This window comes from Labrus mixtus, chromosome 17, assembly GCF_963584025.1.
Source record: "Labrus mixtus chromosome 17, fLabMix1.1, whole genome shotgun sequence".
Taxonomy (NCBI): Eukaryota; Metazoa; Chordata; class Actinopteri; order Labriformes; family Labridae; genus Labrus; species Labrus mixtus.
In genome coordinates, this window is record NC_083628.1 from 16,210,932 (window position 1) to 16,355,110 (window position 144,179).

General features: G+C 39.6%; 3 protein-coding genes across 4 annotated transcripts in view; 1 reads left to right on the forward strand and 2 right to left on the reverse strand.

The window, feature by feature from the left end:
• Window positions 1-3,383: 3,383 nt before the first annotated feature.
• LOC132992584 (poly [ADP-ribose] polymerase tankyrase-1-like) lies at window positions 3,384-97,144 on the forward strand. The gene is made up of 29 exons (XM_061062010.1): window positions 3,384-3,924; window positions 4,885-5,000; window positions 7,318-7,426; window positions 14,113-14,208; window positions 36,278-36,314; window positions 39,719-39,794; window positions 55,172-55,266; window positions 56,538-56,604; window positions 56,791-56,977; window positions 60,623-60,744; window positions 61,442-61,533; window positions 61,799-61,877; window positions 63,469-63,640; window positions 64,179-64,258; window positions 70,421-70,566; window positions 70,647-70,812; window positions 76,065-76,284; window positions 78,297-78,406; window positions 79,534-79,722; window positions 81,327-81,407; window positions 81,902-82,088; window positions 82,673-82,752; window positions 84,581-84,701; window positions 85,808-85,905; window positions 88,613-88,687; window positions 88,841-88,946; window positions 91,509-91,695; window positions 92,934-93,090; window positions 93,397-97,144. Exons 1-29 carry the CDS (start codon window positions 3,396-3,398, stop codon window positions 93,481-93,483), a joined length of 3,867 nt encoding a protein of 1,288 aa, XP_060917993.1. The 5' UTR covers window positions 3,384-3,395; the 3' UTR covers window positions 93,484-97,144.
• Window positions 97,145-99,715: 2,571 nt separating this feature from the next.
• dusp4 (dual specificity phosphatase 4) lies at window positions 99,716-110,177 on the reverse strand. Its single transcript, XM_061061000.1, has 5 exons — window positions 109,589-110,177; window positions 107,953-108,080; window positions 105,493-105,712; window positions 100,588-103,119; window positions 99,716-100,548 (listed from the first exon to the last, which is right to left on the reverse strand). Exons 1-4 carry the CDS (start codon window positions 109,956-109,958, stop codon window positions 102,731-102,733), a joined length of 1,107 nt encoding a protein of 368 aa, XP_060916983.1. The 5' UTR covers window positions 109,959-110,177; the 3' UTR covers window positions 99,716-100,548; window positions 100,588-102,730.
• A 17,180-nt stretch (window positions 110,178-127,357) lies between these two features.
• The window catches only part of LOC132992587 (putative cytochrome P450 120), a 21,900-nt gene continuing 5,078 nt past the window's right edge, over window positions 127,358-144,179 (reverse strand). For both annotated transcript variants that reach the window (XM_061062014.1, XM_061062015.1), the window contains exons 6-11: window positions 144,101-144,179; window positions 143,130-143,274; window positions 142,588-142,692; window positions 138,915-139,042; window positions 133,725-133,812; window positions 127,358-128,813 (exon numbers count right to left, since the gene is read on the reverse strand). The exon at window positions 144,101-144,179 is cut by the window's right edge and continues 45 nt beyond it. In XM_061062014.1, coding sequence (XP_060917997.1) covers window positions 128,652-128,813; window positions 133,725-133,812; window positions 138,915-139,042; window positions 142,588-142,692; window positions 143,130-143,274; window positions 144,101-144,179 — 707 coding nt within the window. In that variant the 3' untranslated portion in view covers window positions 127,358-128,651. The remainder of the gene's footprint in view (window positions 128,814-133,724; window positions 133,813-138,914; window positions 139,043-142,587; window positions 142,693-143,129; window positions 143,275-144,100) is intronic.

A 144,179-nucleotide genomic window follows, 5' to 3' on the forward strand; every position in this document is an offset into this window, starting at 1 on the left:
GCTATCTATTTTAGCTCTCTGAGACCTTCAGCGATTTCAGAAATAATTTCTATTGGGAAAACATTGCTGGAAGAAGGATGGTTACCCATTTAAAATGATCAACACTTTGTATCAATTTAATCTTTCTTAAAAATTACAGATGAAATAAGTAACTCCCTTTAGCATCAAGGTGTCATTTCTTAACTCTTTATTGTCTTACATAAATTTTAATTGACCAGTCTCATACTAAAATAGAAAACTGAACGGAAAACACTTGGCATGCTTCAGATTCAGATTTAACCGAATCAGAAGCTGTGATTTTGTGGATTGCTTTGGGTAGAAAATGCCGTCATGGGTGTGAGAACTGTTTTTGGTAAGAATGTGGGTCTACAATACCTGTTTGCCTTTTCATTCTCTGTCCTTTATGTGTGCTTCTGTTTCTTTTTATGTCATTTATCTTGCCTTTTTTTCCCTCATCCTTCTGACTTTCCCCTTTGCCCTCTAAGATGTTTTCTCCAATCTAGCCAGCCATTAAAATGCATTATTCAAAAAATGCTAATATTCTGTCAACATGGTGAAGTTCATAAATGTGTTAATAAACACAAACCCTGCAAGAAGGGTGAGAGTAAGCCCTCACGCTGCCTTCACACAGCCCTCAAGTTTATTAGACTAAGATGAAAGTTCTAGTTTCAAAAGAACTTAACAACCTGTGAGCAGCTGATTTTTAAATAGGTTGATACATAAACATCCCTTAAAATATATTCAGATGTGTCAAGATTTGTTGTTAACTGATATGCCTGAAGTCACTAAAATAGACAACCTGAAAAACCTTATTTTGAAAGACTTAAAACACAATTTCATGCAATAGGCCTATCTTTTGTTTTATTCCCCCCTTTAAGTGTGTCAGGTGTTTCATGTGAAATCATTGATTTACAAATGTCAAACTACTTGACATGTTCCTTGGAGCAGTTGGGATCATTTTGTTTTCGTTCAGAGATTTGTCTTTTAAGCCAGAGCTGACATTTCAAAAGCAGAGAGCAGTTAAAAACAACGAGAGGTATGTCAACCAACCACTCAGACAGAGCTTCGCATACTGATCCCCTGACAGCATCACTTCCACACGCTGAGTCATCGTTCTAGTTGTATTTGTCGTGTGATCAGCTGTCATGTCAAGTATTTATGTGTTGAAGGGTTGAACATAAAAAAAAAAAAAACTACAAGATACAGCCCTTATCTGCTGTGAAGAGCAGAACATTTCCAAACTGGTGCTGATAGTAACACTTCCCCAAGCGTTACTTCTTCATACCAAAGGTGGAACTCAAGGTGCAAAATCTGACTATCAGTGCTTTAAAGCCTCAAAGACATAATGTGTTGTGGTGGCTTATGGGCTCAATGTCGACCTTTCATTGACTATTAAGTTCAACTTTCTTGCTTTCCGGTGAAGACAATGGTTTTTTAAATCCAGCTGTCAGTTGACAACCATGATTTCCAAAAGTTGTTAAAGCTCCAGTACAAACTCTTTTACACATTTTTAGACAACGTTCTGTTTTTTTAATCTTCCGTTTAATTATCTGGGAAACAGTTATCTCAGGCAATATGTTTGCTTGTAAATGTATTTTACGTTTACCATATAGTTTGAAAAGCTGTAGACTAATAGCACATTTATTTGTAACATGCTTTACTATATTAACCCGCTTAAAGAGAAAAGAAACACGGGCATTTTACGAGGTTGGAGGGCAAGGCAGCAGCAGCTTGTTGAGCTTGTTAAAATCATTCAAGTCCTCAACTAATTTTTCTTAAAAATCTAAAATGTATCATGGCCACAATCCATGTTTCTATTGTTGCACAAGTATCATTTATTGTCTAATATTATTATAAGGTGCTTTGATTTGTTGGATGTGATTTGTGGATCCATGCAACCTGGCTGTTACATGGCATAGAGCAGTATAATAGATTCCTCTCAGCTCCTTATCATCAGTAACAACTACAAATTGTGTATACAGTATCATGTGATTGTGTGAATTGCTTCAACACACATATATGTAAATGCACAGCAAAGTTAGTTGATTAAAAATGTTTCTCACTAAAAAGAGTAGAGGCTGAATTACTGTAATAATCAAGTTTCAAATCATGAATACAGAAGGAGGAGATAACAGTCTGTTGTTGTTTTTTAAAGGCACTCAATCATGTTCGAAACATTAACCAGAGAGCTATTGTATTGTATTGGACTTGCTTTTGTCTCATTCGTGAGGATAATCATTATGTACATGACTCAGAGGCCTATCAGTCTCCATCTAGTGTTGAATTAATAAATTCACATCTAACAGAATATTGAGACCGCAAAAAGAGAAAGACTGAGTTATTTTGGAAGCACAAAGTCCCTCCGAGTTGCACAGTAGTCTGCTACTACCTGGTGGCCACTTCATGTAACAACTACCATATTATTCTGTAAGAGAAAAACATGTACAGCATGAAGAAAACATAATTGTAAATAAATAATAAGAATAATAAATAATTGTATTTGTGGTAATGACATCAGAGAATTAAATACCAACTAGGCCTATGTGCTACTATATGTCTACTAACTTGTTTTGTTGAAACAAAATAACAAGATAACTAGGAAAAATGTTTTGTGATTACACCTTTGGCCTTATAGTTAAGAGCCACATATTGTTAGCGAATATTGTATTAACTCTGTTGCCTAATTAATTCTAATGGACTAAAGTCACAAAAGCTGAAAAACAACTTTAGGTGTTATTTTCAAAATAAAAAATAATGCAATTTTAATTGATTATGTTGATTGGTGAAGGTCCTGATTTTTGAAGACACCTTTAAAAGTCTCCACTAGGTGGTGGTATAATGTTCAGCTGTCGTCACTGTACTACACACTCAATCAAATTGGTTTAAATTATTCCGATATAACAAATAACATATTTTTACTCCTACAAATGAATTATAATGGACATTTCCGGTGTGTTTTATTTAATATTACAGTTCTAATACATTACAAACATTGACTTTGGGCCAATTATGGATTCTTAACAAAAGTAGGCTATTAGGTAGCCCCTTTTTGTCACAAAAATTTAACACGAGACAACCTCATCAGCAAAAAATAAAAAATAATAAAAAAAATAAAAGAAAACCACATGGCGCAACTTCGCCGAGACAAAAAATAAAAAATATATATGCAATAAATATACCAAACATAAACCGATAAGAAACCACAGAATTATACTAGGCCTATGTTAATTTCGAAACTTCAACTCATTTAGTTGACGTACATGAGTCAGATATTTTAATAAATAACCTGTTTCTAATAGATATTTATCAGTACGTCCGAGCGGAAGTTAGACTATCCTTTGCAGGAAATTGTCAGCAGTGTTTTTGTTGCTAGTGGGGACTGTTGTGTTGTGAAAATGGCGACGCCTCGTCGCTCCTCTCAGCAACAGCAGCCAAACTCCCTGCTGGTCTCCCCACCCCGCAGCTCTCCTTTCCCCTTTAACCCGCCTGGCTCTCCGCCGGCACCCACTGACGATGCCACCCCGCTTTCCCCGCTAGAGAACACGGCTGACGGGGAGGTATCCCCTGCCTCTCCCACCAGCACCTCCCCAGCTCTGGCCCTCGCCGCCAGCAGCAGTAGCAGCAGCAGCAGCAGCAGCAGTAGTAGTACTAGCAGCAGCGCTAGCTCCCCGACCACCACCGAGGGTAGCGGGACCAGCCCTGGCTCAACGCCCGACTCGGGCAGCGGTAACCCGGACAGCAGCAGTAGCAGTGGCAGCGGCGGCGGCGGCGGTGGTGGTGGTGGTGCAAACGGGGCTTTTAGGGAGCTGTTCGAAGCCTGTCGAAATGGAGATGTGTCGAGGGTGAAGAAAGTAGTGGATGTAGTAAACGTGAATGCTAAAGACATGGCAGGACGCAAATCAACACCTCTGCATTTCGCTGCAGGTAATGAAAACAAACTCGCTTTTAAATACACTTGAGGAGTTTTGTACTGTTTGTCCAGCTGCAATTAGCAGTGGGAGTTTACAAAACGTAGCTGGTAAGATCTGCTCTATAGTCACTGAACGTTTAACCACAAGAACAGTCAACATTGGCTGAAGGCTACTTTTCAGACCCGCCCAAGAGTGCATGCAGCTTTGGATGCTCTCAGACCTAAAGTAAACACCGTAAGGAAGTTGTGTTATTGATAACAACATGTAAAATGAGGATATTTTACATTTCTGTGTGATAAACTCTTGTTGTTGTTGAACTTGTAGTTGCAGTGTAGGAACCATACCTTGTTGTTGTTGCCATCCAATATGCTAAGCTTCAACACCAGAATACTAAAGAGAGGTTATAAAAGTCAAAAGCAATCAAACTTCACAATGTGTGTATGGACAAAGCAATTCCACAATTATGTTTCTGGTGCCTTTTAAACAGTCTTTAGTCCTTTTTATATAATTTCCATCAAGTAAAAGTGGATCAGAAGGTAACTTGCATTTTGTTCAAAGGATTTGTCTTTAAAAAAAAAAAATGGAAGCTTACCTATAAATAGCCTTTCAGCAATAATTGTGCATTGGCTTTTTGGGTAGGTGATAGATTCAAAGCAGATCAGAGTGGTCTTGTATTGGCAGTAATCTATATTTAGTATTTTCCTTTAAATAAGTTACTCAACCCTTGAAGACATTTGTAAAATGCTCAGGATATGTTCAAATGATATCAAACAGTTATAGGAATCTGTTCTGTGTTATACCTCTGTACACTTTTCTAGAATCTTCTTTTAATGCAGCAGATTGTTTTAATCCATCACTGAGCATTTTACGCAAAACTTTCTGCTGGGAACTTGTACTTCATTTAGGACGCCAATCTCTTTTCTTGGGTTCCAATCACCCCTCCTCCCTCAATTCTCTCTCTGATTTGATCCAGGTTTTGGGCGTAAAGATGTGGTTGACCACCTGCTCCAGATGGGTGCTAATGTGCACGCACGGGATGATGGCGGTCTAATCGCGCTTCATAACGCCTGCTCATTTGGTCACTCCGAGGTGAGACTTCACACAGCAATACCATAATGTGGCTGGTATAAACCGTACGTTCTGTAATGTCTCTGTTGGGAGTTGTTTATTTTTCAGTTGTTTCCCTCTGTGTACAAAATCCACAGGGAACCTTTGGAAATTGACAAAGACTACTACTAAAAACTTTGTGCTATACTGTACTCGGGTATTTCATCTTCTATGTCTCAGGGGCAGATATTGTAATCTTTACTCCATTTGTCTGAGCTTATATTTACTTAATATAATAACCCGTTCATAGCCTCCCTTTCCAGTGAAATCAATTGTCATGTATTCCTTTATGGGTTGATAAATGATCCCATCCCACTCAGCTAAATTAACTACGCTGTTGAAATAACATAAACTACGTGAAAAGTATCTTTCTCACAAAGCTGGAAACAGCTGTTTTTCTGAGCCCATTAAAAGCAGACATCATAAAAATGCATGGCTCTATCTGTGGACAGGCGACCACGCTGCAAATATATGAGGTCTTAGAATGTGATGCATAACTGTTTATTAAACTACCTGATTGTAGAGCTGTTTATATTTACTACAGTAAAATTCCCAGTACACATTCATCTGTAGTATGAATCCAAAAACATCAACACTGACATGGACTATTTTTCTGCTAGGTAGTACTTAATCTTGTGATACTGTAAGTAGAGTTTGCGTAGGATACTTTTACTTTATATGTCTCTAGCCTGTCTACACCCCCCCCCCCCCCAATTATGAGAAAAGTCCATCCTCTTCGTCTTTTGCCTGCTCCACTGTTCAGAAAATGTGTGCTCAAACAGTCCGTTTGGAGATTTTCCCAACATGACATCACAAAGGGCAGTAACCCCTCCCCCAGGTGGGTGACACTCCCACAGCTAGGTGTTTGTTCTGTCCTCTGAGTCTGCCTTCTCAATGTAAACAATAGGAGCATGGAGCGAAAAAGCCCTAGCCACCCAAGCCCTTTCAGAGGCGGGCGTGGTCAGACACAGCTCATTTGCATTTAAAGCTACAGACACAGAAACAGCCTGTCCTGAGCTGGACTGAAATAGAGGGGTTTATAGACATGATCAAATACAGGATCAGAGTGGATTTAGAACAAGAAACTTCACAGACGTGTTTCGGGGAGCTCTGAGACTTATTTTGAAAAGGAGAATAACATGTGTCCTTTAATGAGGTGATGATTGAAGGACTTCATTTTATATTATGTTGGGGTTTTTCATTGTGTACTAATGCTACGTAAACCACAGTGAAGAGCTCTGATACTCGTCTAAAGCATCTTTGTACCTTACTTGCATTTGGAACCGTTTGTACACATTAACTATGCAGATGTGTTCAGCAAGTGCAGTGAAAGAGAGTATGAGTACACATAAGTGCATCACAAAAGTGAAAAGGTTTAGCGCTCCTCCAATATCCTGCCTGATATAATGCCCTGAACAGTTTATACCAGAAGGTAAATGATTGCTGGTGATAAAAACGTAAGAAAAGCAATTTTTGGCACGTAAATCAGTGTGGTGGTAAAATCTGAAATGGTTTTAGGAGTAAAGTGCCACTTTACCACTAACTACCTGTTATTATGAGAGAAAGGGATGCTTTTGTCAGTTCATGGTAAACCTTATATTACATTAAGAAAACGTAAACATTCACCTTCATTTCTGCTTTGATATTCTGGTCAGGCCCGCGCATCGTGATGTTTTGGAATATCTGCCACAGATGTGCTAATGCGTTTATTACTCCTGGCCATTAACCTCAGTGATGAATCTAATGTTTACAGATTTAAATGTTTTAGAGTCTTTTAGAGGGAATGCAGGGAACACTTTGCAACCATGTCAGAAAAGTGCTGTGCTGATGGAATGTTACAATCACATGACTTAGTGTGAGAAAAAACGCTGTACAAAAAAAACCCCAAATCACACAGTTGAAACTCATTACACTGTTGAGAGTAGTCGTTTAGTTTGCTATTATGATTTTGTATCTCATGTGATTTGAACACCTTTGGCAAAACTAGTGGGTGGCATACCAGGGGAGATATACAATACACTCAGATTATACAACATTTTGTACTGTAGAAATGGTAGGTAAAACACTCACCTTTTCACCTTTTGATCAGTATTTTATAGGTTACCTGGCCCAACTAGGTTGCAAATGTTAGTAGTGTTTCATTAAGGTGTTCTTGTGCTGGCTAATCCAAAAAGCTTCACAAAGTTTTGTTCGCAGGATCAGTGTTTATTGGGTTGAGCATGGGAAAAAAGCACCTTTAATCACATGATTTTTTTTGCTAACTATGAGTAAATACAGATGTTCTGTGTGTTGTTTTCAGGTGGTGTCCTCGTTACTGTGTCAGGGAGCTGACCCCAATGCCAGAGACAACTGGAACTACACCCCGCTCCACGAAGCCGCCATTAAGGGCAAGATAGACGTCTGTATCGGTAAGAACAAAAAACACATACTGCTAATATTAAGGGCAAAGTAAACATGAGCGTGAACAATATTTACGATGCAAATACTTGAATATGACATTGTCTGTCTGGTGTGGATGAGAATATGATAACTCCTCTCCTGCCCCTACAAAGTCCCAACCTGGAGTTGTACAATCACAGTTATTTGTAGAAGCTATAAACACCAACCACTGACTGTAAGCTATTATTTTCTATCAGGCATGAAGCAGCAAATAAGCTGTTAATTGCAAGAGCGTTGTTACTGTTTATTCTTGAGTTCACACAGGGGACAAATCAGCATTGACTTCTTTGTCTTATGAGCTCTTTTATTTGAAAAGTGAAACGACACCATAAGCTCAGTTCAGATAAGCAGGAGCCGTGGATATTTAAAGGCAAATTGAAAAAGAGAGAGGCTGTTTTACTGATCCCTGAAAAATATCTGAAGTTGACAAGATAGGCCACCGCATAGAATACAATCTGAGCCGTAAGTTGTAGGATAATCTTTATGATCTTAATGGAAAAGCACCACTCGGTGTGAGTAACAGTAAGGAACTGATGCAATCCTGGACGGCTTCACCTTTCTGCCAGCATTTGCCTGGAGTGCTGGAAGCAGCAATATGAGGAATAGTTAACACAGCCCTTGCTGCTGCTGCTGCACATTGTCTGGTCCCTGAATAAAAGTATAGTGCTTTGTAGAGCTCTGATGATCCCCGTACACAAATGTCATCATATTGTCAGGCACTGAAAGTCAGTTAGAGAATTGAATCTTGTTCTTCTTGTTTAATTTAATAATTTATAATTTAATAATTTGTAAATTTCCCCATTGTGGGATAAATAAAGGATTATTTTATCTTATCTTATCTTAACTCCATTTAGCTGCACTTGCTTTTGAATTCAATCTGAGCAGTCTTGACTTTACAAACTTTCATAAAGAACCCAACAGCATCTTATCTTAGATGTATCAGAATGCGAGGAAAATACATAATTCAGTATATTTGATGACACTATTTGTGACTTCAGAACATTTCTAGGTGTACAAATAAATATTAGCTGGCCGATTTAACAACCTAACACTGCTGTGTACAAAAAAAAGTTAGTTTGTTTTGGCTAGTTTGGCTCTGTTATGTTTGTAAGAACAATTCATTGGCATCAGTAGGCAGATGCACAATTCTGTCACACTTAGAATTGTATTAGAAGGAGCAGAGAGAACTCCCATGATTCCCCACCAGCCTCAACGTCATCTTTTTGTTTTTGTTTTGATTGAGAGCCCCCTGGCGGCGGAATTTACATACTGTGCGTTTAATCTTTTCAAATTCTGTGGTATTGACAATTCTACAATTGTAATGTTTGTGCGCGCTGATTTTCTGACAGCGGAGCTTGAAGATCCGCTGTGAACTTTTCTTCATTCTTCTTTCTATTAAAAAGACAGACAGCGTTATAGCAAGATTCAGGGATTATTGTTACAATAAAATGTGACAAACACACAATTCCTCCTCTATAGGTGTCATTCGTTAGCTTGCTACAAGCAATATATGACAAGCTTTTAGTTTTTTTCTATTCAATTTGAAAGGTTTCAGCCGTTCAGAAAGATTCTCTGACACAAAAGAAATCGTTGAGATACAAAATGTGAAATGAAGTTGAGTATCATCATCTTCAGAGTTATAATCTCCAGGCTCTGAAAGGAGCATCTCATCCTGAGAATGATATCCAGACTCCACTAACTGCTATGAGGCCACTGTTAGTTTAGGCACGCTCCAAAACAATGTTATTGTGACATTTGGGACTCACGTAATTGAAGGACAAGAACACTCAACCTGTTGTCACACTCTGCTCTGATTAGCTCAGTTGTGTAAGCATGAGTGAGTGCTACTGAAAATACAGTCTGACACATTTTTAAGAGGATTATAAACACGGTATTTGCTAAGCAGTTCAAAAGGCAAATATTTTCAGGTCACATTACCAATTTGGGAGATAATTTGAAAAGCTGGCACCTTCCCTTCTCCCTCTCTTTTGAGTTACACATTTCACTTCCCTCTGGCACAAAGATCATTATTCTCATGCCCTTGATGTAAGCGTCCTTGACTGTAACACCAAGGGGACATCTTTGTGCATAAGCACATGACAGCAGATAATAAATATCACCCTGAGAGGATTGTGTATCTCAGTTTGGTTTGTCTGAAGGTTAATTTCATAGCGAACTCAAATGATCAGAAGAAAAATTGATGTCAGACAACTTCTGTTGCTGTTGCAAAAATGTTGTATCCTTTTTAGTATATCTACTTAAACTGGTTCGCTCATTAAACTTATATATACAGTATATAATGCCATCACAACTCAACATAATCATTAGCTTTGAGTGCTGAAAATAAGTCCTCAGCTAGACATCAAGTGTAAGTGTACATATTCAGTAGGGATGTTCCTTGTGACAAATGTCCGATTCAGTTAAACATACATTTGAATTCAGACTGTCTGACAAGTCTGAAGGGAAGAAAACACCCAGGAAACAAATTAGCACAATTTATTTAAAATTGTTTACAGGGAAACAATGCAATTTGGGGCTAACATTAGCATTGCTAGCACCACCAGCCCTGGGCACCCCTGCAGGTTAACATCCACATGCATGTGTTAAATCATGTTACTCTGGTCGATATAGCTGTTAGACCTGACACAGCCTACATACATCTTTATCTCCATTTTCTGGATCAAAAATACTGTCAAACCACGCTGCTGCTACGACATGCTATTTGTCCACTGTGCTTGTTTACATCGTTGCAGTAGAGCGAAGAGAGGCCCATTAACTGGAGGCACAGCTAGTTCATGGCTACAGCCCCAGGTAGTGGCGGCTGGCTGCATTGCAATTTGAGCATAGCATATCACCTGCATCCATACAGCTTTTTTTTTTTTTTAAATGCCTCAGAACCACTGTTCCTGAGCTTTTTCGAGAGATTAAACGACTCAGTGACAATTTTTCACATAAAAACATGACTTTTGTCCAAACATCATTATTGGTTTAAAATGTGTTTGTCTGGTGTCAGCCAGAGAGGGCAAGCTGAACGTGTGGCATCTTCCTCCCATCTGCACAGATACAAGCAAACTAAGTTATGTAAACAAAAATCACATGGCCTCTTGGGGCTTGTCTATTGGACAGACTCCTGGGAGCGTGTTATCCTGCCAGGTTAGAGATTTGGCAGCAGGACGGAAGTCAAATCAGCTCTGATACGACTGTAACTTCAGCTCAGCATGACGGACGCTCTATCCTCCTTTCTGGTGTTCAGACAACTTGAGTAAGAAATTAAACTCTCGTTACAAGATCAGCTTCTCTCTATAAGGTCACAGCCTGTTATATCATCGACAAATTGGGGAAAGAAGATCTTTGAAACCCTGGGCATATGATTGGCTCAGAATTTTATAACGAACAGCCGCCTTCTTTAATGGCGGTGTCCTTACATCTCCTCAGAGTTATATTCATGGGTTATTGATATGATAATCAACCACAGATAGTCCACACTTTCCTGGCTAATGTTTGTGTATTGAATTCTTCTAGATGTCAGAAAGGTAGATGAGATGGAAGGAAGACAGGAAAAGACTGGGCTGTATATTTGTGTAGCACAACAGCCTTAGTTGTACTGTAATATCTAACCCTACATTTTGATTCAACTATATGCTGTGAAGGATGTTCATAGTTAGGCAAAATTTATTTCAACTGGATACCTTTTTCCAGAAGTTTTAAAAAACTTACAGTCATACGAGGTCAGGTGTGGCAGATAGAGATGGCTGTATTTGTTGAAATTGCTTCAGTGTGTTATTTTGAGGCAGCAACTGACAATAATTCAAAGTTTAGATTTTTCTCTGTTAAAAAAAACGATTTTGGTAATTCAAGTTTTACCCTTTGAAAGGACAGAAAATAAAGGTGAAAGTTGCCCATTTCATTTTCCTTTTGCTTAAAGCAGTGAATGCAATGAATATATTATAAAAACAATTAATGGTGCTTTCACTTTAAAGTATCCGCACTACATTTATTATAGAAACCACTTTATCTCAGATGTTTTTTCACATTCATTTGGTTCCTGAAGAAGTCCTGGCAATTTAGTTTGCAGTTCTGCCTTTATTATTTTTCTGTTCCACTGTTAATAAGAATCAGAGCAACAGGAAATAATTTCCAATGTCAGACTTTTGCCAGAGTAAAAAGAGAGCTTGTTGTGTGTAAACTTGGCAAAACACAGATAGATAGATGGATACTTTATTGTTCCCTAGGGAAGTTCAAGAACCAAAAGTTTCCAAATGCAAGCTCAAAACTACTTAAAGCCATTCCAACTCTCTGGTCTTGACTTACCACTGAATAACATTGCACCTGCTGTTTGCTATCCTACTGTTGATGTTTTGGGTTTTCATCTTCAGCTGCAATCCCCCCAGAAACGGAAAAAAACAAACATTTCCATTTCACAAACCACGAGCTGTAGGAAAATGTAGATATCTAAGTTAAACACAGTCTTTTTGTTTTCATTGTGATTGACTGTGAACATTGCAGAAAGTTAGGAATAACCATTGCAAATCTGACATCATCCTGGTAACAAATCCTCTCAGAAAAGGATTTAGGTTGTTCAGTCAGTGAGGGGTTTTTTCAGGTATTACAGACAATCCATACATTACAGACGAAACCGAAAACACAACGTTTAAAGTTGAAGATTGTGAATGTATGTGTGTTTCAGACTGGGCTGTTGGATTTGTGAACAAATCTCAGCTGTGTGTAAGTTTATGTTACGGTGTGGTTGTATATCAGACTACCTGCCTCAGCATGGACATATATTTATTCTCTCACTGTTTGGCATCAATATCAGTGTGTTCTCGCTCATGTGTGTGTGTGTGTGTGTGTGTGTGTGTGTGTGTGTGTGTGTGTGTTTGTGTGGGGTTGGTGCAGAGCTAAATCATATTTTTGTTGAGGGGTGAGTGGGTGACTAAGGCCTGCGTCAGTGGCTGGGAACAGGCACACACACACATTTGCCTGCTCGTGCACATGCATACACAAAACACCACATGCAGGACAGGCTGTCTCCTCTCTCCCAGCCTCCTCTCTGCAGCATAGTTTGAAGTGTACACAAGTCAAAGGCCACGCGCACCGGGAACTGCTCAGTAATCACAATAGTGGGTGCGATAGAGAGGAACCCGGTGAGAGTATTGACATTAGCCCCCCTCAAAAGAGCTTATTTACAAAAAAAAAACAGAGCGCAGGCTGAGTTTGTTATTCAGCTCAGACCTGCTCAGTAGTCGCATGCTCTGCCCTCTCCTCTCCTCCCTCTGCCTTTTCTTTCTGTCCATTTTTTCTCTCTTCCTCCTATTTTCCTCTCTTCTTTCTCCTTTCCTTCTTCTGCCTACTCCTCTCCTCTCCTCATTTACATTTATTCTCTTTATTCCTCCTCTCTTCCTACATCTTATCCTTTTCTATCTGCCTATCTCCCTCCTTTTGTTTTCTTCTGCACTCCGCTCCTCTTCTCAACATTTTACTCCTCTCCCTTCTGGTGCTCCTCGATCCTTTCTGCTTCTATCCAGTTCTCCGTCCTCTCCTCTACTGTCTTTCTTTCTTTTCTCCTCTTTTCTCCCTTTAACTCCTGATTTCTCCTTTTCTTTCTCTTATTTTCCCCCCTCTCCTCTGTTTCCTCCCCTCTTCACTGTCATACTCTCTTCTCCTTTTCTTTCTTGTAATTGTCTCTCCTGTCATCTTCTTTTTTTACTCTTTGTACATTTTCTTCCCTTTTCATCCCTCCCCTCCCATATCCTCTCTTTTAATGTCGTCTCCCATCTCTTCCTATGAATGTGCGGTCGTTCTCTCTCTCCTTTTCTCTCTTGTGTTTAATACCGCCTGCCCTCCCTCCCTCTCTATCACATCAACACTCTTGTTTTGATTTGCTCTCACTCGCCTCTTTTCGTTCGCCATCTCTCCCTTCCTATCTGACTCTCACCCATCCCATCCTCCCCCCGTCCTCTCCTCTCCTCCCCTCTTCCCTCTCATCTTGCTCTCCGCTGCATCGCTCAGTCAGTTGGAGAGGCAAGAGTCTCTCCACTCACACAGCCTGCCTGCCTCGTCGCTGCTGGTGCTACCTCGATAAGCTGTAGCCGCTCTCTTCTCCCTCCTCCCTCACTCATTTTTATTCATTCTCTCAGCTGAACCATTGCCTCCCCCTCCTCCTTCATGGAAGTGTGATGTGTTTTGTAGTCTGTCACAAAGCTGTTTTGTAAGGTCAGCTGTTTCTCCGGCCGGGTGCTGTAGCGTAGTCTCCGCTGCTCTTGTTGTGGCATGTCTGTTTACATCAGCAGCATGGCTCGCAGGGCAGGGGCAGCCAGGGGCAGCCGAGGGAGCAGCGCTAGCAACAGAGAAGGAGCAGCTGGAGGAGGAGGAGAGGATGGAGAGAAATGTGAAGCAGGACATGCTGAAGGGCTACCAGGGGAACCAGGGGATACAACCCCGGGAGGAGGAACAGGGGGCATAGAAGTGGAGCAAGTGGGAGAAAAAGGTCCAGGAAGAGCAGTTTATGGAGCAGGATGTGGTTCAGTAGGAGGAGCAGCAGCAGCAGCAAGAGGAGCCCGTGGAAGAGGGGGACTAGGAGGAGGTGTGTGCCGGGGAGTTTGCATGTCAGTCCAGGAGCTCAGCTACTGTCTGTGTCTGCCCTGTTGTTGTACAGTGTTGCTGCAGCATGGAGCCGACCCCAGCATCCGCAATACCGACGGCAAGTCTGCCCTGGACCTCGCTGAACCCTCCGCTAAGGCCGTGCTCACAGGTCAGTGTCCTGTCAATGTCATTGTCTGTCAAACATCACACTCATACAGGTTAATTTGCTGTCTGAGTGTCAAACAGCACACTAACAGGTTTCTACATGTCTTGTATATCTCTCTGCCCTCTCTATGGCTCAAATTCTGTTAGAGATGGTCTTTGTTTGTTTATGTCTTTCCTGGTCGTAGTTTCTTGTTTGCTTTGTCTGTTTCTCTCTTTTTCTCCGAGCACGCACACTTTCACTTCTTAAATCGTAATGCCAATATTTTAGAACAACTTTCCACGAAAATAAGCGTCCTCGTTTTGTCCGAGGCTGCTGACACTATCACATTTTGTCTCATTTTCAATCTATCGTGGCTGTGCAGCTCTTGCACTCCCTTCTCTTGTTATTCAGGCTTTGTGCGCGAGGCTGCGCTCACATTGGACACAACATCATGTTTTTCTTCGTTTTTTCTCTCTCAGCCTCTATACAAGGGTCAGAAGTGTTTGTGTCTCTGCTTCCCTTTTCTGCTCTAATTTGTTTTTCTTTTTATTCTCCCAGCCGTGTTGGGTTTTATATTTGCTTACCTTTTATTCTTGTTTCCTCTCTTTATAATTGAATTCTTCTTTCTTCATTCCTTGTCTTGTTGTGTTTTCTTAAAATGAGGAATAATCATGACAGTGACACAGCAGACCTTTACTCAGCCATTGTAATTGAAATCAGAATTTTATTTTAAGGATGCTTGGGACTGAAAGACTGATTGACTGATTGACAGATTCCATTGGTACTCATATGTTCTCATAGTGGAGGGGCTCATTATCATCACCATAATCCCACTTGTGTTAATGCCAGTTCTGAAACTTAAAGATTAAAGACACTGTAAGATAATAGTTCTAATTCAAAGGTTATTAATTGAATGGCCTTCCCATTGAAATATACAGAATCTTGCTACATTACAAAAAGTTGAAATGGGGCTCTTACACCCTTAGAAGCACACACCAAAAAAATCCATAAACTGGTCAGAGAGCTTTAGTGGCCTACATGGGGCTCTTAAACTTTGCAGTGAAACCCAGACTAATTACTGGCCCTTTCATTGTTACAAGCACTTAAAGGCAGCAGGACTCATTACACAGACTCAGTTGTGGAGGAACCACAGGGACACAGTTACAGCCTTCCAACAAGGAACTAATTAAAAATATATGTCTGTTCAATTATTTGTAAGATCGTTTTATTTTTTCAATTTCTCCTTAGACAGCAGAAATTGCAGACACAGAATTTTGAAAAAGAATTTCTGGGCAGATTTTACTTTTTAAATTGTTTTGCTCACTGTAACTCAGCACTTCTATGTACTACATATGAATGTAAGAGTTGATGTTGATGAGCTGTGAGCCCTGATCTTCTCCATTTTTCTCTACAGTTGGGAAAGGTTAGAGACATGGTTGATGGTAAACTTATTAAGTCCTGTTTGTATGCAGTAGTAAAGAGAATTCCAGATGTAAAATCCCTTCCTGTTTTCACTGTACCGCCATGGGTATTGATAGAAGCTCTAAATCAGTTTTGCAATTCCGATTCTGTGTTTACATCATCAATTCCCAGTGTGAGGCCTCTCTGGTAAATGAGATTAACGGTGAAATGCCCTAGTGAGGAAAAACTGTGCAGTGTTAAAGCATTGGGGGGGGATTTGACTGCAGTCAGTCTCTGATAAATTATTGTCCTTGCCAGCTAGCATATGAATGAGGCAGTTTGTTGCAAGAATTATTCATTATTGCCGCATATATTGCAGATTGCCCCTTGCTCAGTCTCAGTGTCACCTGTGATACAAGTTCAACAGTGGAGCTGTCATAGAATTCAGATTTATGAGCAGTAAAAATCAAAGAATTGATCGAGGATAGAAGTGATAAAATGGATTTCATATTTATAAATTTGATGGAAAATGTTAACCAAACATTGCTTACTTGTTTGTGGGCTTGTGTGTGTGTGTGTATTATATAGAGTAGTATAGAATGTAATGATGCTAGGCAGCTAATAGTGTCAACAACAAACAGACTGAGACAGACTCACTCACAGTGCTGCTTACAAATTGGAGTGCACTCACTGTAGCGCTCTTGTGTTTGTTTATTGACGGTCCACACTCGCAGAGGTCATGACAGAGCATGAAAGATGGCTCAAAATTGGCTCGGATTCTGTAAATCAAAAGCGGAGGTGAGAATTCCATCAACAAAGCAGCCAGTGAAGTCTTAGATCAACTATGCCGTTTAACGTCTCCTGAGGGGCATGCAGGAGACATGAGTCTTAGATAGTATGTGGAAATCAGCAAAAAAATACTACTACTCGATGTAGTTTTACTCTCTGATATTGCCTAGTGAGCACTTCCAGCAGCAGTGGCTTTGACACATACACTCATAGAGGCAATTTAAGGCAGGGTTGGTCATTTTGTCTCGATACAAAGATTTTGGTTGAAATTGTCTTTAGGTCCTGACAGACATTAATAATCCACATGCTCTGAAAATGGAATGAAGAAAATCTGTCATCTGTATCAGTTGGAAGCCTGTAAAAACTTTCCAACCAACCAATCCAATGAACCAATCGCGCCTCCCTGTCTCCCTGCTCGTTCTCTACCCCTTACATGCACGAGCCCACACTCAAAGCATTGGAGTAATCATGCTAGTCTTCAAAAATGACCAACCCTGCCTTTGAGGTGCTTAAATGACTCCGGCCTACATCACACCATTGTCAAATCAGCATGTTGACATGATACTTTTTTTCAATGGATATAATGTGACTTGCTCTTTGCATGGCAGGAAATCTGGTCCCCATGAAAAGATATAACATTGAGCCCCATCACCACAGCCTGAAACCAACCCTGCTTCATTGCTATTATGACACCTTCCATAAGCAAATGACCAATTATAAGTTTTAATAACTTTAACTTTGCAATTACACCCTAGAAATTGAGGGTAATAACAAGCGAGAAAGTTTGACATTTCCTTAGCAACATCTGCAGTCATATTAATTTTAACATGCACCTAACATTTTGTACATCAAGTAATTAAGCCTACAGCCAAGTTATTCAGTTTTAAGTTAAAAACCTTTACATTTTTGAAAAAAGTACAAAAACGGTTGCAGTTTAAATTAAACAAAAGATAAATGAAAACTGGATGTACATGTATATGCAGCTTTTTTTTTGCATTTTAATTGTTTTAAGCATAACACTGAAAAAAATGATTTCTGAGCAAGAGTGTAAAGGTTTTATTTATTCATCCAATGTTACCTTTACCATGACTGATATAACTTACAACCAAAAAGTGTATTTTCATTAGGCTCGTCAAAGGTCCCTTCCATCAAATGCAGCCTTTAGAATTCAGTCCCACTCCCCCCCAGTGCAAAGCCCATGTTGCAAGGATATAATTATCTCTAATTTTGGCAAATGTCAGTCAATGGATAAATCCAAGTGGTTCTGCTTGGATATCACACATTTTTCTTCAGTATTTAAATCATCCAGTTAAAGTTATCTCTGTACACTGTAGAGAAATGCTTTTTGCAGCTACATTTGTGTACTTCAAATTATGTCAATTATCCAAAGAAGAAGAACATTTGCCAGGTTTTTCTGGTCAAATCTGTGATCATACAGCCACTTAGGCAGGACTTTATTTAGCTAATCGAAATTTGTCCATCATCTCTGCACATGATGCAGATCCAAATCCCCTTCAACACCTTTGTGTCTTTTTACCTGCAAGAACTTTTAAAACTTGCTTCATGGTGCGTAGCTGCTTTAGGACTTTTCATTCATTTGTAAGTCAAGGTTCTATACCAAACCAGTTAACATACCCTAAAATGGAAATATATTTGAGCAGATGTATGATGCCTCAATCGTTGTGTATTTTTTTCACCTGGGAGCTGAGAGCAAGTGGGTGAGAGCTACTTCCATCACATGGCTTAGGTTTATTAAGATAATGTATGAAAACAAATGATACACATGTCAAGACCTAAAGCTCACAGTTTGGACCAGAAATTCTTGAAGTAACCATGTCAAATATTCTGTGTCCATTAGTGTTGGGCAATCAAAAATGAATCGAAACCGACATTCAGAACCTCTAATCTTGCCCATGTCGATTATTTCGATTATTTTCAGGGCAGAGTCAGAGAAGACGACACCGATGCTTTGATTTCAGTTTGAAATATTCAATAAAGAACCACAAAATAGTTCATCCGATATGCACTCTTTCATTAGAAGAGATATCCCAGCTTTAATAGTTGAGCATATTTATAGTAGAGACCATGTCAGTGAACTATGAGGGCAAAAAAACAGAAACCAAATAATCATTCATTAATCGTAATCGAGGTAAAATGTTCAATTAATCCTGATATTGATTTGATATTGAGGTCGTATCACCCAGCCATAGTGTCCATGTTTCAATTCATTCATTAATCCATGCCAAAGAGACGGCATGCACAATAACCAGAGTGCTGGAGCTTGATCAAATAAATAGAATGCAGACTTTGAGTTATTATTTACACTTTGGCGTCTCCTATGTCATGGAAAGCCAACTTAAGTGAAGAAGGCTAGATGGATACAAACACAAATCAAGTACAATTTATAAGATGGTTGAATACTCATTGTTTCCATGCTGCTGAAGCCTCCAAATGAAGCAGATGGGTGCATTTTGAAAATTTAATGAAAACGGCAACAGAGACCCACTTGCAAGCACAGCTTAATGTCATCTTCCATTTTCAACACCTGCTGTTTCTACAGTGATCTGATGAATCATTCAGGTGAAACTCTGAAGTTAACAGAGAAACTAGTTGATCCATGACACCAGTGTTCCCCTCTGTCACAGCGCCCGTCTTACTGTAGCGGTGTCTCTGTTTTCAGTCTTTGGCTCAGAAGTGACAAAATTTACCGCATCTCGTTAGGAAAGTGAATGATGCTTTTAATGGCCAACACTAATTACCTAAACTATCATCCTGTTACATTGTCGTTTCACCCAGAGCCACCCTGGAGTAATTCCACCGTTGTAATTATTGTAGGCAGTGATGCAGTAAATGCAAAGCTCTTACAGACAATTTCATTATTACTGGTGTGGTCAGCTTTTGGTAAAGTAGCCCAAATTTAAGCAAGGCTTTTAAAATGTCTTTGAGGAAAATCCTTTCAAAAGGGTTAATGTAAGATTATGTGAATGTGTGCAGTGTGTGTGTTTGTTGGCGGTCTCGTCTACAGTGACACACTGCATGTGCCTTTTCTCCCTTTCCTATATGTTCTGTGTCTAAGATATAGAGGTTCTGCTCCATTCCTCATTTCTGCCGCAGGCCAGCACAGCTTTCAGCTTCAGTCTGCTGTGATGGAAGTTTATATTGACCCATAAATTAGCTCTACTGCCCCGCCACATCCAACAAATTGCTCTCAGAAATGATGGACCCTTTTTCCTGTTAGCAGCCAGAGATGTGAAACGGGAAGACGGACAAATAATTCCTTTATTTCTTTTTATCTTTTAACACAACTCACACTGCATTTTAATGAAGCTTTATTGTCACACATTTTGTTTACCTTATCAGGATGAACATACGTCAGAGCAGAACTAGGCTGAGGTGTGTAGTTTCTAATCTTCGTTCAGCGTCTAGTGTGCTGCCCAGATATGCCTTTTTACACATCCACACAGGTAATCCTGCAGTTTAGTCTATCACATGTATTTAAAACGACAAAAGCAAAATGAATAAACCGTAAAGAATAGAAATTCATCAAAGCTAAAGAAAAATCCTGCAGGTAAAACTTGCCTTATTTCATGATAGTCTTTTGCAGCTTAAAAGCCAGGAGAGTTTCAAGTTCATTAACATTTCTTTTTATCAGGTAACAAAGGATGGCTTGTCTTGCACTGATTTGCTTCAAGATTAGTTTATCGCAAAGTGGTCACTGGCTCCTAAAGCTAAATTGGAACACTGGTGGTACACAGCATTTATCAGAGTAATGCTGACATGTTTGCACCTGATAGTCCTGTGCCAACATAAGGATATCAAAGAAAGCTTTACAAATTAGCATTTTTTTGGTAACAATTCAGTTCATTCTAAGAAGGAACAGCACACAAACTATTTCACAAAAATCTCTAATAAAACAAGGAAACTTGCATCTTAATTATTCAACATTTGCAGAACTCTAGGCAACAATATGTCACTTTTCCACCTTTAAATAGTAGTTTCAAAGGTCGGTTTGAGAGCATGATATCTTAAAACAGAGAGAATGACATCTCTCCCATGTCCATAGCGTGGCCCGATTGCCTGTTTACAGCAGTAGGTAACTTTGGCAGCAGGTCGAGGTCATCTTGCGACAAGAGCAAATGGCTCTACACGTTCACACACAAACCCAGAGTAATATTTGTGGAAAACCCAGTTATATTACTGTAGACATTGTTGTCAAGCTTCTCACAACGTCTTTGCCGGCTACACTCCATCTGCTTGTAAACAAATGCACATTGTCTGAGAGGGGTAGATGTAACAGCACATAAGTGCAGTTGCACTCGAAGTCCTTTGTTGGGCACTAAAGTTCACCAAACCAAATCGCTACATATTGTTGCTTTAAAGGAGACATATAATGAAAGATCCACTTTTACAGTGTTTGTGAACATATATTTGGGTATTCAAGTGTCTACTGACCCACAAAATGTGAAACAAATCCATCCAGTCCTTTGTTTGTGGTCTGCATAAGTCTTACAACACAGAGCAAAGTGCTTCATTTCAAATTTGCTCTCCTTTTGATGTCACAGTGGGATTCTGGTAAAAAAAAAATTGTCCCTCCCCTGATATCTCCACACATTGACTCCACCCCCAGCCGAGAGCAAAACTTTTGCACAGGTCTCCCATTTTTATTGTGGCTACAGAGGAGTGACTTCTACCTGGACATCTCATTGGGGGCTCACTGCATTTAAAGAGACACACACACCAAAACGGAGCGTTCTGAGAGAGCTGGTTTATACAGGCTCACAAACCTCCTCTGGTGCTAGATTCATGTTTTGACCCAAGCACAGCACAGATGTTTCATTTAGACCACAGGGGACTGTTTGAAAAGGTAAAAAAGGGGTATGATATGTCCTCTTTAACTACCGTGGCCCAAAAAAACAAACAAACCGGATAGCTTGTTTGTATTAATCTTATCTATTCTGTTTATTATTTTTTATTGTTCACACTACTTACTGCTACTGGTCTGAATTTCCCCTCTGGGGTTCAATAAAGTATGATCTTATCTGATCTTAGCAGTCAACACGTGGTGTAAGAGTGGGGTTATGCTGGAAAATAACAACTTGGACAATGCTAGCCTACATTCATAAAATAGCCAAATAATCCCTTTGACCTTTTCCTGCCATCAGCTACAAACACAGGGTTTTCCCCAGTCTATTCACCATCATAAGATGACCTGAAGCTAGTAACACTGAAGAATTTTCAAATATTATACTTAAGATAAGTAATTGAAAGAAACACACAGCAATGATCTTAAAAGCCCGGAGAGAGTTAATGTTGGAAACAAAATGTCACCAGAAGGATTTTACTGAAAGCCCGTCTATCCCATCATTAGTGATTGATCTTCCGCTGGCTGGAAAGCCTTGATTAGGACACTTTCATCAAGTTGTTTGAGTCCTTGACAATTCTCTCCCCTCATCTCTCCATTGCTTTTTTTCTTCACTCATCATTTACTGTTGTTTAATGAGCTTGCAAGTACAGGATGTATCCCATCCTACTATCAACCTGACATCAGCCCCAGTGTCGCTCTGTGTCCCTCTGACACGTCATCTATTCTCTTTGTCCCTTTGCCCCCTGCTGTCTCTCACCCGTCTCAAGCTCCATACCAATCAGCCCCTCCGTCTTTTCTCTCTGACTTATGTCATTTATTCTCTCTCTTCTCCTCGCTTCAGATGTCTCACTCTGACTAATCCGTTTCAGATCTCACAGTTACACCATTCCAGTGTAATATTAGTCTAGCAAATATAATTAGAAAAAGCTGCCCTCTCTAACCCTGAGCTTCAACATGACACCTACATTCAGGGCTGTAAGATGAGGTTCGTGTTCAACTTACTAATAAACCTAATCAAATTATCTTTCGACCAACACGGTTTGTTTATCAGCCTTGATAAGTATTTAAACTCTGTGGAACTAAACTGACAGTGTTTGTTTATGTGATAGTCTCTCAAAACGGTTTTATTTGAATCTTTTGTACGTCTCCTACATTTCTTTTCTCATAGAGAACCCCTTAAAAAGAAATGGCTTCATAAAAATTCTGAATCTCTTTTCAAATAACTCCTACAGAAGAAAACCATGCTTTAGAGGTACCTCAGGCTTGATGACAGAAAAAGTGCGTGGGTTAAACTTTGAGCAGTGGGGGCAGTTTTGGTGTTTTGTGATTGAACGTACTTAAAAGAAACGAAGACCATTTCATTATGTGTGGAAGCAGCTGTGTAAGGTTGTATAAACAAGTAGTGGTGCCGTTGGAGATACGACGTCCCAGCTACGGGCTCCGTAACGTGCACAAGGTGTGTTCTTGACACACACTTGTGTACACTACAGCTGTGTGTAACTCGTGTTGAACATCGTTTGAAAGCTTTGCTTATTGTGATAACGACCATGTAAAAAAAAACACTTCAAGGTCCAACTAAAACAGCAGCCACATTCTGCACATCTGTCAGAACAACTACAAACAAATAGCTACATTTGTGTACATTGACTCATCATTTGAAGTTTTACTGTACTGTCATAATATTCCAATAAAAACAGTCCTGCTGTATCTGTAAGAGTCCCGCGATCCAAATCCAGGGACAATTTAATCCGAACATTATATCCATTATGTCCTCCGATGGCTTCAAAATGATTGCCGCTATCCTTATATTTCACTGTATTTAGGTAATATTTAATAAAAAAATACATTTTCTCAGCTTACCAGACCTACACATTGCGGCCTCACTCAGAGCTCTCCAATGGCACTTCATTTGGCCAATTAGAAGCGCCAATTTACCGTTCCCAGCCTATAATAGCCAAGTAGAGCCTGAGTTGAAAGAAGCTGTCTGCCCCTTTTCTGATGTCGCTACACTTAGCCAATTGCTTGTGACTGTAAATGGTAAATGGACTTGGGCTTGTATAGCGCTTTTCTAATCTTCTGACTACTCAAAGTGTTTTTTACACCGCACGTCACACCTTCCCATTCACACACTGATGGCAGAGGTTGCTGTAGTGAGACCATCAGAAGTAAATAGTCATACGATTCGGGTTTGGTGTCTTGCCACAGCTGCCCCTGTGTTGATGACTTGACGTTTCTGGAAACGTGAATATGCTGCTTCAATCAATACCTAACATCCTGAAAGCAGGGAGAGGGGTTTTAATGCCAAATACGGACAAAGCCCTGCATTATCTCAGCTGCAGTTTGCACGTTTGAATGATTTTGGAAGAATTAAAAAAACATTCTGAAACTACAGATTGTTTTGCTTTCAAAAGAGGCCTTATTGGTAGTTGTAGCTAATTTACTCTGAGGATAGTAAGTCCCCATATTTCTGCATATATTTTAGGGCAAATTTAAAGGATGCTGAAGAGGTTGACTTAATGCTAACATGGTCAAGTTGGTATGCTAAGATTTTCTAATTAGCCCTGAGCAAAACATTTAGCTGAGCCAGCTGGTTAATGCATTAGATGGCCAAAGTGAAACGGAAAGAACCGGGGTTATTTTGCAGATATAAAAAAAATCCCACTGACATCCGTAACAATGCTAATACATTAAACAACTATAAGCTGTGGCTTATGGCTCAGTGATAGAGTCGTTTGTCTTTCACCTCCAAGGTCTGCTGTTTGAACCCAGCTCTTGCAGTTAACATGCCTAAATAGGAGGGTCTCTGTAATCACGATTATTGCAAAATAAAAGGAGCGGGAGGACTTCGGAAGGCATAAATAGAGATGGAGATGGCACAGGAACAGAGGAGAGTCAGAGAGTGAGAAACAGAGTCCATTAGCTGCTATTAATTACCTCTGATTGGTATTCACAGACAAGCAGCATCCGAGCCTCAGAGAGATCAATTCTCCACTCTGGATCACAGTCAACACATACACACTCACATATCCATACACTTGTTATTCCTGCCGCCTTCTGTTTTGCACACTAATCTCTGCTTTCTGATGTCATTCAAAACATTTTTTTCTGTATGAGATCTAAGATTTCCTTAAATAGAAATAGAATAAAAACTTGTCATCCTTTGTACCAATATGGACTTACAAGGTCTAAGAAGGACTCGGGTGATTCACGCACTTGCCTGGCTTGTGTCCAGCTGTATAAGGCATGTTTTATGTTGTCATTGAAGGCGTTTGAGTGAAGACGGATGGTCAAAATTGTCACTCAAAGGAGAGAAGTGCAGGCAGTCTCAGAAAATGGTAACTTCCGGGCCTTTGTTTCTGATGTTGTGTCTTGTTGTTGCTGCTCATTGAAGCTGAACAAAACACAACAACTGTCTTGTCGGTTGTCATATCAACGCAGGTAAACTCCAATGTGAGCATCAGTATGAGTACAGCAGGGGGGGAATCTCAGGATATATGTTCTGAATTGCTATTGACAGACAAGTCTTGATATGATCTGAGGGATCAAATTAAAAAGAACACCTACAGTGTCATAGTGGGAAAAAAAAGTATTTGGTTTACCTTCTGTTTCATTATTTTTGGAGGAGGTCTAGGATCCCCTGGGTGGATTCTACAGTGTTTGGACTGTTGTACTGAAGTGACAGTATTTCTTTTCTGACTTAAACTGTGGTTAAGTCCACATCACAGCTTCAAACAGAACACAATGTACTCGGTTGACACTGTGATTAATGAATGATAAATCTAGGTTAGCTTTCAATTATCTTTCCTTTGTGAACCCTATTACTTCACAAAAGCAGTGACCTTGTTGCACCTTGTAAATCAGTAGATTTATAGTGTTATCTTATTAACTCTGTGACGACAAAGGTAATAAGCTTTAGAGGCAAATTCATTTAGTTGGCAAATTAATTTCCTGATTGCAAAACAACAATAGCATCACTTAATCAAACGGAGTGGTCCAAATCCATCCAACACTCTCATTTAAACTGTCCAACTTGAACAGAACATGATTCAATTTCCCACAAATCTGAATTTTATTGTCAGATTCCGACACTGTTTTATATTTCAGTCAAAACAGTGTTTCTCCATCTTGGTTGAGATATGACAGAATCAGTTCGTCTTTCCCATATGGTACAAGTTTCCTGCTCCATGTCCAGCTGTATCTATGATCTTCCTTTGTCTCCAATCTGTCATAAAAACAGAGTCTGCAGAACATGGAGCGTGAACGAACAAGGAATAAAAAAAAAATACTTTGAATACATTTTTTTGTCAAGAATCCCCCCCCTGTCATCTTGTCATAGTTAGCTTTTCATCCTCTAGAATGAGTTACCAAAGGCAATAATAGGCTGTCACTGTTGAAAATACTGCAGCTGAAAGGACAAGTGGATCTGAGTGGGGTGGAAAAGAATCTCTAAAGAATAAAACGCCATTCAGTGGTGCTGCTTTGCAACAAAGATGCTTTTTTCTCTCATCCTCTGCTTTGTTATCATGTTGTTATCTTTTCAAAATTTACTTCCTGTTTTTTTTTTTTTTTTTTTTTACAACTTGGCTTTTCAAGTTGGATCCCTGTCACATCTAAATCACTGGGAGGATAATTTATGACTGAAACTCAGGGCTGCAATCATCGACTTGCAACTGCCTTCAGTTCCCAGACAGTCACCGACAGGACTACTGACAGCAGTGCCTTGAAAAACGCAATGCCTCTGTGCTCAGACACATTGATGAAGTGCACAGCCTGCTGCAAATTACTGCAGAAGATTGCCCAACCGAAAGCAAGAATATGTGCACAGTAGAAGCCCTTTGAACTCCGTGACACTCTTTCAGTGTCTCCCGTCGGTGAGTTAGCTCAAAACAACTGCACCTTGACGAGATCTACATGCACGGATGACTCTTAATGACTTTACCCCGGCTTACTGAAACTGAAACAGTGAAGCCATGTCCCGTGACTGGAATATCTACCTGCTGAGAAAACCTGAGCGTAAAAACCTGAAATAAGTACAAGACTCTAATCACTGTTAGAAGACCACAAACCCAGATGTTCAACCGTCGGTCAGAGAGAGACAAAACACACAGGCAACGGTCGCTCCCAACATTAAGACAAGAAAACTATTTTGAACATTTACTAAATCTGTGTGAGCTGGGATGGAAAAATGTACTGGTAAGAATTGACAAAGAGAGCTAAGAGTTTGATTCAATGGAAAAAAAGGCAAAATATTGGAACAAAATGGAGTGGAGGGAAGAGAAACACCTATAGAGACCAGTTCAGTTGTAACCTTGCCTGTGGGAGTTGTACCATCAGAGATGCAGTACCATTCATGGGGATTCATCGGTTTGGACTTTTGACAGAGAACTTCATGCCCGAGATGCTCTTAAAGGTCGCACCAACCTTTAGTGGCTGAACATGACAAAAGTCCAAACTTTTGGTGGTGCTGGTGGTGCACTGGTTAGTGCGCACGGCCCAGGTTCAAATCCAACCTGTGGCTCCTTTCCGTTCCTGCATGTCATTCCCCTCTCCCTCTCCCTGATTTGTCTTATCCCTCCAATAAAGGCAAAAAAAGCCCACAAATAAATCTTCAAAAAAAACTTTCCATATTTTTTACTTGAAAACAATTTTGAAAACTACCATATAAGTTCCCAACTTCAAAATGATGGAATATTTTTTGTTGGTCTATTACCTATAACTGCAATACATTTAATTTTAACACAAGTGACAGACGTGGTTATAGTGCTGAGAAAAGTCAAAATTCAGTACTGCTATAATCAGCTCATTGAACTGTTTAATGGTTTAGAAAAGTAAAAGCACAGTTCTTTATAAATGAACAATTACCAGTGTTCAGAAGAGATCAACAAGTTGAGCTGACTAACATGACTGAATATTCAGTAAACTTGTGATCTTAAAGGAAACACTACATTCATAACTGCTCTGTTGTGAAGAGTTTATTTTAAATGCAGATGGCCTAAAGACATACAGAGTTTAAGTACCAGTTCAGGCCTAAGGTTATGAACCCTGACACACAGCCTCATCGCAGCAAAGACAAACCAGCAGACTAATAACCAGCTCCCTGATTATTCTGTATATTTGCTCACTCAAATACTCTCCTCTTCACCTGTGCTTTTAACACTATCCCTGTCAGCTTGTCAGAACTGGACCTGGATCAGAAACTATAACCAGTCTAACTTTTGCACTGCTAGGTAGCTTCCATCTCTTAGAGACAATTAGAGTTTTTCTTCCTCATGTGCTGCTTTTCAAGCTCACAATGCAGAACAGAAGCTGTGGGAAGAGCTTGTCCCTGCTCCTGCTGTCACTACATAACTATTGAAAAAAACAGCACAGTTTGAGGTGGTGCACTAGTACAGAATATATGTGTCTCCATTAAAGATGTATTAACTGCCATGCTGGATGTGACGACTCTCTGTCTGGAAACACTTTTTCTATTTTTTTCATTGAAGAAAGGTTTGTGATGGGCAGCCAGCTTTTGCATATAAATCTAACCAGCATGAGCTCTCGCAGGCGATGGCGGAAAATGATTAGAGATTTAAGAGTCGGAGAGCAAGAAGATGGAGAGTAAAGTCAATGAATGAGTGGAGGGGAGAGAGAGAGAGAGCCGCAGTGGAAAACAATAAACAATGGAAAAGGGAGGATATGGATAGATGTTGAGGAAGTGAACAAATACAGAGAGTGAAATGAAAGAAAGGGAGGGTAAAGGAGAAGAGATGATTATGCTCACTGGCTCATGTGACAGACAAACAGAGAGAAGAATTGATGTGACTGAGTGAATTCAAAGAAACTGGATGCGAGGGCCAGCTCTGATTGGTGTTCGTTAACAGCCTAATCTTGAAGACAAAGAGCGGCTGTAGCTGCTCTGAAAGCTTCGTCCTTCTAATGCAGCGGGGGCTAAAGGCAATCTGGCACCTGTGTGCACCTTCGAGTGTGTGTGTGTGTGTGTGTGTGTGTGTGTGTGTGTGTGTGTGTGTGTGTGTGTGTGTGTGTGTGTGTGTGTGTGTGTGTGTGTGTGTGTGTGTGTGTGTGTGTGTGTGTGTGTGTGTGTGTGTGTGTGTGTGTGTGTGTGTGTGTGTGTGTGTGTGTGTGTGTGTGTGTGTGTGTGTGTGTGTGTGTGTGTGTGTGTGTGTGTGTGTGTGTGTGTGTGTGTGTGTGTGTGTGTGTGTGTGTGTGTGAGAAAAAGTGTGATGTCCTGTGGTTGCAAGGCCAAGTGTGTAGCTTTCCCCCCCCGTTATCAGTGACAAGCTCATTGATTACCACAATGACTGCTCTTCGATTAGTCCCAGGTGATAAATGAGCCACCCAACCCCATTTCCAAAACGACCTAGCAAGAGAAGTGAAATGAAGTGACTGTTTTTCATTTTTTTTTTTATTGTGTGTGCGTCTGTGTGTGATGCACTCTCAAAGTTCCCTCACCCCATTTGGGCCATTTTCCCGCAGCTGAAATGGACTAGTTTTCCACATGGCTGCTCTCCTCCACCACACTGAGGGGAGGGCAGGCGGCCAGTCTGCCAGAGCAGACTGACAGAATTTAGTTAATGAACTCAACTAAACTAAATGAAAAAAAAAAAACAAGTACAAACAATCTGTATCCTTGGATGCAGATCTCTTCTGCAAAACTGAAAGGTTTGGATGGATAAAAAAAACTCAGCTGAATTTAACTTTGTGCTTACTCTAAAACACGTAAGAATAAAAACAGAGTCTTACTTTGAAATCAAACACACTGAAGTGGGGTGTGCCTTGCAGGTATTGTAAAACGCTTTACATTTTAACTAGTAAGTCTTTGTTAATCGTGACTTAATGAAACTCCACATCCTCAGGAAACAACCAGTTTTGCACATGAGAATTGAAGAGTGTTCTCCATAAGATTGCATTTTCCCACAAAGAACACTAAATTCAGTCCGTAGATAGTTACTGACTGAAGTTGCAATATATCTGTTGAATGTTACAATATTGGGCTTTTGATTTTTCTGTCCGTGAGTCATTGTGTTGAGTGGGCTGGACCAGCATGTGTGGTTGTCAGACTGCTGAGGATCAGATGCAGAGAAATGAGATGACAGTCTGTTGTGTGTTTTTTTTTTTTGGTTGCTGTCACACTCAGAATAAATGCAGTGTAATTTGATCTTACCCATATTCATCTATCTGCAGCTGACATGATTTCTTTAATGTTTAGCTCCAATAATGTGGGTGTGGGTACAACATCCTCCTTTCCTTTTGAAACAGTGAAGGAAATCCATGCTGTTATGGACATTCCACCTAATATCCTGATACCATCACCAATAATTATTGTTTTTTAAAGTTATCCAGGCAAGTCCCTCGTACCGCAAAGGAACCATGTTGCTGTTAGGGAAATAAACCTTTCAAATCATATACTGCCCACCATGACTGAGCAGCCAGGAACAAGGTACTAAACACATCTTTTTGTCTGACATTTAGTTTGACGGACGTTGGAGCTGCTGAAGGTGTTCATTTTAGAAAGTATTTTGCAGCACACCAAGGTATGAAATGGACTAAAATGCATCAATGTGAAAGCCCCCTGGGGATGTAATAATGGATTGAGCATAATCTCTCTGAAAGTGCAATAGCAAATGGCAATAGCATGGGTGTAACTCCAACACTAATTAAGTTCATCTGGAAAATAGGACACAGAGAACAAAAAGAAACATAATATCCATTGGGCTGTCAAAGACTCAAGCCAAAAATATCACTTTAAATTAGAGATGTGCATGATGAATTTTATTGAGCTGATACGATAACCAATAATTACCTGCTCCTGATACCAATAAGATTACAAACAAATATGTTATTACATTATTGCATTTTAAAAAGACGTTCATAAAATGTAGTTTTTGCACATCTTAGGGTACGAAAGGTTCAATTTGTAGTCAGCAAAGATGGAGGCCTACATAAACATTCTGTACTAGCTGACCCCTCCAACGTCATGTCAACACCAAAAAACAAAAAACAGTTTTGTCTTTTAGATTTTTTTTTTTTTATACCTGAACCAAGTAAGTTAATTTTTGAGTCTCTGCAGATAACCAACGAGGAACAAAATATAGTATAAGCATGACTAGCCCCTGTTTTTATTTCTGCTTAAAAATAACCAAATGACTTTACCTTGTAAACCAAATTTTGATGAGATTTTTACGTTATGAGTTATGACCATTTTAGGGAATAAGGGGGAAGTGAGCTGGTGTTTAGATCTAGTGATGCTTTTAAGTTGTATTACCATCAAATGAATGCTTTAGCCTTTGGGCTGTCCCTTGCAAACTTTCTGCAGTTTACAAATGCCTGTCGAGTCGGCGCTACTGTACTCGCCTTTGACTTGGTGCTAATGCAAGCGACTTGACGACTTTTTTCCTCCCCGAATCCCTGCAATACACATTTTGCAAATTGCAATGACGTTATTCTGCTCTGAAACGGTGCAAAACATCCTCGCCGGTGACGCCATGTCAACTGGCTGCGCTCCTTGTTGTTCTTTGTCTCTGTGTTCAACGGCAGCTAGCACATCACCGTCTACTGTATCTGAATGTTTAGGCTTGTTAATAAGTAAATGAATGCCATTGTTGTCGGTTAATTTTATCGGTTAAAATGTAATTATCTGAATATCGGTTGGTTGAAAAAAATATTGAAAACATTTGTCATTATAAAGAATAAATAATTATTCAGAAGATTCAAGAAAAAACATTTTGAACGCCTTTGGCTACAAATAGATTGTAATTTATCTAACAGTGAAACAGTAACAGTTGGTGAGGCCATTATTCACCAGTGTGTGAAGTATGCTGAGCCAGCAAAGTGAACGAACACCTCCCTATAATAATCTCCATTCACGTCTCATTCCATTATTTGTACCCCTCTTTTGATTGGTCTCGGTACACAGATCCACTCACAACCTCAGCAGTTGCGACCTTGCTGAGGTTATAAGTGGATCTCTCAACTCCTGACTCAAAGCCAGTTGTTGTATAACTGCGGATAAACTGCTTCTACAACAAATGATATTTGATTTGAACACACAGCAACCCACAGACACACACACTCGCACGCGCACACGCACACACAAGCAGATACACACACACGCAGACACACGCACTCACACGCAGACACACGCACACACACACACACACGCAGACAGCTGGGCACTGAGGCGACTCATGGTCCAGTCAGCATCAGTCAGCATCATCTGTGCCTGTAGAACAACTTGGTACACAGACAGACACACACTCAGACACGGGCAAACCCACACACACACACACACACACACACACACACACACAGTATGCCAGACTCTTGCTTCATTGTCAAGATATATATGTAAATAACATATTTAGAATGAGGACAGTTTGACATTGGCTTATACTCACCTGTGCACAGCCATGCCCACAACCACATACACATGCATGTACTGACAAAGTTCAAGTGTTCAAGCTTACAGTAATTGGAATTCAAACAGTGATATCTGGTGTCTACAGCACTCTGCCTAGGGAGTGACAAAGACACACACACACACACACACACACACACACACACACACTCTTACACAAAAACACACAATATATCATCATTCAGGAGGCAGCTAGCCTGTCCCAAGCTTTAACCTGTCCTTGTCTCTTCTGTTTGGAGTCAGCAGGATTGTCCAAACCTTGCACACACACACACACAGACACACACACACGCACACATCTTCCACCATCTCATAAGACATTGCTGCATAACATTTGCCACTATAAATATATAAATGCAGCCGAACATGTACAGTACATATTGCCAGTATTCAAATGAGCACTTTTTGTTCAATATAACTGAGCAGTGAGTGAGTTAGTGATTTGCGGACTCCCCTGATAGAAGCTATCGGCCATTTTCTTGTTTATCCAGCAGATGCAATGTTGTCATATGTACTTTAGGGTACAGTCACAGGGAAATGATAAGTGTTTTTCTAAACTTGTTTATCGCTTTCTTCTCATTGAAGAACAGGACATTTTTATAACAGGTTGCAGAATGTGTGTCTTTGGCGACTCCTGCTGGCAGTTTGAAAACAAAAATAACTGAATTCCTGTCCTTTTAAAGGTCCTATATTATGCCTTTTCTGGTTTTATATGCCCTTTAGTGTGTTTTCCAAGTGTCCTGTGCATGTTTAGGCACATCTATGTGCAAAAATTCAAAGTCCGCGGAAACGCGGCTTCTCCTATGTCCTCCTGTTAGCTGTAGCATTAGCCGCATGTAACGCTCGGTTCTAGCCCCCCCTCGATAAAAATGTGTCAGTCCAACGTCATTGTCAGTGTGAGATCACTGATCTAAGCCCATTGGCTCGTTGTGGCAATCTGCAGCTCATGTTGAAATTTCCGAGACGCGTGCTGAACAACTGACCAATAACGACAGAGCGGATCGGCAGACCAATCAGAGCAGACTTGGCCCACGTGGGGTCTAACAGTGTGGGCTCAGCAGAGCGTAGCTGACGGACTCAGAGCGGAGAGGGAGCAAGGAGGAGCAGTACATGAAAACAGACACTTTTTTCGAACTTTAGCTATTGTGAACGTACAAAAGTAAGAACATAGATTAAATATACGAATCTCAAAAAGGACATAATATGGGCTCTTTAAGTCCAACTAAGGCCAATGTTTTTATCAACTTTGTTCAGCAGTTTTAAACATTGTGCCCATATTAAAAAAAGAACACTGCTTTGTTAGTTGTTGAACTTTTTTGTCTATTATTTTTATAATAAGACCACTGGAAAGAACACTGGACTTATTCCTGGATTCTGATTATTTTAAAACATTTTAATGTTGATTTCATATGAGTTGAAGAAAAAAAGAATACTCCAAGCTGAGTAAAAACGTTGAATAGTTATTTCGTTGTGTGCTGCATCAGGTGTATGAGTTACAGAGTGGCTCCTGTTTAACACCTTTAGTCAAATCACCTCTTGCTCCGTGTTCACTGTTTGTGTGTTGATGTGTGCGTGGGTGAGAGACTGAGATAGAGGGGGAATAATTAAAACTGCTGAGTCACAATCGCCTGAGCTCTCAAAGCATGAAAAATAATGGAAGCAAACTATGGCTGAGCAAAACGAATATCTAGTGCCAACAAATCATATGCACACAGTGCATGACAGCAGACTCACTGAACATAATGATATGGAATATGTTTCTTTGGTTGCACTGTAAGTTTACACATTTGATTCACAACTGAAAAAAGTGGCAAAATGAATAGCTTAGCATAAACAGAAACATTTTTAATATATGATTTTTTTGTATCTGTCAAAAAAGCCAATTTTCTCGTAGATTATCATTAATTCCCTGTCCCACTCTGGTTATACTTATTTGTCTTGTGGGAATTTTAATGAGCATGTTTCAATACCTAAATAAATAGCACAAATATCAAATTGGCTTCAATGAAATTGAATTAAAAATGTGTTGCATTTAACTTCAGGTGTGGAATGAAAAAGCTACTTCTAATCCACACCATCCAATTTAAAGTCATGATCTCTCTGTACATTCATCTGTTCTCTTTCTGTATTCATATTTTTCTGCCTCTCTGCCCCTCTCTGTCACCCCCCACCATTTCTTCTTCCTCCGACTGTTCCGCCTTAGCCGCGCTAACACCAATTATAGTGTGTCAAATCCATGCATGTCAGTTTGCAGATCCCTAATCATCCCTTCTCTCTTTCATCTGCAAATCCTTTGTTCCTCCCTCCTCCCCCTTCTCCCTTCTCTATAACCTTTCTTCTCCACTCCTCACCCTACCCCACCCCTTAGCCTGCGCATGTAGACACAGCCCGTCCTCCTCATCCTATTTTCATTTATCTGTATTACATTTACAAACTCAGTCTGCCTTTGATTTCTTTTATTTCCCATTTCAATTTTATACCTCTCTGCCTCTGAGGCCCGTCTCCAAGATGAACATTGTTGCTTGGATGTGCTGGCAAATTTTCCATTTTGGTTTTCTTGTGTGACAGGGTCTTCAAATCACTTCTCAGTATGTTGCTGCTTGGCTGGACGTTGCCAGACAGTTTTATGTGAACGACATAATTTACCTTGATGACATATTGGAGTGCCACTTTTAAATGCAAACTATAATAAGAGCCTGCAGCTACAACCAACATTTTACTGTTTTCAATTCCCCTTCTATTATTTGTCCTTTCTTTAAAAACACGTCCATATTTTACAAAGTAGACCACTTTATGGATCGCACAACAAAAAGACTTCAGATAAAATGTTTCAGTTACTTTTGTAAAATTAAAAGTATTTGCTTGATGCACTTGAACTATCTACCCTTTAATTAACGTGCTAAACATCAACAGCCTCAAGTCTGGCCAGTTGAAAAAGAGGCAAGAATAATTACATAAAAAGTGTTTGTTTCAAAATCTTTTATTAGAGTTTCAGTAGCGCCACTACCACTACCCCCAGGTGTGAAGGGTTTGGTCCTCAAAGTGGGCAGCCCTGGTTTGAATCTGACCTGTGGCTCCTTTTCAGCCATTTCCTGTCATTGCCCACTCTCTCTCTCTCTCTCTCTCTCTCTCTCTCTCTCTCTCTCTCTCTCTCTCTCTCTCTCTCTCTCTTTCTCCACAATTTCTGACTCTATTCACTGTCCTATCTCTGAATAAAGGCATTAAAAGCCGCCCCCCCCCCCTAAAAAAAGAAAAGAAAAGAGAATTTGAGCATTTCCTTACATCACTTCCATTAAGCACAGAGCAAGTCACAGCACCCAAAGAAAATGGATTCAGCATGTCATTATCTTAAAATCAACACCTGCTTTGATTTGTCTGTTTATCTGCGGATTATGAATTCTATAAAAGGAGTTCATTTGTGATATTGAGAAACAGAGCTCAAACTGCCAAATCAACTCCTTTCAAAGAAAATGTGATTTAGTGAGAAGGGTCTGGTGGAAGATGTTCCAAATATGGAAATCGTAGGGTGCATTGATTTTAGAGCTCAACTCCATGTCATGGGATACAAAGTCAGTCGTAATTTCAACCATGTCTGCTTTCATTTTTACTGTAAAACGTAGTCCCAAAGAGATTAAACACATGTTTTCAAATCTTTGAACTATCCCTTTAAAACACAGAAGATACCCTGAAGAGAGTAGATCGTTCAGTTCCCAGGCTGATTTGAGTGATAATACAGACTGATCAGGACACTCATAAAATCTATAATGCAATTTAGTTTGGAATTGACACAAGAAACCTTGTTTTTCATCATCAATAATCCATCAGTTTTTTGAAATAGTGCACCCTTAAAGGCAGACTGTGTGAAGTGGAAAAGCCACAAGTTAAACAGAGAGATTAATCAGACAGAAGGTTACATATAACATGTCTGAGAGCAGCTACTGTCTCCCCCTCCCTTGTCTCTGTTTCCCAGCCAGAAGAGACACATATGGGAAGGTGTGTGTGTTGTGACTGTAGTAGCAGGGGGGCAGGGCTGGGAGAGGGAGAGAGAGCTGGAGAGAGGGTGAGGGATGTAGGGGGAGGGGTTTGTTTATTTCTGTTGTGTTTTTTTGATGGTAACTGCGCCTCCTGAGCCCACTGGAAAATATAGCAGTGACAGAGAGAGAGAGAGAGAGAGGAAGACAGGGATGATGGAGAATGAGCGAAGATGGTTAGCAAAATGAGCGGCGGCCGAGAGACAGGAGACAAACGTGGCAAAGGAGGGAGGAATGGACCGACCCACGGACCGATAGAGGCAGAGCGCGCGTCAGTTTGCCGCTCCTCGTCCAAACAATGAACGTGCTGTGGTCGCTGCCGGCAACGCATCGTCACGGCAACCGGAGCCAGAGGGGTGCGCACTGAGTGAGAAAGCCAGAGAAAGAGAGGAGGAGGAGGGGGGGAAGAGATAGAAAGAGAGATGGTGTCTTCCTCCAGTAGATAGATCCTTCCTCTGTGTGTGTGTGTGTGTGTTTGTGTCTTCACATGTCTGTGTGGTTGTTCTCTCTGCTTGATCATGTGTGTGTGCATGTGGTCGCTGTGTGTTAGCGGCCAGCTGTCTGACACCATGATCTTCTGTAATCATCTAGGTGAATACAAGAAGGATGAGCTGCTGGAGGCGGCGAGGTGAGTACCACACTCTGCATGCTCTTTGTTTTCAGTGTATCTGTTTCTCCCGTTTTTTTCCTGCCTTTATTGTGCCGTTTTTCCTGCTATGTGGCATCTCTAAATGTTTTCCCTCTTGGTTTGTTTTTCCTCTTCCTTGTTCACCTGTTCAGTTTTTCCTCCTCACACCTCTTGTTGCCACGCTTACTTTCACCCCCCCCCCCCCTCCTCTTTCGTTTGTTTCCTTTCCCCACACCTTTTCATTCCTCTCTTCCCTTATCGCTCTGCTGTCATCAATTTCCACAATTCTTCACATTTCCTCTTCTCCCTTTCCTTTATTTCCCCCCTGATCTGTGCATTCCATTTCCTCTCCTCTCTAGTCCACTTGTGTTTCCTGTTTCCGGTTGTTGTTTCTTACCCTCTCCTTTCTTTTCATGCTTCCTTTCATCCTCCCTTGGTCCTTATTTCCGGTCTTGTCCTATCTAATATCCTTGTTTTTTTGTCTTATTTTCTACTATGTATGTCTACTTGCGTCTCCTTTTAAAATATTCCTCCTCTCGTCTCCTCTCCTCTATTGCTGTGTCTTCCTGTCATTTTTCTCTCCTTTCATCCATTTCATCAAATATCCCCCAATTTCCCTTCCAACTTCTCATTTTGCCTCTATATTCCCAGTCTCTGTTTATGACTTGTTCATTCATCCCTCTTTTACCAACGCACACTAAGCAAGGCAAGTTTATCTATAAAGCACATTTCAACAACAAGGCTTCACACAAGACATCAAAAGCATCATGACAGAGGAAAAAAAGGAACATTAAAATAGGCAATTTAAAAATCACAAACACAATCACAGGTTAAATATGAAAATATGTTGAAATAAAATAAAATAAAATTAAAACACACACACACACACTGATGCTTTGCAATAGACAGGTGTTTCTTCAGATCCTGAGCTCAAAACATGTGGGCCAGGAACGCATGCATTTTCTGAGGCTTGTTTTGGTTGCAGGCAATGCATGTGGACAATGTTTGTGTTTGTGTGTGTGTGTGTGTGTGTGTGTGTGTGTGTGTGTGTGTGTGTGTGTGTGTGTGTGTGTGTGTGTGTGTGTGTGTGTGTGTGTGTGTGTGTGTGTGTGTGTGTGTGTGTGTGTGTGTGTGTGTGTGTGTGTGTGTGTGTGTGTGTGTGTGTGTGTGTGTGTGTGTGTGTGTGTGTGTGTGTGTGTGTGTTCATTTGTCTCTTGCATGTGGAAATGGCATAGCTCTCTTTGGGATTGTGTGTGGGTGGCTGAGTGCTCAATGCCTCAACAGCCTCCCTCCCCATCTCTCTCTCCCTTCCTCCCTCTCCTGGACACACACACACACACACACACACACACACACACACACACACACACACACACACACACACACACACACACACACATACACTAGGAAGCAGCTGGCCTTGCATAGCAGTACCCCAGTGTATTATGGGGTCAGCAGGCTGTTTAAGTGTGAACTGTGAACTCAGTGTGCTTCTATCACAGCTGAGCCGCTGGCTGGCACATCACCAATGACATTTTTCAGAAGGTTTCTCTTTTTTTTGGTCACATCTTTTTTTAGTGTTGTGTTTGGACAAATAACTCCCACACATAGCTTATGGGATATCGTGTTTTTTTCCCATTTGTGGCCCAGATATCATCCTTGCATACTGTTATAGAATAATTAAAGGTACAACTGGTGAAATGGTTCTACATAGTCCTAGAGTAAAGTAATCCCTCCATGCATTGTAATTCAATGTGGGGTTAAACATTCTTGTACAGTAGACCAATGAAGTCCCTTTAAGGCTGCCTGTAAGCTGACAAGTAAGTCAAGTCTGCCCAAAGTCTTTGCTGATCTGAGTCTTCTCTTATGATTGATTCACTATCACTATTGGTAAATGGTATGTTTGCGTTGCTTAAAGCTTTCACATCATTGAAATGCATTTTAGATATTCATTTACATAGTGTTCTTAGATATTTTTACAAGTATTACGCTAAATTGTCCAAACAAGGAATTTATTTTTGCTTCAAATCCGCATCATTTGATCTTCTGACAACATCATAGGCATATTTTTGTCAACGTCATGAATGTTAAGATATTTAATATTCCGTATACTCACTGTCCTTTCAGCTGAGTATTGATATCAACATCGCCTTGCTACTAAATGCTAAACAATGTTCACCTGCTAGTGACTTAGTCTGATAGTGCAAACATTTAAAATAATCAGAATAGGACATTTCAGGCTAATTAGCTTGGTGTTCTTGGATTTTAATCATTGATATATTCATGTATTACTTTAATTAATTGCTGATATTTATGACTTTATATTCTGATGATGAACTTACCAATAGTCCTGTCTGTCTCTTGGATATAAATTTGGTGTTTAGAGACCATTAGCTTAGCATTAAGACTCAAAACTGGGTAAAAAGTGAGCCGGGCTCTGTCTGCTTGATGTTGTTTTCAATGATTTAGTTAGATATTAAATCAGTATCAAACTACTTCTGGTAAAGAGAGTGTATTAATATATTTCCCAAAATAATGAAGTACTTTTAAATATTTAGATTTTCTCTTTTGATTTGCTTCACATCTTAAGATAACAAGACTGCTCTCCAGACATCTCTAAAATAGACAAACACATACAACACCATGCTGTTTGAAATAAAGTCTGCCTTTTGTTTGAGAAGCAAAACTTAGATGTTAGCTGAGTAAAAGATGGATAAAGATAAGGATAACTTAAAAAAAAGGGATGCTGACTAGAGGAGTTAAGGGGAAAGAGAAACCTAATAAGGAGAGGGCGGCAAATGTGACGATCTAATGAGGGGGAAAGGGTTAAAAGCAAAGGAAGGATCGCAGAATTGCAGTTGGAGAAAAGCAGAGCGATGAGGTTGTTTTTGTGGACAGAGAGTGAAAAATTGAAGAATTAAGAGAAGGAAGGAGAAGCCCATACCAGAACAACAACAGTATAAAAAAGAGAGAAGGAGAGGAGGGCAACAAGAATAATCCTCGGCATCTTGCGTTGATAGTTTCTTCATTTACGACTGTCACAGGGATGATGCCTTGGCAACACTTTTCCGGTGGTCACCCAAAGCGATGGCAGAAATGTGAGGAACCAAGAAACACACCCCAACAACACTAACAAAATCCTAACTCTTCCGTAGCTACGCTTAATATTCTGCAGATTTGTAACTTGTTGTAGTCAGGTTCACAAGAAAAACACACACACAACCTTTCAATCCATTTCTGTTATTTTTCTTCTTTGATGAAATTTCTCTCTCTTCCCTCCAAGCTTCTAATCTCATTCGCCCTCATTTTCTCCCCCTCACTCTCCTGCTGAGGCACAGTGCTAATCCTCTACGGTGTTGGAGGTTTTCTATCTAATATGTGTTTTTGCATGTGTACATTCTCAGGAGTGGGAACGAGGAGAAGCTAATGGCCCTGCTTACCCCGCTCAACGTCAACTGCCATGCAAGCGACGGCCGCAAAGTAAGAGCAACACACATACACACACACACACACACACACACACAGTAATACAGTAACAAGCTCATCACCTGTATTTTCTATATGACTGCCTCCCGGGAAATAATTATGATTACTAAAACCAACAAACTGGATCTTAACATATATATTTTTAACCTGCAGAGTATAACAATCTTGTAATTGGCAGCTCGGGCATTCGGTTGTATCAAATAATCCATGCACTCCCTGCCAGCCATTAGCAGCCTTTCTTGGCTGTCAGTCATTAAAAGGAATCAATGGAGACACAGACCCCTCAGTGAATAACCCGCTGAGTTGGAACAGTGCATAGCAACGCATGAAAAAATTGTCACAACCAAGGACAACCTATTTTCTGTTCTATTTGTACCAAAAACCTGATCGCAGCAAATGATACATCTCAATTTTTGGTTTTCACCAAAAGCTGGATCTGTTTAGATTTGGTGTATTCTTTATTTGTGTTGGCAGGTATTGTAGTGCAGGTGTGATTCATTATCAGAGGAGCAGGCAGGAGTTGAAAAAGCCTGCATGTTCAGTGACTGTTTGTGCAGATGCTTCATAGTAAACACTTCCCAGTGAGTGCAGGGAGTTAGGCTTTAACTTTGAAAGAACTATAAGAAAGCTCTACCCCTGATTCTGGGGTCTTACCTCCACCCCCCTGGAAGAGTTTAACACAGGAAATGAGGCAAGGGGAGCTTACACAGTCAGCCGGTTATTTTGGCGCAGAGGTTTCTGAAGCTCTGTTGAACATGGACCCTTAACACACATAATAAAGAAAAACAGCTGCTTACCCAGACTCCTCTGTGTGTCAGTAAGGCACAGTGGCAGCAGAGTGGATGCAGGTCAAACTGGCCCTAAAGTATTCTCATACACAGTACTCACAAAAGAAGTGAATCAGATATACTTTATTCATATCCTGGGGGGGGGTTTGCGCCTTGCAGTTGCTCTTTAACAGAAGCATGAAGAATAATACAACAAAGAGTACAGTCTGGACCTGCTCTTTTTGTGAAGTGTCTTTAGATGACATTTTTCATGAATTGAAAAGATTGATTGATTGAAGAACTACAGGAGATATGAATGCAAGTAAGAAACATACAAAATGTTAATGATATGTAAAATCCAAGTTTACAACATGAGATTTAGAGAGAAATAGACTCAAATAAGAAATATAGGTATGTATACATTCTTTGAGATGTTTGCTTCTAATACATTCCTAAACGCCGCAAAGAACAGGTGGGAGGAGAGAGGCAAGAAGAAGGAGCTTGATAAAGAGTTACTTTAAATTATTAATGTAGCAAAATGGGAGAAAGTAGCGCATGGTATTTGGAAATTATACATATGTACACCAGAGTAGTATGGCAGTAAATAATGTGGAGGGAGCATTGTGTTGGATTTCGTGCCGATACATACGAGCAGAAGCAAAGTGTATCAGAGCGTCTCTACAGGTCTACTGGAGGTAGAATTGTGAATCATAGGTATGTGTGTATTAGAGGTGGGCAAACAAATCTGTTTATGTAAAAATCGAGACTCTTCTCTTCTAAGATTAAAAATCGATTCATAATTTCCAAAAATCGATTATTTTTTTATGTATTATTATTATTTTTTTGGCTTGTCAGTCACTCCCTGGTAAGTGCTAAGACTAGCTCCTTAACTCAGTAGAATGCCAAAAGACCAACAAGAAAGTCAGCCAGTCTCACAGATGACTGGAGCAGATCCTGAAGTATGAACTCATTCAAAAATAGACTTTGAATCATGAATCATGAATCCAGAATCGTTCTGAATCGAGTGTGTGTGTGTGTGTGTGTGTGTGTGTGTGTGTGTGTGTGTGTGTGTGTGTGTGTGTGTGTGTGTGTGTGTGTGTGTGTGTGTGTGTGTGTGTGTGTGTGTGTGTGTGTGTGTGTGTGTGTGTGTGTGTGTGTGTGTGTGTGTGTTTATTATTTTTAGTTTGTGAACACTAGAAAGGGAGAAGGAAGACAGAAGAGGTTGTCATGTGAGTGCAAAAAGTTGCATCGTTTATGCATGCAAGCAGTAGCATTGTGGAAGGCCTGAGCAATTTCAAGTATGGGTTTGCTGTCACTGAGTCGCCATCTTGTTTTCCAGTCCTCTTAATACACCCATGTTTGGACAAGGAAAGCCTGCTTAATTAAAAGCCAACCAAGTGTGGATTTAATTCCGGGGGTGTGTGTGTGGCTGTGACGAACGAAGCCAAACCCAGTTTACAGTTCCTCTGAGTTTCTGGCACTGCTCACCTTTATGTTGTGAACGGAGTGTAAAATCTGTAGCTGTAATTATAAGCTGTAAGTTTCTGCTTACTTTGCTAGATCCAAAAATTAGTTCCGAGTTTAACAGTCAGCTAATGTCACACTAGGGAGTAAGTTCAGGTGCTGATAGATTGCAGAGTGTAGGTTGGGACTTGAAGAAATGCTGGACTCACTACTAAATGAAATGCCAGCCAGGCAACTCTAAAAAGTACATTGGCCAAAGGAGGATAAGGCTGTATGTCCACTAAACAGAAATTATTTTGTGACCACAGCGTCTGCTCATGTCTCCTCAGGGAGTCCTGAGCCTAATGTTGAGCTCTGCTTTGTCACAGCGGTCCGTCTGGCTTGTGGATGATTTGTCCCCCGGATGAATAACTAGCAGGAGAAAAAAACAACAACTATTTTTTTTGTTGTTTTTGGGGTAGCTTGTTTTAGTTGAAGCACTCCCTGTGGTCCACCATATCACTGTTTTCCAACCAGGCAGAACTAAAGACTTCTCGTGCTGACTCTGAGCCGAGTGAGATTGAAAGTCCACTCCGCATGGGCAATCAGCTGAACCAGACCGGGGTCTTCCAGAGTTTTTAATGGCGTCTCGTAATGTTGTTTCTCTCAGGGACCTAAGAGAAACAACATTGAGATTATTATGTTGTCCTAAAAACTCTCCATTAGAGAAGTTGAACCATTGTTGCATTAAATATGCCTCTACCTTTTGTTTTGTTTTTTAAGTGCAGAGTCTAAAGTTAAGGGTTTCTTCTAGCAACCATTCCTAGAGAGATGCATTATTTTTAGTGATCTGATTGGTCAGAAAACAGGGATTGCTTTAATTTATTGGTTGCAAAAGCAAAGCAAACTGTATTTTTATGGGTTGCTATGGCAACTGCAGTGACATCCGGAGCCTTTTTGCTCTGTACTCTTGGTAGCTGTCGTATAAATGCTTTAACAGCCTTGAGGAGGCTCTTTGCTATAATTATGTGTACTTCAGTGTTGTTGATGATGCTCAGCTGCAGCGTGTATCCATCATATCACCAGCGTACCCATAATTGTGAGAGAACATCCTCTGGTTATTATCTGTGCAGGTGGCCTGCTGGGGATGGGATAGCCCGGGGGAAAACCGTGTAATTTGAAAATTCTTCGGAGACGCTGGGGACAAACTCAAGAGATCATTGAGAGGCGTTGAAATTTAATGGTTCATAAGTAGATGAATGCAACCGTGTCCAGAATAGAAAAGCTGCACTCAGACATATTCTGGATTGACCCCTCTTGCACATTCTGTATTGGTAATACTCTTTAATTGCCCAGACTGGAATCAGCCATGCACAGTAGATGGAATATATTTTCACGCCCGTGCAGTTTTATCCTTGTTATGGTCTTAGGGTAATTTAATGGGGTATTTGGGATTTACATTCCCACTGCTAACAGAAATTATTGAGTGAATTCTAAGTATGAGCTATAAACATTTGATGAAGTCAGAGCCCCTTTCCTTTTTTTTTTTTTTTTTTTTTTTAAATTTAATTTTTGGCTTTTGACAGAATACACCAAAGGAAATAAAGACAGAAAATGAAAAATATGAATTATGTAAGTACATGTATGTATATATTCACAATCAAAAATATGCTCTTGGATATATATTTTGCAGATTGATTTAATAATCAACACATCAGAGACGCAAAAATATCCAAACATTAGACGCCAACTGATAAGAAGAAAGGTAGAGATTGGGACAGAGCCGATCTACGTCACCGATCACAGATTGTTGGGCACTTTGAACATTCTCAACTAGCACAGTCTTGCTTTGTAGACATTCAAACCTAACCCTAGCCCTACCCTAACCCTAAACTGCAAGTGCACACAATTTGTCTGCATCAAGTGTAGCTCTAACCCTAACCCGTTCTGACAAGATGGAACATCTCCTTCAAAGTGATCAAAACTACCATTTGTGCACTTCAGTTTAAAACCTTTAATTTGAAAACCTTACAGTTTTTGCTGCTTCCTGTTTGTATGTGAAGCCAGCACAATGCAGTGCAATGCCTGGTTTACTACAGCTTTGTTTAGCCCTGACCATAATACCAACAAAAACAATAACGATATTAATTTGGATTTTTTATTTTTTTTGGTATCAGTATTATGGGATATTAATATTGACACAAAATCGAAGTGCAATAAATAAACAAACATTTCTCAGTATTAATCGTCATTGACATCACAGGGATTATGTATGATGATTAACAGGAAATAGATTTAAGTATATTAACTACAACTGATATATCTTAAAACATAGTGATTCATTGAATAACAAATAATGGTGTGATGCAGGAACATTTTCTTAATAATACATTTTAAACATGCACAGAAATGCTTCTGAGTCGGCTGACACTGAGCAAAACTCAGACAACACACACACACACACACACACACCCACACACACACACAGTCATGCACACATACACAAGCCTGAGTGAGAAAAACACAAATCATTACAAGGACACTACTTATAATCGTGGAAAAAACAGACCGTGTCAAGATCCTTATGATTGATAATAATGATGCATTTCTCAAAGCAAACAGGAGCTCCATGTCTCTCTGTCCTTCTCCCCCCCCCCTTCCTCCTTCTTCTTCTTCTCTGTTTAATTTTAATTAGGAGTGGCACAGGCTCTCCGTCTCCTCTCTTCAACCTCACACTCACATGCAAACACACAGATCAGGAGCATAAATGTTGATTGCAGTCGCCTCTTGGGGGAATGAAAAAAGCGCTGCTTGTACGCAGCCTATATACAGATAAAGAGAGAGGGATGAAGGGAAGGGAAACAAGATTGATGAGAGAGATACTAAATGGCGAAACGTGCATGGGCAAACTTGACGATTGTGTAGTCTTGGTCCATTTTCCCTTGGTTTTGGACGAGCCATTCAGTTCCACATGAGGACAAATCTCACTGTTAAAACAGATATTGACATTTGAAAGTGTGCTGTAATGTTAGTGTGAAGAGCTTTCCTGTTCCACAATAATAACGCCCACATTCACACAGTCGGGTCCATTAAGAAATGTTTTTTTTTTTTTCCAAGTAAAAATCCTTCCCTTAGCTTTCAACAGAGCATACGCAGCATACTGCAGCCCATGTCTCTGGAACAAAATGTTCATCGTTCACATGTGGGTGTAATGTCGGGTTGTCTCTGGACTGTTGAACATGTAGTGTGTAGTTCACTTTATAGGTTAAGTGTTTGTCTTACTCGCTCTAATTCAAGCAATTCTAGCAAGAGCCTTGTGTTGTCTTTACACTGCTCTACAGGAAAGACAATAGCTTTTTAAACAGCCACCAGAGTGTGTGTGTGTGTGTGTGTGTGTGTGTGTGTGTGTGTGTGTGTGTGTGTGTGTGTGAGATTGAATGTGTGTGCACAAACACTCGGATGATTGAGGGCCCATCAGAGGAGGGGATATTATTAACACAGCTGAGTGGAGAGCGTTATCAAGCTGACTGTACTGAAACCTGCCGCTTACTCCTACACACACACACACACACACACACACACACACACACACACACACACACACACACACACACACACACACACACACACACACACACACACACACACACACACACACACACACACACACACACACAGTCCTGCAGACATTGCTTCCTCAGGGAAAAAAAAGCCACTGCTCTCTGACTAACCACTGAACACACACATATTTAATCTCCATCTTTTTGAATGTTTTCCTCGCCTCTCTTACGTGCCTCAGCTTGCCTGACTGTCTGAAGGCCCTAATGGATATTCTGATATTTTTAAAGGGAGAACATATCATGCTTTAGACACGTTTGAGCTCTGTCGTTTGAGAATGTATGCTTGCATTTGTTTCCGAATATTATGAATTTCGGATCTGAATCTCGTAAGAGAAGCATTGCACCCACTTGCGTCCTAGCTGGCGCCGACATCAAAGGAACAGACAGCTGAGGAGCAAGGCCGAGATCCAGAATCAGAGAGAGAGAGGAAGAGAGGGAAGAGAAGAGAAAGGACTTTCATTGAAGTCTTGTTTAAATGTTGATTATGGGAGCTTATCCTGCTGAAAGCACCATGCTGACAGGCTGTGTTTATCATCCCTATCTGGTGAAAAACAGCCATCTCCACCAGTTAACTATTCAGGTATAGAATATGGTGTGTGTTTTAAACCGTAAGACTTCTTCTTATAAAAAGGAATGTTTAAGGACAAAGGGGAATTACATCTTTCTAAGCTAGTTCTATATATACCTTGTTAAGATTAGCTGTAGTGTTAACTGCACAGTCTCATAGGAGATTAAAAAACAGAACAAAAATCTGAGTAAATAAATTAAAAAAAAATTAAAAAAATAAAGATTTCTAAGAAAGATAATCAATCAATCTTTATTTGTATAATACCAATTCATAACAAATGTTAGTGTTATCTCAAGAGACTTTGCAAACAGAGCAAGTCTTGACCATGATTGTTTGTTTTATTATCGACAAAGTCCCAACATTAATCCGCCATGCGCACAGCACTAAGCAACATTTAGCAAAGTGACAGTGGCAAGGAACAACTTCCTCTAAGAGGCAGAAACCTCAAACAGAACCAGACTCATGTTGAACAGCCATCTGCCAAAACTGTGTTGGTTGAGAGTGAAGAGAGGGGGATGCATAAAGAAACCGACTGATAGAGACAAACAAGGCAACTATAACAACAACAACAACAACAATGAATAAGATAGATGTATAGCTGCGATGTCAGTAATAATGGTGAAAGTATTAGAAGTAACAGCTACGTATGATAATAGCCTGATCAGTCTATAGGATTAACATCAGCAGCTATAATGACAATGGAATTGGGAGGACTGATATTGGTAATTATGGAGGATGAAGTCGAGCAACTATTAGATTCACATTAACATTTCTAATGATGATTATAGACGTTAGGCTGATATTTAATAGTTGGAGTGGAGGAGGCCAACAGCAGCACACACCAACGATCCAGATGAACCTATACTGACCTACTAATAACAAACTAAAGAGGTCTTTAACCTCCAATCAGATTCACATTTAATTTACACACAGAGATGAACCAATCAAAAGGAAACAATAAATACTTGAAGTAGTAGTAAATTAAAATCTGCTGATGATTAATCACTCTATTAATAAACCATGTAGGCTCTGCTATTTTGTTCACTTTTACTTTTCAATCAGAGGTTTTCTATTTTCATTCTGACATCATTTTATACAAATGTTGCCTTTAAACTCTCATTGAATATTAAGCATCCACCGGTCTCCTCTGTTGTCCCGATGAGTTTGTAAATCAGAGGCAGCTCTGTCACGGCTGGTGTCTTAACTACCAATGTTTTCATGTTTACAAAGTGAACATGTACAAGGTCGTAGATCTGACTAAAGGCTTCTTGACAGGTGATTTTTCACAACTGAGTCAGTCTGTGTTTCAATTCAACCTGAAGTCCTGTCTATGAGAGAGATTAGTCTTCTGCTCCTTTGTAACAAATAGGAAACACATCTATTGGCATTTTTCAACTCTTCTGGTGGCAGATGACAAATAGAGGAAGGAAAAAGGTAATAAACTTTTGTCAGAGACAAATTTAACCTCCTGGTTTGATGCAAGCTGGCGGCGAGTCGACGATGTTTTGACCATCTTGTAAAGCTTCTATTATGCTAAGATCTTTCCCCAACTTCAGTGTGCCAGTGTTTTTTTCTTTTTTTGAGGAAACAATCTATTTTTGGCATTCAAGTTTGGCATTTTCTGTCATTACATTTTGGTTCCGGTGATGATTGTACAATCAAAGACTCACCAGTGTTGCATTTTTCCCAAAATGGTTTATTAAGTGCTTTTAAGTGTCAGAAAAGGACAATAAAACCTTTGAATACATATTTGAAAAATACATACATGCAAAATGAGAGTGAGTAGGGACCCAGAATGGATTCTTGAGGTAAGAAGCTCTTCCTCCAAGTCTAAATACCTCTTCGTGGAACTGTCATTCTACATAAAATCTACAGTGGTATTGGTAAGGCTAGAAGTTTTGTTAATGGGGTTAAAAGAGCTTTTCATCCTTTCCCTTAGGAATACAAACTAACCTTTGTCATACAAGGTTTGCAACTAAACAGAACCTGACAGTAGATTCTTCCCGAATGTAAAGCCGGCGTATCTGTCATGGATTGAAAGCTAGAAGGACACTTTCTGTTGCTTTCCAGGAGCGTGCTCAGAACTAACTTTCTGAACTGCTGAGCTTTAAACTTTCCGCAGCGTTCTCGACTCCTTGGCAAACTCAACGACTCTGTGTTTGTAGCTGAGAGGTGGAGCAGATTGACAGGTGATGGCTGAGATATCAGCGTGTGTGTTTCTGTGTGCCTGACTGTGTGAGGGTGCAGCGAGAGCAAAAGATGAGAGGACTTGCTGTAAGTTATTTATCTCCCAAGCTGTTGGCTGAGCTGAGCTGTTGATGCCGTGCAGTGTGTGTTTGTGTGTGTGTTTGTTTGTCAGTCAGAGGAATAGCACACAGATTTGCTAATATGTTTATTGATCCAGCCATCTGACACTACTCATCTTGTTAGTGTGTCTACCTGCTGATAAGCAGCCTGGACTTGAATACTAAGTCGGCTGCACACAGTCAAACACAAATTAAAGAGAGGTTCCACCAAGTATTATATTTTGACATCAAATTATGAGACTGAGGGCTTTCTCCTGCACTCCCAAGAGTTTCTGTCCAATCTCGTTGACTGACAAAAGCTCACATTTATTTGACATTTCATACTACCTGTCTGTTTCAAACCAGTATCAGATTGACTGAATCTGTCTTTAATCGTGTTTGTCTGGTTCTGTGAACAGTGTGGTACCAAATCAATGCACAGATTTAGAAGTTGCTAGATCGGGGGGAGGGGGGGGGGAACATTATTGAATTACTTATAAGTCTGAGCCAGCAGCAAGAGCCTTGCACCTTGTGGAAGGTATACTGTGGTTTTAGCTCAGAAGATAGCTCTTAAAGGGGAGACTTGAAATACACACAGTGACATATAACAACGAGATGAATGTGTTTGTAGAATTCACTGTGTGTGTGTTTTTTTTTATTTACGTCATGTTGCTGATAGATTGAAAAACATCTTTACACCAGAAGACTGTTTATTACCCCAAGGTGCATTTTGTCAGACGGATAGCTTGTCTTCTAAGGAACTGCCTCATTTGCTGATTGATGCTCACACCGATACTACAGATTACACTGCTGCACCTCTACTTTCCACACATTCAGTTTGAGATTATTAACCTCACTTTTCTTACGTGCTCCTTTTGGTTTTTATTGCTGAAACTAGATTAGTAAATCAATTGTGTTACTGTGTTAACATTTAAATGTTCTTATAAGGATTTCATAGAATTTGCCATCTATTGGGAGTTCTCTGTTATGAGAAGTGTAATGTGACTCAAATGAAACTTGTTGCTTTTAAGTTCGATATAGGTATGTTTACTAGGCGACTAATGTCAGACTAACACACAAGCCAAAAACACAGATAACAGTCAAAATTGGTATATTTTTAAAAACGTTTCCGGGACTGTGATTTAGTTTGCAGAATGTGGCTGGTTAGCAGCACTGCTAACGCACACAGCAGGTCAACGTCCACATGCCTGAGCTAAATTAGATTTTGTATGGTCTCAGGTCGAGTTGCCAATTTAACTTGAAACAAAACACAAGATTCTCACCGTGCACTTCGGGGAGTGCGGGGAGAGCAGGCCCATTAACGGGAGCTAAAGCTAGTCTATGGCTACAGCCCTAGCTAGTGGTGTGTGGCTGCATTGTAGTTTGGGCATTACATTTGACCGTCATTGAGGGCCAACATGTGAAAATATTAATATGTTGAACTAGATAGATAGATAGTGACTAAACGTGCACATGCCTAATTGAATTATCTCACTCTAGGGGCAGATAATAATATTTGGCTTAGGAAAGTCTTTGTTCGGCCAGTGTTGTATGCAGTGCAGTATGGTTGTTGTTGAAATAAGACAAGCCAATAAACAGATTGATATGACTAATTGTAAATGATCGGGTCCTGTGGGGCAGAGCAAAGGAACACCATGGGAGCCTCACACAGCCACTCGTGCAAAAGACACCAAACAAACTGGTCCAAATGTGGCGGTTCACCCTTGCACATAGATCATGTCTCATTGCTATGGCAACTGCTGACAGCTAGCAGTCACCGTTGTCATGGGAACAGCTTGACAGGCTGGGGGAAAGAACAGGAAGACATAGTCATAGAGAGAGGGATGTAAGAGAGGTTAAAGAAAAAATGGAAAGCCATAACAAAGAAAGAAACTAACACAGCAGCAGATTGCTCACCCCGCATGTTTTGATTGTTGTGAATATTCCAAATGTGGGTCTGATGTTTCTCACAGTCTGACTCTATCCATGCTGTGTTTAGGATGCTTGTATTTTTATGAAAAAAAATAAAAATAAGCCAAATTGAAGGAACTTTCTTATTTGGAGGGAGTATTTTGCAACACATTGCAGCTTCCATTCAGATGCATACATTTTCTTTGAAGAGGAAAGGGATGCATAAAAAACAGATAAAAGCATCCAAGGGAAGTCAGAAAGACAGATTAGTATTTTCCATTTTGCTCGAACATGTCCTCTGCATCGCTCTATGCTTCCTGCTTTCTTATTTATCTTCCTATATTCCCTCCTTTCTTCCCCTCCATCTCCCAGAAAGGCTTTTAGGTGATTAAAATACAACAGAGTGTTTTTTGTTTTTTTTTTCTCTCCGTTTGCTATTGTTCACTTTCAGTCTGCCAGTGTAAGTGTTGATTGCATCTTTGTGAAATACGGTCTGCTAGGTTTTTCACTTTTGGCCAATATATTTCATCAGCTCTCAGAGAACTCTATGGATGGAAGAACCAACAGTCGAAGGAACCAAAAGCCAAGAAGCTACCTACATCTGACTTATTATTAGGTTTAACTCGTCAAACACTTACCTGTTTTTTTTTGTTTTTTTTATTTTGTGTCTTAAATGTTAATAGACGGTAGCTGTTTTCGCTTAATGCATACTCACAAAAACGCATAAGAAATCTTCAACCAAACTGAACAGTTGGAAATCTTGGTATATATGCTCGCTTCCTTGCTCTCCAAGTGTTACATAAAAAGATTGATATACTTTCATCTGTAAGCCTAATGTGTAGCCAGAGCCAGAAGAAGCTTAGCTTAGCGAAGCATTGAGACTAGAAGCAGGAGGGGAAGCTAACTTGGCTCCTTCCAACGCCAGAGAACCATCTTACCCAATAGGTTATATATTAGATGTAATCTGAACAGTTTAGAGAAACATCATTTAACGTGTTAAATACAAGTGGTTAGCAGAATCAGGTCAGCTGCTCCTCTCTGCTATCATTATTTATGCTAACTTAAGCCAACTGTCTCCTGGCTCTCGTCTTTTTAGAGACTGATGTCATTTGGTGTTTTTGTTTTCAACGTACTCTGCACAGGAAAACAAATAATTGTATTCTTATAATTGTCATACTGTGTCTTCAATGTCAGTAGTCGGATAAAATGGACACAGGATATTTAACCCTCTGTACCTGATTGACACGTTAATGTGCAAAATTTACAACTCCTTTTTCCCAGTGTTGAACATTCTTCAAACAAGACATCAAGCACATTTTGCCAGAATAAGAACATGATTTCTTTTAGAGATATTTCTGCTTTGGGGATGGAGGATGAATTTGAAACAAAGTGGAAATTGGCATTCAATCCAGCCTCCCAATCATTGCATTTTCTTCAGGATGGAAAGCATCACAGATTGCAGTCATCTGAAATGAAGATACATCAAACATGTGTCCCTTGTTTACTAGCAGCTCTGTGAGGCCGTCTTTGAGCACAATGGTGCTTGCAGCTAAACGCTAACATCAAGGTACTAACATACCAACAATAAAAGTGCTGATAGGCTAATGTTTAGCAGGCAAAATCTTCACCATGTTGACTGTTTCATCTTAGCTTGATAGCATGCAAATAGTATATATTACACACAAAGAACAGCTGATGGGAATGGCCTTGGTTTGGCATGATTTTTGTTCTAAATGTACAAACAGAAAGTTACCATCTATAGAGCATGGTTAAAAAAAAATCCCCAAAACATGGATAATACCTAGAGCATGAGAACAGCATATCATTCTCGTGCCATGTGATTGTAGTTCTTTAATGAGCAAACTTAACCTGAAAATACTGAAAGTAATAAAGTATGTATAGCAGAAACATGTTGTGACTATGTCCTAAAATGCCATAATGAGTAAAGAATGAAAACTGAGTAGAACCAGCCCCGAGATCAATCTATTATTATTATTCTAATTAAATAAAAGCTCCACATTATTTGTCTTGTTCATAAATGTATATAAACAGCCTAAACTGACTTTTGACACACTTGCATCTTGCTAGCAATTGCAGCAGCAGAAATATCGAGCTTATTTAAACAGAAATATTCAACCAACTAATGGTTCACTTCACTGCTGCATGGATGGCTGTTTTTCAAAAGAGAAATCATTGAAGAAATAATTTCTTTTCCACCATCTGAGGGGTCACTATGTGTCCTTGTAAATACAAAAAGATATGACTTTGTTCCCTAAATTCAGCGCGCTAAAAAGAAAAGGTTGCTGTGGATGAATGATCTTGAAATATGAATGGGTGATGCTCTGGATTACGAGCACTTTTAGCTTGTGGTGAGATCTGAGAGTAACGCCAAGTTCTGAGCAACAACATAAAGGTTTCAGCCGCAGATACTCTTTTTTTGTGACTTAAATTCAAATGAGCTTCTGTGCGGAAAATCAAAAACAAGACCTTCTGAGGCAGTGATGTTGTTGAGGGTCCGCAGTCTCACAGACACACAAAAATATGCATGTACCCGCTCCTCTCACAGGGCTGACAGATTGAGGAGGTGGAGCTTAAAGTACCCAGTCTGACCCTGGCAACGACATCATGGTGATGCAACAGAACATGCGCGTGTGTGTGTGTGTGTGTGTGTGTGTGTGTGTGTGTGTGTGTGTGTGTGTGTGTGTGTGTGTGTGTGTGTGTGTGTGTGTGTCTGTGTGTGTGTCTGTGTGTGTGTCTGTGTGTGTGTGTGTGTGTGTGTGTGTGTGTGTCTGTGTCTGTGTGTGTGTGTGTGTGTGTGTGTGTGTGTGTCTGTGTAAGTTAGGCCTAACTGATGACTCACTGTGAATAAAAGGTTTAAAATCCGAGGACCTGATTAACCTACACATTTAAGATGTTTTCTGGTAATGTCCGTCCACAACAATTTGCAATAACAAGTTCATAGGCTCATGCAGACACACACACACACACACACACACACACAATCTGTGACACTGAATAGAAAATGAGGATGATGACTAACTGTGTACCATATCCTGCTCCTTGCAAATGCTGCTGTCACATCCTGTTAATACGAGTAGACCATCTGTCCTCCCCGTCTCTGCCTCAGTGCTGCTGCCTCTGCTCCTCAGCCCAGCTCCTGAGTGAGCAGCACTGATCACCAAAGATGATCTATTTTTTTTTTTAAAGATCTGGTCAGACATCTACACTAAGCAGGAGTTGGGTTCATTGCAAAATGTCACCCGGAGCTACATTTTCACTTTTGTTGGATGAAAGTTGCAACTTGCAACCCTAAAATGCCGTTGTTGTGACCAAAGGTAATTGTATTCTTACTCCAAGCAGGACTCCAGTTTTGTGTCCATGTAAGTGTTTGAAACCATGCTGCAGTATCTTTCAAAATATCATCAAAAAAGAAAAAAAATCTTCATTTTCTATGGGCTAATGAAAGAACCAGAAGATCCCCTTTGGGTGCTTTGTTAACATTTTCATTATCTTTTTAAATAAATGTTCTTGGTTGTTTTCTTGCCCAGCTTGATACAATGCACTGCATGGAGATTGTAGTTGGGGTTTGAGATGCAGATGGCGCTGATGTTTTTGATTGAAGGCCTGGGTGAAGTGTGCCACCGTGGAGTAGTCGTAACAACAACACTTAACTCTCTCGCCGACATCATCAGCCTGCTGTCACCCCACAGACAGAACACGTCTGAGCTCTTCTTTTAGACTTTTATTGTGATTGTCTTAAGAATCACTTGCACTGCAATAATAGAATACGTTGCAGTGCAGAAGATAGTCACGCAAAAGCAAATGAGACAGACTTTGTCACACGAGGAACTGGAGTATAAACTCAAAAGCCTTTCGGATCACAGGAAAATAATAGGAAACAAACTCTCCTCCTCCTTTGGGGAAAAAAATTACTTGGGGTCCAAGTCATTTCATCTCTGAAATCAAGTGGAATGTAAAAGTTGTTGCCACATGAATTGGTAAATGTGCTTTAGAGGAATGTAGAAGCGCAAAAAAAACAAATGTCAGACTTTGTTGTGAACCTTTCTTTTAAAGGCGTTCTGTTCAAATATCCTCATTAATCGTAATTTGTTATGGGAGGGAAACTTTTATATGTGTCTGCCGCGTGTTGCGTGTAATCCCAGTCCTTTCCCCAATGTAATCTCTGGTCCATTCAGTGCTTTAAACTGGCTTCTATATCGAGACTTGGAGGCAGGTTTGCCATTACTTTTTCCTGTAAAAAGTTCAATTTGACTGAAAAATAGGAACATTCTCAGAGCTGTAACATTTCTCCAGCAGTCTGGGTGTCACTCAGGCTTTGAGGAAGAATGGCTTTTGCTTTACATGGAGGAAACTTTGCACGGACAGCTGAAGCCATCTCATCTCAGTCCCATCTCAGAGCTGTCAGAGCTGCAGCTTTCCATCAGTTAAATGGAGGGAATATAGCTAGGCTTTATCAATTTAGACTGAGTCATTGGAAGGAAAACCCATTTCTCTATGAAAAGTCATTCCTCAAAAGCTGCGTACATCTGGCTGCTCAGTGTGAACCAGAATGCTGACTTCTTTATTGCAGTCTTTGAACACAGAACTGATGGTCTGAGGTGATAATGATAGGCTGTCGGCTGTAAAACGAACATGTGGGCTAACATTTACTTTCTATATTTACCTGGTTCTCACAATGTGTCTGCTTTCCCTGACTCTTCCTCCACCTCTGTCTTATTTCCACTCTTTCTGTGTCTCTTCCTTCCTTTCTCTGCAGTCCACTCCACTCCACCTGGCAGCGGGATACAACAGGGTGAGGATAGTTCAGCTGTTACTACAGCATGGAGCAGATGTTCATGCCAAGGACAAAGGGTACGTACAAGTAAATCAATGTAAAAGAAAAAAGTTTCAAAGAAGACAGGGATTGGTGGAGGAAATAGTGAATATGGATTTTGACTTGTTTTTTTTAAAGTAGAAGATCTAAAATAATTCAGTGGGAGTAATGGATGCCAGGAGGCCGATTAATCAATGACTGCCGTGCTTTCCATTAGCTTTCTCCTGATTTCAAAAATAGATACAGTTCCAGTAGTGTTGTCAGATTTATCAGGCTTATTCATCCAAAAAAAAAAAAAACTGAATGAATTTGGGGTGAATGGTGGTCATGCACTAACATAAAAAATAATCATTTTCATCACAGGTTTTGGAGTTTAAAGAGCTGCCAAGTTGAGCTCAGTTTACTCTTTCCAGCTGTGGATTCAAAATGAATGTAGTTGGGAAATATAACAGTGTCTATAAACACAAATATAACTTGGCTCATTCAATTAAGGCAGCCAAATCTAGGAGCACAGAGACGTAGAATTCAACTGAAATTTAATCCCTCAGAATTTGTTAGATGACAATATTGAGTTTTTCTTTTGCTGCCAATGGGACGGCTAGGATGGCAATGTTAATTCCTGAGTCACATGAAATATCTCGACAGCTGACGGATGGATTTTTGATATCATTTTTGAAAAGCTATTCACTGCTCTCGGAATTGCCTTAGTGATCCTACTGTGCCACCATATGTTGTTACTGATGCAGAGCCTAGTAGTTGATGAATTATGATCAAATTTAGTCTCAGCTTCCAACCTTCTGATGAATTTTTATCTGTCGGGATCCCATAACTCTTAAGCTGCGTTCGCCATCATATTAAATTCAAATTCTATGGTTTCAGTCTCATTTTCCTGCTTGGCATTTCATTCTAATCAACATCCCCCGCACTTTGTTTTCAGCTTGTAAATGTTAGCATGCTGCTTGCACACTAGATTAAAGCTCCTGTGAGACCCTCGTGAGGGTTGGGTCTTATCTCTGTGCTGACTTTGTCCTGTAAATTTGTAGGTAGTGTTTTCTGACCCAAAAAATCTCACTGTTTTCTTTAACAGTCAAATGTATCTCTCATTGTGAAAACTTGCTTCTTTAGCGTACTGGTGTGACACCTACCCAGTGGCAGCAGTAGCACGCATTGAAATAAAGAGATAGTGAGTGAAGTCGCTGATGATCTTGTTCGTATTTGTACTGTAAGAAGATGGGGTGAGGGGTGTTTAACTTAAATGTTTTTGAGTCGTAAAAACATATATTTACTGTCTTGTGTTTTGCTCTTCCAGTGGTTTGGTGCCTTTACACAATGCCTGCTCCTATGGACACTATGAAGTTACTGAGCTTCTACTAAAGGTACCCACACATACTCACACATGCTAGCTAAGCACACAATGAGGAAGTGGAAATTACCCAAATGTAAATCAAGTAATCAAAGCTTCAAGAACCGTCAAATTCTCTTTAGAATGAAACACTAGTAAACTGTTCCTACATATATTCACTTGCCTCTGATTCCCTCACCTCTGTCCTCTGTCTCTCCAGCACGGAGCGTGTGTTAATGCCATGGATCTTTGGCAGTTCACCCCTCTCCATGAAGCGGCATCTAAAAACAGAGTGGAGGTCTGTTCTCTGCTGCTGAGCCACGGTGCCGACCCCACCCTGCTCAACTGCCACAGCAAGAGCTCTGTGGACATGGCGCCCACTCCGGAGCTGAAGGAGAGACTTACATGTGAGTGTGGGGCTTTATGTACATCGACTGCAGCTGCAGTGTATACAGCACTGTTAAATGTGTCAAGATGCTGAATGAATGAATTCATTACTTTGAAAGATTGTGTCTGTACAGCAGTCCGTTTGGAGCAGTCGATTCAAATTGTTTCTGCATTAGTACAGTGGAAAAATATGAAATTTAGTCTATTGATTGGGGAACAGTTCTTTTCTAGAGATGCTAATGTGTGGAAGAAAAAGCTTCCTAATGCCTGAAAAACCGAGCAGACTACACACTCGAGTGTGTTTGGTGCTCATATTTAGCTGTATTCTTCATGTTTATTTAAACCACAGAAGAAGATTGCACTTACCATTTCATTTAATTTGAATTTAATTTGAATTTCCTATTTGGGTACTTTGCATCAAAGAGCCTGAAAAAGAAGAAATGTCAGTGGTCAATTTAATTTATGTTCAAGCCCAGCAGAGCCTGTAGTCATGCTTCAACTAAAAAAAACTTGTTTTCAGAACAAATGATTGTTCTATAAATACTATAAATGACAAAGTAGAAATAAAGTCAGTGATCCAGACCAGAAAAAAAACAACAGCTTCCCCTTTGATGCACTTGATTCACATGTTGAGATATGTACCATATAGAAATCTATCAGAACCCAATTGGTATTCTACAACATACACACATCCATTCACATTCTATATGACTGAAGGCTTTCCCCATGTTAAGCTGCCGTCATTGCCTTCATACAGCTGCACCTTTATAATAGCGTTGCACTTTCACTTCATGATGTGAGGATTCACTAAATACATTTCTCTCCTCTAAGTTTACTCTCACAAATTGCAGCTTTGAAATTCTGACATTGTTGATCATTTATAACATGACTTGTAGGTTTGTAAATGGAGTATTACACAAAGGTATAATTGAAAATTATAAAAAAAAAAAAAAAAAAAATTGAATTCAGTGCAGGAGAGTTAAATTCCTCTGTTCAGCATCATTTTCTTAACATCTTCAGCTAAGACAGACTCGTCTTTGTCTCTGTCAGAAAGCCCTCCACAACTCTTTGAGAGTTCATTGTTGAGACAGCGCTCTTGTGCTGCACTTGTTCTTCCTTTATAAGAAGACTATAGAAACTATAATCAAATGCAATATGAGTCATAGGGCATCTTAAGTTCTTAAACTGTAGGACAACTTCTCCTGTAAGTTGTTTGCTTTAATAACTTTGTTTTTATGACTTTGTGTCTAGACCTTTTTTCAGGAACACAAACATAAAATCTGATGATTCTCTTTTTTAAAAGATGAGAATGTTCTACATTTTAGTTTGTTGTGTGGTCATATTTGGGTGTGTATAGAAAAAAACTAGTTTGGAGATTGGGCTTCTAGTCGAGCGAAGGAATCTGCTTCAGCAGATCGAAGACTTTGGTGTAGTGTTACTCAACCTTGTTGGACCTGAGCTATGTTGACAAAAAAAATATTTTTTTTACAAGTTCAACAATCCAAAAGTGTCCCTTTCGTTCTAAAAGCAATTGAGAAGATTTATAATACCTCTTCATTCTATTATCCACTCACTCACTCACTCACTCACTCACTCACTCGTCCCACTGCTTTTTGACAATATTCGTCAGCAGTACGCTAAAGACATCAAATAAGATTATCTGCATTTTGAAATGCACACATTATTCCATTATAACACCAGCTGCATGTGTGTAGGCTTGTTGATGATGACACGTATCACAACAGTAATCATAAACCATGAGTGCAGGACAGCAGTGGGAGAAGCTTCAGTTTTAAGAAGAGACATCACATCTCAATCGGTGCATTTAGAGGAGGGACATACCGGCAGATTAGTCTGTCTCTCTTTCGGGTACGCAAAAGCTGCAATATACAGATTTTAAAAAGGTCAGCAATTATACTTAGGGTAGGAGGTGTTTATATGAGCGTGGAACCGCAGTAATGTGACTTGCATAAATTCAATGTTTCCCTTTTTCAATTAATTTTTTGGGATTTGTTTTTCAAGAGGGCTACAGTAGGTCTTAAAAGAACCACAACTAGTCTCAAAAGAGCCACATGCCGCCCGAGAGCCACAGCTTGAGTATCACTGCTTTAGTGTATGAACTGTATGTCTGTATGAAAGTGTCTGTTTGAAGTGGGTACAGATCGGTGTACCTGCTTTTTTCTTTTCTAGGAAGAATTGTTATCTGACCAGTACAGATTTAGGAAAACACTTCGGATATGTTTTATTGAACCTTTGTTTCCCTGACGTTAAGCCTCCTTTTCTGTTTAATGTTGAATGCACAGTCTTTCTGTTTACAATAGAAAACCAATCTATAAGTTCAGCTTGTCCAGAAAACCAAGAGAAGAGAACATAGTGTTTGAGTGACTCCTGTTAAATAAGTCATTATGGCAGCTATTGTTTCAAGAAAGAGCTTGACAGTTTGTGTAAAAAAACACTTATTTAACACCTTTCCTTCATCAACATGGATTTAACCAAGCCAGCTTTCCCCCTGATACAGTCGATTCCCAAGCTGACATGACCATCTTTAATTCTCAGCTAGAAAGGGAAATGGCTTATTCCCCATGGGTTGTATATGAGTCATGGAGTTGATAAGAAAGCTGATGAAATACATAAATGATAAAAAAAACTAAAACAATGGTAATGTAAGTTATAATGGTTGCTGTTCTGCGGCTGACAAAACTGGGATGCTAAACTTACAATTAATGCAAACAAGAGAAACTAAGAAGTCAGATGAAACGTTCACCTGAATGGATACCCAGTGTTGAGCGTGTTTCAGGGCATTTAAAGGTCAACTTTCATACTCCCTCCTTATGAAAATAGCTGCAGGAAGGAAATCAATGTAACACCTTGTACAAAGTAATTGCAAAGATGTAACATTTGTTACAGGTTTTTTTTTTTCTAGTTGTGTTTTTAACTTCTGACATTTAAAAACAACGCTTCATACCTTAAAGAATCATTTAAATGAAACAGTAAGAAGAAGAAACATCACTCCGCTAGATGTGCTCACAATGCGTGTCCAGACTGAGGCCATTAAAAATGATGAGTGCTCTAAAAAGAGACACATATTTAACAAACTTTTAGAAGCTAACAGTTTGAGGGCACTGTGGTATACAAGGATGGAAAACCCTTACAGTTCTCTACTATAATAAACTGCTGTTCTTGATTTTCTCTCTCTCATCTGTGACACAACATTCACACTTCTTTGTCTGAATGTGTGATCATAGATTCATAAATGCTGTTGCTCCGTCTATAGATACACTTGACTTGATTCCTTTTGTGCGTCCTGAAATGCTTCTCAAGCAAAATAATGTTTTTTAAATTGTCAGCTCGGGGGTGTGAATACTTGTTTCCGCTTCAGCTCCAGCACTCATGCTCCGGCTTGCTGTTAAAAATCTTTGAAGTTATATTTTACAAGTAATGGTATGCTGCAGGGTCAATCCAAGAAAATGGGATTTTGTTATAGTCGAGTGAGGATCTTGTGGCTCCTGGTTTTGGTCACTCTTTTCCTTCAATATGAGCTCCAGGTGCTGCTGCTGCTGCTCTGTTGGGTTCATTTCTGCAAAGAACTGCGAAAATGTTCCACAAAACTGACACTAAGGCTGTTTTCTTTTTTCCTGACACCTTTCAATTCCGTTTGTGTTCAGATGAGTTTAAGGGCCACTCACTGCTCCAAGCTGCTCGCGAGGCCGACATGGCCAAGGCTAAGAAGACCCTCGCTCTGGAGATCATTAACTTCAAACACCCTCACACACACGAGACTGCACTGGTAAGAAAAAAAAACACACACACACACACACACACACACACTTATCTGTTCACATTAGGGATGTAAAGTTAGTCGTAAAATTGTGATAAATCGATTCTAAGGTGTCAAGATTCACACTCTGAAAAATGAATCGCAATAATATGGTGAGCGTCAGCAGCTGTAGAGCAGAGTCGGTTGGCAGCTGCAGAGCAATATTTTGAAATTGAGGATGCACCATTGTCTTTTAAATCAGAGGAGTGGAAGCATTTTGGCTTCCCCAAGACAGAAAATGAAAGAGGTGAGAAGATAACAGACTAGACAAAAACTGAGTGCAAATATTGTAAGAAGACAGGGAACGACACAAACAACAGAACCAACATGATGCAGCATTTAATCGACAGCACAATGAGAAGCTCCAATCACCTCCCCTTGTTGAGAGAAAAAAAAACATTAAAAGGCCAAGTGGGTTTGCAGCCCCTAAAGGAATCTTTTTCAGTCATGATTTGTCTACAGTCTCATTTTGTAAAATAAATCGTGAATCGTATCGTGATTTGAGTGAATCGTTTCATCCCTAGTTCACATATAGGTTCCTACTCTGGTGCAGAGAAACTTAAATTATGTTCTTCTTTATGTGTGTGTGTGTGTCTGTGTGTGTGTGTGTGTGTGTGTGTGTGTGTGTGTGTCTGTGTGTGTCTGTCTGTATGTTTGTGTGTTTTAGCATTGTGCAGTTGCATCACCACACCCAAAGAGGAAACAGGTGACGGAGCTGCTGTTAAGAAAAGGAGCCAATGTCAATGAGAAGAATAAAGAGTGAGTTTTCGTCTGCTCAAGACTACAAAGTCTGATCATGATTATGTTTTTATACAAACTGGTAACTAATGGTTGAACATATGCAGGTAATTGAAGCCGGATATCTGTTTTTCTGGACTAAAGCTGCCAATAGTCTTAGTTTTGTCTGTTTCTCTGTTTTAGATATGTGAAATTAAAATAGATTGTCAGAAACAGATTAATTAACGCGTGTGTTAAGCAGAAACAACACATTCTAACTACTCTCCTTTTTGTTCCCTGTCTGTAGTTTCATGACACCTCTCCATGTGGCGGCAGAACGCGCTCACAATGACATCATGGAGGTGCTACAAAAACATGGTGCAAAGGTAAACCACAGTGTCATCTATATTAAGCTTGTTATTTCAGTCTGATCTTTATCCAGCTATCTTTTTATTCATCTCATTAGTTCCCCCTTAATCCTTTTTTAAATGTATGCAAAATGTTATAATCATCTGTAGATCTGTTTACATCTATCTTCTTATCGGCACCTGCTATCTGATTATGATCAGCAATGTTTTTCATTTTGATTTGTTGTTGGGGTGTATTTTAATCCCATCCCCACATGCAGAGCCTTTTAAAATGAGTACAGGGTTGTTTTATCCAGCATTGAATCCGAGAGGACTTCATGTTGCTCTCATGACAGAACAACAAGATGCCTTTAATGTCAGAAGAATTTAAAGTAACATGTTTTTATGTTGTGTGACGCTAATCTCAACCCCCATCGACAATCATCGTCTGTCACTGTTTCACAACAACACCGGCTTCTGGAAACAGGCACATTTTTAGGTTATTTTGGTGTAGCATGCATTGTCATTAAAAGGCTTCCAGCCAAGATTTCCTTTTTCCAAGCTGCATTTATGTCTGCAACGCTGTCGTTTCTACATAGAATCCCCTAGAGTAGGGCCATTCATCTATTTTTTCAGTTCAACAGCAGAGAAGAGTTTCACAGAGGCTTCACTCTGGTTTACTTCAGGTGTGTGAGTCCAAACAACAAACAGATTTTCCTGTGATTAACATGGAATTATAGGCACTGAAGTTTGAAAAAAATGACATGAGAAACTTGGATGTTTAAAAAAATTAAAACGCAAGCTTTGTCAAGTCTGTCCTGAAGAGGAGTAGGAAAAAAAAATAACCTTAAAATGTTTACAGAATTTCAGTTCAAGAATTGATTTTGTGTTTCAGGTAGTAAGGGAATCTAAATGCTGATTGGCTTTCATGAACCAGCATCAAGCAGTTTTGTTGAAAAGTTGAAATGTTTGATCTTTATTTGACTGTTAGCTGCGCTTTAATGTAGATATCTGTTTTTCATATGGACGCTTTATCCCACACACCCCAAAGCCTACTGATATGTGATTGGTCATCACAGGTTGGACTACAAACGTACTACAAACAGAAAACAGAAAACTTCCCATTCTGAACCGATTCTACTTTTTTTAAATTATATTTAAGAGGTTCTTTTTTTGGGCTATTTTTATACCTTTATTTAAGAGAGGACAGTGGCCAAAACAGGAAACTGGGTAATGAGTTGGGCAAAGTACCAAGGGTCAGAATCTAACCCTGGCCTCCTTCCCCTTCAAGTATAGCCTCTGTAAATGGGGTGCAAGATAGAACCACAGGGCTATCAGAAGCTCCGGATTCTAACGTTTTGTAGAATCTGTAAAAACACGAGAGATTATTTTTGTTTCGAGGTTGAATGGTTGAACATAAGAAAGTGTAAGGCGTTGTAAAAAGGACCTTCTCATTGAATTTAAGCACAATGTAGTAATTCTTTCCTGAATCAGACGCACTGTGGATGTGATTATTTGTCTGCAGAGAGAGTAAATCAGGTACATCCCGTAAAGCAGAGAAGCCGTTTGTAGTAATTGTAACTGAAGCTACTTTTATGAATCATGATACAGACCGTCTTTGTGTTTGCAGGTCAACGCCCTCGACACGCTGGGTCAGACGGCGTTGCATCGCGCGGCGCTGGCAGGCCACCTTCAGACCTGCAGACTGTTGCTGGGATACGGGGCAGATGCCTCACTGGTGTCGCTGCAGGGCTTCACTGCTGCTCAAATGGGAAACGAAGCCGTTCAGCAAATACTCAACGGTACACCACCCCTGATGTGTGTGGGTGGAGATGTGTGCAGATGTGTGGGGGCTTTTTTTTTGGTTGCTATGCACTTGCTAGCAACAGTTGGATTAACTGGGATTGTATTTGGAAGGTCAGTATTGATACTGCCAGACTGGAGGTTCAGATAGGTAAGCCAACTTATTTCTCAGCGGGCAGGTTACTCCACAGTTTTTGACATTTTGATCTTCATTGGTGACATCAACCCAGACGTGCCAGCCTTTTGGCTGTCCCTCTTTTCTTCTAGTGTTAACTAACAATCAGGAGGCTTAATCTTCATATTTAGCATGAAGAAGAAGTCTCTGCGACAAAGCACATGATGATATTTCCACCAAACTCCTCCTTTAATTAGAATAGCCAAGGGGTAACTCTATGGGCCTAATATACAACAAAACTTTTCTTCTCTTATTTTTTAATTTTAATCTCAGCATTGTAATCTTAAAAAGAATACTAGATTTTTGCTAATGGTTGTGAAAATCATTTTTAATCTCTCATGTGTTCTCCCTCTGCTCTGTAGAGAACGTCCCAGTGAGGAACTCAGATGTGGACTACAGACTTCTGGAAGCTGCGAAAGCTGGAGACCTGGACACTGTCAAGGTTCGTTTAATTATTGACTTTGTAATTTTTAAACCCTTCTTGCAAAGTTAATTGAATACAAGTAAAAGGTCCCATGCATGGAAAGACAAAGCATGTCTCTGTCATTGTCCTGATACACTCTATGTGTAAACAATGAAGCCTTAGTTATACAGTAAATGGTATCCCTCCACGTGCAGATTAGTTTTCTAGTCCAACGATGTCATATATTTTGAAAGCTTTATTTCCAAAGGTGTTGCAGGGTGTAACAATTGAAACTATTCAATTTGCTTTCTTTTTGCCAGCTCACATGTAAAAATGTAGTCTTGATAGTTCAGTGTTAACGGTAGAAGAGAAACAATGTCCTCCCCTCCAAACAATCAATATTCATTCATCTGAAATAAAAAAAGGTCGTGAAAAAAAGAAGGGAAATAATTTGCACAGACGGAAGAGAAATCTTTTTGAATTGCCTCATTAAGGTTTGGTATGAATCCTTACCAGAAATATAGACCCTAAAATAACCACAACTGACTTTCAAGAGGTTAAACAGACACCTCTTGTACTAAGTGGCTATAAAGGATATGTTTTTGTATCTATACATTTTTAAAACCCTGATCAAGATGAAGCAGTGATTCACAACAGAAAGGAAAATCGTGTCCTACATCACAGTTACTTTATAAATGATAATACAGCAAAATGTTCTGAGCTTTGTGACTGGGCTTGTTGCTGTTCTGGATTCCAGCATGTAGTGATTTTAGTGTGATGTAAGTAGATATCTGTAGCGAATCAATCATTCCTCTGTTCAAGTCTTTCTATTGTTGGTCACACAGACACCAGTGAAACTGCAAACTGAGCTTTTCTTTTTCCCATTGGCCCTCAGTATAATCACAGCCATCATGTGCAGCTCACTGTGCTGCCACTGTTAGCAGTTTGATTTGCACTGGGCCCACTCATGTTAAAACTGTAGGCGCTCGTGATGCACAGTAATATGCCTCGGATAAAACCACCCACCAAATGTCAGGACCTGGCAAGGTTCGCGAAAGCATTTGACAGAAGTATTTTGTGTTGAGTGAAAATCTGTGTCTTTACCCGCAGAGACAGACAGTGATGGGGTTATCCAGATAAAGAGGGTCTGTCAGTGTCTGAAGTGTGATGCTTTGGCAGGTTGGCAAGGGTTTGTTGCAGAGCAGCAGACGATGAGCTCTGGTCTGGCTTTCTGTCAGACTCTTGTTACCTGAAATACACACACATACACACTCACATTCAGGGACTGAGGTTAACAGTCTTGCTGAGCTAGTGATTGACGTTTTGGGAAAAACAACACTTGCACCATCCCTGCCATCTGTTCAAATGACACCGATGGAGGCTACCAAAGATTTTTGGTTCATAGTGAGACAGATTTTATCCCTTAGGGACCTTTTCCACTTCATTCATTATTTGTGATTTGTTACCCCACAAACAGAAGTTACAGCTATGTTTTATTGTAACGCTACATGCTATGAACAGGTTAACACTTAGAAATAAATCAGTATGGGAATGTCTTTACAAACCCATAAATACTGTAATTACATGTTAAATGTTTCAAAGTTCAACTTTAAAGAAGTTCCTGGTAGTGATAGAAAATCCACTTAAATCTGCTGCTCTGCTCAGACTCTAACCTTTATAGCTTGTATCAATCTGTTGCTGCAATTTTTCTGTTTTCAGCCACAGCAGGGATTTTCTTTTTTCAGAGGAAAAGCTTTGAAACCTTCTGTAAACGCTCTGATTACCACCAAACAGCAGACCAACACCACAATGGACTACTGTTGTGAAAAATAGAGAAGCCGTTATCAGGCGAGGAACTTGATGTTCGGCGGGGTCCATAAGCTGAGCTTTAACAGAGTAGATATTCAACCTTAATTAATCCTGTGGCCAGAAATATAACTCCAAATCCCACTGTTGGATGTTTGAATAATAACTGGCAAGTTTTCATTTTTTCAAGCTACCGCTACATTCAACTAACAATGGACTGGAGCTCACAATATGGCTTATTTGCATTGTTATTGGCTAAAAAGTCAATTATCCAGTTTGAAAGTGCCAACATCCCAAGGTGATATCCCTGTATGTCTGTTTTCTGTCCAATGGGGCGAAACCAAAGAGGAACATTGTATGACAATGCCTTTATTTCTCATTTCTCATTACACTGACTAGAATGATCAAATAATGATAAATAGTCCTTTCAGTTGGTAAATATTTCATAAGGATGAATTTTCTATAAATAAATAAATGGATCAACTTAAAGATGCAGCTCTAGATTGTTTACTCCGTACAGTTATACATTAATAATGTGAAAGTGAAATGATACAGCTGGAGCCAGCGTACACACACATTTGAAATATATACTGCAAAAAGTGATAAATGTATTAGTTTGTATTAGTTACAGCCCAATTATCTGACTATATTCATATAGATTCTGGTGGTCACAACTGCCAGGGGCTCTAGTACCGTCAGAGATAATAAATAGATGACACCATGTCATGTAGACCACATCAGAAAGTCTCCACACACCACAGTTCTTGGCTTTTGAAAAAAAACAAACTAATTTCACTTGTGTAATTGTTGCCGTCAGCTTCAATGAAAACTAATCTCATCCTTCTCATTGTATGAAGGATTGAAGTTCTGCTTGGCTGGTAAGGGTGAAGATTTTATTGTTTTTCCTGGAAGCACATCTTTCAAAAGCAACTGCCTCAGCCTCAGTTGAAGTGAGGGATAATGGCCTAAAATGGAGGAATAAGCCTGCCAGCAGGATGTGTCATTGTGCTTCCTGTAGAATAACATCCACAGGGGCGATAAAAAGTAAACTTTAAAGTAACCCCCCCCTGTGTCTTGTCTTTGTTCTGTTCTAAGGTGTAACTGTTTCTGAAATAAGAGAAAATCAGTTATTATCTGAGAACAGCAGGCAGGCCGGTGTCTGTCTCAGTTCAGTAGACATGCATTTATTTTCTCAGCTTCAGTTAATAACTTCAATGTTGTTGCTGTTGCTCCTCTAAAACCATCTTTTCCACATATTTCATTTCACCGACATATTTTTCATCATAAATCCGCCTGGGTGGGCAGAGGAACAGTGTAACTCTTTTTTTTCTGTTTTTGTTTCTCTTTCTTGCTTTCCTCAGAACTACTGTTTATCTTGTTTGATGTTGGTTTGGCTGTTGGCAGCGTTTTTTAGGGAATGAAAGAAAAAAGGTGATGAAATCTTTTGAGTCTAGGCGATACATATCAGGGTGATTCATCATATCTTCACAAGATTTCTCTTCAGGATATTTTGCTAGCCTTTGGGAGAGTGTATTTATATGTTGTCAAACACAGGCCACAATGTACAGTCTTACTTTGATACAACAAACGACAACGGCAGCAGCTTGGTAGTATTTCTGTGAAGGTGTGCAATATCACAGAGTTACTTCTAAATGCTGATGTCATCATGTTCACAAGGACAAATACTTTTGAATAATGGAAAGTTTCCTGTTTGCTATCATCTGCATTGTGTTAGCATGCTAACTTCAGTAGTAGTAGTAGTAGTGTTGGTAATGGTAGTAGTGGTTTCAGTACTAGTGGTAGTAGTGGTGTTGATAATGGTTGTAGTGGTTTCAGTAGTAGTAGTGGTGTTGGTAATGGTTGTAGTGGTTTCAGTAGTAGTAGTGGTGTTGGTAATGGTTGTAGTGGTTTCAGTAGTAGTAGTGGTGTTGGTAATGGTTGTAGTGGTTTCAGTAGTAGTAGTAGTAGTAGTGGTGTTGATAATGGTAGTAGTGGATTCAGTAGTAGTAGTAGTAGTGGTGTTGGTAATGGTAGTAGTGGTTTCAGTAGTAGTAGTGGTGTTGATAATGGTAGTAGTGGTTTCAGTAGTAGTAGTGGTGTTGGTAATGGTTGTAGTGGTTTCAGTAGTAGTAGTGGTGTTGATAATGGTAGTAGTGGTTTCAGTAGTAGTAGTTGTAGTTGTGGTGTTGATAATGGTAGTAGTGGTTTCAGTACTAGTGGTTGTAGTAGTGGTAGTGGTTGTAGTAGTAGTAGTGGTAGTAGTAGTAGTGGTGGTAATGGTTGTAGTGGTTTCAGTAGTAGTAGTGGTGTTGGTAATGGTTGTAGTGGTTTCAGTAGTAGTAGTGGTGTTGGTAATGGTTGTAGTGGTTTCAGTAGTAGTAGTGGTGTTGATAATGGTAGTAGTGGTTTCAGTAGTAGTAGTTGTAGTTGTGGTGTTGATAATGGTAGTAGTGGTTTCAGTACTAGTGGTTGTAGTAGTGGTAGTGGTTGTAGTAGTAGTAGTGGTAGTAGTAGTAGTGTTGGTAATGGTTGTAGTGGTTTCAGTAGTAGTAGTGGTGTTGGTAATGGTTGTAGTGGTTTCAGTAGTAGTAGTAGTAGTAGTGGTGTTGATAATGGTAGTAGTGGATTCAGTAGTAGTAGTAGTAGTGGTGTTGGTAATGGTAGTAGTGGTTTCAGTAGTAGTAGTGGTGTTGATAATGGTAGTAGTGGTTTCAGTAGTAGTAGTAGTTGTAGTTGTGGTGTTGGTAATGGTTGTAGTGGTTTCAGTACTAGTGGTAGTAGTAGTGGTAGTGGTTGTAGTAGTAGTGGTAGTAGTAGTAGTGTTGGTAATGGTAGTAGTGATTTCAGTACTAGTGGTTGTAGTAGTGGTAGTAGTTGTAGTAGTAGTGGTAGTAGTAGTAGTGTTGGTAATGGTAGTAGTGGTGTTGGTAATGGTAGTAGTGGTTTCAGTAGTAGTGGTGTTGGTAATGGTAGTAGTGGTAGTAGTAGTGGTGTTGGTAATGGTTGTAGTGGTTTCAGTACTAGTGGTAGTAGTAGTGGTAGTGGTTGTAGTAGTGGTAGTAGTTGTAGTAGTAGTGGTAGTAGTAGTAGTGTTGGTAATGGTAGTAGTGGTTTCAGTAGTAGTACAGCTTAACTGATGTTTTTATTTTTTGAAGTATCTGGTCATGAAGTAGTAAGGGACATTTTCAATCACTGAGGTTCTTATAAATCATCCTGAAGTTGACATGAAAAAAATCACAGTAATCCATCCAAACCAATGAAGATCTTTGATTTAAAATGACATATGTGACTCATGTTGTTTTGCAAGAAAAAAAGTTAGAGGTCATAAATGTCTAAATATCACAAGAGAGTCTAACAATCAATTAAACAGTTATTATGTTATTTCAATGAACCTGGCTAATGGCTATACGCATGTAAGTTCTGACTAAGGAACAAGAGCGCTGGAGCTTTGACTTTATGAATCACTCTGCTTCAGACAGTCTGAGGACTGTTAACATTTACAGCAGAGAATCTTAAGGTCTAGATTGACTAAGCTGATACCTCAGTATAGACCATGCACCAAAGCAGCAGACTCTTATTTCACTGGTTGCATAATTAATTAAAAATCAGGGCTACATAACACAAAGAGTTGGTGTGCAGTTACAGGTAGACACACAAACAGTAAAATTAGTGCAGGTAAATGTTGATGTGTTGCTTTGAGACGGTTCTACTCAAGCTGCAGGACTAGTTATATTGGTGGATAATAAAAAAGGATTAATCTGTTGTCACTTATTTATTATAACAGTTATACGCTGCTTGTAGATACTTTATATTAAAGTTGTTGGGGTTAATCTGCTCTCCTTAATAACAGCAGAGCAAATATGATCTGTTATGACCAAAGAAACAAAATTCAACAGGCTGTCCCTTGTGTAATTCTGCTTAATAAATAAGCAACAGTATAAGCTATATTTAAGACAGAGCTCAAATAGTAAAAAAAGAGACACTAAAATGTCGTTTAAAAAATGTTGTCAACCTCTCTAAACTACAATGGTTCTGCTAAAAAGAGACAAAGTTGTAAATATATGAAATTACATTTATTATGAAGAGAAAATGATTTCTCTCCAGTTTTTCTGAACACTAAACACTAAAATTAAAATAATTGTCTTGACCATATTATGCTTGATGAAAAACATTTTGAAAATGACCTCATTTTCAAATCCAAACTTTTTAAAGCCTGTAATGGAAACAATATTGAAATTAAATCTGGATCAAAATTTCTATGTGATTGGTTCTGCAGCCAAAAGCGGAGATATATTCTGGCCCCCTGGTTGTTCAGCTCTTTAACCGTGAAACAGATATTTTAATCTTCCCTTTTTGTGTCTCTCTCTCTCTCTCTCTCTCTCTCTCTCTCTCCAGTCGCTGTGTACTGCTCAGAATGTGAATTGTAGAGATCTGGAAGGACGACACTCCACTCCTCTTCACTTTGCTGCTGGCTACAATCGAGTGTCCGTGGTGGAGTACCTGCTGCACCACGGGGCAGATGTGCACGCCAAGGACAAAGGGTGTGGCCTTGTTTGTGTAAAACATAAAAGTAGTCATTCACAGACCGATTATGCTTCATTTTGTTTTCGTCCCTTTCCAGTGGTCTGGTCCCTCTCCACAATGCCTGTTCGTACGGTCACTACGAGGTGGCAGAGCTGCTGGTCAGACACGGAGCCTCAGTCAACGTGGCAGACTTGTGGAAGTTCACGCCGCTCCATGAAGCTGCTGCTAAGGGCAAATATGAGATCTGCAAACTGCTGCTCAAGGTTAGACCTGCATATTCCTCATCTTATACCTAGAAAACTTCAGTACCACCAATGCATATAGATTCATGATTAAGCAAACAACTCGTGTGGTAGACATTTCCATGAAAATCAGGCTAGTGCTGCATATTTAGAGCTGCACATGGCAAGTCTTAAAGGAATAAAATCCTTTCTTATCAACACAAATCAAAGTTAGTTTGAAGAAGAGGAGGCCACACTGTCCAGTGATAAGTTGTCGTACAGAATATTTTTTCTTCCTCTCCAGTAATAGTTTCCAAACCTCAGTGAACAACTTTCCGGATGGTATCACATGTTTTCTCTGTTGCCTCTTTGATTCTTCATAAATCATCAACAAACAGCATTTGCAACCATTAACATGCTGTTTCTTCTACTCTTATATGGAAGACAGTCTTTAGAAGAAAGGAATTATTTGTCAAATTAAATCAGGTTGTTAAATCGCGTTGCAATATGATCTGTTGCTAATGCAAGAAATGACAAAAAGAGCCAGTGTTACTCAGCCTGTACATTTCTACAGTCCAAATCTTCTCTGCTGTAGCATCCATCGCAATCCTGAACTGGAAGTCAGAAGCCAATCTATCACTGAAGGTATGACTTGTCATGATCCCTGGGAGATTAGCCAAGTCAGTCGATGTGCTTTCTCACTGATTGTCACATCAAGAGGAGGCAAAATGAGTCCCGTGAAATGTTGCAGTTTCACAGCTGAATTGTTGTTTTTCGTGTTATTACACCTCCAGACAAGTCAGTTCACCGCTCTGCTGGCACCATATGGGGATGCAAAAATTATTATTAGATCAACACTGTTGAATCCACAGTATGCACAAAAATATACACCGAGCCAAGCACAGACAAAACTTGCAGGAAATCTGTACTGCTTAAAGATTGAATATTCAGAATGTCTTCTCTGTAGCTGTACGGTGCAGTCGGTGTAAGATGCACCAGGGAAATAAAAACCCAGATAATAACATTTTGAATAATTACAACAGTGTGATTTTACAATAACAACATTATTTTGTTTATATTAACAATGAGAGAAGCAAATGTTATTTTTCATGGTCCATTAAATATTGCAATAAACAGCATATGCAGCAAAGCAGAATGTGCAGTGAGGTTGTGCAACAGGATAAGGTCAGGGGCTGACAAAGTAGTGAAGAGAAAGTGCTGCACGCAACAGTTCGCACCAGCAAACTTACAACTTTGAAGCTGAGTGCATTTGAGCAGTGCTGGTAGTATCAAAGTAAAAGTGTGGTGATGATGCTGCGGGCGTGTATGGATGTGCTGTATGGTTCTGTGGAGCTGCTGGGATGACAGTTGTGGTTGAGCAGGCCGTGCAGTAGGAGGGCGGTGTTAAGGAAGGTGACAGCTCAGTGGGGGAAAAACTGTTTTTCCTTCTTACTTTGTATTTTGTACAGAGCACTAAGGAGCACACGGGTACTGTCTGTGTTTCTTTGCTTTTTCAATTTGCACATTAAAGGGAGTCCAGACAGAAACTAAAGCACTTAATTGACTTAACTGATTTAGCATTCCTAGCTGAGGTGGAAAAGTATCATTAACAGCAAGATGCAACAACCTGAAAACAACAAAAAAAAAAAAATGACAAAAACAGCAACAGAAGGAAATACCAGACGTGTTCAGAAAAGCCATCAGCAATACCATATTTTCATTATGTTTGCACAAGGACGGCTCGGGCAAAATGACAGGTTTTTGCATTTAATTTAAATTTACAGTTGTGTATTGTTAAAGGGTTACAATACAATATTTTGCTTCATCATTAATAAAATGTCTAATAAATATTTTTTTGGATCATACAAATCTGAGTGGGCTTTAAAAGTAAATAACAGACACTTGACAATTTAACTCACGTACATTATTTATGTTTATTGCATCCCATGTGTCTTTTTGTGTGTCCCTGTGTAACCATTACTCACTCTGTTGAATAAAACAGCTTGTCTGCTGCTGACCTCCTGCAGCAGTACCTCCAATTCAGAACGGCTGATGTTTCTCCTCTGTTGGTCCGGTGCTCGGCCAATGCCGTTTTCAGCACACCGTCAGGCATCTCCACAACCTTAATTTTTGCGACCAGCATGCGAGTATGTGTGTCTGCAGGGCCCTGTTACCTATGCTAATTGGGAACAACACGCACAACTTCTGAACACAGGGCGATAGGAATGCAGCTGCTAACAATTCAGTCATTCAAGAACACGTTGATGAATCTGTCAGAGAGTCTTCTTAGAAATCTTCCTTAGAACAACCTAAGATATAAATCTCATGGAAGTTCTTAAGAAGAAGACATTGGTGAATGAGGCCCATTGTGTCCTTTTCTTGAATAATCATTTAACTTTATATCAACTGTTTATTTTGATCTTCCCATCTCCTTATACACATATATTGATTATTGGAAACACATTTAGCTGAGCATTTTTTTCTGCTTTCTTGTAACTGATGTCAACTTTACACAGCGTTTAAATAGAAATGTTACTATTATTACATATTTGGGGTTTAAGATTTCTATTGGCAAAAATTCTAGACATTAGAAGATTTCCTTCTAAGTTTGTAGAATTTGAATGAGCAAAGTTCAATGAATCAGTTGTGAAAATTATAATGACTTGCAGCATTACAGTGACTGAACTGCAGTTGTGTCATTTCAGCTTCATACCAGGCTTTGTTAAATATCAGTATAGGTGAAGTGATGTGTCCACTGGACTAACGCAGGTGATCATTCCGGAGACTTTGACAGCTCTTCTGGGTTCTTGTTGTTGAGGCTTGACCCTTTCACAAAACTTCCATCTGTACTCGTTAACTTGAGGCAAGGTAGGAAGTACAGTGCTTATGAAGTCCTGTTGTACTGTCATTGGTCAGCACATGTCCATGAACACCATCTGCCTCAGCAGCTTTGCTTGTGTTCATCCAACATAAGGCTCATGTCAGTAGGAGTTTATAGAAACTGATTCATCTTTGTCTGAAGTAACCCTCATTGATGGACTTACTTGTTTCCTTTCAGAGCGTGAAAAGCAATTTATCTTTTTATTGTGTTGGCTGTTAAATTCAGCAGGTCAGGACAGACGTTAGAGGTTGTACCCATGGCCTTGGTTTTATTATTACTTATTGTATGTAGCCACCGTTGAAACATATTTCTTATCATAGGTTTGTGAACCGGGCATAACATCATGTGCACAAAAATCCCAGTAAGTGCTCTCAAAAACAGCCTCGTAGTTCAGAGATATAACGGCTGCCTCAGGGCACACTTTCACTGATTTGAGGTCTGAGGCAGAGGTTAGACGCGCAGACAGATGATCAATTGTTCGAGTAGGTGGGGAGGTTTTGGCATTTTTCACTCTCTAGTTGGAAAATCTCAAACATGTTGAATTTTGGTGAACGTTAAGCCTGTGTTTGTGATTTTTGTGTATACACATGGCGATGCCCTCATTTCCTCTTCGACTCACGCATACGCACAAGCAACAGAGTGTTCCCGCACTTTGGTGTTAATCTGCCATGGCCTCAGGATCTAACCGTTCCCTCTTTTTTGCATAAACTATTCCAGAGTTCAGGATTAGGTTCTCCTTTGTCTGCTCTGTGTGTTGTCAACTTTCTATTGTCCCTGTTTTTGTGTTGGATTTGGGCTCAGAATTAAACTCTGCTGCGTTTGCTTGCAGCGTTGTGTTATCTTATGGGAAGTACAAAACGCACATTAGCATTTTCTTTGTCGGAAAAGAAGTGCAAGAACATAATGAATTTATTCTCAATTATAGAAGAGTCTTAACATGTGAGAGCTTGGCACAGAATGTATGAACTCACATGACTCCTGATGTTGGCAGGATGTGTTATCCTCCTGCAGGAGACCAACTGTTGTTCACGCAGTGCAACATCTTCCTGTTTGGAAGTACTGTTCATGAAATTACAGCTTCTGTGGGGGACTTTCTTTTGTTTGTTAGCACATTGTATCTGTCCCTCTGTAGTCTGCACAATAAAAAAACAGTAATTGTTCTATGATGATTGTATATATTGCCTATTCGTTTAATACAGGCGTCCAATGTGCCCAGATGATGAATCCTAATGCCTTTCCTCATCCACAACTTTTCCTGTATGCCCTAATTAGTTTAAACTTCTTTAAATTTGTACAATTTAATTACTAAACCAGCCTCAACTTGGCAAAGTACTAAACGAAGACAGAGAATATGACTCACATTGTACATGCTTTTGTCATTTTGAGCATGTTAGCATTTTTATGTTAGCACTTATCAAAGTCAAAATGTGCCACCAAACAGCCTCACAGAGCTGATACCATAAAGGCACCTTCAGATCTTCTACCTAAACAAATGAAAAAATAAAAGTATTTTCTTCCAATGAGTCAAACATGTTGTCATTAGAGAAAGAAATCATATTCTAAAATGACTCACTGCTATAAATGGAAAGACTTTAGGCTATAACCAATGGAAGAGTAACAAAGCCTACATGTATTTCAATGTAAATGTCCCCAATCATAACTTTACTGGGTCTCTATTGTAACTTCCTGGATAGAGAATAAATTAACATTAGAATATGATTCGATCAGCAGCAGAGAGATAAAAGAAATAGAGAAGTAGGGCAGACAATCCTAACATAGAGAGGTTCAAAAAGAACTTAGAAAATGGAAATACAGCCATGAGAGAGGTATAACGGACAGTTTCAGGCCAGCAGTGGATACTCAGGGGAGTGGTCGCGCAACATCCAATTTTAATGAGAGGATTTCAAAACTTACAATGAAATGACAAGTTATGGCGGTACCTCAGAGACAGTTGAGCAATGAAAATGTCTGCTCCCCCCCCTCCTCATCCCCTGGGTTTATGGTGTTTTCCACTTCACTGGATGTCCTGTCCTCACCTCTCTACCTCCTTTTCGTCTCCCCCTCTCCTCTTCTCTCTGGTGAATTACCTTCATCCACTTCTCACTCGTCACTTGTCATCGTCGGTTCCTCATCTGAGTGAAATGTTTCCACTGGGGTTTAAACAATGAGGGCTTTTGAGGTCTGATGCTTTTTAGACTTAAGGCTGTGATAGATTTTTTTAATTCCAACATTCCGGTCTCTAAATTGAGTGTTAATAATTGTGTGGTTTGTTAGAAAACATTTATTTTTCTTCTTACAAATGTAAACCTATATGGATAAATGGAGGATGATCATTTATTCAACTTGTCTTTCATCCGCCCCCAACCTTCTTTCCTCGACACTAACCTCTTCCAATTTGGCGTTCTCCCTGCAGCATGGAGCAGACCCCACCAAGAAGAACCGAGACGGGAACACGCCTCTAGACCTCGTGAAGGATGGGGACACTGACATTCAGGACCTTCTGAGAGGAGACGCAGCACTTCTTGACGCTGCAAAGAAAGGCTGCCTGGCAAGGGTGCAGAAGTTATGTAGCCCTGACAACATTAACTGCCGGGATACACAGGGACGCAACTCAACACCTCTGCACCTTGCAGGTAAAATGCGTTTGGAAACTTCAAACACAAGGTTGTGGACAAAGACACATGTTCAAAGGATGCTTTAATAAGCTCCCTTTACATGCAGAAAAAAACATTGAGGATAAGGCTGGATGTTATTAGGTTCTGTCTGCAGCAATTTAAGCTACTTTGAAAATGGTTTATTTGCTGCTAACTGATCACTCTGTGTGTAACATCATAGAAACAGCCCCTCTCCTGGGATTGTAGCTAAGTGCAGAACCAAGCACAAGATACGAACACATCTTGACAGCTCATGTCTTGAGAGCAAGAACACCCTTACACAGAGAGGAGGGCATATTAGCAATTTATTAAATGATTTTTGAAAACTTTGTTTGCACTGAAAACATCTTTCAGGATAGAATATGAGCCCCTTTGTCACAGAGAATTGTCATTTTGTAAAGGTTGATATGAGACAGTAAGATGTGCGTCAATGACTGATTACAGTTGATGTTGTTGTATAGGTGATTATTCAAATAACACAGTGTTACATGAAAGTAAACTTTTATTTGTATGTAGTTTAAAAAAACCTTACAAATACAAAAAAATATAAGCATCACAGAGAAACAGTAACAATAAAAAACAAGAAGAAGAAGAATTGTGATTAGATAAATACAAATTTAAACAAACAGTTTGATTGTCTTGGTTTGGTGTTAGCTTGTTAATGCATTATGCTTTCAAAAAGACCACAAGCTGCACAAAGCACTGTTTATATGTAAATGGTATGCTAATTTAACACTTATTGTATCATTGACTACATGCTCAAGCTTAGAGCTGCAGTGTACTGCAATGACCTTGGCTCTCACACAAACGGTTTAAAACTTTTTAAGAGATACTGCAGGTGCACAAACACAAACTCATCTATTTATACCGGATCTGTAATCATGATAACATCAGCTACAGAGATAACAAGATATTTACTGTTCAGCTACAGCACTTTACAGTTTACAGACACACACACACACACCAACACACAGCCACCCACACTAACACAAACACACACACACATGCACACCCCACGCACACCCCACGCACACCTCACACCTCACACACACATATACACCCCACACAAACACACACAAACATTGAAAACATGTTTTAAACACTAACTTAAAAATACATTTAACAGGAAAGTCAAGTGTTTTCTTCTTTTTTTTTTCCATCATCCTTTTGTTGTTAATTTCGTTCTTCTCATCATTCTCATAAACTCATGGGCACAAATTCTGACAGCATTATTGGTGCATGCCAAATGACCACGTGGGTATCACTTGGCTCATTGTTTTATTAAGGCTAAGTTAAAGGGTTTGGGATTTTGAATTTAACCAAGGGTGTCAGAGTTGAAGGTTAATGCGGGGGCGGCTGTGGCACAGTGGTAGAGGATTCCACCCCCAGCTCCTGCAGTCACATGTCAGGGTGGCCTCTGGCAAGACAATGAACCTTAAATTGCTCCTGCTGATTCATCGGCGGCAGGAATGTGTCTAAGTGGAATCAGTTAAATACTGATGGATACTCTGCATAAACATTATACAAGCTCAAGTCCATTTAGCATTTAATGTCCCCGCTGCGTGACTAGCCTCAGTCTGTATCTATTCAAGTCTCTTTATTCAAAGAGAATGTCATGCCAGACTTTTTGATCAAGTGCATCTTAATTCTCAAATATGTTGCAGTATGAGTGACACTTTTAAAGTTAAGAAAGTACTCAAACACTTTACAAATGTTTTTTTTTCTCTTATACATCAGACCACTTAGGCACACACCCACACCCGCTCTGCCTTGATGTACTTGTTTGTAAACGGGAAAAGATGATTATACGCTGTCATACTGCCGCTGGTGTAGGCCGACGTGTCTCTTTCTCTCTCGCTTTATTTCCTCCTGTCATGTTACCTGACTACAATGTCTCCTCTCTTTTCTTCTACAAATCCATCATTCACTTTGTCTTTCCTCGACATCCTTCCTTGTCTTCATTCAACCACAACAACTCTGCGCCTCTGTAGCCGGCTATAACAACCTGGAGGTAGCAGAGTATCTGTTGGAACATGGAGCCGATGTGAACGCACAGGACAAAGGAGGGCTGATACCTTTACACAACGCTGCTTCATACGGGGTATGACACACACACACACACACACACACACACACACACACACACACACACAGGCTTCACTCAGAGTTCAGATCACAAGTGCAGTTCAGAGATGCCTTTTCTTATTCTTTCTAAAGATCTGTTATAACTATAAAATATATATAAAGAGGCCACTCCTGCTTTGAACTCTTCAACTTTTTGCTTAGAACCCGTGGTGTACATTTCTCACAATTTCTTTGAACATTTAGAAACAAGAATTCAAACAAAAAGCATTGGAAACATTTAATGTGCTTTAGTTTATTCTATCTTTAGTGAGGGTCAAGAAGTTCTCTGAACTGTTAAGTGACATTTATGAATTCTTAATGAAGCTTGAGTCAGTATAACGTGTAGAATTGACACGGCAGGGTCTGGATTTGATGTCTTCTTAGTGCTGACAGGGACTGAAAATCTGCCACACCTGCAGATGTTTCATTTTCTGTCACTACTGGAGGGCAGGACACTGTTCCTTATTCCCACCTTTTATCCACATTTAAAATACTATTATTATCATCACAACATTTTAATCTTAGATTCTCTGATGAAGAACATAAAGCCGCACCTTTTCTTCTTCTGGAGTGAGTGGTTTTCTCTCAGTCTCGTTTTGACTTACTGCAGCCTGCTACCTATGGAGCCATGAAACACATGTCTGAATGAAATCTTGATGAGCTCTGCGTTTCACAAAACACACACATACACACATTTCAGCTTCTCCCAACCGGTGCGCCGAAACAAGCGACACTGTGTTTGATGCAATGACAGGAGCTGGAGACAGATGATGAAGAAAAGAAACAGCGAAAGGAGGCAATAAAGGACTGGTGGGAAAACAAAACAAATCATGATGTAGTTAATCATTTACACAAAAGTCTTGTTCCAGAAAATTTTCACACATCACATTTTCTGTGATCAAATTTTTTATGATAGCATTCACTCCCTAGACTTGGCACATTTGATCGTTTTAAATGCCTTTGTATTTTTTATTTTGCTGTTCTTATCATCTCCTCTCCTCTGCACTTTACATCCCTTCTCTTTCATTTTCTGTGTTGTCGTCATCCTCACCTCCTTCCTTTTCCTCACCTCTCATTTCCTCTCATTTTCTCTCTTCCGTCTAGCACGTGGACATAGCCGCCCTGTTGATCAAGTACAACACGTGCGTTAATGCCACAGACAAGTGGGCGTTTACACCCCTGCACGAAGCAGCACAGAAGGGGCGGACACAGCTCTGTGCTCTGCTATTGGCCCATGGCGCCGATCCTACAATGAAAAACCAGGAGGGGCAGACGCCGCTTGACTTGGCAACGGTATGCAAGTTTCCAAGTTTGTCCTCATTTCTTCATATCAGGGGCCTAACTCGTGTTTTGAGTCAGCACATGGCAATATCGTTAGCTCCGATTGAATGGTTACAGTTAAGTATGTAAAAGTGAAGCATCGTGAGGAAAGTTTGCTGATTCTCCAAAGTGGAACAAGAAGTCTCCAAACTTCTTGCACCCTAATGAGGCTTCCTAACAAGCCTCCTAATAGGGATCTCATTTGATTGTAGGTACCAAAGTTTGAGCGTCTCCCCAAGAGAACAAGAAGTCACTGCAGCTGACACCCGCAGTCAGCAGTCAAAAGTGCAGCATGGGATGAGATCTCAAATGAGTCTATGATTCTGTCACGAATTAGAGATTAGATCAAATGATGTGCTGAAAGCTCTGTGTGCATGTTGTCTATGATAAATGTTGTTAAATACATCATTTGCAATAAATACTGTAGAAGAAGTGAATATAAAAATTGATCATCAAACTGAGCCTCACAAGGGACGGATTGAAACCACTGGAGGGAAGAACCTCAAAAATCACACCGCTTCATCCAAGAGCATTAATCAAAGAAACAGAACAACTTGATTATAGATAGAAATTGTTACTGATGCTTATTTACAGTGGCAGGTTAGTTTTTTATTCAGTTGATGTTAAGTGTATTAGGGCTTTAACACTCCTGAAACTTCCTGATATATCCAGGAGGAGATCTATGTGTGAACGCAAACAGCCCCATTTTTTCGTTCCGTCTTCATCTTGGGTTTCTCCTGACAGACCCCTAGTATTTTTTTTCCGCAGCAAATCCCAGTGAGCTGATGTGAGAGCGCCACGGGATAATTTACGGAGAAATCACCTCGAGCCAATGGGAGCTGGCGTTTATATCCTGTAACTGCATGGTGCATAGAGTGTATACAAGCGACCGCTACAAACTGTGTGCACGTAATTAAACGGCTGCATTATGTTTTCTGTTCGTCAGTATGTTGTTTTCCGCTCTTTTTTTTCGACATTCTGATTCCGTTGTACTACACGTAGCATTGATATGAAGGCAAATATTCTCATAATAGCGTCGTTTGCATCGTCCGCTAATTCTGCGTATTTTTTATCATCACGTCTCACCTCAGGAGACTTATGATAATGTTCTGATGCATAGTGCAAATTAGACAAAGAAACGTCAAATCAAGAAACCATAAAGTAAAACAATTCAACTTTTTGAGAGAAGAAGAAAATGTTTTATTCATAAGAAAAAAAAGAATTGATGCTAGACTCTCACACAATCTTGAGTTTTGCTTCTCAAGCCTTTGTGGGTATTTTTGTGGACACTGACGAGCTCTATGCAGCAGATACTGGTGTGAAATAAACATTATTCAGTTCATAACTAAGACTTTTTGACTCATCTCTACTTGTGTCAGCTGCCATATTACCTCATCATTTTCCCCAAATGCTTAAAAGGTAGCTCATCATTTAAGCCCCTAAGCTAACGTGCAAAATAATTGTAATAACCCGTTATGACAGAACTCAACAAACCGTGCATGTTTTATGGGGAGAATCATAAAGAGTACGTTAACAATACATCTGCATCATTCTTTCCATTCTTTTGTCTGTTGCAGGCTGATGACATTAGAGCATTATTGATTGACGCTATGCCTCCAGATGCCCTGCCGAGCTGTTTGAAACCCCAGGCCACTGTGGTGAGTGTCCACACATGTTAATATCAGTATAGACAAGAGGCCTTTGAGCTGAAACTTCCTCCCTGTGCTGGTCAAAGGATTGTTTTGATATAAGAAGAAACAGAACGACAACAAAGGGCTGAGTTAAAGTTGATGCACTGAAATCGTCTGAATCATCAGTTTAATCCTTGAAAGAGTTTGAGCTCTAAGTGTTGGAGGTTGAGATGTTAGAGCTTCAACGACTGATATGACATGAAGAGCAATGACTGAAAGCACTTGAAGGTTTGAATACTGAAGCTCTGTAGACCGTTGTCAGTTCATAGCTCATAGCAGCTGAAATATCAGATGACTAGTAAAGACTGAAAGCAGCTTATTAACCAGTTAAAATGAAGGAGAGGAAAGCCATGTCATATATGTCAAAGGTTGCAAATAACTTTTTAAAATTTAGTTTAATGAGTCATAATTCTCAATAAAATTAAGCTTGGGATCTTTATTTTTTCCTCTTCCACTTTCAGGTCAGCGCAAGTGTGGTGAGCGCAGGTGCGTCAGGGGGCGTGGTCATCTCTCCCTCTCCGTCTCCGTCGTGCCTGTCTGCAGCCAGCAGCATAGACAACCTGACCACCACCATCGGTGACATCACTGTGGGCGGGGCCACTGGACCAGCAGATGGAGCATCTGGGTCTGAGAGGAAAGAGGGAGAAAGTACGTACAAAGCAACATGTTACATGTTAGATATCCAATGTGGAATGTGCAAGAAGCCTCAGTTCCTCAAATGTCCTCTTGAGGCTGGCTGCAAAAGCCAAGGACTTAATCCACATGTAGAATTGCCAATTTTCACAGCAGAAATAAAAGATGTTTTACAGCTCATTTATTTATTGGTAAAAAATGTGGGGGGCTATATTTTTCCAATAACTCATCTTTTTTGATTATACTAAGTCTAAGAATTATGCATAAATGACCATCATTAGGGGCAGGCTGATTTGTTGACATGTGGGCGCATTGTAGCTGTTTGTCATGAGACTTGAGAACCGCCTCAGCTCCACTTCTTTGCCTGTTTCTAGTTTAAACAAAAGTTAGTTTGGGACAGTTTTTTCTAACTGCCTTTGTCGTGTTTCATAGTGCCTCTTCAGAAACCAATGGGTGATGCCACTGAGACTGCGTCTATGTTTTGTACAGTATTTGGTTAAGGAAATGAGGGGCTGTTCCATGCATGGAAGGCGTCACAGACGTTATTGATGTACTCAGAACTCTTCTCTAATCCCGCTGACTTCACTGTGTCTCTGCAGCTCTGCTCGACATGACCATCAACCAGTTCCTGAAGAGTTTGGGGCTGGAACACCTCAGAGACATCTTCCAGCGGGAACAGGTACAATCACATTTTGAAGTGTTTGGGAGACCTCAAACGTTTTTCCTGAGTGGTCGAAACAGGGAAGATTAAAAAGATCTTTAGAGATCATAAAGTGATTTTTTTTTTTTTTTTTTTTTTCAAGTAACGTCTTTTCATTTAAAAACTGAAACGTTGTATTAATCTTTTTTTGACTTGTGTTTTTTCATCATTTCTTGCTTCTAAGGTCTTGTTAAAAAAGGTCAGTCTTAAGCCGCCCTATCCTTGTTGCTTTAGGGATTGCAGTGGTTCTGTTTGGTTTCTTTCACTTGAATGGTTCACTTTAAAATCATCAACAGATGGATTACCATAAAAACTCAAACATCCATGGTCCTGTTGGAGACATGGATGTTTTGAATCAACTTTAGTTTTAAACGTCTTTTTAGAACAGTCTATGGCTTGTTATGACACAATATGTGTCCAGATACTATACAATTCCCATCAGCCCCAGTTGTAGTTCATTACAGCCTAGCATAAACACTAGCATCATTGTAAACCTTTAGTCTTGCTCTTTTGTAAGCATGAACTTCTAATATGAATAACAATGACAGTTATAGAATGAGGTACAAAGAGTCAGATAGAAAGAAATTATGATGTAGACAGAAGAGGGAGAGAGTTGGATGGATTGAGAAAAAACAAAAGAGATGGATGGATTGGGGCGGAAAGATGGAGAAAATAGAAAGATGGAGAGAGACAAGGAGACCGATGGGTTGTGAGAAAGATGAGGAAACAGACAGATAGATATTTAGATAGTGAAAGTTGACAGCGGGCAAAGGGCTAAACAGAAATGGCAGAGTGGGAGCAATAAGGAGGATGTGTGTTTGGCTGTGTTGTTATTCAGGGTTCCTCTGAAGGGAAAAGAGCCGTCGTTTGTGAGAGTCAGCCTGGTGTTAATGAAAAAGTTCATTTTCATTTCACAAGCGCACAAACAGAGAATCTGAGTTTGAATAAAGTACATCAGGCAATGTCAAAATCTCAACTTTTTTTATTAATTTAGTGGACTAAAAGTGAATTCAAAGTAAAACAATCATACAACCTATGTAAGCTGTAGTGATTTATAACATCAATACTTCCCTCCGCTGCAGTAATCTTACTTCCAATCCCTCTGTTACATTTTGCTGCTGAGTTGTTTGAATTAAAATACTTCAATTATTAAACATTTTGCAAGATATTTGTGAAATAGTAGAAGAAATGCTTTGATTTCTGACATAAAACCAGGCGTTTATGTTTCCACTTCTGGTGACAGATGAATACTTAGGTTAGCTATTGGTGATAAACACCCGTGGCAGTGATCACAGGTACACAGCGGAGAGTAGGTAAAGGTTATCGTCTGAAAAGCTGACTTATCTCTGCCTCCAGCATGAATCATCTCTGCTCTTCCTGAACAAATGTGCAGACTTCAGCAACAACAATTTGCATATCAATGGCTTGATTAGTGACTTTCATTCATTGACCTTTTCTTTATGCTGCATTCGTCTTTCCTTCACAAATATATGTCATCAGTATTGTCCCTGCAATATGTCTAATGTCCCTGAACTCTGATGTATGAACTGGTGATCTCTGATAAGTTGAAGTGTGACCGACTGTTGTGACTGTAAAACTGAACTGTTTTTAAGTTGAAGTTTGTGCAGAAGACGACTTTTAAATACAGCATTTGATTTTGACAGACACATGCTTGCAAGTTTGGATTCAAAGGCACATTACTGATAATTATTTAATGATACAAATATTCTAACTATTTACATTCTTGAGACAGCAGTCACAACAACGTGTAAGACTGACCCGTCGTTTTTTGTTTGTTCCCGGGCAGATTTCGCTGGATGTGCTGGCAGACATGGGTCATGAAGAGCTCAAAGAGATCGGCATCAACGCTTATGGTCACAGACATAAACTCATCAAGGGCATCGAGAGGTTGCTGGGAGGCCAACAAGGTCAGGAAAAACAAAGACACACACACACACACACACACACACACACACACACACACACACACACACACACACACACTACCACTACATTAATGGGGGAAATTACTATTACACTAGTCAACATGTAATACCAATTTTACAAGCTTTCTTCCACTTGTCCTCCATCTGTGCTTCATAATGTAGATTTCCTCTACTGTCTCTACCCATTGATCCTGAGTAGGGGGGTCTGTCCACTTTACCCCACCTCCTTGTAATAGAGACATGCTCTGTGGTTTAATGAATCAGGGCCAGTGTCCACTTACAGAGTTCTTTTGCTCTGGCAATTTCAGAGGGCTTCTCACCGGCACTTATTGTTGCTAGGTTACTAAAGTTGTCTCGCAGCGCTTCTGCTTCCCTTGACAGTGATCATTAAGTCTGTTTTAGATGGCTCTATATGCTAAATATTTGCTTTTATGCAAGGACATTTCACAAAGGTTAGCAGCAACTCTAGACCTAGAAGTTTTACCTTTGAAAAAAAGTACAGTAGTCCGGGTGCAGAGGCACTTACTTTTTCTTCCCCATTGTTTTTGACAGAGTTGACATTAAAAGTCTGGCACCTTTTTTAAATTATTTATTTATTTTTTAGATCTATATATGCCTTTATTTCGGAGGACAATGGATAGAGTAGAAATCCGATTGGGGAGATTGGGAAAGACATTGTGGAAGAGAGCCGCAAGTCAGACTTGAACCCGAGTTCCTCCTTTTGTAGGACTGTAGCTTCGGTACATGGGGCACGACCTAACCGCTAGGCCAACCAGTGCCCTAGCCCCTTTATGATTTTGATTGGCCTGTGAGGGAGAAGTAGCATCGACAGGCACAGAAGTGTTCCAAAGGTGGAATTATTTTCAACAGAATGCAATCAAAGAGCTTTTAGGCATTTTGAGCTCTGGACACCGAGTGCAGACAAAATGCTGAACTCTTATCATGTTTGTATGGAGAATAGGAGCGTGCTTAAAAAATGGTGTGTCCGTTAACACTGACCCCAATGGACGGACATCATTTTTTTGTCATATACGTTCAGTTTGTGTGTGAAACTTACCAAATGAACCTTTAAAATGTTGTGATTGAAGGTCCAAACCCCTACCTGACGTTCCACTGCTCCAGTCAGGGCACTGTGCTGATTGACCTGGCAACCGATGACAAGGAGTTCCAGTCTGTGGAGGAGGAAGTAAGGAAACACACCTTCACAAACACACACACACACACACACACAAACACACACACACACACACACACACACACACACACACACACACACACACACACACACACACTTTGGTGGATTAGTCTTCTTCCTACATGACTCTATGGCACTTTGCTAAATAATGTAGTGATTTCTCTTGCTGGGTTTCTAATGAATCCCCCAATCTGCACTTTTCGACCATCTGGCAAAGGACACACACCACACAGTGTCGCAACTGTACACACTCTCTGTGAAATATCCCTGAAACTGCCCCCCTGACTACATTTGTCTTGTAAATGAAAGCAGTAATTCAGAGAGACAGCGGGTATCGGTCTGAATGAGTTTCAAATTAATGAGGATTGTCAGATGTTAACAGAAATTTAACAGGTGATTCAGGCCGTAAATTTGACTCAACAACGTGAAAAATGACTGGCACGAGGTCTCTCTAGACTTCTTTTCATGCCAGAAAATGTGGGTTAAGTGCCTCTGCCTGTAGTACTGTCGTTTTTTAAAGTCATCAGTCATTTCAGTTATTAGGATGATAAAATGAGTAAGTGAAAGACATTAATCTCTAAGAGCTGCTGCAGTATTCTACTTCATTTCTTTTTGTGAGCTCAGTTCTGTCGTCTTTCTTTGCTGATGCCACACTTTTGCAGCAGCGCTCATCTACATTTCCCAGAGGCATTGTTCAGGTATCCACCATGATTGAATGAGCTGCAGCTACTTCATCACTGACTGTATAGGCCTTGTTTACACCCTGTCACAACATGCCATTGGGTGATCTGATTACAGGCGGTCATCTCTACTTACATCTGTACACACCTGGCACTGAAATGCATCTCAGCAGGCATATCCTTTCTTCAGACTTCACCTCCCTCCCGGCTTTGTATGCAAATAAACATGAATGTCATTTCTATTATAATTTTCCATTGTCTACGTATACAGCTTATACTATTAAGGGTTTAAAGTGATCCCAGCTTACATTGGGTGTCAATGACAAGTCATCAAGTGATAAAAAAAAAGTGCTGCATATTCACTGCAGAGAGAGAAGAAGAGGTCCTCATGCATACATGAAAGTGAAAGGTTAAACGTATTTGATTCGACTTGATGTAAAATCTTAATTTAGTCTTTGATCATAGAGCCTGATGTTTTGTACTTAACCAGTAAAGTGTACCAGACAGATAGCTCTGAAATATATATGTTCACCCTCTCTATGAAGTGTCTGTATCCTTACTTTGTCACTTCAGAAGCACACTCCTAATGCATAAAGTATGGCTTTTGCAAGTTTGGGACGTGGTGAGAAATAATAAACCGAAAACTCAGAGAGAAGCATTATATAAGTTAGACAAGATTGACATGCAAGTAGTCTTTTACATAAATGATGTCCAGTGTTGATTCAGGAAGGGCCTGTGTGTTTTTCAATACGGGACGATCTCATACAAGGGCAAGAGAAAAGGCCAAGGTGGTGCCTAGAAGCAGGAGAAGGATGAGATGAGACAATCAGTTTTTACATACATAATGCAGAAGAGCGAGGATACACATATTTCACAGTGGAGACAAGCATAGATCAATGTGTCTGTTTGTCAGGGTTAATAGAGACTCCATACTTCAGTGAAGTTTATGTACTTATCTGATAAGAGCCAAAACTGAAGGTTACTTTTTAAAAGTTCTTTATCTCAACATATCTATCCATATGCATACTCCGCCCCTTTTCTCTCGGTTGTCCACAACCACACCCTCTCTCTCTCTCTCTCTCTCTCTCGCTCTCTCTCTCTCTCTCTCTCTCTCTCTCTGTACTGTGAGTTTGCATTTTTTTGAAGTTGATGAAGACTTGGGTGTCTTGCGTGGTATCTATTCACAAGTGGTCACTGCAGACACATTAAGATTATTCTAACAACTGGTGTGAAAGGCCTATCCAGTTTTCATCTGATCACTCAGGAATGCCTTAAATATGGAGTGTAAACAGGGCCACTGAGTTGTCAGTTTGAGTAAACCTAACTTAAACTTAAACACAAAAGTCCTGCCATAAATCCTTATTTCTTTAAAGGTGCACTATGGAGTTTTGGTAGTGAAATTTGAAAGTTGGAGAAGTGAAACAATTCTATGCTATATTTTCTGAACTGAATACACAAACTTTATTCAAAGGAAAAAATGAATCCCTGGAACACTCTCTGGAGCTAGAAAGCTACCAGGAGAGTTACGGTTTCACTGTTGCGGGCCTCCCTCCATAACTTCTCACTTAGCATTTTATCTTCAAACAGTGATACAGGGATCAAATTTTCCTCTGAGGACAGTTTGTGTAAAGAGTTATAAACATATACCACAGAATCCGTACACGTCCCCAAATTTCAAATTTATCTACCAAAACTACATAGTGCACTTTTAATGCTGAAATGTAATATTTTTTTACAAGAGCTAAAACACTAGAAATCAACATTTTCAGAATTAAAAAACGAAAGTGAGAAACAATGACAGATAGTGTTATTTGTTATTGTTCTGAAAATTAAATAACAACTGGGTTGTTAAAATGAATAAAGACTCATCACTGAGTCTCTTCTTGGTAGTGTTGTCCAGAGGGACAGAAGGAAGCATTTCATGATATCACTCACATTATCAACATATTTGAGGCTTAATGTTATTTGAATGTGTAATTCAGAGTGTCCCCTGTCTCTTTATGTTCCTTCCTTTTCAGCTGCAGAGCACTATCAGAGAACACCGTGATGGAGGCAACGCAGGAGGAGTCTTCAGCCGCTACAATATCATTAAGGTGTGTCTCCATATATCTCAATTTATCAACAAAAATAAGGAATATCATTCATTCACAGTGAGTAGACTTTTGCAAATAAGTGAGTTTGTAATACACAGCACATGTGACTGATTATTTTATTTAACTCTTTCTCTCCTCCCTGTGACTCCACAGATTCAGAAGGTGGTGAATAAGAAGCTACGAGAGAGATATGCGCACAGACAAAAGGAAATTGCAGATGAGAATCATAACCATCACAACGAGCGAATGCTCTTCCATGGTAAATTGAAATCTAATCGATGTAAATTGTCATTATTTGATTCACTCAACACATATTTATTGTCATGTCTCTACTGTAACTGGCTTGTGGTGTTTGGAATTGGAGGAAAATGTGAAAACCTGAAACTTAAATGACACATACAAAATGTTTATTCTATGGTTTTTTCAATCTGTCAATGTGTTCTCAAATCACTTACATTTTTGCGTCTTAGTCCCTCCCAACGTGGATGTTTGAAGAGAACTGAAATGAAATGGGATGCCCTTTCCTCGGAAGCATCAGATAATGACATCTGTTTCTGTAAATATTGAAAGCAGATCATAGCTGAACCATGTCATAGCTTCTATTAACGGCTGTGTTTTTGTTTTTTCTGCACAATCTGCTCAAAACTTGTTCTTAACAAGGTGAAGGTGCACGTCACAGGACTCACTCAAAACATGGGGATACTTTCCCTTCTCATTTTTAATAATAATAATAATAATAATAATAGCTTTATTTATATAGCACCTTTAAAAACACAGGTTTACAAAGTGCTTCGACAAACAGAAAAAGGCAAAAACAAAAACCGAGCAAACTTAACCAAACACAGAAGAACATAAACAACAGCAAGAATATAACAAATGCAAAATACTCCAAATAATAAAAGTCAATCCAACAGAAAAGAACCCATATAGCAACATACCCAACAGACATATATAACCCAACCATCATAACCATTATGAGAACCCAGGCAAGACAAGAACCCAACAACACGAGCTGAGACCAAGAGGACCAAAGATTTAAAAAGATGTAAGAAACTAAAAGAGCTAAAAGCAAATCAAAAGAGATAACAGCAATAAGAAGGTACGAGCAGTAAAAGAAATAGAAACATGTACTTTTTCTTATTTCAGATAAACAGATAATATCTTACAGTACAATCAAATGATCAATAACATCACAGGCACATGTTTTTTTGGGGCAGTTTGTGAGTTTAGTTGTCTGTGTATAGTTCCTTTATATATGAATGTTGTTTTTCATCACCCAGCACAGAGAAGACAAAAACAAATGATATGTTCATTCAAATGATAATGATAGTTAGAGGGTGACATGCAGTGTCATTATTCGCATTAAGACAACAATCATTCCCTTCTCATTTGAATTAAGCTTTGTGAAAAACTGCCCTGTAGTCACTTCCTGTTAGTTGACTTGGACCTCTGCTGTCAGGTTCAACCGTTTGTTGTGCACTCTGAGATTAACTCCGCTTTGTACTGCACTGCTTTCATACTTGCAGCCTGACTGTGAGCTTGAACAATTCTCATTAATCTTCCATGTCGCCTCTCAACCACACAGTTTAGTCAGGACACAACCCTCAGGACTGCAGCCGTCTGCTGTTTCTTTAAACAGTGCCGACTAGAAAATCCCAGGAAGTCTTTGGCTTTTGTGATGCCTGAAATGATGCGTCTGGCACAGCGATCATTCTGTGTTCAAAGTCTCTTAGATCATGGATTTCCCAGGATAACACTTATTCAAACTGTTTCTACGCTGTCTGCTTTTGGGGCTTTATTTGTTTCTGATTCCCTGTCTGAAGAAGAGAGCTGTTATGGCTCTTTATAAAAGGCCTTTTTTCTCTGAAACTCTTTAGTTACTTATATTTGGGGCGGGTGAGGCTCAGTTGGTAGAGTCGGTCGTCTCTTGACCGGAAGGTTGGGGGTTTGATCCCCTACTCCTTCAGCCACATGTCCGATGTGTCCATGGGTAAGACACTTAACCCCATGTTGCTCCCGTATGAATGGGATTAGTTACTTCTGATGGTCACTTTACACAGTAACCTCTGCCATCAGTGTGTGAAGGTGTGACATGTGGTGTAAAAGCGCTGAGTAGTCAGAAGACTAGAAAAGCGAGTTATATGCTCAAGTCCATTTCCATTTAATATTTAGGCGAGGAAGGAAATAATTAGGGCTGTAATCGTGATTAATCACTACATTTCAATAGTTAATGGCATCAAATCGCATTTTTAATCGAATGTTCGAAATTCCATTATTTCAAATGTAACTTTTTTGTACTGTCTTAGGCTGAGAGTACTTTATGTACTTGCTTTTTGAATACAACCCTGCTTTTATTTTGAAGTAAGGACCTTCTGATAGATTGAAGACATTAACGAAATCAATGAAAGAGAAACTCGTTATGGATCAAAAACTAAATGAAAACAGTCAAATAGTGAAATGTTTGATGCCATGAGGTGGATGTTACTTGTGTCTCGTAGTCTGAGCTGTTTAGACGTTGTTTAAACGTGAAATGAGACATTCAAGGATGCAGCAGTGTCGTTTTTTTCCCACCACTGTGACAACAGGGAGACAATGCAAAGAGCTTATCTACGGTGCCCCTCAAGGGACAAAATAACAAAAATGTATTCATTTCAGTCCATTTAATGCTGGCAGCCCTATAACACTTCATGTTTTGAATCTAAAATGAAAAAAATGTGTTGGCATCTTCTGCAGGCACTAATAAAAGAGATAGTGTGTATGTTGAAAGGGGAAGTGTCCCTCTCCCTGCAGTAGAGATCTGAGCAGCTATTTTCTCTTGTAGGTTCTCCCTTCATCAATGCCATCATCCATAAGGGCTTCGACGAGCGACACGCTTACATCGGTGGCATGTTTGGCGCTGGCATCTACTTTGCTGAGAACTCCTCCAAAAGCAACCAGTACGTGTACGGGATTGGTGGAGGGACGGGATGTCCCACCCACAAAGACCGCTCCTGCTACGTGTGCCACAGGTGAAATGTCTTGTAAATTAAGATGAAGTAGTTTTACTCCAGCATGGGGACATTTGACTTCTCCTGTTTGTACATTAAGAAATAAGTTCTTTCTACATGGAAGGAAAAAGAAAGTGTCCCAATTCCAAACTTTATTTTTATTATAATTATTGATTCAAATGACAGAATAACTTTTCACTCAGGGTGCAACTGTATATCCACTTTTTTAAATGAGAGTCTAATGGACTATTGTCCCAAGAAGCAGAGCAAAAAGATGTACTATAAAATAAAGATTTGTATTTAGACAGCTTCATGTCTGGGAAAACATGTAGCCTACTTTACATACACTGAAGAAAACTCCAAATAATTATTGTAAAAATATTGATCATTTTTTCAACTTATGCCCCTAATTTTATGAAAACACAAGTGGAAGTTTTATCGTTGGGGCAAAAGAATTAATATGTTTTGACAGGCTGAGGATCTGACTCAGGAACAGGCAAAATATTAACCCAAATCATTTATTATGGATTTGGATAAATAGACAGACATGCCATGGTGTCAAGAGCTTATGGATACAAAACTGGATTATTGACCTTGGTGGAAGTCTGCACCCTCTCAAGGCCCCTGTAGTTTTGTAGTTCAGAATTTGAGGTAGGGAGAACATGGATTAGCATTTTATCAGCTAAGTAGATAGACTGTTGTGTTATTGCAGGAGTATAAGAAAATCCTTTTAGTCACACAGCAGGAAGCTGTAAAGTGGTTTACAGCAGCCAGGGTGAAAGCATAACAGAAGAATGAGAAAGTAAACAGACTGAGCATTTAACTTTACATTATGGCACATTGCAAATCTTTTTTTTTGATTTATTTGAGTCTTTTTGCTTTGAATTTATTGGACAGCTTGAGAGAGACAGACAATGTGGAGAGAGAGAGAGAGAGAGAGAGAGAGAGAGTGGGATGACATGCACCAAATTACAACAGGGCCGGAGCTCGAACCTGCATCCAGTGCGATGAGGACTGTAGCCTCTGTACAGCTGAGCTCAACCAGCACCCCACACATTGCAAATATTACATTTATTTCAGATGAGCGTGAGCTCCAGGGATCTGTGTGTTTTGTAAAACTTGAAAGCAGCAGAGTTGAAAGGACTTTTCAGACTCTTCTCCACAATTTGGATACAGCAGTCTGTCCCTGACAGAGCTGCCCCGTGCTGTCTGAGCTGTCTCCTTTATTGGGGTCTGAGTTCTTCCACTTTGCATTTCAGGCAGATGCTGTTCTGCAGAGTGACGCTGGGGAAGTCATTTCTTCAATTCAGTGCAATGAAAATGGCCCATGCCCCCCCAGGACACCACTCTGTCATAGGACGACCCAGTGTCAATGGACTAGCCTACGCTGAGTACGTCATCTACAGAGGGGAGCAGGTCGGTTTACACACACACACACACACACACACACACACACACACACACACACACACACACACACACACACACACACACACACACACACACACACACACACAAATAAATAAATAGGTGGATTACTACTGATTTGAATTAATTCACATTTTTTTATTCCAGGATTAATTAAAGACAAACCATGAATTAATCATATTCATTATCCATTTTCTATTTGATTAAGATAAATATATGTAAATGTACTAATGAGTTAATCAGTGGTAAAAAAAAATCACTTTAGCTTGGGAATAATGTGTTCTTTGTCCCCAGGCGTACCCAGAATACTTGATCACCTACCAGATAGTGAAGCCGGAGAGTCTGGCCACGCCTGCTGCCAGCCCAGAGCAGAAGTCCTAGAAATCACAGCCGGATGTAAAGAAGGCCAGACTGCAAAGAACTAGAGCCTGTCTCTAGGAGGACTAGAACTACACTAGTTGGCATTTCAAAGCTCAGACCCTAAACTTGAAGAGTCCGGAGCTGGACCTGAGCTGGGCAGGATCGAAGAGTCGACCCCTCAGACAGACGACCCTCAGAAATGAGACGTGGAATGTGTTAAAACAGAAGAAGCAACGGAGAAGAGGAGACAGTGGCTTTTAGTGTCAGTCTATGACACAGATACAGTGCAGAGCAGACAACAGGTAAAAGTTGTCCGATTGTTTTGAAATAATTGAACCCAGCTGAAAACGATATTTGAATCAACATTTCTTGAGTTTAACCTGTCAGCACTTTTTCAATGTGCAGGCCTCTGATTGGAGAGATTACAAACAGCAGATAGAACAGGACATAGTCCAAGGCAAAAACAAACATCTCTGATTTTGTACCTTTCCACTGCTACTCTATATTCCTCCACTGTAGTCTATCCCCTGTTTTAATGTGATGTTTAGATATCGTGTCCTATTTCCGCTTTGTGCATTAACAACCGCGACAAAACAACAACCCAAGGCCACTCTCAGAAAGAAGCAGTTCTGGTGCGGAGAGAACAAAAATCCAGCACATTTTATGTTACAGCTTTCACCACTGAGGCTCAATGTCAACAAGACACTTCTCCCTGTGTTCCCTCACATCTTTTCTGCTGTAAACAAAGACGAAATTCTGAAACGAGTGTGACGGAAGGAAAAGTCAAACCCGATTATAGCGCACGAATACCCAGGAGAAAAAATACAGGGGACCACAATCCAGCAGTTCATTTCCATCCTCCAGCAAGTGAGCCCAGCAGAACTTCAAATCCACACAGTAGAATAAAACATGTACATCACAGATTTATTCAGAAGAGGGTTTCAGTCCACAGTTGGGGCACAGCTAAGTTTGCAACAAGCAAAGCAGCAACTCCATATCGAAGTTTAGATATTGTGTCCTATTTTCAAATTGTGCAACGTCAACCGCAACAAACGAACATCCCAAGGCCACTTTTAGGAGTAACACTCGTCACGCTGAGAGAGCAGAAATCCAGCACATCTTATGTTACAGCTTGTCATGTTTTCACCAGCAACTACTAACCTGTATGTGCCTGAATGAATCTGACAGCATGACATCAACCCTACTACTCTTTCAGCCTTTGTTTTATATCTTGAGAGTCATTTTCAAATTGTTAATGCAGAAGATTTGGAAGGCTTTTAATTGGCTCTGAAATGATGTTTGCTGTAGAGTTCAGCTCAGTGAGCATGAAAGAAAAAAATCTTAATTTAGTATTTACTTGAACCAGGAGGACCACAAGACTTTGACACTGTTCTTTTTACACTCGTAGCACACAAGCTTTTCTGATCAATTTGTTCAGCAGATCCCTCTAAAGCTTCATATGGCAACTCAAACTACATAACAGAACAATAGGAATGTGATGTCCTTGAACTACACACACAAAGCTCTGTGTGTACTTACAGACTCATTTATGACAAAAGGACCCAAACAGATGGATACACAAAATGCATTGAAATGAGTTCTCTCTGGATAAGGTGCTCACCTGCCAGTTTTTCCTTTCTGGGTATGAGAAGTGAGAAGTTAGCACAGGAATAATTAAAGGACAAATATTGACTTTGGGCATTATTCTCTGTAGTCGTGTCGCAGTCTTTACCTTTACATCTGGAACATCTTTCTATTTAGTTTTTTAAAGTCATTCAAAGGGTCTCACATTTCTCCCTTTTCTGTTGTTCTATTTCCTCTTTATCAAGAACTGTTGCTGCCACCTAGTGGTGAAAGAAAATCATTCCACTGTATTTTGCTGTGGAGTACAGCTGTACTGATTCTGCAATGTACTATGTATGTGTATTTCTTTGAGGCATTCTCCATTTTGTTTTTTATTCTTTGCAAATTTTTGTTCCCGTTGTTTTGGGTCATGTTTTTTTATATTTCTGGGTTTTCACAACTCCAACATAACAAATGTCCAAAGTGAATTTTAGCAGGCCATGCAGCAGACTGGTCACAGACTTCATGAGGACATTTTTAGAAACCAGAATTCTGCAATTCTTGACCTTTGACCGTGACAAACTAACATGTCATACAAACCTCAGAACAAGATTACCGTTCTACTCACACTACTTACTGTTAGCTAAAACTGTTTTTAGTTTTTATTCTGACCACGTTTGTCTTTTGTTTATTTATTTACAGTTATTATTTTTATTTAAGCTGTACAACACAGGACCACACGTGGGTCCAGCAGTGCTGGAGGTTAATGGACTCCTTGAACATTTTGGAATGAAACTTTTTGGTCTTCTTTGGAAACTCTTGTGTGATAACTAAAAATCAGACAGAAGAGAGAGAGGGTTGGTCTGTATCCATTACATTTTAATGTGATGGGTTCATCTTTTGTTCTTGTCCAGGCTTTGTTCACACTGGAGTGTTTGTTAGTCAAACTCAGATTTCAGCTGAAGTTCATCCCAACAGCAATGAATGATACGATATTTCAGTAGCAGCACATTTCAGCACATTATAAAATAATGATTTGCAGGGAAATGAGATGGAGTAGAATGACTGATCCGTTATAGAAATAAGTACATGGAACAACAGTTGATGACTAAAGCCAAACTTAAACAAAGTGTTATGTTACATTTGAATTGGGAATATGTTAAACAGTTTCATCACTGATAAACTGTTAACATAATATTGACCCATGTATTACTTGTTTAAAAAAAATTATAATTAAATTGGCTAAATAAATTGTTTGTTTTTTAATCTCTAAAAGTTTTTTTTTAAATCCGACATTTCACCAAACTCCTAATTACAAACCACTCATCACATTTAGAGAGGTGAGGGGTGAGGGGTGCCGGTAGCGATGGTTTAAATCTGGAACCTGGAATGACATGCACCTTTCCCGCAATGTCATTCCCTGATTTCCAACTCTGTCCACTATCCTAGCTCTACAATAACACTCCCCGAAGGCCCCCAAGTAATGTAAAGAGTTGATCGCTAAGTCGTGTTTTTCACACCTTCAGAGTCAGTTGTGGAACAAAGGTTTCAGATGAGATGGTGGTGTCACTGTTGTCTCTCTGCATACAGAGCAGGTGGAGTTTATGGTGTCGACCTCAAATAAGGTCACAACACTAAGATTTAATACCAGAGAGCTGTGGGTGCTGTTTTAAATAGGACTGTACATAAACTAACTCCAGATGGGCCTTTTAACAGGTTTTTAATGGGTCATTTTAAGTTCTTTTCCTTTTTCTTTTTTTTTTCCCTTTGAAAAACTTTTCAAAGGCTTTTTTTATGTGATAACTATCTGAACTGTGTTGGAGCTGGTTTGTCTCTGTTTATTTGTGACAAGGGGCCAGTCAGCCATCGTGTTGTAAATAGTTTTGAGAGGTGTGTGTGTGTGCGCGCGTGCGTGCTTGTGTGGTCAATCATTCGATCCATGATTCACCTTCTGATCTGCCTTCTACAAAAGCCACACGTTTGATGATCACATTTCCTCTCAGTAAAGTTCGAACTCCTGTTGTACAGTCGGTTGTACAGAGCTGCCAATCAGCTAATATGTGGAACAAATGCTCTTTCTTGTACAGAAGAAAATACTTAATAAAAGAAATTAACAGAGTCTTTTTGTCTGAGTCATATTCTTTGTTCAGTTGTTTGGTGTCATCATTACTACTCTAACATTGTATGATTTGTAATCATTAAAATAACATTATTTTTCAGGATATGTCCACAACAATACCCAGAATATTTGAAACACTTCCCAATAGAACAAATTACAAATCTAATGCAAAGCAAAGTACAGCCCCATAATGGCTAGAAGGGCCCTATACTGCATTTAAATGAATGATCTGCCATCTATATGTAAACAGTGTGATATTTTAATGTATACTGATGATACAGTTGTTTTTACTCATGGTAGAAGAAGAGGTTGTACTTAAACTAAGGAAATTGTTAAAGGTTGCATCCTGCCTTTACCAAAACTATCTAGAATGAAATGTATCAAAAACAGTCTGTCGGTTTTTCACTAAAGGCCACAGTGTGGATGTTAAGCAAGAAATTCTTATCTCAGGACAAAAATTTCAAGTTTTGCCAGAATACAAATACGAAGAAGTTCACATTGGCTTCAAAAACCACATCCAAAAAGTCTGTAGAAAAGTGGCGTTTGGCAAATTTTGGATTTATCAGAAACTCCCTATCATCTGATGCAGCCAAAATATACTTCCCCTCAATGAATCTCTCTCATATCACCTATTTTTCTGTTGTGTTAGTATAATACACACTCTACAGCTCTAAAACCACTGGAATCATGATATGAACGAACACTCAAAACTTTAGACTAACAACGGTTCAGTTTTCATCATTGTTATATTCTAAAGAAATACAGTCTGTTTCGTTGGGAAAACCTTATCAGATACAAAAATATCTACCTAGTTTATAGAATTCTTCATGGTTTTGCTCCCCCCCTTCGCTGTAAGGCTCTATTAACTTTAAAACCACATACGGGCCCAATAGAGGTGCAGCTGGGGGGGAGTGCACAATCCCACTCAGAAAAACCACATTTGGCCAGGGTGTCTCTTCCTTCAGAGCATCACATCCGTGGAAATGAACATCCTACCATTCATTTAATTATAATGTTAAATGGTTTATTGAGAATTAATGATTAAAACTAAAGATGGGGAAAAACAATGGGATTTCAGCTGCAGTCGTTTAAACACAGTTGGTGATCTAAAACACTGCTGTGCCTGAACAATCAGAGCCATTCAGCACTGCAGGGGCTGCATGCCCTGTTGTCAAAAGTCCCTGGACCTTCAGAAAGTACATGACCCCTAGCAGGGTCTTTTTTAGGGGTAGATCTTTTAGCCCAGAACTACATTTCTACCCTGGTAGATTTGGTGGAAATGCTTGAGTTCTTCTCAAAGACCATAGTTCAGAGGTAAAGTTCCTCCGGTTGAAACAGGGCTAGTGTCAACACTGATGATATACCTACCCATGGTACTTGTATCATGTCCTGTTGGATATTATTGGTTCTCGTTACCCAAATTGTATTGTTTATATCTGTTATTTTCTAAACTACTGAATGTATGTTTTATTCTATGACGCCAAAGAACATCTGGCAAAGGAATTGCTGATGAAAATAAGCCTTCTTAACTATATTTACAATGGTCTGAATGTTAATGTACACTGTCCCTCTTCTAAAAAAAAAAAGATAATCAGGGGAATAAGCCTGTATATGAGAGACTATCAACCTGCTTTTTAATCCATCTTATCACAGGAGGTTGTGTCCTCCTGTGATTAGATGGTAGGGTCACACTGGAGCAAGCTGTTATAAAATACAGAAACAAATGTTAAGATTTGTCCCGTTATTGTCTAGTTGTACATCCTTTGACAGAAATCAATTGACTACACTTTTCATTTTGCATTGTGTGCACAAAGACAAGAGAAAAGAGTTTATGGCACTTCTTAAGGAATAAAGCCTACAACAAAACTTACTTAATCTACCTCCTGCTGCATTGGCAACGTTAACAAAACTTTGCCTTATGTTAATGTTAAGCTGCACTAAGTTGTGGGACATAGAGTTGTTGTTTTATAGATTTTTTAAAAATGTAAATGTACAATGAAATGCATTTATACTACAATAAATATCAATAATATCTGCAGCTTAAGTTGCTTAATCACAATCGTACATATATCTGTAGCTGTGTAGTGCTTTGTTCATGTTCTCTGAAATGTTATGTAGGAAAACAATATATACTCTCACCTCCAGAGGGCGCTGCAGGCTAACATTACTTTCTATGAAATGCAACTACACATGCTGTCCTTTGATTTCCCATTTGGTACATTAATATATTGATCTGATTTATATTACAGCGATTTTGGAAAAACACCAACGTAGTGTGGAGGTACGGGCAGGGAACCCCACACCAGCTTTACTCTGCTGGTGGAATTTTATTTTGCATAGCTAATGAAGTTTTCATGTAAAAAAATGACCATGTGCTTTATTCGGCCCTATTTCTTTGTCATCAATTTATTTGTTTCTTACTAACCCCCTTTGGTCATATGTGCATTAAATACAGCGTTTTAATTCAATTTAATAAGTATTCCATTACTATTCCCTATGATATGATCACCTATTATCAAAGTATATTTATTGGTTTTCACACCATGCAAATAAAGTAAGCAAACAACTTAATTAAGAACATTGTTTATTCAACAGTGGCTCTTCAGTAATAAATAAATGCACGGATCATTCATTCCACAATAAAATTGAGGGAAAGTTGTTTTTTCTATATATAAATGTCCAAGTGAAGTATTGATATTGCCATGATGGGTAAACAGCATTGACTAGACAGAGACACTCAAGACAGATGGACCTACACAGAGAGGCAGACAGACAGGTACCACACAATGTGTAGAAAGTATTGCGTTTTTTACTGATTTGCTCTCTTTTCTCGCACACTCTCTGTCTCTCACTTAACATCGATAAAATCACATACTGCAAAGTTTAGCCAGTCTACCATAATCATGATGTACAAATTACCTATAAATTATAAATACAGTATTGCATCACTTCAAAGTGCTACAGAGATAGGTGCTGACAATCTTCAAAAAACAGAAACGTTTGTTTACTTTGAAACCATGTGTGTATGTGTGTGTCTGCCTGTTTATTTAGTGCGCACATGAGCACCCGGGTATAAAAGCGAACATGGACGGACTTTGTGCCTTTGGATGTCTAGCACTGAGTGTAGAGCTGAGCCCGTTCAGAGGCAGCACTACAAAACTCGTCTCAGACTGGGATGTAATGAAGGATTTGACATGAAGCTTGGGTGTGATAGCGTAAAAAAGTCATTGCTATTGTTTCTTTCCTTGAATGAGTTGTAAGAACAGTATTGTAAGACTTCTAACAAACTGCTACAAGGAGAACTGTGGAGAAGCCTAAAAACAGAAAAGGTTGTGGTCTGTATGTATGTGTGTGTAGGGGTGAACATCAGAACTCAGACATACACTGATTGAACATAAGGACGACTTGTTGTTATTGGATTATGGCAACAAAGGCCAACGAACCGTTCTCCTTTTCCATTACTTATTTTTTTAGTATGGATTTTAAATGTTAAATCAATACACGTTTGAGTTGTATTGTTTCCTTGTTTATTAACACAAGGAGCAACACTGGGGGTTCCTGATGTTTTTAAAACAATCTTTAAATATCCTGTCTTATCAAACCCAGCTACAGTTTGGAGTATCTGTGAAAACATCAGAGGATGGAAATCTAAGAAAATATTGCCTCTAAAAACTGCTTTGATCCACTTCCAAAACCAAACTACAAAAATGAAATTTTTGTGTGATAATCATTATTTACTTTGAAATGTTTTAATAGTTGGTCTTTGTAGCTCAGGAAATCAATTTAAACATTGCTTTTGATACGCTTTTTCTCTTTTTTTTTTTTACTTTTGCCATCCTGAATAATTGTCTGTGGAGTTCATTGTAAGTCTGACACCTAATAACATTTAGTACATGATTTGTTTGTGTGTGTTTGTATTCATATGTGGATGTATGATTAGGGAGATGAATTAAAAGCTTTTGTTCTTGTGACATTGAGGAAAAAAAGAGTCTGGTATGCACAGCTGAAGTTCTGAGTTTTTTTTTTTTTTAAAGGCTCATTATTAACATTCAGCATTACGCATTCTAGCAGCTAAGGAAAAAGTTTGGTTTCACTGGAGAATCCAGGAACACCAAAGTTCAGGGGATACCTTTATGAACAAGGCACAAACATCCATTACTGGTGCATATTTTTCCCCATTAACTAAATAATTTCCATTTTCCAAAGCATAGGAGCAATTTTCAGTTCATTTGAGTACCCTAAGAAAATGAACAGATTTGAGGGAAGGGAACAAAATAACTTGTATAAAAAAGTAATGTATGCTTTGGAAAATGGTTAAGCATAGGGCCATAAATTATTTGTAATGGGTTAAAATATACAGGACCACCAGCATGATTCTCTAAGCGGCTCTGTTTTTGTCTTAAGAGTCTCCCAGAGCCGAGAACTGTGCTTCTTAACTGGACCTTTGATCTCCAGAAACATCAGAATCGCCCCCAAATGTCACAAATAAGACGTGTGAAGTCTAATAGCAGAAACCATTTTTTTGTAAAGGCATTATTTCCTCGAGGCTCTGAACTCAAAATACAAAATGATTTGTGGCAGATGGGCTTTCCTACAGTGTTTATCAGGGACCAGCAAAGGGGTTTCCCAGTCCAACAGGGAGGGCCCTGGCCTATAATTGCCATCTTATTTTATATATTTAGCGTCTTTAGTGAAGAGATGAGGAGCAGATGAGAGAGGGTGGAAGGGGTAATGATGAGAGGCAGCGGTGAGAGGGGGAGGAATATGAAGACCGGGGGGGGGGGGTGAATAAAAGAGGATGAAAAGGAGATGAGAGGAGAGGAAGGTGTGTGTGGGTGGGTGAGAGACAGAGGGAGGAAGAGGACGTATAAAAGGCAGGAAGCTCCGGTCGGATCGCCGACAGAGCACCTGTCACTGAAGAGGCTCCTGCTTTCTATCAGTGTCTCCTCCCCTCTTTTCTCCATCCATCTCTTTGTCTGGCAACAGGAGGGACACCCAAAGGGGAAGGAGCTGGTGCTTAAAATTCCTCCTTCCTTCCTGTGTCCATCTCCTCTCCTAAAGACCTGTTGTCTCCATAGCAACAGACTCTGTCTTCATACTGAGCTTATTCAGTTGGTAGTCATGAATGTGTGTGTGTGTGTGTGTGTGTGTGTGTGTGTGAGGCAGAGTGTTCAATGCTGTTAATGTCTCTCTGTGTCAGCGTGTGTATCAGTGTGCCTCTGTGCGTGTTGTTGTTTTTGTTTTTACAAAGAAGAGGGTGTAACTTCAGTAAATGTCAGTCCAACACTCCGTCCGTACTTTACTGAAAAAGCCAGTTCATTTTTGGTCAATCAGAAGAAATCTAGAGTTGAAAATGGAAGGAGCGTTGGCTGGTTTCTGAACTATAAAAAGATTTGTTTTCAGTCTTTGAGTTTTGAAATAGGCACCATGACGCTTTTCACCTCTCCCCCGCCCTGGAAGCATGTACATCTTGCAACAGCCACTAAGACTGACCACCCATCCAGACAATGGCAGCCAAGTCTGTGCTCAGATAGTTTTGTTTTTGGGGTTTAGAGGGGGGAGGGGGGGTTGATGATCGGCTGTCCATCAGCAGCCAGGGGAGGTCGTGAGTGGACTGTGGTGCAGGTAGGCAGAGTTCACCACAGAAACTGGAAAGTTAAAAATGAACGGGGAGGTGGGTGTCGTTGACGTCGAGGTGGTGGTCGCTGAGGATTTGGGTCCGAGGAGAGGGCTCGCGGTGGCAGCGGCTTCTGCAGCACACGAGGTGGCGAGGAGCTGAGTCTCGAACTGCAGCAGCTGACCCATGAAGCTGAAGTTCGGGGAAATGATGCTGCGACGCCGGCGCACAAACTCGAACGCCTCATCCAGTCGCACCCGCTTCCTCTTCATCAAGTAGGCGAGGCAGATTGTTGCAGAGCGAGAGATGCCTGCTTGACAGTGGACCAGCACTCGCCCACTGGAGTCTCTTACTGAGTCTGAGGAGAGAACGGTAAGAGGTCAGAGGTTTCAATAGACATTCATGAAATTTACAAATTGATTCTCAGATTAATTTCGTACAGACATACATTCACAGCGGAGAGAGGATACGGTAGCATTGACTGATCACCCACATCACCCAGACAGAACTAGCATCAAATTCCATATTGACATGGTACATGTAACCATCCAACTTTTTGATTGAGGCAGTCATTTGTGGCTTTTATATCAAATACATCCTCAACTGCTTGATGGATTGTCATGGAATTTGGTACTGACATTTCAGCCTCCCTCAAGATGAGAAAAGTCATGATTCAAAAACTTTCCATTTAGATCCATTATCAGTTCACTCACAGAACGTCTTCAACACTTTAAATTCAAATGCCTGAATTGGTAATATATTTAATAATTACTAATTGTTTGCATTCTTAATGCTAAACTACCATGGAGAATTATTACACTTAAAATCTAAATTTTTCCATTGTTAGTTTGTCTTTAGCATTTAGCTTAAATCAACACTGTGCCTTTGAGGTCAGAAGAGCTTTCAAATAGCTCTATGCTATTTTTTTTTTAATGGGAAATACAAGTGAAATGAAGTGCAGCTTTTCCTGTTTAAATGATTACAAATGAAAGTGCTCCAAGCATCTTTCAAGCAGATCATTTGAGGAGAGTCCTATAAAACGGTTAATCTAGTCAAGTAACCTTTGCTTTAAAAAAAAAAAAAAAAAAAAGGGAAAAAAATAGCACTTTTGCATTCAGTTATTCTTTTGGAGTAAAAAGGCCTAATTGGAATTTTGTTAATTGCCCGATCCCACTGAGGCACTTCAAAATGTTCATCAAATTCAATGATAGGGAAGTAGAAGCTGATGGCCGTGCTTGCAGCAAAATGAACGTGGGCTCTGTGTCATGTTTCGCTTTTTCTTCCTCTGCTCAGAGAGCACATACATTTCTTCTACATAGACGCCACTTCCCCCCAAAAAACAATTGTTACCCCAAATGTATTTTTCAATCTTTTTCTCCCCCTAGCAAGTAAGTGTTTAAACACAACAGATGTACAGTGATCCTCACTTTAACCTCCTCTCCTCCCCTCTCTGTGCAATCATCCACGGTAACTAACCTCAACGTGAGAAAGCAGCAAATCACATTTAACTGAAACACACAAGTGCAAAACTTGAGTCATCAGCCCCTTTCTCACTTCCTCTCGTGTCCTATTTATGTCTCTGCCTCCTTCCCCTACGTTAAGACGCATGCTGTTACATCCGTTGGATTGAATAATCAGATTTAGGTAATAGTTTGATTGAAGCATTTACAATAACTCAATTTCCTCAAGAGCCTCATTTTGAGTGATAAGTCGGACATTCATGAGATGGCAGCAGCAGGAAATTGGAAGCACACATTATGAAGTAGATAATGGAATGACTTCAATAATTGTTTTAATTTAATCTAATATTCCACCATTGCTGGCTATACTTCTGTTATAAAACGATAATCTGAGTCCAGTCCACTCTACAACCTAAAATCCCTCATAGTTACTTGCATGTCTCTAAAAAAACACAGCGACTCACTGCTAAAAAATCTATTCACCAATTTTTGATTTCCCCGTGTCTTGCTATGCTTTCCAAATGTCTATGTTTCCTCTCTCAAATTCAGTTTTTCCACACACAAACAGACAATTTCAGGTAACTCCAACACAGCGTCTGTTCACCCGGTAACAGTGGATGAGTCAGACTCTGGTCCCACAGCAGCTAACTATGACGCATACCAGCACCTACACACACACACACACATCAAGAAAACATGCTCACGATCATACACCGACAGCACACAAAGCACACACGCAATGTCTACGCACAAAACGCAAAGAGAAGGAAATCATACAATTTTGCTCAGATTTCATTCTGCAGAATAATGACGGATTGGAAAATATCGTCACTTCAAATCCCTTCAAATCAGATTTTCTGTATTTTTCTTGTTCTACAATGGAGTCCTTGATTACATTTTGGTGATCCTCTGTCTTTTGAAGTAAAGAAGCGATGCATGGCTTTACATTACAGGTCATTTTAGGATTTCAAAAAAAGAGTGTTTTTTTGGTGAGCAGAGCTGTGATGAGCCACCATTGCTGAACCTCAGATTATTTCAACCAACCCGGCAATGAGCAGAAAAAAAATAATATATATTTTTAAATTCATAAATATAATCTATGTGGATTATTGATTCAACATTCATAAAACGCAAATATGGCAAATATTATACTGTAGGGTACATAATGTGCTGAAGCCATATCTATTTTATTTGTGGTTATCCAACGTGGGAATGCATTTGTTCTGCTGAGATACCACACACTCCAACGTCACACAAGTGAGTACACTTACCTATGAACTCAATAGCCTCCAGGAACCAGCAGCTGATGTCTTCTTTATGGTTATCCTCCACAGGAATACATTTGTACTGGTACGCCCCCTCGAAATGGTTTGGACAGTCTGCGGACACGTTCAGCAAGGCGGAGATTCCGATACCGTCTAAAACCTCTTTCTTCGAGGCATGGAGGGCGCTGCCAAGGTAGAGAAACGGGAGAATCTCCACTGGACCCCCCTAAGACCAAAGACAAATGGGAGGAAGATGATTAATTTATCATTTCAATATGAATCAGCAGATTTCCTGTTCTGAGGCATTCAGTTAAAAAAAAATCCTCCATTCATTTGCTCCTTTAATTACAGGTCATTGAATAAAGACACATCTCCTGACCCAGCCTAAGTGAGAGAGCCATCTTGGACATAATTAACGTAAAAGAAAAACAGCTTATATGATAATACAAAGAACTCACTGTCTCACGTTACAGCAGAGGTCATGTACCATAAGACTTCAGTAAAAGAACGACCTCGCTTAAATACTTTGTTAATCACATTATCAATGCTTATCATTGGACTCTGGTATCTTATTCTCTGCATGATTAATCCAGGGTCGTCCCATACAGTCCATTTAGTTTGTTAGTTCAGGTCTCAAGCCAAATTGCTTCAGCGCATGGAAAAATTATTTTGCAGTACAAGCAGCTGTCACTGATGAACTGACTAATGTTTCCATGAACAAGCCATGAAATTCAATAAGAATGTTTTGCCGTTTAAAATTCATCACTAAGCACAACTAATTTATCTTAATATAATCGCATACAACCTAGACATACTTTCATGCTGAAAATAGGACATCTTGTACTTTTCTATAATCACACAGAAAGTGGAAAAAACTATTCCTGTGAGAAGAGTATGCTTCACAGCAACCCATCGTAAGTAAGCTGTACGCTAATACAGAAGCTGTAGTGTATGCAAAAGTGCAATTTACAACCACAAATGTACAGTTCATTCAATTACTTTTGGTAACGTGCTGAGAACTTTTAGTCTTAGTACATTTCCTACTATGAAAAGGAGAATTCTCATTGAAAATAGAAATGTCTAAATGTGCTTGTCTGCTGTTTTTCTTTACCTACTACATATTAAAACAAAATGTTATTTATGGCACATACTTTTTTATAATGAATACAAATGTTGCCTGGGGTTCCACATATCTTTTGGTTAGTTGTGTCCTGTCTTGTATGTAGCATATTGTAAAAAAATAAAAAAATGTTCTCCAGTTTAAGGCCAAATGTTTACTTATTTGTAAAAAAAATAATTCAAGTCATAATCTGATATGAGAGTTAAAGTATTGCTTTCCCTCTCGTTTAATCTGAGTGGTCAGATGGTTGCCGGTCTATACCGGTAGTGAGATTTATTGACCAGGGCTCAGTCTGTTTATGTCATCGCCACTGAGGACCTCGGTACTGACACAGCGTCAGGAAATGATCAATACGGCTAAAAGATGTAATATGAGGAGGAGGCTGTAGACTGAGAGTAACAAAACAATTGAAATACCCATCAAGTAAATCTCCCTCATCAATTTTGAAACTGCAACAGGAAACTAGCATATTCATGGTAAATAACCCCCACCTGACAGTGTGGGCGAGACCATCTAGCTCTTTTTTTTTTTTTTTTTTTCTTTCTCGGGGACATACAGAGGCTTGATTGTGTGCGTCTCTCTCCTCATGCGTTCCAGGGTAATTAGACCCACAGCACATGTGACTGTGAACATGGCATAAAATCTGCAGTCCCGAACAGCAGATCACTGACCAGCAAAATAAGATAACCTGGGTCACAGGAAGTGACGCAAATTGGTGAATCAATGATGAACTATAACCTTGAAAGAGGCCTGTTTTCTTTGGGGGGAAAAAAAAAATATATAAACACAATGGTGATTTTCAGAAATTGTCCCCATCTGTTCACATTACTTTTTGTAGCATGGCTTTAGACTAATAGACTTATCTGTCACTACCTTTTCACTAGTTTGAGCATCCAGGCTGTATGGGGACGTGGCTAAGTGAGCGAAGAAAAGTGAATGACAGTTGGCTTGGTAAATAACTTCAAGTGTTTGCACATGGCAGCTCTCTGTGTCAATATGATGATGTGTATGCAGGATCAAAAGCTGAAACAGTTTCATTGTTGCAGTGTCTGGTGTGGCAGGCGAAAAATCTAGTTCATTATAGTTATTAATTAATCTTAATCTTTTTTTCCATTGCAATTGTACTGCGTGTACTGTGGATTTAATTGACACACCATGACACTTAAAGACATTTGATAAGTCTGAGCATTTGTGCTTCTTTCCACCTTTCTGGAGAAAAACACTTTTTAGTTGCAGCCTGAACACTGAGTGCTCACACTCAGAAGCAGCTTACATAATCCCCACATTAAGTTGACACTGCTGACTGTTGACTCGTTACTAAAAGTGCTTCTGCCCTTGTGTTTTACCTGATCGTGATGTGGCGTTCCACACGACGAGCAGGCAGAGTCGATGCTGGACTGGCTGGTGAGGGATGGCAAGGATTTGGTCTTTAAACAGTACTCTGGGTACTCTGCGAAAAATCTGTCATATCCACCTGAAAAATAGACCTTGTGATTAAAAATGGTGCAATGTTACACTATCTAAAGCCCTGGAGTATTATACTGTTAGTTTTATAGTATATAGTATCATCACATAAGACACAGTCTTGTTTTTAACATGGCATATTCATTCCATTTAGGGATTGTAGACAAAGAAAACAGCACTCAGTATTGTAGAAATATTTTTTGTAAACTTGTGCGTGTGTGTGTGTGTGTGTGTGTGTGTGTGTGTGTGTGTGTGTGTGTGTGTGTGTGTGTGTGTGTGTGTGTGTGTGTGTGTGTGTGTGTGTGTGTGTGTGTGGGAGGGGGGGGGGGGTATAGGTGTATTTAGGGACTAAAGAAGCATTGCAACCAACATGTATATCCAGGACAATCTGTACAATCTGCATGGAGTACAGCACAGGGTCTTTAAAACTGAACCCTGACCTACTCTGTCCTGTATCTACAGCCACGGATTTGAAAACAATTTAATCATCCCTTTGCTTTTTTTATTCATCTGCAGGCTGACCACTGCTCTCTGCACCTCTGGGGTCAACTCAGATTAACTGAGAAAATGTCATCTTTACAAGCTACACACATACACTCCTGTGCTTCAAGGCGTCTGCGTCATTAGGATGCACAACACAAAAAATAATGCGACACAGCTTGCAGCTTGCAGCAGCTTTGGTTTTCAGATTTCCTGCAGCCTAAAAATAGCCGTGTGGGTAAACCGGGTGTTGATATTACACTTTACAGCTTCCAATCGTTGATTTACCCGAAGCGAACTGTTTTCTGTAAGGATCATGTGTGTCCCTGTAAGTCTCTCTGGTTTGATGTGGCTTCTACGCATCAGCATTACCTCATTCACTCAGCTCACGGCCATTGGTCATGTGTGAATGTGTAGCTGAGAGTGACAGAGTGAGTGTGTGTGTGTGTGTGTTATAAAAAAAAAAACACAACACCAATGCAGAAACAGCTCGAACACCGTTATCAAAATACTTCAATGTCTGTTTATCAGATAACGAAAAAAGGTAAATATTCAGGAAGCAATAAGATTTTCAATTGCATTGGCCATATCATTCATTTTTGGATGAAAAATTAAATGACAAATACCCAACATGCATATTGAAATTAGGCTACTCATACAATTTGGAGTTATATTTTTTTAATGAGGCTATAGTTATTATGAGTGGCTGTATTTATTCCATTTGAAGCTTCACTGAAATGGAATTAATGACATTAATTCCATTAATGTTGTCAAAATGAAAAAAATGACTTTTTATATTAGAGGTTGTTCCCTCCTCATTTAAAGGCTGAATTAGTAACAAAATCAAAAAATCAACATTTGTTTCATTATTATTATTATTATTATTATTATTATTAATAATTATTATTAGACCTATTAATATTAGATGATTGGATCGTCTTTAACTTGTTATAATTCTTACACTTCTAGTGGTGTTCTAGTGCTGCTGGTGAGTGTCAGGCTCTTCATCATGACCCGTGAAGGCTGCTTCATATTTACCTTTAAGCAGGTATATCTGTGTGCCGGAGGAGTCACTGCACACCGCATTGAGGACCAGGGTCAGAGTGCTGTCCTCCTTCACCGTCTCAGAGTCCGGCGTCCTCTCGTCGTACAGCACCACCGCGGAATACATTCCGGAGCGTAGGCGGCCCCGGACCTCCTCGTCCCCGGCTAGTATCTGGTCCAGGCTCAACACGGAGCCCTTGGCTCTGCGGCGGACGATAGTGTTGCAGCGGGCATTGACGGCGCCGCGGATGTGCCCCGCACTGAAGGCGAGGAACGAGCGGCAGTCCAGCAGCAGGCACTTGGCGCTGTCGTCTTTTAGGAGCCGCTTCACCACCGGGCAGTCCATCTCTCCTAGGTCCTCCATAACACGTCGTTTCAGACTGCGTATGTAGGCTTCTCTGTCGCTAAGCTCCTCTCTGCGTTTCCCTTTTCTCTCCGCACACAGCCCTTAAACAGTGCACGCGGTGCGCGGGTACCCTCTGCGCCTCTTCTTTATCCGCTCATTGTAACCGCACTTGACGCTCAGTCCGCTCACTTCGTACTTTCTTTCTCCCTCTCCTGCTGCAAGTGTGCCCTCCTCTAGGTTGTTTCTCTTTTTTTTTTCTCTCTCCCTTTTTTTTTTTATGAATGGCTGCATCGCGTCATAGCGGAGGTGACGTTGACTCGTAGAAGCCAATCACACAGCGTCTAGTTTTCCGTCCCCTTTCACTCCTCCAGCGTTCATTCATAAAAGAAAAGTAACAGACATCAATGACACGAGAGGCGATGGAGACTGAGATTAGACTCCATGAGCTGTACTCTCCATGTGAAGACATTTAAAGAACATGTTGAATGAGTCGTCTTAAAAAAGTAAAAATGGGTTAACATTGTAGTCAATCTGTTATTATTTTTATGTTATTCAAAAGACTTTTGACTTTTATTTTTCACACAGTCTATCTTGATCTTTTCAGCCTCCTTTAGCTTTTCCTTTGATTGTTTTGATTTGTTTAAGGTCTGTCCCGGTATAGGCTATATTTCATTTAACTATACAGCAAATTCAACAACATAAACATCATGCTAACCCAATTCCACCTGACCAGCCAAACAAGGGAGACATGACTTTTTTTTTCACATGGTTTGGATACAAACAGAGCTATGTCTACAGCTATGTAAACAGTGAATGTTTGGCTTTACATCGTAATCCGAGGGAAAAAAGTGCTCATGTATGCAAATGTTACTTTGCTTCCAAGGTGAGCATTAAGGCCTATAGGATGACTAGCCTATACAAGATGCTCTGTATAATGATTCAATGTTTTCCTGCCTAAAAATAATAATAATACAGTTTTAAGATAGTTCCTCCCTGAAGTTCAGTGCAAAAAATGGAATAACTTCACAATTCACAATTCAAATATATTTATGAATATATGTTATTTAAGTTCAGTATCTAGACATTTTATTCCAAATTGAATATCTTACATTTAACAAGTGATCTCAGTTTTGGCTGCAATGAACTGGACTGCTTTAGGATGAGCTTGCCTATTTACGCACACAAACGTTTGTGTGTGCGTGTGCATAAGTCTGAGTATGCATCTGTGTGTGGGTGTGTGTAATCCTACAAGCGGAAATGTAATTTGCATCTCCTATCACACAGCCTTATCGAGCGTGTTCAGGTATTTGCATGTTGATCTCATTGCCATGGTTACGAGAGGAAAGAGCAGCAGCAGTAGATGAGAAGAAGAGAAACGCCAGACACCCTGACACAAGCAGACTGGCAGGAAAAATAAGCAAACACCAGTTGAAAGATAAACAGACTACATTCATTCAAATATGATCATTTTAATGCTGAATCACTCTTGAAAAGATTCATTATGAACGGGATTATGTTAGAAACCGTGTGTGTGGTGTGAGCTAAGCCTTTGGTTCAGGCATTTGTAAGGCTATTGTTCAGAGACCTGATGTTTTTTTTTATGAATACACTAAGATTAAAGTCATTACAGTAAATACAGGTATGATCTGTCAGCAATGTTAAAGCCACACTTGCCAGGCCTCATAAGCTTCTTGTTTTTTGAAATGTGCCATTTTTTTTTATTAACAGAGACACAATTGCTTTCTGTATGATATGAAAGTGTGAGTACGTTTTACAAGATATTAGAAGTTTTATGATTTAAGTCAGAGTCTTATCACATTATGTGACCATGAGAGTATGTTGTTGCTCCAACACATTTAGATGTGCTACATGTCCATAGATGAAATGGTTTCTCCAGAAATTAAGATTTCTCTCCAGTATAACTGAGGTATGTCCAATGGAAATATATAAAATAATATTTAAAGAAAGGCAAAGATATCCTATTTTGTTTCTTTTATGGATGAATCTTCGGGGGAAAAAAACTATAATGCAAGATTTAGATCAGTGATAATTTTAATATTTGAAGACCAACGACCAATATTAAAAGCCATTTAGCATCCCATAAACAATTTGAATGCTAATGGTCATGATTCCTCCAGGAACTCTACTGAAAAGATGCAGCCACTGACACTAAAAACACAAGAAAGTTCCAATGTTATTGGTGGAGAGGGCTCTGTAACTTGCTGGTCAAAGATTTGGTGACTGTGAAGGCAAATCACCAAATCATCCAGTCAGCCGAGTCCTTTGTGCATTGACTGCAACTGTTACTCCTCCACACATTCATCATTTTTTTCTTTAATCTGTGATAGATGTCTGTAGATTCATATGAGCCAGGGAAAATATTTTTTGTGCAATACATTCGTACAATTGTATGAAAACATTGTGAAAATGTTTTTAAAAAATCACAAGTGGAACATGAAAGTATGATTTGTTTTTTCTGTATGTGATCATCTCATGTGATTAGTTGACAGAAGCACTGCAGCGAAAATAGAAGGACCTTGAACGTTAAGACAGATAGGTGAGAGAAAGTGAAATGGAGGACAGCGACAGACACATCAGAGAGGAAGAGAGGAAAGAGTGCAAAGGATGGAGAGGGGGGGGAGGAAAGGTGAGAGAGAGACGGATGATTGGGTTAGAAAAAAAAGAAGTGATTTCTTGTGCTGGACTGTAGCCTCTAGTGTCCTATATAAACACATACACACACACACACACACACACACACACACACCACGTCCCATTACTGCCGTCCCTAAACAATGCCTCGCACAGGCGGGATGGAGTTGCTGCCGTAGCAACAAGGGAGAGGTGTAGGAGGGCGGAGACAGCAGGCAGGAGGCTGCAAGGGGATTGGCTGGTTACAGACTCTGCACTGATGTCATCCCTCCCTCCTTTTTGCTCTCCCATCCATCCATTCATCCCCTCGTATTTCTCTCCCGAATGCCGTCATCATTCAATATAGTGAAAGACAGAGAGAGAGAGAGAGAGAGAAAGAGAGAGAGAGAAGATATTTTTTATGAGCTTTGTACACATCACAGCTTGTAAATATATGTACTTATCCTCCTTCTTTCAACCTACTACCTATTCTATCTATTCTGTTGACACCTTACACCTTCATCATACTCTCTCTCTCTGTTTTCATTTTTTCCAGTTTACATATTGAACATTACAAAAGCTAAAAAAAAGCTAAAGCTAATTTTCATCTGCTGTCTGAAGATACAATTAACACACCACCCTAATAAGCAATAATACAAAGAGGATATACCTTTACAATCATTACAAATATGCAACCACACAAAAGCACAATCTAATTTGCATGCAAGCAGGCAATAGTAACATAGCAAGGTCACAGGACAGGCGAGAAAACATAGACACTACTAGCAAGTTGCCGACAGCACAGAGCAGCTTACATTTGTGGTTCATTAGAGAGGCCTAGAGCGGACATCTTTCACAGTGTTGGTGGCCCCCACCCATACAGGGTGGATAAACACTAGAGGCAGGAGAAAACAGTCAGGACCTGTAAAGCCCAGCGTTCTTTATTGTCACTAATTACTTAAAACATTATGTTAAGATATGATAACGATGCTCCTGTATGTATCAAACTACTACTACTACTACTAATCTGTATTGTAAATGTACTCAAAGTCCCTTAAAGGAGCTCTGAATGAGTAATAAGTATTTTTATGGTTTGTAATGTAATTGTTGTATTGCATACAAAATGTAATTAATAGAAGTCAATGCAAGCATAGTGAACCACTTTTGTTTTATTGTGAAAATCTTGCTTACATTGAGTGCAAATAAAGTCCACAAGGCAGGTTAATTAAAGCTCTAACATAGCACAAAAACAACACACAACACAGACTTGTGTGCGTGTCTGTTTGTGTGTGCGCGTGTGTGTGTGTGTGTGTGTGTGTGTGTGTGTGTGTGTGTGTGTGTGTGTGTGTGTGTGTGTGTGTGTGCGTGCGTGTGTGTGTGTGTGTGTGTTATTCATGTGTTTATGCTCTAGATCTGTCCCCCTCTCTAATCCCATAATCCAGTGGTTAAGCCTTTACTGAGTGGCGCAACATTTTCATGAATGAATTTGTGTCATTTGTCATGTGTTTGTGTGAGTGTGCTGATGAAGGCAGATAGAGGGGTGGGGGTGGGGGGGGGGGGGGGGGGGAGGAGAAAGGCGGTGACTGTGTGGAAAATAAAAAAGAATAAATATATGAGAAAAATCTGAGGGATGCTGAAAGGTTGCTGAGGAAAGGGAAATAAATAAGGCAGAGAGAGCATGGTGAGTTTAGCAGTGGAAGCGAGAGTGGGTGGTTAAGGATTGTTTTTCTGTTCAGAAGAATAAATCCATATTTTTTTTCTCTGACAGGCATGTTGAAGTACCTACAATGAGGAGATGAGTTCTCATAGCTGACAAGCAGTTTCACTTTTCCACTGAAAGCAAGCAAATCATGAAGATGACATTTTTCCAATCTGATGGTAAAAAAAAAACCCTGCAAAAAAAAACACATCACGTATGTTTACCAAATTCATATAAAGACTTGGCACATGCCATATTGGGTTATTTGATAATAATGGCAGAATTTATTACAGTAGAAGACAAGTTGATTAAAGCAACAATATGTAGGATTTCGATTTGTTAAACTTTGGTGTCGACTGAAGACCTCTGAGTGCAACAGTGCTGTCATGCCTCCCCCTCACAGAAAATGTGCAATTGTTGACAAGCATAGGAGCGGTGTCATGAGAAGTAGGAGATACTTGTCGACTGTCAAGGTACAGTAATGTACTGTAAATATGACTTTGCCAGCGTCTACAGCCTGTTGTAGAGACAAATTCGAGCGTAAGATGGATAGATATATATTTTTTATTTGTAAACAAGCCTGAGCCATAACTTAGTTTGCATAACGGTTGTTGTTCAGGCAGGCCATCCACCAACGATCCCGAGCAGCCTAAGAGAGCTCAGGAGCTCCCAGGAAAATATGTGGTTGACAACAATGACAAAGATAAAAATACAGCCTAACGTTACATCGCAATCTGTTGTTTATAAAGTCTGCAGGGACGCTCTGCTTCTTGCTCCATCACTCCCTCTTTTTCTCTACTTAGCTTCATCAGTCACTGTCCTGTCCATCTCTTAGTCTCAGCCATCAAACAGTACCGAGACTGACTTACTGGCTAGTTGCCGTAAAGCTGTACCCACACCTTGTTTCCCACTGCCAAACTTACATTGTGCTGTAAGCAGGTGTATGGGGCGATCTGTGGACATGGGAGAGATGCTATTCGTTGTTTAAAGTGGTTGTATTATTAGATCAACATTTAAACTAGAATCTTTTGATTGGAAAAGTTACATGTTGTAGCTTTAAATGGCAAAAAAAACACAGCACCCTCTGAATAGCATGGTTAAGTGGTAAACTTATGTCCAATATGTTCCTTTGTTTTAGAGGCCTTAAAAGATGTTGTTGCTCAGAACTTAGGAAGAAGATACACTTGCTCAAATTTTACTCAAAACTTCACATGAAGAAGTGAAACACTAGAGTAAAGCCTGAAAAGAATCTCATAACTTCCAGAAATATAAGTTGTGGAAATGCCATTATTCAATGTAATGCCAAATTGGATTTTGCTCACAATTATTGCAATATTTTGGTTCAATGACATTTTATCATCAATAGATATATTTTGATCCCTGCTCCCTGTCTGTGCTCTTTGAAGGTTTCGATGACGTTTGTCTGTTAATGATAGCAGGTGTTGCTTTGACTTCTGCCTTCTTTAAACTCTGTTTTTTTTGGGGGGGGTTTATGACATGTTCATCCAGAACTGTTTGTGGAGACTCTGTGGGTTAATCAGTAATAAAGATAATAAGTCACCAACTGCCTCTTTCCATTCAAACAAACCAAATCTCACAGAAACAAGGTCATTGGACTGAACCCTTTAAAACCCAGACATGTATGTGGTTTGCCTCTTTACTCTCACTATTTATGGTGCATGTAAATGTCATTGTAAGGACAACTTCCTCCTCATTCTTCAGTGTAAACACTTCAGTATTTGACAGTCCTTGACCTCGGTTGAAGGGAAATGCATGTTTACTTCTTTGTTTGAACCTTTACTTAACTAGGATGAGCAATGAAGAGCATATTTACAATGATGACCAGACTAGAAAGAACAATATTGGCCTACAATTTTGGAAAAAGAGAGGAAAGTACGGGAAATGATGGCCTTTATTTAACACTTAAAAGTTATTCAAGTAAACATTTGCTATACTTTGCTATAAAGCTAAACTATCTGTGTAGAGGCTTGAATGTATCAATCTTCTTATCTAATTATCAGCAAGAAACTGAATGATCATGTTTCCAAAGTGTTAAACGCCTACTCTTTTCACTTAAATGTTGGCCCCCAAATTGGTGGCTGTACATGTTAAGCACTGTTGTTAATGCTACATGCTAAGAGGTGAGGAACATACATCTAAAAAAAAAAAAAAAAAGGAAATAATGTCCATTGACACCACTGAAAAAAAGGAAATAGTAATTGCTGATCTGACAGAAAATTAACATTACATATATCATGCCTTTAATCAAGGACTGGTTTTACACTAGCATGACATTTTCATCTCAACTTGTGGCATACAGGCTAATGCAAAAGTGCACATACAGTGTTAATATCCATTTTCCCTTCTTCATTTCTCTTCCTCTTTCACACACAAAAAAAACACATTTCCCCCCTACAAATTTAAATGTGCTTTGAATAGTCAAAGCAACACAGGATGAAATGATGAGATCATATTCAAACTTATTCATATTTTACTCAAACATCTGCAACCCCGGGGCATGTGTGCAGTCCGACTTCTCTGTTACTCCTCAGCATGCAGTGTGTTTAAAACTACGCATCTCATATAAATACTGCTTCAGGACATTACAAAAAAGGAAAGGCTCATCATCAAGGCCAATGGGAAGCTAAGGTTTTTAAAGCACTTAGGCACAGGTGCCTAACATGTCCAGGTTGCTTGTTTTTATATTTGGCCATCTGGGAAACATCTACTGGTTAAAGCTGAGGGGTTTACACATGAAAGTGATGCCAAAGGGAAGGGTTACATGTACACGTTGTCTGTTTGAGTTCTGCCACTTCTGCCACATTATGATGTTTTCTTTATTTAGCTGATCTTGGTATTAGTTTTTTTGTATGTTTCTGAATGAATGACTATGAATGAAGATTGTGCGAAGGTCACAAGCAGGAAGTACTGAGGCACAACTCCTTTGTGTGTGTGTGTGTGTGTGTGTGTGTGTGTGTGTGTGTGTGTGTGTGTGTGTGTGTGTGTGTGTGTGTGTTCGTCTGATATGTGGCAGAGTAGAACATGAGGTTTAGACAGGAAACAGAGCTGGTACATTGGTATCTACACATTACTCTAAAGCACACACGCATACAAAAAGACAATCCATGTTGAACTCATGTTGACCTGTGTCTCATATGATGTGCTATTTTCCAGAAAACACCATGAAATGCAGCTGACCAATGATACAGGATAAAAGGGGAAGGAGGGGGGGGGGAGTGAGAGGAAGAGAGGAGATGAATGGGGGAGGAACAGGAGGAAGTGGAGTGTCCTTGTTAATGTGACACTGTCACATTTAAGTGATTGAATTTCCTCTGTGTGAGTGTTTGTCTATGACTGTATAGCCATGAGTCAATTGCCCAATTGCCTGACAGACAACATGACTCGAGTTACACAACACAAAACTGAAACATTTCCTCCCCCACCCCCCACCCCCCCTTCTTTGCCCGCTGGAAGCTCAAAAATGAAACCCAGGAGTCGAGGTGTTATCACAGCCTGCCACCGTACAAAGCAGCAGAATGATTTTATGTGCAGAGTGATGTAACACTTGACTCTCCTTCTTCTTGCTCCCTGCTCTCATGCTGTAAGAACATGCAGCAGAAAATACAACAAGAACTCTAAGCTGTAGGTTGTTTCCAAACTTTTACTTTTAGCTGGGGGAGGGTTAGAGATGAGTCTAAACCAAACTACTATTTGCATGCTTAGTTTACCTACATTTGTTTATGGGATTGAATGTCATATCTCTTTGTCTCTTTTGCCACTTTACCTTTGTCTATACGTAACCCTCATAAAGAGATCAACATTAATAGTGTCTACCTTAACTAAAGCATATAACACATGAAATGTTAAAAAAATCTATACATATTGAATTATTGAATACATAAAACATTAGCATGCAAGCAAGACATCTGATCCAGTTGACCTTGAATCAGTTGAGTTGAATCCACTTCGACCAGGCTGCTGGTTTTCTGGGTTAGCTCAGTTGGTAAAAAGCAGACCATGTAACATGTACGGAGAATACAGTCCTCATTGCACTGCTATTTGATGCATGACATTCCATCCCCCACACATTTCCTGCCTATCTATATCTGTCCTATCAAATAACCCTCTCCCCAAAAAAATAAATAAATAAAATGAATTAATACAGAAGAACAACAACAATTCCACTTCAACTAAAAAATTGGTAGACCATTTATAAAATAACCCGAAACATGACCCAAAGAGCACAAGAAAATGTGGATAACAATAACAATTCACAGTGTGCTTAACTTGCTAACAGTTCAAGATGATCTGGAGAAACAGTATTTTCGGGAATGTGATCATGAATGCATCATAGATCACCAGATAGCCAAATAGCGATTTATATTGGATGAGTGTTATTTCCATCTACGTGGGCTGATCTCTTTGGTGTTTCAACATAAAAAATATTGCCAAGTACAATGTAGGTGGGGAACTGGGCTTTCAGCTGGAAGATTACCAGTTTAAATACATAGACGGAGTCGGAGGCGAGAACCACTTTGTCACGAATCTGGTGCAAGCTTTTTTTTATTTTTAATTTTGTTAATCAGAGTCTCAGCACATACTTCTATCTTTTGGAAAAAAACAAACGTGAAAAAACGGCATAAGTGACAACTAACAAGCCAGGGTCTTGATGAGATAGGCTAAAACTCATTCATCATCATTTTTTTAAAGGGCTTTAATCATACAATGTAACTCGATAATATCTTCAAAATGTTGCAGAAGATATATATGACAATTGTACTTGAAACTGACTGTATGTGTTTATGTTCGGCATTTTATTAGTAGCACAGGTGATATTCCAGGTAGGATGAGTTAAGGTAGAATACAATGTGGAGGTGGAGAGCTTTCTGGTTTTGATGTGTTAAACTTTGGACTGTGCTTTTCTGTAAAAGAGCAAACTGTACATGCAGAGTCAACTTACATGAAGGTCAAACTCCTTCAGTCACAGGTTACAGCAACGTCACATTGTCTGAAAATCACATTCTGTTTAATCTAATTGTAGACTGTCCTATGTCTACAATGGTAACTTCCAGCGCGACCACTAAATATCAATATATTCTCGACTTGAGGGTCAAGCGCCATTTACTGGACCTCTCATATAATCTAATCGTGTTGTGACATGATATTTAGCTCTTTTAAAGCACACTGTATTATCTACAGTGACTTTTCCATGATATCCATTGCCTGTTTATGCTGCAAGCAATGCTGCCCATGCCCTTTGCTGTAACACCCTGTCTAAAAATAACCAGCTCTTGGTCAAGAGCAGCTTTTGGACTGTTTTACAGAGCTGCATGGGCTGTTAAAAACAGGAACTTACATAATTTGAGGGTGGCCCCAAACATGGGAATCAAATATACTTTGAGTGATTTTACTTTATAAGAGGACAGAATTAGCCATCTCAGATATTTTTAACTAACTAGCTTTTATTCTACTTGCAGAGAAGAAATGCTTCTTTCTTCAAAATGTTTCCCATGAATTATGCCATAACCCTCTCACACATCCTCCTCAGCATTCTGCTTTAAGGCGCTGAATCTTGTGGTTGCCAGGAAACACTTAACAATATTTTGGACCATGTGTCTCATTTGCTGTCTCCTGCTGGGAATATTACCCTTCTTGATTTCACATAAAGATCACCCTGTTCTTCAAATTCTGACAGACACTATTGTGGGCAGTCATCTTCAAATCCTGAAACCAAAAATGAAACCCACAAGAGGATGATATAACACTGTACATTCACTGGAAAAAAACAGTCTAACTCCTACTCACTCCATCATTAGAAGCCAAACAGCAAGCCTGTTCTCCAGTTTCCATAGAAAAATACTTTCTTTCTGCACAGGTTGCTGTAACTCCCCATGTTCTAACTGCTGTTATCTTCTCTAATTGTGCAAAGACAAACATCTCCTCCTACACTCCCAATTGGATTGGTTCTGAGGAAAAACAGTCGTCAACAGTATAGAGGACACAGTGATGAAGCATTGAAGTGAGACAACACTCTTAAGTGTGTGGATTGACAGTTGAGGATAAGGGGGGTAAGCGAAAAACTGATCTGGCTACATATAAAACCATGTTTAGGACATTTACAAATATTATTCCCCATCCTATGCTTCATGACTTTTTTTTTAGGACATATTATCCCCCTTGTCCACCTTTTCAAACAGTCCGCTGTCGTCTAAATGAAACATCTGTGCTGTGCTTTGGTCAAAATATAACATGAATCAAGCACCAGAGGAGGTTTGTGACCCTGTATAAACCAGCTCTCTCAGAACGCTCCGTTTTGGTGTGTGTGTCTCTTTAAATACAATGAGCCCCCCCTGACTTTTCCCAGTAGACATCACTCCTCTGTAGCGAGAATAAAAATGGCGGACCTGCGCAAAAGCATTGCTCTTGGCTGGGGGGGGGGGGGGGGGGAGTCCATGGGTGGAGATATCGTTGCAATTTTTGTTTTTTCAGGTAATGAGTCCGTTTCTTTCAGCCTCAGGTTCTCCAATGGATGAATTTAGATGAATGAGTCCATTTATACCGATCAGGTTACCAGTGCACAGTTATCAGAGTGCTTAGAAAACCCCATGTCTCTAAACTACTGGACTTTAGCTTGACCTTGTATTGTGCTTGTGTAGTCTTCACACTGATGGCAGACGCTGCTACAGTATGTGAAGTGTCCATCAGTATTAACTAATCTCATTCAGACACATTGAGACGTGTGTTGCCCAAAGGACACATTGGACATGTGGCAGCAGGAGCTGCATGGGGATCGAACCCCCAACCTTTCGCTTGAGACGACCTACTCTACCACAGCTGGTTACTGGTTATCCATTCGCATCATAGTTTACCAAAATACTCTCTCATGTTTGCTAACAACCTTCTTTCTGTAACCTTTGAATAAGATATTGTGTTTTCATTGCTCAGATCATATACTCTGCCATGTTGTCATCTTCACTTGCCAAAAAAAGTTGTTATTTTATTTTCTTTGTGGGGGGGTGACAAGGTCATATATTTACTATACTCTCAAAATACACCATTCATTCCACATGAGTTAGCTTTATGAAGAAATAACATTTTAAAGGCAATTGCAGCAGATCTCTAAAAATGATGCACCTGTTTCCTCCTCTGAATTATATCTTATGGTATGTAACCTCAAAGTTTCCACTTGTGTTCCCACTGAACCGAACAGCTAAGTTCACTTTGTATAAATCATGTTCAGAAATGTGGCCTGACCTCTTAATTCAAATAGTGTGAGCATGGGTAAAGCTGTAGGAGAACAGGCCCGCTATTGTTGTCTATATATCTGAACGTGTTAGGCCGCCAGCTTTCCGAACAGCTGAGGATAAACATGCTGAGCTCTCTAACACCAAGCAAACGGCACAGATTTTGCCTAAGAATGCCGAGTGTTTGATGGAGCCCAGGTCTGCTCGGCTGCCTGCTCACTGTGTGTCTGCACATGTATGAATGATCAGGGCGGACACAAATTGATGATAATTTCCAGCAATGTTTAAAGATTGACCAAACAATTAATGTATCTAAAGTCTCAAACCAAGACAATCTGAACAATATATTTATATAAACGCCCAGGAGAACCCAACAGGTCAAATTATGTAGTGAACCATCTTCAAAGACAAAGATAGCTTGACTAGTGAAAACAGTGCAGTGTTCGTGGCGCAGTGGTTAGCCAGGTTAGCCCCGTGTATGGAGGCTGTAGTCCTCCAAGCGAGCAGACTGGGTTCAAATCCAACCTGTGGCTCCTTTCACGCATGTCATTCCCCACTCTCTCTCTCTCTCTCTCCCTGATTACCAACTCTATCCACTGTCCGGTCTCTCCAATAAAGGCAGAAAATGCCACAAAAACAGATCTTAAAAATTTTTAAATAAATAGTGCAGCGGAAAGGCGGGAAATAAATAACTGTTTACCCTTATACAGTAAGTCTCATCCATCGACCAGGAATTACATTTTATAATATCAAACCAAAGTAAATATTATCATGTGACATGTAACACATAGAGCTGGTTTATACTGTACTCTTACTCTTGGCAATGTAACGCTTCCTTTTAACAGACAGACATTTCAAGCACAACCAGACTCATTGGTTGACAGCCATCTGTCCTGACCATTGTAACCTTAACCCCACACTTAAACCAAATTCAGTGGAGCTTAAATTATCAGTGGCAAGTACCGTATTACCTATCTCATCTTAACCATATAGCTTTCTCTTCAAATGTATTGGACACGAATGTATTGTGTTGAATATAGTCATGAATACTGGCATCTACGAAACTAGGTTGAGCCCTGGTTGGCAAACATACTGATGATTTGGGCAGCTTATGAATATGGCTGAAGTTATTTTAGACTATGTACGTTTTTCCAATAAATCTCAAGAGAACTGACTAAATAAAATCTGTTGGTGCTGTACATGTCTAAACACAACTTCCCACTGTGTCAGAAAATTCTCAGAGCCAAAGTCTATTGTTTTTTTGTCGAAGAATGAACTCTAAAACAGGTCAAAATATACTCTTACATCCTTTAACATGACTCTATCATTTCTTAAACAGCCAGTCACTGTAGTTTTTAGCAGACATCCAAACATGGGCAAACAGTTCATCACTTTGGGACTATTTTCAGAGAAGTTTTTCTTTACATTAAGTTAGTTGGTGTAACTTCATCACCAGGATCGTGTGGTATTTACTCAAAATAAACTACAGTGCCAATGTTCGTGGTCATGGAGAAACTCGCCAAGGTAAAAAGCTTTTGCTTACTGATTTGTTTTAAATAGCCTTAGGACACAATAGGCGTCATTGAATTAGAGGAATTAGATTTATTAGGCTTTCTATACACATACAATTCTTGTCATTAGTAGCAATATTATGTGGGTAAATATTTATGGGGGATTTGTAAAAAGTAGTGCAACCAAGCTTTAATCCTTAATCTTCATTCATAATTATTATGTTTCAAGGAAAAGTGCAGTGTTTGGCATTCGGTCAAATCTAAGGAACCAATAAGAAGCTCTTAATACAAGCTACTAGACACTTTGAGTCCAAAAATAGTTGTTCATATTGAAGCTCAAATTTTCATTAATCACCCTCACTGCGACACACCTTCTTTTCCCTCCTCTTCTCTGGCATCTCTCCTCATCTCATTCCTTCCATCCCTCCTCCTCGTCCACTTCCCTTCCAATTCCACCTCTGCTTCTTCTTCTTCTTCCCAAGCAGATGTCACTGGAGACAGAGCCATTTCTCCGGCAAGCTAAAAACAGGTCAAGCGTTGTTCCGTGATGTTAAGATGAATGGCAAAAGTCCCGATAGAGAGGAGTGAGGGTGCAAAGAGGAGGGGGGGGGGGGGGGGGGGGGGGGGGTATGAGAGTCAGAAGAGGAGAAGAGGAAGGCATCATAGTGGAAAGTGTATATATACACTTTCCACTATGAGCCAGAGTGAGAGTGAGAGTTTGTCAATGAAAAGGAAGAGGGGTGTTTTACTCCCAATCACTCATCTGACTCTCCTGTTTCCTCTCCGTGTATCACATTACAAATACATCCAATCTTATCCTAAAATAAATGTAAAGCATGTTTTATGGCTTTAAGAAGTCATTATCCTCTAAGTTCGGATTTTAAATCATATAGCGTAATGCTAACAGAGGGATTCAGTCTCTGACATCAGTGCTATGAACCTGTTTCCGCACATCCATATATTATTTCCTCAACAAATCATAGGAAGTTCATTAATATTTTATGGAGTTGAGTAACCTGAAACCCAACTGATGATGTGGCATAAGCTGCAACTAGCAGTGCATTTTTCAAAGACATGCACGTACATCCAAAGATACCAAAACAAGTGATTCTACACGTATACTGGGTCGACTGTTCTGTGCTCCTGAGGGCTCTGTGGTGAATCTGAGCAGCAGCAGAGTTCAGCAGCTCCAGCTAAGATAAATGAGACAATTAAACCGCGCTTGATGGCACCTCAGTGACTAATGGCTTTTCCTTCCTGCTTGCCTGAGCGCAGACAAACAGTAGTAAGCAACGAGAAGTGTGTGTGCTGCGTTGACAGACACACGCTTGTGTGTATGTGAGTGTGACTCTGTTTCTTGTGTGTAGGCAGGAGGTTTGTTGAGGATTTCAGCTGCCAGATGAACAAACACTTGACATGCAGTATATTTAATAGACATTTAAGACAATCATAAAGGATTACCAGGTGACATGATAGAAACAAAAGTTTTTTTTTAACAGGAATCATTGTCCGTAAACTTCCCAGTCTGTTTGAGGTGTTTGATATGCTAGTATCTGATCATTTAAGGTTCACATAAAGATGGCATTCTTAGCCTTTGCAATCAGCTTGGTAAAATGGTAAATGGACTAGGACTTCTACAGCGCTTCTCTGGTCTTCTGACAACTCAAAACCCATTTCTTACTAACTTTCAAATTCACCCTTTCACACCACTTTCCCCACACTGGCAGAGGCTGCTATGTAGAGTGCTCAACAGTTATATTCCATTCCCATACATTCACACACCACTGACGGGGCAGCAGGAGCAATTTGGGATTCAGTGTCTTGCTAAAGGACACTTTGACATGTGACTGCAGGACTAGGGGATCAAAAACCAACAACCTCCCGGCATAGAGACGACTAACTATATCCATTGGCATTATACCACTTTGAAGTCATTTCCTTCTGTGTGGGTGAGGGTTCATGATCTGTATATTTGTATTTTGTCAATAAGTTGACCTTCAGATTCTACTGTCTAAAGGTGCTGGGGGCTTACAACACACTTGTAGTTCAACACGTGTAGCAGGGGTAGGGGGTTGCACTTTCTCATCTTGACTTCCTGTTGTATAGTCTGTTAAAGGCCATCAGTGGACTTGAATGAACAGACAGGACAGTCATGTGGTAATTAGCTCTGCTCATTAAAACTGACCTCTGGCTTTGTTCTGCCATCTGGATACACTGTCCTACCTCCTGTGAGATGTGTGTGTACGTATGTGTGTGAGACATGATTCCCCCTTTTACTCATCACTTCGGTAGAAAATGACCTCACCTGTAGTTTATTTCATAAAATATTTAAAATTTCTATTTGATCTATTGATTTATAACTTCAAAAAACATCATCTGACAGACATATTACAGTTCCCTGTACTTGGGAATGAAACAAAAAGGGTGTGTTTTAACATTTTATCAAATGTTTCTTAACACTTAATATCCAAACGTTCTTTTGAATTACATGAATTGGGAGAGTCATTCTACCTTGTGTTTCTGTCCATTATAAATTCCTCAAAACTTACGACCACTGTGAATTTTATTTAATGAAAAATCTTGTGCACATAATAAACGGTTGAGCTTCTCGTTATTTTACATAAGCATCCTTTGTGTTGTGATTTACACACAGGAAAAGAAAAAGTATGCAACCTCAGCTCGTCACATTTTTTCCATTCATAAACATAACGTGCTCAGGAGCCAATTAGCCGACCCATTGTCTGGGGTTACACAGTCAGCTGATTCAATTATGTTTCAGAATGTGAAGGAGTCGAGCACAACCAGGCACACAGGCAGCTGGTTCAGCCTTGAATGCAACAATTATTCCACATGAAATGCTGATCTTTCTCATTTGGTGATCTGCGAGTGGAGTTGGTGGACAATTCTCTGCTGCGGGCAATGTGTCACAGTCCAGTTATTTCCATATCTTTCCAAATGTACAGTAGCAGGCCCTCACCAGTTGAAGTATCAATCCAATGATGTCCAATAATGTTAATTAACAGTTTTAATGGGAGCTACACAATGGTGGACACAACCAAGTGACCTGCAGAGACTGACAGGAAGTTACTTCCTGTTGTTGGCATTACATGTCAGTTTTATATGGATTGAATATGTAAGAAATACGTATGTCAATCAAAATGCTTTAAAGCAGATTGTGTTACCTTATTACAGGTCAAGCCCAGCTGTTTTCCCCATCTACAGTTTTTAGGCTAAGCTAAGCTAACGTGTCATTGGATGTAGATTCATATTTAAATATTCTATACGGCATGGTATTGATCCCTATTGGCAAGAAATCAAAGAAGCGCATTTTGGTATTTGAACAATCTCCCTGCATTTAACCACAATACCATGACAGTGTCAGCTGACATAGTTTGTTTGTTCCCTACATAAAACAAATGTTTCAGTCCTCTCTATGTTGCATTTAACACCACAAGTAGAAACATTTTGAGCATTAGCAGCAAGTAACAATGAAACTTAACTCTTAGAGTATGCTGTGGGAAAAATATGCATTCAAGTAAATGTGATTTGTAAATAATGAACCAGCATAGTGTTGTTCTTTAACCATTTAGCCTGCCAGTACTCTTAGTGATTTTAATTAGATTGGAAGCGCAAAAAGAGCAATTAAAAGAGCTAGCTAAGCTCTCAAAATCAACTGACTTGGAAAGAGCACAAATAAATTAAACATTAGAGGCTTCACTGTAAGTGACAAGTGCAGAGTGAGCAGTGAGTCATACTGTACCACACTGTTCACAAGAACCCCATTTTCTACCACAGTCTGTGATGTATGTCTGCATGTGTGTGTGTGTGTGTGTGTGTGTGTGTGTGTGAGGGAGAAAGTGAGACATCAAATGACTAAGGGAGAAAAATGCACATCTGCATCTTAATTCAGTTTTGTATTGAAGGAGAATAGTTGTGTGTGTGTTTGTGAGACGGCAGTAAGACACAGTCGGTTTGTTGAGCAGCACAAAAGCATCTTTCTGAGACACATTCCTACGGGCGATTATGCAGACAGCATTGCTCACATTTTCTACATGTTAACTCTCCATGCTTCATTCACAGAATGATAATGTTCTGATGCATGTTCATTTCTGTAATTCAATATGGTGAACCTTAACAAGAACTATCCTTATACTGGGTATTACCAAATGTACTAAATATAAGTATTTGTTATGTATTTGAATTCAAGTTCTTTTCTCTCTTCTAATACAAAGAAAGTGTTTTATTTTAGCCTCTGAGGAATATGTGCTACACAGGAAATGTGCGCAGTGAAACTGTTCGCTCATTGTAATATGAAAGCAAAATGCTGCAAAATAAGGTATCAGTTATTTTCTTTATTTTCTTTGTCCTTGAATCAGTCAATGATCTCCCAGTATTTTTTAGACACTATTAGATAGAAGTCACTAGCATTCAAAATGCTCCAGTTGTAAGACACCGGTAAAAACACCAAGGCCAAACTCAACATTAAAAAAAGAGATTTGATAAATGAAGCATGTAAATATGTGCTAAAAGCAAAGACACAAAAAAGACAAAGAATACATGTTTTGTAAACTTAATAATAAATAAGGAGTTTAAAATAAAATAAATCAATGCTGAAGACACAGAACAAGATTAGTTTATGATTCATGTCGCTCAAAATTATTCAGGTCACGAAGGTGATTTCAAATTTTGGCGCATGCTCTGAAAAGCCCGGTGGCTTTGTGACATGTGATCCCGTGGTGTGTTTATCATAGCCAACTGCTTCAGAAATTACCATCTTGTGTGTGTATGTGTGTGTGTGTGTGTGTGTGTGTGTATGTGTGTGTGTGTGTGTGTGTGTGTGTGTGTGTGTGAGACTTGCATACCAAAGGAAAGTGAGTCAGTGTCAGTGTGATGAACAGTTGCTAAGCAGTTGTGGTTGCTAGGAGGTGGAGGGGGGAGGGAAGACAGGTTGGCATTAAGTGATGAAATCTGAGGGTTTACCTCTGTGTGTGTGTGTGTGTGTGTGTGTGTGCGCGCCAAACGTATATTGGTGGGATGTACAAGGTTGTAATATTGATACTGCAGTGTTGGGACAAAGATGCAATTGTACCTCATAGAAGCTGCCTTGTTGGAGGTGATTTCAAGTCCAGTTCACAATCAAACACAACCATAAAAAAGGCTAAATCGAAGTAAATCTAAATTCATGATCAAAGCAACGACAGATGACAGGATCATTAAGACAAAGAGTTTTGATGATTAATCTTTTTGAAGTAAAATAAATGACTCATTCAAACAGACCACGGAAACGCAGCCAAGAAACGACTGATTTAACAATAGAGGAATGAGTCATTTATTTTTTACTTCTGTGGCAGATTTATCAAGCAAAGCTGCAGAGTATCTGTCAGAGGAACACGCAGACTGAAAGCAGCGCACTCCTCGGCTTTCCCCAGGACGATTACTGTATTAAACACAGCGGGGGGAAACCTCACAGTGCTGGCTTCCCTCTGTGTGTCTCCATATTTTAGCTGGTTTTTTTTTTTTTTTTAGACAGGCACCAGGCCTTCAGCTACAGTTTTTAGTTCACGTATGTTGTTATTTTTTTTCTCTAACTTATCAGCAGGTGCATCACTAAGCGTACTGTGCATCCTTAGCTGGTTTTGCTCCTGTCAGATCTGGTCGGATCCAGTCGGGTGAAGGAGATGGTGGGGGTGTTGGCGGGCCGAGACACAGGCAGCCATTTGTACTCCAGGTCCTGTGATGGAGGATCCAAACACCAGTCGTAGTGCTTTAACAGATACATACACGCTTCCTGGTGGTAGGAAAGAAAAAACATTGTTTTCTGAACATGTAACTTTTTGCAACACTCTCTCTGCATGACAGACTTTGTTTAGAGTTAAAAGGTTGTTTGTCAGTGATTACGTCATAATATGCTAAATCTAAATGTTCTTCTAAAGTGCACTTGGCAGAGTGGGATGCTGAATAAGAGTCCAACTTGTTAAGCTACAGCCAGATTTGAAAATAGAAATGCAACGCAACACCTTTTTAGCTACCCTGTCAAAATGGAACATTAAGTCCATGTAGTGTGTGCAGAAAAGACTGAAATAATAAACAGTTCATAACTGTGCTCCTGCACATGGAGAAGAGCTCAGTAACAGCTGAGCACAATTCTAATATTTCTAAATGTCATCAGATAATATCACAAGCTTAGGTCTGTTTATCTTTAAGGCGTGCCTGTTTCAATTTTATTTTACACACTAAATGCACCCAGAGCAACATGGCTTGTGATATCATATCCAGCATTCTCCATTGGCTGACACTCTCGCCACAGATCCGACCAATCAAATCAACTAGTAACAGCTACTTGCCCCGCCCCCCCTCCACTTTCTGAATGGAGATTTTCCTGATAGAGGGGGAGGGGCAGGATGAATGAACACTATGTAGGAAGGGAGCAAAAAAGAGAGGGAATGGAGGAAGGATGATGATGATGGTGGGGGTGGGAGGAAGGAAAAAAAGGGGAAGCATGAAGCAAGGAGGCGATGAGTCACATCTCTGACCTAGATCCCTGTGGTCTACTTTTTACTCTGGTCACTCCCTCATGTGAGTGTGTGCATGTGTTTGGTGGTATAAGTGGCCAGTCTGCTAAGAGCAAATCAGACATCAGAGGTCAGGTTACAACAAAAGAAGAGTGTCAGCCTATGCATTATTGTGAACTACTGTAAATCTGATTTAAGTGATGGCAAGGGTGCGACATTCAGTCGTCGGTGCTTCTTTACAAGGGCGCAACTATCGCAACTGACCCAGTGCTTCTTCACTGAGGGACAGGGAAACATGCACTAGCAGAGGATCAGAGTTGACCTCATTGCTATGGATGACATCATGTTTCTGAAATAATACAGACCACAGTGATTAGAAGACAGGTGACCAGCTGCGTCAGTGAAAGTGAAATTAAAAATTAATCCTGACTGCGGATGACCTCATCACAAAGGCTCAGGGAAACCTGGTGCTGACAGACTCTTTTCTTTGCCCATGCCACATATTTATAGACGTAACCTCATAATCTAATTGGATCTATTATTAGTATTTTTTTTTTTTCAAATTTGAATTATTCATAGTAGATTTTCATGTTTGCATGTTGAAAATGTTCTTAAATTTCCATCGTGAACATTTGTCTTATTTTGCACATTTCATCCTTCTTATTTTTTTTAACACTAAAGAGTCTTCTTTTAATTTTTTTTACATTTGACATATTTTGATTTAATTATTTGTTTTACCTGACTCGTTTCTGCCCCTTGACTTTGCAATACTTATTTTTCTCTTATTTTGTTTCTTTTGCATAAAAGTGTGTGAAAAGAAACTAGACTAGAAACTAGTTTGCCGTATACAATCCCCCTGTGTGATGACATTTGCTGTTTTATTTGTTGTTTATGTATTTATTTACACTCAAACTTGGTGTGGTGTCACAATATATTTAATACTGTTTGGCTTCTGTTATTTTTTGTCATGCAGCTTTGAAAAGCCACTTATCACCAATCTGCCTGCTGAAATATGTTTCTTTTTGTAATGGCATTTAACCTAAAAAAATGTGTTTTATTATGTGTTTGTTGGGTGCTGATAAAGAGATAATATTAAGCAGGTCTATGTCATGTATCTTGATGACAACCTGACTGATTTTTTCTTCTAAATAATGAATTCATGGATGCCTAGAGATTTATATAACAGTGGTCAGTGAAGGTTAATGAATTAAACCCTTAAAGTCTCTGTAAAGAAAAATCAGATATTGGTCTCTAAACACCCTAACTGTATATTTAAGAAGAAATGTAACAGTATACATGTGAAAAGACTCAGAACTAAATTTGACTGAATTATGGCTTTTGACCATTAGGATGTTTCACATCACTTTAAGGCCACTTTTTCAAGAAAATGATCCACTTAAAATGGAACTGTTTCTCGTTTGTGTTTTCAAAAAGGTTTGGTTTGCAGCATTATCAGACTATATTGCATGACGATGACTTTTCATCCATATCTACTGTACAGCTGTGGGAGAGTTGTTCAGATCACAGTAACCAGCTTTTGTCTACTGCATGGCTCATTGAACGGCAGTAGACCTGCAGTCGTTGGCTATTAGCACAGACACAAATGAAATCCACCTTATTCTCTGCTACCAGTCTGTTTGAAAAGTCAGTGCACTTTTAGGTCCCTTTGGTTTTTGGAGGCTGGTTATCTCTGGGGTAGTCCTCTCTCTTGTAGAAATTCCCCTATTCCTCTTAATAACCAATTTTACATGATTAATACATTTTGCGATGTCTATAGCCATCGCCATGACATTGATAATCACTGGCTTTGACTTAGGTACATGAAGAGGGGCTCTAATGTTCCTGTAGTGCCATTCAAGTGGGCGTGATTTTGGCACATTCAAAGGACACACCCGCAGTATCCCAGACTGCTTAATTGTTGGTGTTTTTTAAACTTAATTTTGTAAACAGTACTTAGCAATTTTTTTCATCTCTGGAATTTAGTGTTACGGTTAATAACAGTCTTTTCAGCTGTAACAAATATATATTTTCTATTTTTCTACAGGAACTTCAAAGTAAGAATAAACTTTCCAATGTGTGATTGCAGAGGGAAGTTGATTACACCATTTGAAGAGCAATAGAATAAAACCAATTTTTCTGTCTCCATGACACTGGTTATGTTTAGTAATCTGGTTCTAAACACTGAGGTAGGATTGTCCTGCTGAACAATGAGGAGAGCAGATCGTTCAACCACTTTGGACATTTCACCTGAGCTCTATTCAATCAGGCATTAACAATGACTCATGGGAGTCTGTGTGTGTGTGTGTGTGTGTGTGTGTGTGATTAGATTAAGTCATCTCTCTGTTCCATTTTGGTTACTTTGCTGAAACACCCGCATACATATTATGTTTCCGTGCCTGTGCAGCTTTTTCCGTCCAGATCATACAGATCTTTAAGTGTAACCACCAGCGTAGGTGAAATAACGCACTTCCAGAGTTGGTTAACAGTCTGACTCAACGGATGTGAACTGCTGAGATAAGCCTCTCATTGGCTGACAAGTGCAATCTGCTTCTGCTTCCTTCCCCCTGCTCTCTCTGGCCATGTTTATTGGGAAACAGCAACGATAAGCAGCTGACGCGGCAATGAATGAAGTCATGAAACCACTGGTTCAAAAAACTATGGTACACTAGGGTAACACAACATACTGCTACTTAAAAGAACTGGCAGCTTTCATTAGCCAGCTGGAAGAAGTTAGCCCCCACCCCCAGCACATTCCTTGTGTACCTGGATGCTAGTATATCACACATATTTGATTTTAGGGAAGTTAAAGGAAACATAGCCAAACTCTAACCCCCCAACATGTGATTTAATTCAGTAGATGTTTTACGTATTGGTCATTCAGGAGGGTTGTCTTTTAGAAATAAAAATAAGCGGGGATCCTTACAAGCCAGTTGCATAAGTCTCCTTTGAAATCCACTAGCTCACAGTGTTTGTTTTGAAGTTGGTGCTACCCCCTAACTCTCCTGTGTCAAGGCTCACAAGGCACATACTGTACACACACACACACACACACACACACACACAGCTGTTCTTGGAGGGAACGTCCTCACATGGGAAATACATCTATCCCCTTCCTGTGGTAACACCTGTAACATCACCTGCCTTGTTCTGGGCTCCCAAGGGTCATGTTTGCACGTGTGAGTGTTTGTCTGCTTGTCTCTGGAGTATATAGGAAAAGGTGGCTATGGTGAGAGGTGCCGTGGGGACTGACAGGTGGTTCAAACAGAACAGTCTGTACCTGGCCTCTCTATGTGATCTCTTACTCTATTAAACACACACAAACGCACAGCCAAGCATTTCATCATACCGACAAGCGCTGCTTACTGAGTGGCTGGGTGATGGTTCACAGCCTCTTATGCTCCCTCTCTAGATATAAGGCTGCAAAATCTTCAAATCTTCCTTATTTTGTTATTGATTTATAAGTCATATAAAGTTAATCCATATTAATAGTAATACCTTGAAGGTCCTAATTGTGATTAAGGGCTTTCCAAGAAGCCTATCCTCCTTAATCATCATCTCATTCTTGAATGGCTGTGTTTTCAGTATTGTAGCTACAGTGTGCAGTCTCGAAGTCAGATGTCTTTTTGTGGGGTAAAAGCTTTAAGACAAGACCTCATCCAATGTGGATTTTATCATAGAATTACTGATTAAAGATTAGATTACTTATGACATATATGTGTGATTACATTACAAGGTTGAAGAGCAGTCCTGTAAATATTTTATTTGGGGTTTTGCAAAACCTAACTAGCTTCCTACTTCTCACACTTGTATATAGCTTGTGTTATTCTTAATCAGTGCTGTTGGATCCTCGTCTCCCCCCTGAAGGAGATTTAACACATTGGTTGATTGGTAGTACATTTTTCAGCAGCCTTTTTGCTGAGTCCAGTAGACCCCCTCCTAACCCTGTGACACAGACACTGAAATGAAAAATGCAAAGCGGAGGCTGGAGAACCACACATTTCTCAGCATTATAAACCCTCCTTTGTGTCTGTTTCTGTCAAAAAAAAAAAAAAAACACCTTCAGTTATCCTTTTCCTCCTTTGCTCAAAAATGTCACAATCTTACAGACAAGAAGAGCAATGGCACTAATGAGGTTGTGGCACATGTGTTTGTGCATGGCAGTGAAATGAGCAAAGAAAGGGAGTCACCTTTAGGAAGACATCGGTAAGTTTAGTTCCAATGCAGCCTCTTGGCCCGTTACCGAAGGAACACAGCAAGTGCTCTTGACCTGCATTCCTGCACAGACAAAGAGTATCATGGTTACACACAAATACACACAAACACAAAATATTTGCAAAGAAATCAGATATGCTGATATCAGTATTCGAAAAGAGAAAAGGGAAACACTTGTTCATACATACATGCATACATTTGTTTACAACCCATAACCCGACGCTTTTCACTTTAGGTTGCACTGGCACAATTTAAGAACACCACTTACACAACAACAATGTACGTTGCACAACAAGGTAGGTAGTATATACCACAGATCTTAAATGATAATGTATAATATCATTATGCAACCTTTAAATTCTACTCCACTGTTTTTACTTTTATTATACTTTGAGAGTTGTTTTTAATGTTTTATTCTAAATGTATTTTATATATAAACATGTGTCGATATGCTTTGCTGGAAAGGTACAAAATCCCATTTCAATATGTGTGTAACTTCATATTTAACCAATGAATGTGAACAAATCAGAGTGCTAAAGCCAGTGTTGTTCTTCAGGACTGATTTACATCCCATTCAACGTCCACTTCTCAGCAGAATAATGACCACTTCATGCCTCTGTTTGTGCTCCTCAAAAAACAAAAACTGTCAAAGAAGTCACTGTTATTCACAGAATGGTCATCAGATGTGACATCCTAATGATGAAATGATGGGCAGACGTCTCTCAACCAAGGACAGGATCCAAATGATGGTTCATATTTCCGATCAGAATGATGCAGATGTGAGCGGCTCAAATCTGGCACTGTGGGGAGCGTTGATGTATCTGACACAAAAAAAAAAAAGCAAACAACTCGTGCAAAATGATTTTTTTTATAACTATTCCTTGCTTGTTGCTCAGGAACCTGGCATGAAATAAAAAACTTGTCTTTTGACTCTGGGTAGCATGAATGACAATGACCACAACACAAGTGGGACTGGATTTAGTATCAAAAATTGATTCAAGATTGAATTAATTGTCACTTCCATAAATGATTCGAAGCTAACATGGGGGCGAAATGCCGTTACTTAAATAAAGCTAGACGGTTAAAAACACGACAAAAAGAAAAACACAAACCTGTTACAGTAAGAAGCAGTAATGCGTGCCAGCAGAGTCAAATGTGAAGTGATGTGTCTTTTGGACTTTCTGCCACATGTGTAATACGTTTTTAATGTAATGCCTCCAAAAATATATTTTAAATAAAGAGCTGCCGGTTTTCAGCAGCCTACTCGTGCGGGCCATCTTTCCCCTCTCACCACTAATGTATCCTGTGTTCCTGAAACCTGAGCTCTGATTAAAGGCAAACAGGAAGCATTAGCTGTGTGTGTAGTCTGAGTCCAGTGTGTTAGAGGCTTTGTGTGTGTGTGTGTGTGTGTGTGTGTAGGACTTAAAGAAGGGAGAATGTAACTTGTTCTTTGCAGCTTCTATCTAATGGTTTAATGTTCTATTAGGCCCGTCCTGTAACACTTAAATGTGTAGTGTGTCACACTGCACTCTGAGACACAGAGAAGTAAAATCTTACATAGTCCAGTCCAGTATAAAGTTTGATTAGATATGTTGAAGAGATGGCAAAAAAACAGAAATAAAATCTACTGCTTAAGTTTTCCTTGTGTTTCCACCTTCATTCTTCTATAATGAAGATGAAGGCAGATAGTCCATGACCGAAACAATTAATATGTATATATATATGTATATATATATGTATTAATTCATTGTTTATTTATTTATTTAATAATAATTTTCATGAATGGGCTTTTTTTTTAAAGGGAACAAACTGAAAAAGTTCAACTTTCTAAAAATATCACAGTGATTCTGTCGGAACAATCGAGCAACAACTACTGTATGTTTAGATCTAAGCAGCACATTTGTTTTACTTAAACTTGAAGTACGGATAGTTCATCAAATTTCAGTATTTTTCCTGCTAAAAAATGCTCAAAACAAGTTTTGTGGGAAGGATTAATGACATTCTCCTGAATGGTTAGAGCAAAAACTGAACACAAGTCAAATTAGGTGATTGATTTTTAACTTCTTGTTTATTTTTGATAATTATATTCCTGTTTCTTGAGCTGTTGTGACAAAAAAATGTCCCCCATGGGGGATCAATAAAGTGTATCTTTATCTTTATTCAGTGTGATTGTAAGGCTCACTAATATGTATATGGTTCAATTAATGTATGTGGGTTTTGAAGAATTCTAATACTGAATATCTGTAAAAAAAAAAAAAAAAAAAAATTATTCAAATCTTTTGGATTTAAAGAAAACGTATTCTCAGATATATCTGGAACTAACAACTCAGCCCACTGCAGTAGCTCAGATTTGTATCTGTGTTTGGTAGCATTTCCGATTCATTCATCTACAGCCGGAGCCTGGGGAGGGGGGCAATGCTATTAGCTTCCAACTGGAAAAACAAACACACATAAACAGTCACATTGATGATACAGAATAGAACACACACACACACACACACACACACACACACACACACACACACACACACACACACACACACACGATGTGTTGAAACTGTAGTTATCGTAGGTGGGCTTGTTATGTAACAGCACTGCAGTCATTACTTTAAAGAGCCAGGTGGCACAGAGAGGAGCTAGGCAGCTATCAACGCTGACAGGGAAATAATCTCCAGGTAGACTGACAGATGGAGGAGCAGAGAGAAGCAGGTAGGAAGAAAAGAAAAACAGACCGGAAGATAAGTGGACTGATACAGCAAACACACAAACAAACAAACAAACAATCAGAAAGATGCCTAATTTATTCCTCCAGAGGGAAACTCACTCATTTCAGCAGCAGTTAAGACTAATATCTAGCATTCACAAATATAGAACCAGTGAATCTTCTACAACTACTACTTAAGGAGACATGAACCTCAAACTAAAAAGTTTCATTTATTAAATTCAGTAGGTATTTTTGTAATTATTCATCTTTGGTGCAGATAATGATTAAATGCAGCAAAGTGATGTAAATGGGATAAAACCAGAGAAAGATTCCGTCACCATGTCCAATCATCAATGTCATTATGTTGTAGATCATTCTTATAAATAAGAATAAGCATTTAGATCACTTTGTGTTTTTTTTTCTTCAAAATGTATTTCTTAAAGGTTTCATTGTGGAAGTTTCAGCAAATTATAGTTTCCTCCATGATCATCTCTTTTTTTTTTTTTATGCGTTTTTTGATACATTTTATATCATATTATTTTCTCAAGAAAAAATACATCATGACTCATTCTTAACCCCATCCCGCAGATCAGGAAGCACACACACACACACACACACACACACACACACACACACACACACACACACACACACACACACACACACACACACACACACACACACACACACACACACACACACACACTCACACACAAAGCGCATAGGGAATCCCCATTGGTAAAAAAATGGGTATGAGGTACCCAGTTACCATGGCAACAGCTACCTTTCTATCAATTTCATTACATTTTTTAAATGACATCCATCAGTAGGTTAACATTGTTTTGGGTCAAAGCAGATCATCATCTTTAATCGCTTAAAGAGTCATTTATACATTTTCTTTGTAAATACACCATATAAATAAAATCCAGAACATCTTTTGTCCTTTTTGCTTCGTAGGGGAAATTGTACAACATGTTATCTTTAGTTAATTTATGGTTGACCGAATCTATTCCCTAAAAGAGAGAAGAAAAAAAAAAATCTATTTTCATTCCTTGCAGAAAAATCTATCCTACATCTTAACTATACCAAGACACTGAAATGTATTTATAAATACTGTCAAGGTCTTTTTTTTGACCTTGAAAATGTGTTTTCTCTCTCTTCACCAAATCTCACGTGATTATCATGATCATGATCAAGGTAGCCACAAAAAAAAAAGATTAAAAAGGAAATAATCCTGACTGTGAAATTGCCTTAACTGATGTGGCTGTGTGCTTTATGTGCATCTGTTGATTTGATTAATCTCCATTGAAAGGGTTTATTTTAATGAGGAATTATTTTTAACCGCTTGAATAAAAAGAGAACATGTTATTTTAGAGGATTCACACTTTTTTTGTTCAGACACGTGTGAAGGATAGGATCTTCTCTGACTCATTTTCGGTATCCCATCCCTTTACCTCAGGGCTTTTTTCTCCCCCACCCTGCACACACACACACACACACACACAAGTACACACACACACACACACACACACACACACAGGGAATCCCTATTGGTAAAGACAGTGTCAGGTGACTGGTTTCCATAGCAGCAGCTTCCAACATACATACATTCATTTTTTTCCCTCTATCTGCTGTGTCGTCTGAATGATCAAGCATGAATGAGAATAAACACGTGAATGGAGGAAGTGCATGAATAGAAAAGCGGTTGATGGAAAGAGTGAATTAGGTGAGAGTCAGATCAGGTTTCTCTATCAGTAGGCTACATGAAGCTAGAGAGCGAGAGACACTAAGGAAGGCATTCTTCAACTGTTTCTTTGTGCATCTTGATTTTGCTTCAAAATCCAGATTGTTGTCTGTTATTCTTTATTTATTTTTATTTATTATTTATTTATTTATCAGGCATTGTACGATTATACCACAGCCGCCGACCACACTCCAAACCAGAAGCTTTGACCAACAATGACACAATTTTGTATTCAAAACCAAACAGAAAAAAATATATTCCACTCTTCTTCTACTTCTTCAAATAAGAGAGAGAAACCAAATCACATGAGTTGAGGTTTCTGCAATGATTTTGACTTGCTGTGTCTCAAAACTGATTTAAAAACAAAAACCATGCAAACTGAAACCAATGATAAATCAACCTTTTTGAAACCCACGATTTAATTTTTGTTAGCATAGCGCTAGAAAGTCTATGTTTTATCTTTGAAGACTATAGTGGCATATTTCTTTTTGGATTTTTTTCCACCTTTATTTATGACATTAGCTTAAGAGATGCAGAAAATGTGGGGAAGGAAAATTTTGGGTAAACATGCATTAAAGGCCAGAGGTCCAGAGTTAAACCTGCAGCTGATGAGTCGAGCACTGTAGCCTCTGTATATGGGGGGGGGGGGGGGGGTGTCTTTAACTGAGACACTCAGTTAAACCAGCACTAAAAGACGAAGAAATCAAAGATTCTCACCGTCCACTCCATCTCTCTGGAAGGAAGCTGTCTGGCTCATGGAAGACGTCAGGGTCTCGGTGGACAGAGTGGCTGACATAGACGACCCCGTGATTCTTTGGGACCAGAAACCCTGCGAGGGTGGCATCCTACACACAGAAAGTGAAGGACATGGCACATTAGGAGCTTATTTTATATCACGTGACATATACGTACCTTTACCTGTACAGTACCGTCGAAAGTGCTAACCATGATCATTTTTGTGACGGCATTCTTCACTTTTCCTGAAACTCTCCAACCACTCTGCGCTTTCCATTTATTGATTGCTATCCGACATATATGATTGGGGGCTGAACGACACCAGTATGAAATATCAGTGACCCTGCATGGTTTAAGTTAAAACATCTTGTAGTTTCTTCTTACTAAATTAACATCAACGCTTGGGAAAACAGGCTGTAGCAGTGTCACCAAGACTATTTCTTCACCCTGTGGAATGAATGCAGCTTTCACCGGGGTCTTAGTTGTTACCTCTGATTTTCAAACGTCATTCAAATGGCAAGTCCTGCTTTGAATATACAAGCAGTTTCATCATAGACAGCCATGATATAAAACGAGATGGTAAGACAGCATTGATGCAAATTCAACAACATGCTATTAGCTCCCCTTTGAGCCAAAGGGAATGAGTGACCTCTTTAACCCAAATGTTTGCCTCAAAGTAAAATTGCATTTCCATTCCCAACCAAATTTCCGGAGCTGGTATTAAGCTCTGTTGAAAGGAGCCACCTTGGGGCAAAAAAAGACCACATTCTTGATTGTTGCCCTTTAAATTCATCTTTTCACCCCGTCCATTAGTAGCTGCACTAATGGACTGCAACAGAACATGATCACTGTTTCTCTTTCCTCTTCCCCCTTAGTCATTTTTCTCTCTCTGCTGGAGTGGAAAATCTTTTACAAATCTCCTCTTTCTTTCTCGCTCTGTTCTCACAGACAGATGCCCTCGCTGAGTTCACTCTCTCTCACTCTTGCGCTCCACCTCTCCACACAAAAACACACTCAAACGGTTCCATATCTTAGTTCCACCTGGATGGAGCTTCGCCTTTTTTTCCACCTGATTGTGAATACTAATACCGTCTATCTTTATTATGCACCGCCCTGCACACACGAACATCTCATTAACTTGTTTCTCTACAGATCCAGGACTTCCCCTTGGCTCTTCTTTTTATTAGCTGTTTTTTTATGGTCTTACAAAAGATTTGCAAGTGGGAAGAGCAACTTTCACTCTTCTTGGCTGTGTTCTTGCTTATTTATTCAATTTCAAAACATTAGGACTATATCAGGGTTGGAGTCATTTTCAATGATGTGCCTGTTTGAATCTCAGTTCTGGGCTTCATATTGCTTGTTATCTCATTTTGGCCATGCTGTTTGTATGGAACATGTACATCCCTGTTTACACCATCATTACACAAAACCAGGTTTCTGATCATCTGTTGTAGATGTGTCTTTATATCTCACAACCTCAGTCAATGTGTTCTATGCCAAAATAGAAACCTGCATAGGTGTTTACATGCACAGTATCCTGATTTCTATTTGACTACTCTGAGGAGAATGTTCACACTGCTGGTTATGCTGCTCGGGAACAACTCAGGGTTCAGTATGTTGCCCATTGAGCCACGGCCTCCCACAGATTTCTGAAAACAGTGTACAGTGTCCTGATGGGGAAGTAAATTTGTATTTAATGTTAAGATACATTGTAACATCTGTCTTTAAAATACTATTTTATAAGACTTCAGAGTACATCTGTGTTGTTCTGTTTGTTTTAATATTGTCACAGTCAGAATGCGTCATTGACATTTCAAAGTGGCCAATACATCACTTATTAACTTTAAGCAGTCTGCAAAGAAGCTGCCTTGTACGTAAGCTTCAGGACTTTTAAGTACAAATGATCAGATCAAATCCTTTTTTTCTGTCATTGTATCCTACTTTGTATTTATGCCTTCAAAAGAAATACACGGCACCTTATCAGAGAGTTCTTCTCTAAAATTGTCTAAAACCCACATCTCACCAACCCGTGTCCCACTGAGGCCAGCACTCAGTGTGAACTGTTGCACTTCCTAGAAGTGACAAATGACTTTCCACTCGGCCTCAGTGTCACCAGCACACATCACTCCCCACACTGACTGACCCGTCCCCCCCGCCCGTCCCCTTCACTCACATCCTTCCGGAGGGGAAGCGGAGCCAATCAATCACAGAGATGGATCAATGCCTCTGATTGGGCTGTTGCATAAGGCTGTTTGATGAGGCCTCAATGGTCAACGACAGTCGGTGAGCGGGACGAGGCGGAGCAACTGTAAGCTAGCAGCCAATCCAGAGACGGTGCATCGAGAAAAGAGGGATTTCTATTGGCTGACTGTGCTGATGTCAAAGCAGAAAGCAATAATTTTTAATGAATGAAAATCAATGTTATAACAAATACAGTCGGCTTACCGAACAGAAGATGCTGTAATGGATACAGACAGAGGTCATAGTCACACAAAACTTCATAGATAACACGTCACTACTAGTTAACAAAGTAGGCCAAAATGATGGCTGCATGGGACAGTTTGAAAAGGTCAAAATGCTCCAGCAACACCAGTATGAAGATCAACTTTATTAACAAATTAGGCCGATGCGTTTCGGCTTGTGGCATTCATCAGGGTCATCAACATGGAACAGTTTACAGTTAACACAGGTTTACTGTCATTGTAATAGTGTAATGACGATTGACAGCTCATGTTGACATTAAAAAACACATGCTGCTCCAATAATGACAGTCAGAGCTCTGTGAAAGCTGGCACGCAATGTAGCAATCAATGTGATGGTGCTATAAAGTCACTGCAGTTTTTTGTGCCTCACTTATGATCACACTGATAAATGTATTCAATCCTAAAGGTCTCTGAAGAAAAGAGCTTGTTTCAGCCACCTGTCACCAGCAGCTGAAAACTTTAGACAAACTGACAAGTCTCAAGGTGACCTTCAACGAAGGCTCGACATTTTCAGATTGACTACACTGGGATTTAGTGCAGGGTTTATATTGTATTCAGTATGGTGCTCGTGTTTCTTGTCCAACACACAGGATTCTTTGTACTAACTAGGCAACGGGCACAACAAAACATGACATCAGGAGCGGAAGATACTTTCTGTTAAAGTAATATGTCGCCATCTAGAGGACAGAAGTGCAACACAACAGACAATAAAATACAGGCGTGTCATTTTCTGAAGGCAACAGGAATATAAAAAATACATTCAAGGACAATAATAACTATCACAAATCTTTACAAGGGGACAGAAAATGTGAGAAATGCCAAACAGAGGATGTTACCAAAAGGTTTCCAAAGAGGAAATTAACTATCCCTAAAATGAACAATTTAGTTGCAAGCCTGTGTTCATTAAAAAACTGTATTAAACATTTAAGTAAAAAATATGCATACAGATAGCAAGTAGCTAATTCCACTTTTGCACAGATTGTTTTTTTATATTCTGATCAACGGTTACTACCATGTGCTTAAAATGGTTAGCATACCGGCTTAAATTAAACTCCTCAAAGTGACACTCAATCTCTCAAATTCTGAGCACAGGATGAGAAATGTTGGACACCACTAATGATGACAGGAAAAATCCATATGATGCAGAGAAGTCGTCAGGTGAACAGTCTTACCTGAGCAGCCAGTCTGCGTCCACCAATGAAAGGAGGCCAAAGTCTCTGAACCTCCAGCAGCACTCTGTGCAGGAAATCAGGCTCTTCCAGGGCTTGCTGGCGCATCTTCACATGAACATTGGGAAATACAGTTGTATATTTCAAATGAAGTAGAACATGCTTTGCAAAGAAACTCATCACACGTATTTGTTTCTACAGAGGCCTAATTGTACTCAGTAAAAAAATACTCATATTAGCTTTCTTTTAACATCAAGTACTGGATTACCAGCTTCAAGCTAAGGTTTATGCATTGGTGTAAGAGTGCAGTGAGTACCAGCAGCTGAAAAATGTAGATAAACTGACAAGTCTCAAGGTGACCTTCAACCAAGGCTGGACATTTGAAGATAATCAATGTGGTAGTGATTGTCTGGTTGGTATGTTTAAACTAAGTCTATGTACTATTTAATCAATTCATTCAAGAGCCAATTTAAGATCACACACAATTATCAATCTATCTGATTTTATTTTCTGCACCTTGAAGAAATGTGTTTAGATTGTTCTACCTGTTCGTTTCCACTGAGTGCCAGTGTAAAGGATGTGAGCAGCGAGGCCAGAGCTTTGGGGATCAGAGCTGAGATGAACAGCAGGAGATGCTGGGAGGCGGAGCTGGAGTCAGGCAGCGGCAAAGAAGCAAGAGAGCCCACAAAACTGTAGAGAAGTGCGCAAGGCAGAGAGGAGACATCACGGCTCAGATTAAGATGTCGCTTTCAACAGCTCACGACATATCCATAGACTCATCATAATAAACCAATAATCCCATAACCAGAGATCACCAGCCTCTACTGACCTCTGATTTATGGCACGCAGGAAAGTGCTGCATGCATACGATCACTTAAAGAGCGTGATCCAGCCCAGTTGTCAGATTGTAATGTCGCTTTTATCAAGTTTAAAAATAAAGGCATTTCAAAACCTCTGAACTCACCCAGAGGTTTATTAGAAGAGAAAGTATCCGTCATCTAGTCAATGTGCCAAATGTCTATTAAGCGATTTTCAATTTGTGTATCAAAAAAGAGCTGAATGCTCAAATGGCAGAGCTTGACAGTGCTTATGTGGACAGGTCAAATTTGAAAAAGACAAAATGAGTTATTGGCGAGCAGCCTTTGTGTTTTCTTTAATCATCAAGACAAATGGTTTATGCCATGATCCTGACTATTGAAGATCCCTACACTAAAAAATAAAGGTAGTTTATGGAGACACATTTGCAATTTTGAAATACTTCCAGAACCTCACGAACACGTTGTGTGATAACTTCTAAACTTATATGACTAAACTTCTAGGCATCATGGTGTTATATATTATAATATGTTAAGTTCTAATCATTAATTTGTACCTTCTGAATATATTGTACTTTTGGAGTGGTTTCTACATCATCAAGAAAGTTGTTTCCCTTAATGAGTGTTAGATTCTACATGTGGCCTGAAAGTCAACTTGAGCCAGGATGTGTGTATGTGTTAGTGTGTGTGCAAAGCCTTACCCATGTTTGTCATTTTCCAGTTTGTCTTTGATGATGTCCATCAGTTTGTCTCTAGCATCAAGAGCGGTGGAGAAACCTG

Coding starts and splice junctions, on each gene's coding strand:
- LOC132992584 (XM_061062010.1), top strand. CDS start 3,396: ATGGCGACGCCTCGTCGCTCCTCTCAGCAACAGCAGCCAAACTCCCTG. Junction 82,089..82,672: donor TGAGAGGAAAGAGGGAGAAA/GTACGTACAAAG, acceptor GTGTCTCTGCAG/CTCTGCTCGACATGACCATC. Junction 88,947..91,508: donor CGAGCGAATGCTCTTCCATG/GTAAATTGAAAT, acceptor TTTCTCTTGTAG/GTTCTCCCTTCATCAATGCC.
- dusp4 (XM_061061000.1), bottom strand. CDS start 109,958: ATGGAGGACCTAGGAGAGATGGACTGCCCGGTGGTGAAGCGGCTCCTA. Junction 108,081..109,588: donor ACAGATATACCTGCTTAAAG/GTAAATATGAAG, acceptor TCTATTTTTCAG/GTGGATATGACAGATTTTTC. Junction 103,120..105,492: donor GGAGGCTATTGAGTTCATAG/GTAAGTGTACTC, acceptor TTCTCTCCTCAG/ACTCAGTAAGAGACTCCAGT.